The following is a 135,774-nucleotide window of genomic DNA, read 5'->3' on the forward strand; positions in this document are numbered from 1 at the left end:
TTAGGAGCGTGGGTCTAGACGGCTGCTGGGTGGGGTGTTCAGATCATACCAGTCCAGACTCAGAGCAGCCAGTTGGCTTGTAGACCTGAGACCAGTCAGTCTCCCCAAGCTGAGGAGGGGCTAGCTCATCCAGTCCCCTGCCCCTGGCATCACCTCCTATTTGGGCTTTCCTCTACCTCAGTGGTTTCAACTGGGCAGCAGTTTTGCCCCCAACCAGGGCACATTTAACAATGTCTAGAGATGGTTTTGGTGGCAGGTGGCATTAGTGGTAAAAGAACCCGCCTGCCAATGCAGGAGACTTAAGAGATGAGGGTTCAATCTCTCCCTCAGGAAGATCCCCTAGAGAATGAAATGGCAACCCACTCCAAAATTCTTGCCTGGAGGATCCCATGGACAGAGGAGCCTGAAGGGTTCCAGTCGACAGGGTTGCACAGAGTTGGACACAACTGAAGCGACTTAGCATGACAGAGATGGTTTTAGTTGTCACAGGTAGCAGAGGAATGGGAGGTTCTACCGGCATGGGGTGGGGATACTGCTGAACGCTCTACAATGTACAAGGCAGTGCCCCACCCCCAGCCCAGCATAGACTGAGCCAGCCCCAAATGTCACAAACGTGGCGGTGGGAAACTGACCGTCCTCACGGCTGTCTGTATTTAAAGGGGACCCTGAAGGAAGAGGGGCTTTCCAGCTGGTAAACGATCTGCCTGCCTTTGGAGGACACACAAAAGACGCAGGTTCAATCCCTGAGTTGGGAAGATCCCCTGGCAGAGGAAATGGCACCCGACTCCAGTATTCTTACCTGGATAGTCCCATGAACAGAGGAGCCTGGTGGGCTACAGTCCATGGGGTCACAAAGTCGGACACGACTAATCATGCACGCACGCACGCTGAAGGAAGGGGCATCTTGCTACTTCTCTTTTCCAGGAGATGAGGTTCCTTTTGCACTGCCCAGAGGGAATCCTCAACCTGGCTGTGCCCCATATTCCTCATCTGTAAAATGGGAGTGATGATAATAGTATCTACGTGAAAGGAGTGTGGTGCGAAGTAATGTATTTAACAAGTGCCAGCTCTTACTGGCCAGGGTGGGCACCCAGCAAAGAGGTATCTACTGAGTGCCCCCCTCCCAGAGCCCAGCATCCTCCTGAAGTTCCTCCAGCAGGGTCCCATCCTGGACCCGACCCCGCTGCCGCTATCCTGCGCCAGGCTTTGTGAATGACGACGGCCGGCGACCTATGACCCGCGGCGCCTGCCGCGCCCCTCCCCCGCTTGGCAGGTGGACAGCGGCTGCGCCGGGGTTGGGGTTGGTGGGGGGGGCCGAGGCGCCAACCTTGGCTGGCCCGCAGCCGCTGCCGCACTGAACGGGGGCGGGGGACTGCGGCGCGCACGGGGCCGGGCGAACGCCTGCCTGGACCGCCTCCTGGGCCTCCGAGCGCTGCGCGGCCGCCGGCCAGCAGCCGCCGGCGCGCCGGGGCAGCAGACTGCGCCTCCGCCCCGCCCTCTCACCCAGGGATTGACACTGAACGTTCTGCCGGGGCTTGCCGGACAGCGCGCCTCCACCAATCGGCAGCCTCGCTAGGCGGGCCCCGGGCCCTGTCGGAAGACTCCGCCAATCAGACGGGTCGGCCCGCCCGGTTGGGGTCTCGCAAGCGCTCTAGTGGCCAAGCGTCCTAGGAGCGCGTCATGAGGCCGAGAGCCTATGGCAGCGCGGGAGGGTCGCGAAGGGCCAATGAATGGCGGCGCAGCGCCGTCAGTCAGGGCGGCCTAGGCCAATGAGCTGCGGGCTGCGGGGGCGTCACGGACAGCAGCAGCGGACTTGGGCTGAGGTTCCCGGGCGGGCGGGCGCGGAGAGACGCGGGAAGCAGGGGCTGGGCGGGGGTCGCGGCGCCTCAGCCAGCGCAGCCAACCCGAGGGGCCGCCGCCGCCGCCGCCCAGCGCGCTCCGGGGCCGCGGGCCGCCTCCAGCACCCGCCGCGCCGCAGCTCCGGCACCGGCCCCGGCCGCCGCCGCCGCCGCGATGGGCAACGCCGCCGCCGCCAAGAAGGGCAGCGAGCAAGAGAGCGGTGAGTGCCCGGGCCGTGACCCCGATCCCGGCCTCGCGCTTCCAGCCTCCTCCCTGTCCATCACTGCTTGGCCCCTCCCCCCACGCGCCCCCCCTCCCAATTTCTCTCTGCTTACCCCCAGGCGCCCCTTCCCCCTGCCTGTCCAAGGTTGGGGTCCAGGGCCCGCAGAAGACCTCGTAGGAACCCCCTTGCCAAAGACCTCCCCTCCACTGCAAAGACTATGCTCCCCCCTCAGCTGTCACTGCCAGCCATGGCACGTATGACCGCTGGGCCCCCACATGGGGCCCTATCACCATCCCACTCCCTACTTTCCTGGTCCCTCTCCGCAGATTCTAATTCCCCCACTTCCTCACTCACCTCTTCCACAGATGAGACCCACTGCCAAACCCCGACCCAGGCTTCTGTCAGTCTGAGAGTGCTATGGGGTCTGCCTCCACCCCACAGGGACCTTGGCCACTTGGTGACCACACCCCTCCCCCCTCCAGCCCCCGCCATCTTTCTCCTGCCCTTCCCCTCTTCACCTTATCACAGCCCCCCTTCAAACCCACCCTTGAGCGTTTCCCAGAGCCACCTCCAGCATTGTTTTTCCCTTCTGTGTCACTTGGCATGGGGCACAGGATCTTTCTGGGTCCCTCTGCCCCTCTCTCATCCTGTCACTGTCACTGCTTCTCTGCCTGTGCTTCCTTCTCCAAGCAAGCGTCTGTCCCTGGCTGGAGTCGCAGACTGTTTGTGAACCTAGAGAACTGCTTCTGTGCTTGCAAAGCCAGGTTTGAGCCAATGGTGCTGGAATTCCGTGCGTTCTCTTTCTTGGCTTTGGGGGTGAGGGGTTTCAGCAGAGAGCCCCTTCCCATCTCCTGCTGTGCAGTGAGCTCTAGGCTCTTTGGAGGGCCCCCCCCCCCCCGATAAATGGTTGTGTCACAACTGAGGCTTCATCATTCACCCAGTCCTTCAGGCTTCTTTACCTGCTCCTGACTTGGGATGAAAAGTGGGGGATTAAGGGTGAGTTTAGCAAGGCTCATTCAGCTAGAGCTGGGATGGTAAGAAAGAGACTCGAGGGATGACAGTTGGGAAGAGTAGTAGGTGACATCTAATGACTTGCTTTGCCAAGAGACAGATGCTGATCATCCCTAGGGTTCACCCAGAGGGGCGCCTGTTTCCACCCTCAGCCCCCAAATCAAATTGGCCTTTTCCAGCCAGCCAGAGAAAGAGATTCTGTATCTGAAAATGCCTTCAGAAATGGTCTTGAGCTCCTTCCTCAAGTCATCCAGCTCTCAAATTGTCATCACTCCAGGCCTAAAGTTGGGCCTCAACTAGGATCCCCTTCCAGTTACCCAGAAATAGAGTTGAAAAGGAATGGCCACATCCAAATATGCCTTTCCCAGTTACTTGTCTCAGATCCCAGTGTCTGAGTTCCCTGAATGCTCCCTCCCAGAAAGACCCAAGCATGGAAGCCAGGGAACTTTATTTCCACCCAGATTCAAATAGCAGAACTTATAGCTGCTAAGCAGCCATGGAGAAGCCTGACATGTCACCGATGGGCGGGGAACAGGGAGGCAAGTGCCTGTAGCTGAGCGCTTGATGACAGAGGAGCAGGTGGGTAGTGACCAAAAATGGTCTGGGCATGAGCTTGGAGGGGACTAGACAGAGGGGGAGGGGCTGGGCCCCCAGCAGGTGAGGCTGGCCCGGAGGTGGAAGGTAGAGGCAGACAGTTGTATATTTCAGTGACTCAGTTGAAAGTTGGGAGATGACATAGTCCTGGAAAACTTTCAAGGTGTATCAAACACATGCAGTGGAGAGAGGTGGGGTGGCAAAACCACACAGGGAAAAGGATTCCCAAGAAAAAGAAGCTCCGGAAGGAACCACTAATTCAGAGTACAAGCTGGACACCCAGGAAGGGACTATCAGAATAAAATAGAGCCACTATTTACTGGGCAGCTAGGATGTGCCAGGCTAAATGGTCTCCATAGATCTATCTGCTCGAGTGATTTTTCGTAACACGCTGTTACCTGAATTTTACAAATGAGGTCTCTGAGTTTGACATAGATGATGCCACAGAAGCAGGATTCACATCCATTTCCATCTACCAGCCAAATTCCTGGACCCCAGAATGTCCCAACTCAAACATTTCCAAGCTGCCCCCCTGATTTTTCACTATATTCACTTCTATTTTGTTAACTGAAATAAAAATTTTGACTCACTTTTGTTCAGATGTAAATTTTGATCCGTCCTGAGAAATAAATGAAATCATGGGATTGCTATACCAGTTATATTCTCTCTGGTACACCTTAAAATACAATGAAACTAGAAAGGCAAAATATCCTTAACATCAGTTCGTCCCCAGCCAGTGGGACCTGGTCACACTTTGGGAAACATCCTAAGCTGTACTTCCAGAGATTTGCAGGGGCTCTTGGAGAAGGAAACAGGATGAGGAAAGAAGCCCCTCTTTGCTTCAAAGCTCCGATTCTGAGAGGATGGAGCTAGACAAAATTTACCTTCTCCCGCAACTAGGATGGGGTGGAGGTGGGGATAGTAGCCAGGTCAGCCTTCAGGGGACACCTGAATTTCATCTGCCAGACATCAGCCCAAGTAGAGTAAGGAAAGTGCCAAAACTTAGTAGGCACCATTTGGCATCCTGCAGCCCCCTGTGCTGCCGTCTCCATGGTGGGGCAGGACAGCATTGGCCTCCTCTCAAGAGGGCAGGGATTTAGAACCAGCCCGGGGATGGGGTGGGGGAAAGTGTTAGTCACTCAGTCATGTCAGACTCTTTGCCACCCCCATGGACTGTAGCCCGCCAGGTTCCTCTGTCCATGGGATTCTCCAGGCAAGAATACCGCAGTGGGTAGCCATTCCCAACTCCAGGGGATCTTCCTGATCCAGGGATCGAACCCGAGTCTCCTGCATTGCAGGCAGATTTTTTATTGTCTGAGACACCAAGGAACGGGGAAATCTGTACCCAAAGATGCCAGAGCCACTGGCGGCAGCCTGGGTAAGATGCTAAGAGGGCAGAGGAAAAACAAGATCAAGCCCAGGGCTCTGAACAAGCTCGAGGAATTGAGAGAGGGCAGTGGCCCCAAGAGGCCCTGGGGACGGGTAGCCAACTGGGTCTCCAGCCTTGGCTGCCCTGGCCAAAAAAGGCACCCCTAAGAGCCAGTCCATGGAAGAAGGTACAGGACTGGTAAGAGGAAGCCCTCCAGACCTCCCCCAACCCCTACCCCAGGTCCCAGAGACCAGAAGATTCACAGGCTGAGAGTGAGACTTGCTCCCAAGAGGTCCATAGATGGGAAGAATTGTGGCCCTCCTAACATACTACAGAAGCCTGAGAGGGTCAAACACCCTCTGTGCGTTGGCAGTTGTACAGGTGCCCAAGAGGGTCCTGCCAAGACAGTTTTTCCTTTAAGTCCACCTGGGCTTAAAGAAGCTTGAGGGTCCTCCCTGCCCCTCCCGTGCACCCGCTGGCCCGCAGGTTGGATTTCTCTTCCTGCCACCACCCCACTACTCCCTGGCTCCCCCTATAGGCAGGGCTCTGGTGATGAGCAGCTAAGCTGGTGCAGCAGGTCTCATGAGCCTTCCCAGCCACCGTAGTCCAGGTGCTTTGAGAGGAAGACTGAGTGATGGCTTCCAACCCCAACGATGGTGAGGCTGAGCCCTGTTGCTATAGCAACTTCCCAGGCACTCTCTGACCCTCAAGTCAAAGAGGGATTAGAGTAGAGTTTAGGGAGCAAGTGGAGAGGAAAAGACTGTGGACCCCTGACTGGCCCTGGAAACCCTTCCTAACAACCCTGAGTAGGGAAGAGCAGGGGAGATGGGTGGTTTAGTTCAGACAAGGGGGCGGGGGGTGGGGTGGATGAGCCTCCCAGATTGGCGATCTGGCCCAGACCCAGACAGTGGGGTAGACCAGCTCAGTGATGGGATTCAGTTCAGAGTGGGGGTTGGTCCAGCTCAGTGATGGAGTCCAGGTGGTACTAGGCAGTGGTCCAGTCCAGTCTTGAGGTCCGACTCAGACTAGGGCATGGCCCAGCCTAGGGCTTGGCCTTCCTGCCGCAGACTTTCCAGGACAAGCAAGTTTCAGGAAACATAGGGTCCTGAGATTTTTTTTTGCGGGGGGCGGGGGGGGGGGTGTGTGTGGGAGGTCTGAGGCAGGGATCCTGCTTCCTGCTGGGGCCCTGGCTTTTTGAGGGCTGTTTTCCCTGTGAGCCCAAGTGGTATCCAGACTAGGGTGGAAGCTGGTACCCCTCCTGTGGGAAACAGGAGCAGGCCAGGCCTAGTCTCCAAAGACAGCAGCTAGCTGGGTTTCCCTTCTCTGCCACTTCCTGTTGTCAGCAGGGGCCGAGGTTGCCGGGCACTCCGGGGAATAAGTAGCTGCCACTGACCCTCCACTACTTTTGGGGATCTGGAAAGAAGGAGGAAGATGGTCAAAGCTGCCTCCCCCTCCCCCACCCCTGGGTTTAGCGTTTCGTTTCCGGTTTGGACTTTCAGGGCTGAGAGCAGAGCCAAGCACAGGGCAAGGTTTGACAGAGGCCAAGGACATCCCGGGATGCCATGCCCCTCTCCGCCCCTGCACAGGAGCAGGACTGAGTTAGATGTTACCCATTTCTCTCTCAAAGTAGCCAAATTTGAGGGCTCCAGTTTCAGAGAGCACTTGGGGGAGGAGATAGGGTGTTTCTCACTGCGCCCCCCCCCCCCACCTCCGCCTTTCTCTCCAGCTGCTCTTTCAGCTAATTAATGGAGTTCTGAGGCCTCCTTGACCCCCAGGGAGGCCCGGGCTGATGCCTGGGCCTGAGCCTTAACTCCTTCCCCTCCCCAGTGGGCACTGCCCTGGGCACATTGGATGCCATCCTCTGGGCAGTCGAGCACCCACTGAGAAAGGCAGGGCCTGGCAGCGGGGAGCAGTGAAGTCCCTGGAACGGGAAGTTAGCTTTAGCACCCCGCCCCCAGGGCAGGCAGGCCAGCCAGGAGGGACACCCTCAGGAGACTCTTCCCACCACCTGCTGCCAAGGAGGACCTTTACCAACCTTGGCCAGCCGGGAGCAGGTACCTTTAAATGCTTCCCTAGCAACCAGCTCCTCCTCCTCCCCTGTCCACCCCCACCCCCAGGCCCTCCCAAGGAAGTCAGCTCAGAGACTCTGCTGTATTCCTGGTTTCCCTACCAAGGGAACGTTCCTGGGAGAGTCAAGGCGGCCTGGGATGGATCCGGGCTCAGGCAGAGGCTGGGATGGGGACTCAGAGACCACCTTCCAGCTATGGCTGCAGCTGCTTCTCTGGGGCCATCTGATTGTCCGCCTCCTGGGCTACCTGCGCCATACCCTCTGGGCACCTAAGCCGCAACCAGCACCTTGAGCCTCCCTGGCCACAGGCAGATGGGCCCCCCGATCACCCCATCCCAGTCCACTCCCCGCCCTTGTACCCCCTGCTGGAAGAGGCAGGAAGCAGAGGTGAGTATGGGGACTCCTGGCTGGGTTTCCCCCCCATCATTATTCCTCTTTATCTGCCCTCTCTTCCTGCCACTGCCACACCCTGTCCCTCACCCCCAAATCTGGCAAGCTGATGAGAGCATACACAGCCTGGCTCCTCCTGCACTTTGGAAAGGCCGGAGCAGGGTTGTGTCAGGATCAGGGCATCCATGTGGAGCCTATTAGTGGGGTACCAGCAGACAGAGACGCCGACCCACCACTTTGGGTAAAAACAGAATGTGGCATTTCTCAGGGACAACTGAGAGGAAAAGAAGAAGCAGGACCTGCTTTTCTCCTGGATTCCTCTCAAATGCACTCCTCTCTGCCTTCTTGGGTGGGTGACGGTAGAGTCCCAAGAGGGTACCTTCATCCCCCCCTGCCCCCCCCCCCCACCTTCATCCAGAATTCAGCGTGTACGCTTGGAGGTTTCCAAGGAAGGTGTCGTATGTCCAGAAAGATTCCGCTAGTGAAACCCTTGCAAGTGGTGCAGCCCCCAGGCTCAGAGAGTTCTCAGACAAGTTGGTGGCTCAGCCAGGCGCACCAACTGAGGACTCTCAGCCATTCCTGACTGCCCCCTCTCTGCCCGGTCATTCTTCATAGGGCTTTCCTAGCCAACTATCTCTCCTCCGTCTACCACTCTTGTGACCCCACAGAAGGCTCTTCTCTTGGAACACTGAGGGAGAGCCTTAGGATTGATGGGGGGAGGGTTGTGGCTACCCACAAGGCTGTGGGCATTTCTGGCACTGCCTAGTGAGCCAGGCAAATGACAGGCAAAGCCAAAGTACAGGTTTGCAGGACCTTCTCAGGGTGGTGACCGTCCCAGGGACATCAGGGTTGAGGATAGCTCTGTCCATGGGCCACCCTGGTGCCCTGTGACCCATCAGAAGCAAAGTAGTTAATCTCGTGGGTGTTAGGGATTGTCTGGAAAGTGATCAGAGGCCAGTCTTCTCATCTGTCCAATGAGAGTAATAGCAGCTCTGAGCCATCAGTGTGGGAATTAAGCGTGGAAAGCATTGAGTGCGTCACAGAGCTGACACAGAGATGGTCCCTGAACAGCAGCACGACTGGCCCCAGGGGGGCCATTGGGCGGACAGGTCCATACTGCAGGAGTCCGTCAAGAGCTGAGCATTCAGTGCTCTACCTGGAATTTATTCTTCTATTTAAAAATATATTTGAACCTCCCTGATGGTCCATTGGTTAAGACTCCACACTTCCACTGCAGGTGGGGGGTGCGGGTCCCATCCTTCATTAGGGAAGTTCTGCCTCCCATGCCGTGAGGCTCCAAAAACTTAAAAATAAAAAACACTTCACAGCAAAATTAATAGCTGACATTTACATGGTGCTAGCACCCTGTGCCAGCCACCATCCAGACCCCCTTTGCCAAGATTAACTCCTTCAGTCCCCACAACTACCCCACTGGGTCATTACTATTATTATCCCCAGTTTACGGATGAGGAAAACTGAGGCCCAGAGGTCAGTCGCCTAAGGTCACACAGCTCCTTAGGGATCAGGCCAGGAGCTGAACTTGATCTTATTCCAGAGTCCTGGCCCCTATCTACTTTACCAGGCTGCTGCTCCACATTGGTGGGAATGCCTCTTTTCAGGCTTCAGTTCAGGGGTGGTGGGGGGAGGTAGGGGGGTGAATGGGGAGCACAGATAAAAGGAATCTGGGAGGGGGCAAGTGAACCAAAGGAGAGAGTGGACACAAAGGTCGCAGGGAAATCTTCAGTGCTAGCTGGAAGGTGATCACCTGGGGCTGCTGAGGGGCCTGTAGGGGGCAGGCATCAGGCGAGGCTTTCTTTGAAGCGGCTCAGGAGCCAGGGGCCCTCCATTGGCACAGGCGGGAATGGAGCCAGCTGGGGGCCAAGGCAACAGCTGAACCCCCCAAGGGCGCCTGCTACCCGAGCCCCAGAGGCCTCCACCCGGACCGGCCTCCCCAGAGAAGGGACCAGAGGAGCCGCCAAATCCAGAGGCTATAAATACCTCGGCTGGCGTCGTCCCTGGCCCTGGAATGTCGGTCAGAACTGGGGCGAGTGGGGGTGGGCTGGCCCGAGCACTGTTCTCTGTCCCCCCACCAAGAGGGACCCCCAAGTCGCCCTGTCCCCCATTGTGGACAGAGTTGAGACTGGACCCCAGCTCTCTGTAGTAAAGGGGACCCACGCCCCAGCCCAGATCAGGCCCCCCCACCCACCCAAGGTTACCCTCAGACTCAGCCAGGATACCCAAAGGCCCAGGGAGAAGGTCAGGCTCTAGGTTAAGGTGACCGCACCCCACTTTCCACAAAGCGGCATCTTCCCGGGAATAGCCCGGGGCCACGCCAGCAACATGGGGTCTTCACCTCACTGCCTTCCTCTCTTTCTTTCAGTGAAAGAATTCTTAGCCAAAGCCAAAGAAGATTTTCTTAAAAAATGGGAAAATCCTGCTCAGGTAAGCCCCCTGAGTACAGAGCCCCGGGAAGGGTGACTGACGGCCCCCTCACCCCCAACCACATCCAGGTGACATGGCTATGATTTTGGGGCCCTGTGGAGGCGCCTCACCTGGCCTCATTCACCCCATCGATGCTCATGGGGGCACCTGATCACACATTGCCAGGCTCCTCCACCCCACCACCCCCTTCCAACGGGCGGCCCCTGCCCCCCCAGGCAGCTGCCAGTAGCTCCTGGGCCCCTGGCCAGGGCTGGATCCGGACCCTGCCACCAGCCTTGAGGAATGCGCCCTCTGCCATCTTGTTTTTCCGCCCCCGGCCTCACCGGCTTCGCTCCACCCGGTGCCCACGGCCCCCTCTGCTGGTGGCAGAGGGGACGCCCCAAACCTGGGCCGCGCAGGCTGCAGGGGTTGGGGTGGTCCCTGACCCTCCAGAGCCCTCTGCCTGCAGAACACAGCCCACTTGGATCAATTTGAACGAATCAAGACTCTCGGCACGGGCTCCTTCGGGCGGGTGATGCTGGTGAAGCACAAAGAGACCGGGAACCACTATGCCATGAAGATCCTTGACAAACAGAAGGTGAGTCCGGCCCTGCCACGCGGCCCAGGGCCCAGCTACCAGGGCTCCGCCCGCACAGTGGCCACCACCTGGAGCACCTCCATAACGTGCCAGACCCGAGGGCAGGAAGGGTACCGAGCTGCCTTCAGGAAGCTTCCCCTCCCCGGGAGCCACCCGCGCCAATCCCAGCATGGAGGCGGCATCAGACACCTAGCCTGTCTTGAGGAAGCCAGGCATTTTCCTGAGGGGAGTGATGTCTATGCAGACCTCCTTTCTGCAAATATTTTTGCCAGACAAAATGTTCTAGAGCAGCACGGTCCAGGAGAAATATCACATATGGTTTTACATTTTCTAGACTCCTCATTTTATCTTTATTTATTTGCCCAAGCAGCTTGTGGGATTTTAGTTCCCTGACCAGGGATCAAACCCGGGCCCTCAGCCATGAGAGCATGGAGTCCTAACCACTGGACCACCAGGGAATTCCCTAGAACCCTCATTTTAAGAGTTAAAAAAAAACAAGTGGAATTCATTTTAACAGTGTGTTGTAATTAAGCCAGTATATCTCCAATATTATCATTTCAACATATGTATCCAGTGTAGAAATATCATTAATGAGACACTTTACATTCTTTTTTTTCCTTACTAAGTCTTAGAAATCCAGAGTGTACTTTACACTTAGAACACATCTTCGTTTGGATGTTTATTTTCACTAGAAAGAAAAGAAAAAGACAAGTTGAAAAAGCATATTCACATAGCCCAAGTTGTTCCAAACAGGCTTGAAAGTTGCCCAGTAACTGCATTGAGTATCAGTTTTTAAATTTTCATTTTAAATACTTTGAGTTTTTTGTTGTTTTTTTTAATCTTTTTTTCGGCTGTGCTGGGTCTTTGTTGCTGCTCAGGGTTTTCTCTAGTTGTCGCAAGCGGGGGCTACTCTCCAGCTGTGGTGCACAGGCTTCTCATTGCAGTGGCTTCTCTTGCGGAGCACAGGCTCAGTAGTTGTGGCCCATGAGCCTAGTTGCTCCGAGGCGGGTGAGATCTTCCCAGATCAGGGATCAAACCCACATCTCCTACACTGGCAGGCATATTCTTTATCACTGAGCCACCAGGTAAGCCCCAAGATACTTTCAGTCTTAAACTCAATCTGTCAGTCAACCAGCCATGTTTTAAGTACTCAGAAGCTGTACATGGCTAGTGTGGACTGTCCTGGACAGTGCAGGTATAGACCCAGAGGATGTAGTTGTGGGCAAAGCAGAAGATGCCCCATTGCAGTGGGGCTCAGAGCTGACCGAGGGGCCAGACGGCGTACGTGTGACAAGCTGGTCTGAGGTTGACTAGCTGCATGTGACCTTGGGCACCACACTTCCCCTCTTTGCATCTGGGCTTCCAGACAGGCATGTTCCCAGTGCATCCTCCTCAGGACTCCTGTCAGTGTGTGAGACAGCTGCTGGGGATAGCTGAGGGCCAAGGAGGAATTAGCCCTGGGTTCAGGTGGATTGTGGGGAGGGGCATGCTCTAGTTGCAAGGAAGGTATTTCTCAACCCCCCTACCCCTTGGTTGCCCCTTCTGCCTGTATGTTCTGTGTCAGCTCAGCTGCCCCTTCCTCCAGGAAGCCTTCTCTGACTCCTCAGACTTCACCAGGTGCCTTATCTGGGTATCCAGATAAGACCCCCAGCTTCCCCCACCAGGGCTGTGACCCCTGTGGCCTGGTGACTCATGTGTTCTTGCCCTGAATTGCGTGACTGCATGCCATGTGGGGACAGGCACCTGGCCCAGGGCTTGACAGTCCCCAGGCACTCAAACAGTGTGGGGTTTTTTTTAGGTCAAAACTTGTTTATTTACTTATGACTGCATTGGGTCTTTGTTGTGCAGTGTGCACAACCTTTCTCCAGCTGCAGCGAGTAGGGCCTACTCTCTAGTTGCCCTGTGGCGTACGGGCTTCTCATTGCCGTGGCTTCTCTTATGGAGCATGGGCTCTAGGGCATGCGGGCTTCAGTAGTTGGGACTTGCAGGCTCACTAGTTGTGATGCACGGGTTTAATTGCACCATGGCATGTGGCATTGCCCCAGACCAGGGATCGAACCTGTGTCCCCTGCATTGGCAGGCAGATTCTTCACCACTGGACCCCCAGGGAAGTCCCCACTCATACAGTTCTAAATGAAGGACCTGGCCCGGCCCTGGCACCTCTCCTTTTTTTTGGGTGGTCAGGAGGAAAAGGACTCACTCACACCCTGTCCTCTCCACTCTCCCCTCCCACTCCTGCAGGTGGTGAAGCTGAAACAGATTGAACACACCCTGAACGAGAAGCGCATCCTGCAGGCGGTCAACTTTCCGTTCCTTGTCAAACTCGAGTTCTCCTTCAAGGTGGGGTTCCAGTGGCGGCAGACCGAGGCCACGGCCAGGCAGTGCAGCCTCTGGGCTCCCAGAGCTGGGGCCGGGCCGATCACCACCGGTGGCTGTCCACTGATGGGGCAGGGGCGTGCAAATCAGCCTGGGGCTCTGATCGCCCCAAGTTCAGCTGGGCCTGCCAGCCTCTAGCTTGATAACCTGGGGCTAGTCCCTCAATCTGGATAACGTCCCTCAAAATCATCACTCGTTTATAGCAAGCACCTGACACACGGCCATAAGCCATGCCACTCAGCCTGGGTTCCAATCCCAGCCCTGCACTTCCTGGCCGTGTGACCCTGGCCAGGGACTTTACTCCCCTGAGCCTTGGTTTCTTCATCTGTAAAAGGGGTATCGTGGCAGTCCCCACCTGGGGCTGCCGTGACAGTTCAAAGCACAGCATGCGCACGCTGTGTGAGCTGTTTTGGGCATCATCCTAAGCCTTGACTGCGAGAACTGGGAAAGGCCATTCAGGGTCTGTGACCTCTGCAGTCACAAGGGTCCTGCACTTGGTCTTGAAATTGATAATCCTGTTTTTAACAAGGGTCCTGACACTTTTATTTGTGGGGGCCCCACAAATTCTGTACCCCATCCTGGGCCCAGTTGACAGATGATAAAACCGTGGCCCCAAGAGCCTTGCTCAAGACATGAGCCACCATGGAATTCTGACTACAGCCCAGACTGACCGGCCAGGTCCCTCATGTACCCCTCACCGGCCCTCACTTTGGGCCCCCGTAAGCAGGATGACAGCTGCCCCTAGTTGCTGGCAGGTAAAGGAAATGAGACAGGTAACTGGTGAGCACAGAGCCTGGCACTTGGAACGTGCTCCACTTGGGAGCCAAGATGGTGGTTGTCACTTTCTGAAAACCTGCCGGGTAAGGGCACTAGGCCTGCAGATGGGGCCCGGGGCTTGGGGAGCAGAGCCCTGATCACTTGCTGCTTCCCACAGGACAACTCAAATTTATACATGGTCATGGAGTACGTGCCTGGTGGGGAGATGTTCTCACACCTGCGACGGATCGGGAGGTTCAGGTGAGCCTGACACCCCACCCCGCCACCTTGGGGCTGTCCATGGGCATCATCCGTGGAAGTGGTCTCTCGGGGTCCCAGTGAGTTCTCGTTCCCCCTGAGCTGAGGAATCTGAGTCTACAATGTCTCAACTACCATGAAATAAAACAAACACAGTGACTTATGTGTCAACCCGTGAGTGAGTGATTTTATGCCCTTTAAATTTATGCTGTTTTATTTTACTTATTTATACAGCGATACATTTTATGTACAATAAAATGCACAGGTTTTCAATACCCAGTCCCATGAGTTTTGACAGCTGCATACACGTGTGTAGCTGCCATCCTGGAAAATTCCCTCGAATGCCTTTCTTGGCAAATCACCGGCCCAACAAAGGCAAACGTCCTTTCTGGCTTTCAAACACCATAAGTGCGTTTGGTCTGGGTCTGGACTTGATATAAATGGACTCACACAGTTCATATTCTTTTGTCCCTTTTCTTCTCTTGCTTCACATAATCATTTTGAGACCTAGACACATTGTTGGGTATATTCCTCATTCGTCCTGGTGGTGGTGTTGGGTCCGATCCCATTGTATGAATCTGTTGCAACCTGTGATTCCATTCCTCTACTGATGGACACAAGGGCTGTCTCCAGTCCGGGGCTGTAGATGAAGAAGGTTGCTCTGTGGGTGCTTTTTTTTTTTTAATCACAAAATAAAGCTTTTAATTATTTAGTCTCTTAGAGTACTCACACAAGAGAAACGGACAAATCCACCTCGTTATTTAGTCACTTCAGTCGTGTCCGACTCTTTGTAACCCCATGGACTGTAGCCCTGCCAGGCTCCTCTGTCCATGGGATCTCCCAGGCAAGAATACTGGAGTGTGTTGACATTCCCCTTCTCCATCTGCTGATGCATCATGATCGCCTAGGCTGGAGACAGCTCCATAGGCCCACCTGCTGGACTGTTCCGGGGCGGGCGGGTGCTGCGGGTATGGCCATACCTGCATCCATCTCACCCATCCCACTCACCCATCCCCTCCTCTCTTATCTCCATCAGTGAGCCCCATGCGCGCTTCTACGCCGCCCAGATTGTCCTGACCTTTGAGTACCTGCACTCGCTTGATCTCATCTACCGGGACCTGAAGCCGGAGAACCTCCTCATCGACCAGCAGGGCTACATTCAGGTGCCCACTGGGCCAGGCGAGGGGGCAGTCCCAGGCGGCCCGGCCTGAACCCTCCCGCCCTCAGCCAACCGCCCGTCCTTGTGCCCACAGGTGACAGACTTCGGTTTCGCCAAGCGTGTTAAAGGCCGCACCTGGACCTTGTGTGGGACCCCCGAGTACTTGGCCCCTGAGATCATCCTGAGTAAAGTAGGCGCTTCCCGACCCCTCCCACCGCCCGGAGGCCTGTTCTGCCCGCGCCCCCTCCTCACCCTTTTCCCCACACCTGCACCTCACCCTTCTCCCTCCAGGGCTACAACAAAGCTGTGGACTGGTGGGCCCTGGGGGTCCTTATCTACGAAATGGCCGCAGGCTACCCGCCCTTCTTCGCTGACCAGCCCATCCAGATCTACGAGAAGATTGTCTCTGGGAAGGTGAGGCCTGGATGTTGGGGGCTCAGCCCTGAGACCAACCCTTCCCCACCCATCCTGCCCACGTGGAGCCCTGCTCCTCACTGTCAGAACAATAGGGAATTCCCTGATGGCCCAGCGGTTAAGACTCCGCGCTTGCTTCCACTGCAGGGGGCTCGGGTTTGATCCCTGGGTCGGGGAACTAAGTCCCACATGCCTCACGGGGCAACCAAAGAAAAACCAAAAGAACAAATCTAGAAGTTCATGAAGTCAGGCCAGGTGGTGCAGCCAGACACACCCACCACACTGAGGCCACCACTTCACACAGCCTCACTCATCTCTGGACCTTCAGTGCCGAAACCCCACGAGTTTCCAAAACCTCAGGCTTCGCTCTGCCTGACATGAGGTTCGTCTCACCTCTGCGTGACCCCCTTAGCATCAGTCTCCATAAGTTTGACAGTAGAAAAGCAAGTGTGTTCAGTTCCCAGGCGCTACCTAGAGCCCTGCAGGGAGTCACTGGGGACACATAGCCCCACCTCCTTTCCCAAACGCAGACTTTCTAACTTGGAGGATGTGGGTAAGGGGTGGCTGACCTGTTAGAGCCCTGAAGTGCATGAAGTGCCTACTGCCCCATGCACCCGCTGGGTCACACAGCACTGTGAGGGAGGAGGAAGCTGAGGCCCAGAGACTGGACATGTTTGGTTCAAGATCACACAGCACTGTTGTTCCGAGAGAGGTTGGGAGCCCCAAGTCTGCCTTCAGCTCACCCACCTCCCCTGGAGGACCAGCCACCCCTCCATCTGGCTCAGAAAGTGGTGGAAGTGGCTCCCAGCTCAGCCTCGGTGGACTGACCTGGTTCTAAGTCCCGGCTCTGCCATCCATCAACTTTGAAACCTCAAGCCAATATCTTTGCTTCTCTGAGTCTCATCCATCTCAGAACTGGGGAACAAGCCACTTGCCTCTCAGGGAGGTTTAAGAGAGTCACCAACTACCAAGTGGAGTCGTTAAAAAAGGGAAAGATGAGGTGTCTGCCACAAGGCAGAATAGAGGTTGCCAAGAAAATGGCCCAGAGTGGGGAGAAAAAAAAGTCGTAGAAGTTTCTGAGGGGGAGAGGAGATGAGCTTGACTCCCTTCTTTGTAGCATTTCACAGTTCCCACGCACCCTCAGCAGGATTATCTCCCTCATGCAGCCTTGGGATATCTGCCCTGTGCCAGAGAAGCAGGCACAGGCCCAGAGAGGTTAAGGCGGTGGCCAAGGTCACACAGCATGTAAGAAGCAGAGCAGTGCTGGAAGTCAGTTCTTGCAGCTGTAAATCCACTGACTACTTGTATACAAGGCTGTGGCCTCAAAGCATTTGGGGGAAGTGTCTGGAAGAGTTACACCGAGCCTTAAAGAATGGAAGAGCCTTAGCGATGCAGAGAGAGAGAAATAGAAAAACAATCATTTCTCTCAGAAACATGAATATTTCTGAATCCCCCAACCCCAGCAGAGCTGCCTTAAGAAGCAGTGGCTAAGCATGCAAGTTTTGGAGTCCATCAGACCCCACATACGGAACCAACCTATCCTGCTCCTCAGTGTGACCTTGGGCAAGCCTCAGTTTCCTCTTCTCTAAAATGGGAATCTCGGGAACTCCCCAGCAGGCCAGTAGTTAGGAGTCTCTTCTTTCACTGCCAAGGACCCAGGTTCAGTCCCTGGTCGGGGAACTAAGGTGCCACAAGCCTCACGGGGAGGCCAGAAAAATAAAAAATCAAATGGGAACCTCATAGCTCTTACCTTGCTCCGGCGATTCTCAAAGTGGTCCCTCCTCCAGCAGCATCAGCATAGCCCAGGCACTGGCTAGAAATATAAGCTCTCAGGCCCTACCCAGATCTCCTCAATCGGAAACTCCAGTGGGCCCAACGAGCTGTTTTAAATGGGATTCCAACACACACTCCAGTTTGGGCTCCTCCACCCAATAAGACTGTTGGGTGAGGAAGGCAGTGTCCTGGGCTCCCCAAGCTCCAGAGGGATTTCCCAGTCTTCCTGTGTTATCTGCTCTCCAGGTGCGGTTTCCGTCCCACTTCAGCTCTGACTTGAAGGATCTGCTGCGCAACCTCCTACAAGTGGACCTCACCAAGCGCTTTGGGAACCTCAAGAATGGGGTCAATGATATCAAGAACCACAAGTGGTTTGCCACAACTGACTGGATTGCCATCTACCAGAGGAAGGTAGGGCACCCCTTTCCTTCCTCAGGTGCTCTGGGGGTTTGGGGAGAAGGGGGGGAGTATTACCAATGGAGAGATGGAAAGGGAAGGGGAATCTAAAAATAGCCTTCAGGCTCTGGGTGAATGTAGATGTGGCAACTTAGAGCAGTGGGGGTCTAGAAACAGAATTGCAGAGTCATTTGGCCACTCTGTGACCTTGGGCAGGAGACTGCTCTCTCTGGAAAGTATTAATAATTTGCCTATAAATGTGTTGGCTGTAAAATTCTTTTTTTAAAAAAATTTATTTATCTGCACCAGGTCTTAGTTGCAGCATATAGGGTCTTTAGTTGCAGCATGTAGGATCTAGTTCCTCGACTAGGGATCAAACCTGGACCCCTTGCCTTGGGAGCACAGAGTTGTAGCCACTGGACCACTAGGGAAGACTTCTATAAGATTCTTAAGAGTCCACACTCTAATGCTAAGCTCAGGCCTGGGTCAGAGTAAGTTATCTTATGAATGTTAGCCCATTCGCATTTATTGTTGTAATGATGATTATGTTGACTGCTGAGGTCTGAGTGGTTCTTGACCCCTCTCCAGGTGGAAGCTCCCTTCATACCAAAGTTTAAAGGCCCTGGGGACACAAGTAACTTTGACGACTATGAGGAGGAAGAGATTCGAGTCTCCATCAATGAGAAGTGTGGCAAGGAGTTTTCTGAGTTCTAGGGTGTGCCTGTGCGCCCATGGGTTTTCTTTCTTTCCTTTTTTTTTTTTTTTGGTGGGGGGGGGTGGGAGGGTTGGATTGAACAGCCAGAGGGCCCCAGAGTTCCTTGCATCTAATTTAACCCACCTCGCCCCACCCTCCAGGGTAGGGGGAGCAGGAAGTCCAGGTATTTGGGGCAAAACACCAGCTGCTCCCCCTCACCCCCTTTGCCCTCCTGCCCCCCCCCCCCCCCCCGCCACTGCTTTTGCCTTCCTTCCACAGCCCCCCACCCCAGCCCATTTCTGCCTGTTTTAAACGAGTTTCTCAGTTCTTCCCTTCTTCAGGTCAGACCAGGTCTCCCTGGTTTCAGGGACAGGGTGTGGCAAGAGGGCCCAAACTTAACTACAGCCACCCCTCCCCCCCCCCCAAAAAAAAACCCGACAGGCACCACTCTCTAACGGCGAATGAATGAAAAGCCAACCTTGCCTTCAGAATAATCCTGCCAGGGAAGGAGAGATTTTAGTGACACGTTCAGTGGGCCACTTGCTATAATTTTTTTTAAAATACAATTTACAGTCTTATTTAAGTTCCACCAATGCCTCCCTCCCTCCTTCCTCTCCCACCCTTTCCCATGCCCCTCCTCTCCAAATCGTTTTTTTTTTTTTTTTTTTTTTTAACAAAAATGGGAAGCAGACTGACTGTAAAGGAAGGAGCTGGGTTCGAACCTCTCCCCCAAGCTGCTAATCTCTCCTGCCTCCTCCCCCCACCCCTTTCCCCAGGATCCCCTGCCAAGCCTGGAAGGGTCTCATCCCCTCTAGGAAGCCCCTACTCTGTTCTGCCCCCAACAGACCTGTCTTCACCCTTGGGCTTCGGGACCCAGACAAAGCAGCTGCCCCTCTCCCTGCCAAAGAGGAGTCGTCCCCTGAAAAGACAGAGGGGGAGCCCCGAGCCCAGGGTCGTCCCTCCCAGTAACACTCTCCCCAGACTCCTTGATTTTATTCTCAGCTAGATTTTAATGTCCAGCCTCCTGTCAGTTGGGAAGGCAATCACCGCAAAAGGAGGTAGAGCGCCCCCTCCCCCGGGTTCAAGGCCAGGGTTGCTGGTGAGGGGCTGCTTGTTTTATTCACCCAGCAGCCTCCGCCCTCCACCCCCCCTCCCCATCTTGGGCGCTCCTCCTCTGCTTAGCTGTCAGCTGTCAATCACCGGTTCTCCCCCCACCCCACCGCCACCACCCATTTGTGGTTTTTTCTCTCTTAATAGAAAAGTCGGGAGTCACCCCATTCATCCCCGTATTTGTCCCTCTCATCATTTCTCCCCATCCCAGGAGGAGCTCTCAGGCCTGGGGTGGGGCCCGGGTGGGCGCGGGGGTGATTCAACCTGTGTGCTGCGAAGGACGCAACTTCCTCTTGAACAGTGTGCTGTTGTAAACATATTTGAAAACTATTATCAATAAAGTTTTGTTTAAAAAAAAGTGTCGCTAGTGTTCCTGACTTCGGTCACCCACCCACGCACCCCCAGGGGGTTGGAAAGAGAATTTCGGACCCCAGCGTCTAAGCTGATCAGCACCTGGCCTGGAGTCCTTGTAAAGCCGGGTTTATCTGGAATTCCGCCACTCCCCTCCGCCCTGCCAGAGAAGGGGGCGCCAAACTGCCCTCTGACCCCAGATTAGGGGTCCCCACATTCTGAGGCGCACCCCCTCTGCGTCCAACGAGAGGCCGAAAGGGCGGGAGCTCTAGGGAGACGCTGGGGCCGGCGCGCCGGGAAGCCGAGCGGCGGCGGGGGCGGCCCTGGCAGGGGGGGCATGGGGTGGTGGAGACCGTGCGCGCCCCCCTCCCCGCGCAGGGCCAAGCACGCCCTAGGGGCACGGAGGCGGCGGTGGTCCGAAGGTCCCCGCGGCGCCGGGTGAGCGCAGTGGCCCGGCCCGCGGGCGGCGAGTTCCCGGTAAGTGCGGTCCCGAGAGCGGAGCGCGCCGGGGAGGCGTGGAGAGGGGGGCTGGGCGCCGGGGACGTCTGGGTCCCGCGCCCAATGGCTGGAGGGCGGCCGAGCACCGCCCGCCCGCCCCGCCCGCCCCCTCTCCCCTCCCCCCGGCGCTCCCCTCCCCCTCCCCCGCCCGCCGCTTTCCCCCGCCCCCGCCCCGGCGCCAACTCCGCGGCGCCTCCTTAAAAAGCGCGCGGGAGTTGTAAGGGGGGGCCGGGGCGAGCCGGAGTGAGCGAGAGCGCAGGGTAAAGGGGGCGGGCGGGGGGCCCGGGCTCCACCTTAAAAGCGGGCGCGTGGGGGTGGGAGGGAGGAAGGCGGGCGGCGGGGAGGAGGGAGGGAGGGAAGGAAGGGGGGCCGGAGTGTCCCGGGCGCAGGGCGCGCGTGCGGCGGCGGCGGCGGCGGGGAGGGGCCGGCCGCGCCGCGCTCCCCTCCTCCCTCCTCGCATCCCCGGCCCCGCGCGCGCCCAGCAGAAGCGGGTCTGTGTGTGCGTGCGTGCGAGTGAGTGAGTGTGTGTGCATATTTTTTTCTCTCTTTTCTTTCTCTCTCACTGTTTTTTTTTTCTCTCTCTCTCTCGCTCCCTCTCTCTCGTTCTTTTTTTTTTTTTTTTTTTTTTGCAAAGAAACAGCAGCGCCGCCGCCGCTCCGCCGAGGCGCTGCGCCCCCCGGGGGGGGAGGCGGAGGAGGCGGGCAGCGGCGGAGGGAGGGGTGCCGGGGAGGGGGGCGCCGCGCTGGGAGGGAGGCAGCGCGCACGGTGCAGCCGGGCCGGGCGGGAGGCATGGCGGGGCCCCCGGCCCTACCCCCGCCGGAGACGGCGGCGGCCGCCACCACGGCGGCCGCTGCCTCGTCGTCCGCCGCTTCCCCGCACTACCAAGAGTGGATCCTGGACACCATCGACTCGCTGCGCTCGCGCAAGGCGCGGCCGGACCTGGAGCGCATCTGCCGGATGGTGCGGCGGCGGCACGGCCCGGAGCCGGAGCGCACGCGCGCCGAGCTAGAGAAACTGATCCAGCAACGCGCCGTGCTCCGGGTCAGCTACAAGGGGAGCATCTCGTACCGCAACGCGGCGCGCGTCCAGCCGCCCCGGCGCGGAGCCACCCCGCCGGCCCCGCCGCGCGCCCCCCGCGGGGGCCCCGCTGCCGCCGCCGCGCCGCCGCCCACGCCCGCCCCGCCGCCACCGCCCGCGCCCGTCGCCGCCGCCGCCGCCCCGGCCCGGGCGCCCCGCGCGGCCGCCGCTGCTGCCGCCACAGCGCCCCCCTCGCCCGGCCCCGCGCAACCGGGCCCCCGCGCGCAGCGGGCCGCGCCCCTGGCCGCGCCGCCGCCCGCGCCCGCCGCTCCTCCGGCAGTGGCGCCCCCGGCCGGCCCGCGCCGCGCCCCCCCGCCCGCCGTCGCCGCCCGGGAGCCGCCGCTGCCGCCGGCGCCACAGCCACAGCAGCCGCCGCCGCCGCCGCCGCCGCAGCCACAGCAGCCGCCGGAGGGGGGCGCGGCGCGGGCCGGCGGCCCGGCTCGGCCCGTGAGCCTGCGGGAAGTCGTGCGCTACCTCGGGGGTAGCGGCGGCGCCGGCGGCCGCCTAACCCGCGGCCGCGTGCAGGGTTTGCTAGAGGAGGAGGCGGCGGCTCGGGGCCGCCTGGAGCGCACTCGTCTCGGAGCGCTCGCGCTGCCCCGCGGGGACAGGCCCGGGCGGGCGCCCCCGGCCGCCAGCGCCCGCGCGTCGCGGAGCAAGGTGAGCGCGCCGCGGAGGGGGGCGCCGTGCGGTGGGCAGGTGCTGGCGAAGTTGGTGGCGGGGCGAGAGTCCCAGGAGGAAGCGGGCGGCAGGCGGCCGGGGCTTTGCGCTTCTTCCCTGCGGGCTTGGCGGGTGGTGACCTTGGCAAGTGACTTGATCTTCGCCGGCCTCAGTTTCCTCCGCTGTAAAACGCGACTTAATAACAGTAGCGACCTCTTGGGGTTGTTGAGCGAGTTTAGTGAGATTTGGCTACTGAGAGCTTTATTAACACAGAGTCTGGCACGGAGTGGATGTGTAAAAGTTAGTCCGTGTTGGTATTAAAGGTGGTGGTGAGGCAGTCCGCCTGGTCCTGGATCCCCGGGTCGGGCCCAGGGCTAGAACAGCTACTGCCCTTACGGGCCTCCCTCTCTTGCTCCAGAGAGGTGGAGAAGAGCGAGTGCTTGAGAAGGAAGAGGAGGATGAAGATGACGAAGATGAAGATGATGAAGATGAAGTGTCTGAGGGCTCCGAGGTGCCCGAGGGAGACCGTCCTGCAGGTGCCCAACACCACCAGCTTAATGGCGAGCGGGGCCCTCAGAATGCCAAGGAGAGGGTCAAGGAGTGGACGCCCTGTGGGCCCCACCAGGGCCAGGATGAAGGACGCGGGCCAGCGCCAGGCAGTGGCACCCGTCAAGTGTTCTCGATGGCCGCCATGAATAAGGAAGGGGGATCAGGTAAGGGCTCCTCCGGGTGGGGGAGGGTGGCTGGTGGGGGGGAACCGAGCCCCAAGACAAAACCACAGGCATCTGCTTTTTATTTCCTAGCCTCTGCTGCCACTGGGCCAGACTCCCCATCCCCCGTGCCTTTGCCCCCAGGAAAACCAGCCCTCCCTGGGGCCGATGGGACCCCCTTTGGCTGTCCGTAAGTTGCAGTGTTTGAGACACGGGGTGGGGTGGGGGCCGCTGCGGGAGTGTCACTGCTCACTGGCTCCCTCTGTTCCAACACAGTTCGGGGCGCAAGGAGAAGCCGGCTGATCCTGTGGAGTGGACGGTGACAGATGTGGTCGAATACTTCACTGAGGCTGGCTTCCCGGAGCAGGCGACAGCTTTCCAAGAGCAGGTGGGTTCAGCCCCTCAGCTTAGCCCCAGGGTTTCAGGGTCTCAGTGGGGGTGTATTCTGACCCTGCTCTCTCTCTCTCGCCTCTGTCCCCCCCAGGAAATCGATGGCAAGTCTTTGCTGCTCATGCAACGCACAGACGTGCTGACCGGCCTGTCCATCCGCCTCGGCCCAGCCCTGAAAATCTACGAGCACCACATCAAGGTGCTGCAGCAAGGCCACTTTGAGGAGGACGACCCCGACGGCTTTCTAGGCTGAACGCCCAGCCTCACACCCCTGCCCCAACCCGCTCCAGTCTCCTCTCACCCAAGACCCCCAAGAGTCTGGGAGCTGGACCGGGAACACCCTCAGCCCTTGTAACAGATTCTAGTGAGGGGGCATTCCTACTCACCTTTCCCCCAACATACATGGCTCTGGCCCCCCAGCACATCCTGTACTCCCTGACAGAGGAGTGTGGGGTGGGACAGGGCCTATTCCTCTCACCCAGGAGGCCAACCCTTTCCCCCCGCCCCCTGCCCCCTATCTAGGACATTTGGGGGGAAGAAAATGGGGGCTTCCCATCTCCCCTAGATCCTCTTCAGTTCAGCCAGATATTTCCTATATCAGTGTTTTATTCTGCCTGTTCATTTTGGTGGGTGGCCTTTCCTCTCTCCCCCACCACCCAGGCCCCTCCCCAGTCTGGCCCTGGCCTCCAGCCCCTGGGAGCAGCTGGGAAGGGGGTCCGGAGATCTTCCCTACCCATCCTCCCCTTTTCTTTCTGTTCGTTGTCGCTCCAGCTGGCCGTATTGCTTTTTAATATTGCACCGAAGGTTTTTTAAATAAAATTTTAAAAAAAGAGAGAAGAAAAAAATGGCATGGAGTCCATTTCATGAAAGTAGTCTGGGGAGGAGAAGAGCCACATTAGCCCCCTGGGAGCCTTGGGTTTAGGACAAAGCTGTGTGCGGTGGAAGACTAGGTCGTGAGTGGTGCTGCCTCAGAGCTGGCTGTAATTTTGACAGTAACTCTTCCAGGAGAAAAGGATTATTTGTTTCTTCTGCCATCTCTCCTTTCCCAGAATAGTCCCTGGGCACATAGTAGGTGCTCAAATATTTGTTAAGTGACTAGCAGTTAACTCTAGGTTTTATGAGCATTCTCTGGGTTCTCACCAGAGCCCCATGAGGCAGAGCTCATTAAAAAAAAAAAAACACACACTTTATAGACCTGGCAACTGGCTCATCACTGCAAAGATGCTGGCTCGGTGTCACACAGGGTGGGGTCAGACACCTGTCATTCTTTACCCAGCGTCTTTAAGTATAATTAATGTATTTGGCTTCAGACCTCTGTATCTGACAACCTTTGCATGTTAACAAAGAATCCAGTCTACAACTTGGGGGCGTGGGGAAGGCAGAAGTCTCTTCTGGGCCCATGGTAGGGTCCCCAATCCTCAAGGTCTTTTTCATAAAAGGGACAGGAGGGACTGGGCCATCGGATGAGATCATGAGATGGGGAAATCCTTTCCAAGTGAAGATTTTTATTGTTAGTAATAGTGACAACTACTACATCACAAGAGCCTGGTAAGTTCTAGTGCAGTTTCTCAATTCCATTTGGTTTTTTTTTTTTTTAAATACAGATTCCAGGGCCTGGGGGTCAGAGTCAGCGAGCGGGGCGGGGCCTTTCTTGATTTCTATACTTGCAACCCCAGGGGTTTGACGCGCGGAGATCCCTCCTCCCTAGGAAACCACCTCCGAGAGTTAGATGCGCTGGCCCCAGGCCGCGCCCCCAGAACACCGCCGCGCCAGCAGCAGCCCAGGTCACCTCCCTCGGAGGCGCACCCCACGGTCAGGTTCCGGGAGCGCGCGTGTGCGCGGGGCGCCGCTGCCGCGCAGCGCGGGCAGGAGCGGCGCGCCCCTCCGGCGTGTTGAAATTCAAATGAGGCGAACTCCCTCCACGCGGCGCCGGCAAGGGAGGTAGAGGCTGGGGTGAACCAGGCCAGGCAGGTCCGAGATACCCTGGGCGGGGTCGAACCCGCGGCCAATGTGAGCAGCGGAGGCTTAAAGAGCTCCGGTGGTCCCCGCCTCTTGCCGCACGATGGCAACCGAACAGTGGTTCGTGGGGCCGCTCCCCGCGGGCTCTGGGGAAACGCCGCCCCTGGACGACTTGGAATCTGGGGCACAGCCCTGCGAAGACCCCTCGTGGTCGCCTCCCCCTGGCGGACCTGGGAACCCACCCGAGGCGGAGCCCGAGAAGGATGTTCAAGGACAGCTGCCCCAGGCCCCCAGCTCTACGCCTTCCCCAGAGCGTCCGGCCCCAGGCCCCCTGCCCACCCCTCCTCGCCTGCCGTTGGACACCATGTTCAGCCCCATCACCGAACAGCTCTGCTACCTGCTTAAGAAGGCAGATGATTTCCAGAGCTACTTGCTCTACAGGTGATGCTCGATGGGGTCCTAGATTCTACCATGGATAAAGGGGCAGAGGAGGGTTTAACAAAATAGGCGAAATACACTAGGTTTGCAAACTCAAAAGCATCGGGAGCTAGACGAAGTAAATGACGCTGACTGATGAGCAACCCAATTTCAGAGTTATGAGAACTGTGTAGAAACTTGGGGTTAGGGAGGGCGGACTACTATGTGGGATTTGGGGTTGCCAAACTGCTAGAACTTTTCTCCCACTTTTTAACTGTTGGCTTAAGTTTCGAACCTTGGGCAGGCTAAACAAAACCTATCTGGGCCAGATTTGGCCTGCTGGCTACCAGTTTGAGACCTCAGAGGATAATATGATTCCCAGACCAAGGGAAGGGGGACTGTGATGCTCACAGATTAATGTCCATTGGAATCCCCTGGGAGGTTGTTTAAATCCTAGATTTCTGAGCTTCACCCAGGGAATAGTAGTAGGTCAAAGTCAGACGTGGGACTCAGGTGTCTGCATTTTAACAAGTGTTTCACATGTCTTTGATGATGGTGGTCCTGAAAGGTCCTCTGGGAGTTTGTTCGTAGTGGGAGTCCAGGCCAGGGATACAGGTGGGAGGGGTGCGTAGAAGGGGAGAAATTGGTGGGGGAGCCAAGGACTCAGGCAAAGGCCTGCTTCTCCCTTCAGCAGGGACCGAGTGCAGAAGGAACAGTTGGCAAAGGCCATGACCACCTTCTTGCAGATGTGTGAGCCCTACTTCCTGTACCTGGAGGCAGCTGCTCGGAATGTGCCCCCCATCTATGGAGCCCTGCAGGAGCTGATCCGAAAGGGGGTGTGTGTGGAGCAGGTTTCCTAGACCTTGATGCCCCTTTCTGCATTCCTCAGGCCTGGGGGATGGGGAGGATGCTCCTGGAAGGCCAACTAATCTCGTTATGCCCCCTCTTCCATACAGCTGCTGGAGATCTCCCAACAACTCACTCTTCACCTGGAACAGCTGGTCCTAATGTATGCCTCTTTTGGGTTCGTGAACTTGGAGGAGACTGACCCCCTAAGGTAAAAGCCTAAGAGACTTGGCTTGGGGTCAGGGATGGAGGAGCCCAGGGCATAGCCTCATTCCCTACTCTTGAATCTCCTGCCAGCATCTCCTGTTTCTTCTGCGGGAGGTTCTCCATCAGTCCCTCCCATGAGGTGTCCATCTTCAGATACTGTGCCCCTGCCGCCTACACCGCCAGCCGCTTCCCCCGATACCTCTATAAGAAGATGCGCTGGAACCTGGAAACCACCCCAGAGGCCAGCAGCCGGGAGCAAGATTCCCACGTGGATTAGTGAGTCCCCTTATCAGAATCCAAGTCCTCCCCCTCGCTATGGGAGAATGCCAGTTTGGGCCACTGAACCACCACCAAAGTGGAAAACCAAGCAGGAATTCAAGAACCTTTGCAAGGTCATCCTCACCTTAAATATACATACATACATACATAGATGCACCCATCAAAATAGAAGTCGTTATCTTAAGAAAGTAGGCTGACAGGGAGAAAAGGCCTCAGTATTGTCACATGCCTACCTGAGAACCTGAAGGTAACTTGATGAGTTTCCACTTTACCTCCAAAATTAAAGCCCTCAAACAGAAGAACTAAGAGACTGCTCACTGCTCACTTTTAATTGCTGCCCCTTCCCTTCCCAGCTACTTCCTATGCTATCGAGATACATGGGAGGACACAGGCAAGAATCCGGCCAATTCCTGCCCCCAGATTCAGAAGCTGTGGTCCATCGGCCGATGGGTGCCCCTAGGACCAGCCGAGGATGACCTTTATTCATGGTAGGAGCCAGGGCAATGGTAAGGTGGGTGGGGTCTGGAGGGAGGGACAGAAGCCAACCAGAGACCATCTGCCTCCCTCAACATTGTTACCATTGATAATAATGAATTTTATTGTGCCCTGAAAAGCCTTTATGCAGACTCATGTAACATCCACTGAGGTCTATACTACCATCCCCATTTTACAAAGGAAACAGGTGTTCAGAGAGGTTAAGTTACCTGCCAAAGGACACACAGCTCGTTGAGTAATCAGCCAGGTCAGGGATAAAATTGCTCAGCCTCCAAGAGCCTTACCCTCTAAGTTTCGCATCAACAAGGAAACCACTTTCCCCCAGGGTTTTTCCCACCCCCAGCTGAAACAAAGCCTCTTTCAGCCAAAGCCTCTCGCTCAAGGGGAGGGGCTCCCGAGTAACTGGGGACGCTCACGTCCTGGCCTGTCTGTCCCTGGCGCCCAGGATTTTGTGCCCGCAGCCGCCTGGGGACTACCAGCAGCTGCTGACCATCGGCTTCGAGGAGCCGTCGCACATGCTGGCCACCGACCTGCTGGTGCAGATCCTCACGGGCCAGGCAGGCACGGCTCGGCCCCCGAGCGCCGCCGGGCCCGCGGCGTGGGCCGCTCAGGAGTCTTGAACCTGGAGAGAGGGTGGGAGCTGGAGCTTGACAGTTCCAAACTCCAGGAGAGGGGGTAGGGGAGGGGCTCACTCGTTCTCCTAGTGCGGCTCGGCCTGCCTTCCAAGGGGCCAGGCCGAGCTGGCCCGTCCGCACTGGATCCGGCCCGGCCGCGGAGCCCTGCTTGTGAACACACCAGTTTTGTGTTAAATAAAAGAAAGAAAGAGGTCACAGGCTCAGCGTCCGCTCAGAGCGCCGCTCCCCTCCCCTTGGGGAGAGGAGGCCCCGCCCACTAGCTGTGGCCTTCTGGGTAATGTAGTCTTATGGAAACAAAACCGTGGCCCGCTGACTGGCCGACGGGAGCTCAGAGCATGCGTAGGGACCGGTACCAAGCAAAAAGGGAAGTAGCGGCTCCTGTCAACAACCGGAACCCAGATAACCGCAAGTTTCGGGTAGCGAGGAAATTCAACGCCCACTGTGAGAAGGAACGCAGAGCTACGCCCACTCTCATGTTTTGACCCGGAAATTATTTCCCTGTACGGAAAAAGACTATATTTCCCGACGTGCCCCAGGAAAGGGCCAGCGATCAGTTTCCTAAGCGCCGAGGTTAGATCTTTCTCTTCCAGCTTTTGGGTCATGGCTTGGACAGATCGCTGTTCCCTCCTGAGGTGTCCGGGGCGCGGGCTGGGTGGGAGAGCGGTGAGGCCCTCCTTGGACTGAAAAGGAGACCGGGTTGAGAGATGAATCTGCCTACCTAGAGCTTCAGAGACCAGGTGGTGGAGCCTGCACCTGATAGCAACTGGTCACTTGCCAGGGGAGGAGTGTCCTTCTCATCCGGCTGTCAGTCAGCTGCGAGTTACCCATCCCTCTCCCCTTAAACTAACGGACACCTTTTGAGTCTCCCTTGCATTTTCAGAGTTAGAGGAGACTTGGAGCCCTGCTTACCTAATAGTCCCTGACACATAGTATTATCATGTGTTATGATTATCCCAGTTTACAAATTATAAAAATAGAAACGTGAAGTGAATCATGATTAACCAAAACTCTTGTCTTTTTGGAGTAGGAGTAGAGGCTTCTGGTGACAATTTCTGACTGCACCAAGGATTTTTTAGTCCACAACCCAGGAATTTGAATGAGTCCAAACGGGTTCTGAAGTTCCCTAATACTGAGTCAAGGCCCCTCTGAGTTCACCACCACCACTGTTCAGACTTAGTTCAGTTCAGTTCAGTCGCTCAGTCGTGTCCGACTCTTGGCAACCCCATGGACTGCAGCACGTCAGACCTCCCTGTCCATCACCAACTCACGTAGCCTACCCAAACTCATGTCCATTGAGTCAGTGATGCCATCCAACCATCTCATCCTCTGTCGTCCCCTTCTCCTCCTGCCCTCAGTCTTTCCCAGCCTCAGGACCTTTTCAAATGAGTCAGTTCTTTGCATGAGGTGGCCAAGGTATTGGAGTTTCAGCTTCAACATCAGTCCTTCCAATGAACACCCAGGACTGATCTCCTTTAGGATGGACTGGTTGGATCTTCTTGCAGTCCAAGGGACTCTCAAGAGTCTTCTCCAACACCACAGTTCAAAAGCATCAATTCTTTGTCGCTCAGCTTTCTTTATAGTCCAACTTTCACATCCATACATGACTACTGGAAAACTGTTTAGACTAGTCCAGTCCAATAGAAATTTGAGCCACAAATGCGAGTCACCTATGTAATTGCAAATTTTTAAGAGCTATACTAAAAGAATAAAGAGGCCAGACTTTTAGTGATATTTTTATTTAACCCCAGATATCCAAAATATTTTTGCAACATATAATTAATATAAGAAATTATTTAAAAAAAAAAGAAATTATTGAGGTATCCCCCTTTTTTTATACTAGGCTTTTGAAATCTGTGTATTTTGCACTTATAGCACATCTCAATTTGGACTAGCCACATGCAGCTTTAATTTATCTTCCCTTAGGACAAATCCACAAGCCACTTAAAACTAGATTTCTGGCGGGTGGTGGCAGTCCCGGGAGAAGAAAGAAACAGGTTTGATTTCCTGGGTCCTGTTGGTCAGGAGGGAAGCCCTGGTGGCTCAATGATAAAGAACCTGCCTGCCAATGCAATGGGGGAGATGGTGGGAGGGTTTTCCATCCCTGAGTGGGGAAGATCTCCTGGAGAAGGAAATGGCAACCCACTCCAGTATTCTTGCCTGGGAAAACCCCATGGACAGATGAGCCTGGTGGAATGTATAGTCCATAGGGTCGTAAAAGAGTCAGGCACAACTTAGAGAGTAAGCAATCAGTAGTTGCTCAGGAACTGTCTACACCCATGATTCTCTAGCTTTAGAATCACTGGAGGGTTTGATCACTAAGTCTGGGATGGAACTTTTTTCATACAAGATCCCAAGTGATGCTGATGTTGCTCACCCAGACACACACTTTAAGCCTGTATCGACCTATATCAAGCCTACATCGACTTCGTGGCTCTCAAACTTGGCTCCATGTTAGAAACACCTGAGGAGCTTTATTGATGCCAAAGCTTCTATCAGAATCTGATTTATTTGACATAAGCATGCCTCAGGTAACTTTAATATGCAAGAAAGTTCATGAACCCAGGTCTATACTTAACTTCTGTCAACTCAACATACTTAGCTCTTAGCTCCTCTGCAGGGGATTAAAAACAGGCTCTTGGTGTTTCCATTTTCCACCTTGGCAGTGCTGGCTCTGAACTCTGGTGTTTAAGACTTGAGAGTTCCTCGAACTGCAAGGAGATCAAACCAGTCAATCCTAAAGGGAATCAATCCTGAATATTCATTGGAAAGACTGATGCTCCAATACTTAGGCCCCCTGATGCAAACAGCTGACTCATTAGAAAAGACCCTGATGCTGGGAAAGATTGAAGGCAGGAGAAGGGGACAACAGAGGATGAGATGATTGGATGCATCACCAACTCAATGGACGTGAGTTTGAGCAAGCTCAAGGAGATGGTGAAGGACAGGGAAGCCTGGTGTGTTGCAGTCCGTGGGGTTGCAAAGAGTCAGAGATGACTGAGCGAATGAACAACAAATGCTGGCTCTTTCCTGCCTTTCTCTCCATTCCTCCCAGAGTCACAGTCAAGCATGTGGTCAGTGTACTGATGATGGGGTCAGGGGTGGGTCCTTGGGCTGAGCTACTGTTGGGGTACAGTGCTGTGTGAGCTAGACCCAGGCATAAATCCAGGAGTTTAAACAATGATTCTAAACAGTCTTTTCTGGGTCTCAGCGCATCTCCAGGAATTTGATACATTAAAACTGCAGAATATACTGCACTGATGCAGCTTTACAGCTTATCTTGAACCCCATCAGGGGCCTTGGATCCCTAGTCTTGGGACCAAGGGAAGTTAAGGAGGGCTTGCCAACTGAGCCACAAGCCCTATTTGCAAACAGGTATTGTTTGCTGTCTGCTCTTACCTCCCACCAATTAAAATTTTCTAAATAGTCACAATTCTTTAAAGTTCAGTAGATTTCTCTTTTAAAGATGATTTCCAGTTACTTTCGGGGTTTTTGTTTTAGATTTTTTTGGCTGCACCACAGGGGTTGTGGGATTTTAGTTCCCAAACCTGGGATTGAACAAGGGTCTTCCTTCGGCAGTGAAATCATGACATCCTAGCCACTGGACTACCAGGGAATTCCCTCCAGTTGCTTTTGGAAAACAGACTTAACACCACTGAGCTCACTCACTCAAAGCACTGGTGATACGAAGTAACCCCTACCTCCTCCCTGTTGAAACCAGGTCTTTGTTTTACAGCACACCCTCTCGCTCTTTTAATATCTGTCTGGGGTCTGTAAGGGCTTCCCTGGTGGCTAAGAGGGTAAAGAATCTGCGTGCAATTTTGGAGACCCGGGTTCCATCCCTGGGTTGGGAGGCAACCCACTCAGTATTCTTGCCTGGAGAATTCTATGGACTGAGGAGCCTGGTGAGCTACAGTCCATGGGATCTCAAAGAGTCGGAAACGACTGAGCAGCTAACACACACACACCGGGGTCTGTAAGCATCTGAGGTTTACACTTGCTAGGCAGATTATAAATGGCCTTACATGCCCTGCTAAGGAGCTTGAACTACCAACACCACTTTTTTTTTTTTTTTTTTTGTAGCTATTGTTTATATCCCCAGGGTGGGAACCTCTTATCACTTCTGTCTAGCCAGCACAGGGGGGGCACGTCGTTTGGCACCAATAAAAGTTGACGAAATCTGGAAAGGGAGGGCATGAGTTCGTTTGTCCCAAAGCCGCAGTTCGCGCCCGCATCGCTAGGGGGCACTAGGACCCCAGCAGGGCCGGGGGAGACCAGCGGCCACGGAACCGGGCGACAAGGGGACATTCTGCATTCCGACTGGCGCCTCCCGTGTGTGTCAGGCCTTCCTCGTCTCGCCGCGCTCCTGCCCCACCCCAGGAGAAGAAAACTCAGAAGAAAACAGCCTGCACTGTCCAGAAAGAAAGGGCTTTATTGGGGAGTACGGGCAGCCGAGGACCCCTGTCTTCTAACAGACAAGGCCAGAAGGAGAGGCTAAGTTAGGCGGCGAGGGCTGGGCAGTTTTACTGGCGGTGGTGGTGGCGGTGTTTCCCAATGGGGACTAACAGTTTTATAGACGATTCTGGTCAGTTTCACAAAGTCAGTTTCAAGGATGCTGATCGATTGCGTCTTCCCTGGCGCAGACCTGTGGCCCTTCTCCAGGTCTTCCGCGGATCCGGAGGGCACTCCTGAGCGCCCGGGCCCGAGGGTCTGCGGGGCATGTTACTTTCCTCCTGGGACCCCAGAGGGCCGTAACCTCAAGGCTCCTCCTGCCAGGGGGAGGGGCCAGACCAAAGGCAAGTCTTGGCGGCGCGCGTACCGCGAGTGGGGACACCCAGGCACCGGATGGGGCAGTATGGGCCCCACGACCACCGCCTTCTCCGCACCCGCGGGCCACGCCCCGGACTTTGGGTCCTAGCGCAGTGACTTCCCAGGGAGCCCTTTCGCTAGCCCAGTTTTCTCCCATGCAGAGGGTTGGGGTAGGGGCAGGAGGGGAAAGGGGTTCCCACCTGTTCCAGACCGTTCTCCGAAGCCTTTCTGCGAGGAGGCCAGATCACCGCCAGCTTTCCGTCGCCCCTGCTCACTGCGGAGGAAGGGGCGCTCAGCTGGGATTGCCCCACCCTACGCCTTACCGGCAGGAGGCGACCAAAACGAAGGAGAGCGGCCGCGCCCCTTAAACACACACAGGCGTTCACCCCCCTCCTCCCCACCGAGGCCTCCGTCCTGAGGGAGGAGGGAGGAACCCCAGGGAGGGGGAAGGCGAACAAACCCACAGTGAGGAGGTAGGAACCAGAAAATTCAGAGGGGGAGATCCAGGTGTGCCAGAACCCAGGGAGGGTCCCTGGGAACCCGACAAAGACATCTGGGATCCTCCTCCCTTCCCCCACCACAAGCCTAGGTTGGGTGGGTCTGGGAGTCCGACGGGGGTGGGGGTGGAGCATAGGGACGGTCAGTCCAGAAAGGGTGGGCAGTGAGGGGAGAGTCGAGAGGGGTGTCCGGGGAGTTTGGAAGCCAGGAAGGGGGACCCTGAGGATTAGAGGCCCATTGGAGGTGGGGAGTCGGTGAAAGCGGCTGGAGCCCTGGGAATCCCCAGCGTTGGGGCGCCGGTGGCTTACCCGTTAGGCTGGGCGCGGGCTCCTTGAACTCGGCGGTGCCGTAGAGGCTCAGCCGCTGGCGCTGCAAATCCCGCTCGCGCTCATTCACCTCGCGCACCTCCTGCTCCAGCAGCGACGGTGCGATAGGCGGCGGGGCGCGAGCCAGCACCGGACACCGGCCCTGTACGACTGAATGCGGCCGGCCTCCGGGCTCGGGCAGCCGCTGCGTGTCTGCGCTGCCCTCCACCGCGGGTGAGGAGTAGCACCCAGCCTCGAAGAAGCGCTTGAGCTCGCCCAGCGGCTGCGGCGGCGGCCGGGCGCTTTGCTTCGGGACCTCGGGGCGCGCCAGCGCCGCCTGCCGATAGGCCTCCCGCTCGATGTCTCGCTGCATCTGCGCGCCCGCCCGAGCGCGCTCCAAAGCGCGCGGGAGCGCGGGGCTGGGCCCCGGCAGGCTGAGCACCGGCCGCACGCGCAGTTCGACGAGTTCACTGCCCGCGCGACCTGGGCTCAGGCCCCGGCTCCGGCGTAAGCTTTCCTCGCGTTCGCAGCTGCGGCGGATTTCGCGCTCGATGGGCGTCTCCATGAGTGGCTCCTCTATGGGATGTTGGGGGGTCTCCGAACGCAACTGGAGGGCTTCCGAGTTCGACTCAGAGGAGGTTTCCGGACCTTGAGAGAGACTGCTCCAGGAGCCCCGCGCCTGGCGCTTCAGACGGTTCAGGGTCGTCGCTTCCTTGCCCAGGACTCTCAAAGCCCCCAGCTGCGGTCGGCCCAGGACGCTCTGCGTCCTGCCTCGCTGATGGTCCGAGGACTTCCCTCTCTTGCTCAGGAGTCTCCGCGCCCTGGTCTGGGGAGGGCACGGGGACGTCGGTATTCAGCTCTGCGGCAGGCTTGGGAATTTCAATATCTAAGCCGGGAGGTTCAGGCCCACGCGCTTCGGAAGACCCCCAGGGCTCCGTTCTGAGGCCCAGGGGCTTAGGTGTCCAGGGTTGGGAGCAGCTCGGAAGCCTTAGCTCCCAGCGCTGGAGTTTTGATGCCCAGAGCTGGGACACCCTGCCCTGCGCAGCACCTGTGGTTGCAATTGCCGTCCGCGGGTTCCAAGGCGTCGCCCGCACGAGCCACTTCTCTGACCCGCCCCTGGCCTCCAAGAACTGCCCTCGGGGGCAGGGCCGGGCACCGCCCCCTGCACCTGCCGGCCGGACTCGGAGCCCCGCCCTGGCCCCGCCCCCGAGGGGGGGCGCTTCAGCTGGGCACTGGGTTTGGTCCACTGACCCGCCTGTCAGCTCGGGGCGTTGGATGTTTTAGAAGAGAGCTTCCCTAGACCTAGCCTGCTACCTGGGGGCGCCAGTCTAGATGCAGTGTTCACTCAATGGGTGCCACCTTGGCACCTTTTCGGGCTCACGTCCCCGGCATTACCAGGGGTCTTGGTCCCACCCAGCTGCACGCCTGGCTGAACCTCTGAACCACTGTCTTCTGGTGGGGTGTCTTCCGAAACCATCTTTCCGGGGCCTGGCCTGGCCCACCAATCCTGTGTCAGCAGGCTGGCAGCGACACCAACGGCCTCCGGGCTGTCCTTTCAAGTTCCACCCCTGCGGCGCACAGTTCGGGCTGGAGGGGGCGCCAGGAACCGCCTCTCCGACCGCCCCAGTTTCCCTCCCCGAGCCGAGCGCCAGCGCCCGCGCCAGGCCCATAGGGCGCTTCCCCTCACCCCACCCGGAAAAGTCCGCGAGCCGGCCACTGCCCAGCGCACTCCCAGACCGAGGGCCGAGGCAGGCATGCACACACAGCGCGCACAGGGCCCAGAAGAGCGGCTGAGATTGGAAAGGCGGTCACCTTGGGCCCAGGCGACTGGGAGACCCAGAGAAGTATTCAGGCTTGTGGGGGAAGTAGCTCCCTGCAGCTGGGGTCAGATTGTGGTGTTCTTGGCCAGGATTGATGCCAGGAACAGGCGAACTACTCCCAGGGACATTTTCCACTCTCTTCCACTGGGCTTTCGCCAAAACCTGCCTCCACCCCTCACCCTCCATTTTGGGATGACAAGTGAAAAAGATAGTTCCCTAAAGAAAGGTGGGGGGGTGGGCTGCACAGTCTCAGGATCGCCAATAATCCCGCAACTCCCTACCTAACCTGGTAACTCCCTATCTATCCACCCTCTCACTCCACTCTTCTGGATCCCAATCTCAAGCTGCTACCCTCCTCCCTCTGACTCTATTGGCCCAATTGGGATTGGGCCCACCTGGGTTTCATCCCACTGAGAACCTGAACTAAGTTGTCAGCCTTCGCCAAGACTCAGTTTCTTTATCTGTAAAATGGGGATGGTAGTACTTACCCCTTTGGGAGGTGTTGACGATTAAGACTCTACTTCTGGAATGAGTTGTCTCTACAGTGGACTCTCCACTTTATCATCTCCTATTCCTCTTCTTCCCTGATGGCTCAGTGGTAAAGAATCCGCCTGCAGTGCAGGAGACACGGGTTCAACCCCTGGGTCAGGAAGATCTCCTGGAGGAGCAAATAGCAACCCACTCCAATATTCTTGCCCGAAAAATCCCCATGGACAGAGGAGCCTGGCAGGATACCGTCCAAAGAGTCACAGAGTCAAAAACGACTTCACATGAGTATGTGCATCTCTTCTAGCCATGCATACCGTGTTCTCGGTTCCACCACACCACAGACCCCCTTCTCTGTCCAAGGACCTCCATGACCTCCATTTACCAGACCTGTCACTGGCTTTTCCCTGACTTCCTTTCCACTAGCTCCTTAGTCTTGGAGAACGCTACCCATTTATGGATTTCCTCTGACCTCCCAGGTGCCCCTTTTCAGACTTCCGGTTCACCTGCATCAGTGGATTCTTTCCCCTCTGGCTTCCATTGGGTTTGACTGATGGGAGAGAGGCGAATGAGAGATCATGTTTTCTTCCTCCAAGCTTTGTTGACTGTGTCCCTCCACTGCCTGCAGCAGCTCCAAACAGCTCTCTCCCTTCAGGGCTATGGGGTGGTAAGAGCTCCCAGCTGTTGCTAATCCAGCCAGTGCACTATGCCTTGTTTATTTCCTTCTATTGAGTTCTGATCAATTACTCAGTTTAAGTATACAATCTCTTTCCTGCCAACACTCAGACCTTGACAAACTCCAATTTCACACTTTAAACATCATCTCTATGTAGATGTCTCCCAAATTTATATCTCTAGCTCTAATTTCTCCTCTGAGTTTTAACTCATATCCAAGTCCCCAGTCTAATAGATAGGTCAAACTGAACACTTTCAAAACTGAATTCTTGGTCTCCCCCCAACTCTACTTCTCTTTACTACATATAGCAACTCACTCATTGTGTTTTTCATGTCCCAAAATGTAGAACAGCTTCAATTTCTCTTTTTTCCCTACCCACCCCAGTCCATTCATATATTGGATTGCTGTTTGCTCTGCCTCCAATACATATTCTGAATTCGTCCACTTTTCCCAGCCATTCATTGCCCTCTGATGTCTCTCCAACAAACTTAGGAGAAAAGTCCAAATTTCCTACCCTGGCTCAACACCCCTTCCCACTTCTCAGATCTCATCTCCTGACACCGTCTCCCTTGATCTCTCCTCCATCTGAACCTTTATGCTTTCCTCAAACTCTGCGATTACATTCCCACCCCCAGGGCCTTTGTACTGACCTTTCTCTCTGCTTGGAATGACTCAGTACATGGCTGGTTTCTGCTATTCAGATCTTGATTCAGATGTCACTGCTTCAGAGAAGTGGTCTCTGATCACCCAGCCTATCTCAAACACAGATCTTTTCCATAACTCTATCCCTGCCTTCTTTTTCTTTTTTTGTAATTCACCCAATACTACAGTTGGGCTTCCCTTGTGGCTCAGATGGTAAAGACTCTGCCTACCAGAAGAGTCTTTGCAGGAGAACCAGGTTTGATCCCTGAGTTGGGAAGATCCCCAGGAGAAGGGAATGGCTACCTACTCTAGTATTCTTGCCTGGAGAGTGCCATGGACAGAGGAGCCTGGTGTGCTACAGTCCATGGAATCACAAAGAGTTAGACACAACTGAGCGACTAACACTTGCACAATACTATAGTTATCATCAATTACCTTGTTTCTTTATTTGTATATTATCTATCTCTGCCTGCCCCCCACCTCAGCTGGAAAGTGAGTGGTATTACAGCATTTTCTGTTGGTCATGTTCACCCAACTCTCTCATGCCTAGAACAGTGCCTGACACATAACACTTATTAAAGAATGTTCCCAAAATTGGGAACGAATAAATAAACTAGATTTGGAAGTTGCTGTTGAGTTTAGGAGACAGACACAATTATAAACAGAACAATCTTGCCTCAAGGTGGAACCCAGGACGAGAGTATAGAGGGAACTCTATATAAGTGTTGATCTAAATAGCTAACAGTTACAATAGCTACAAGCATCGAAGTAAAATATACACTTTCCTCCAAAAGGTGGGAACAACCCAAATGTCCATCAACAAATGAATGGATAAGCAAAATGTGATCCATTCATACAATGGAATATTATTCAGCCATGAAAAGGAACGAAACACTGATTCAAGCTAAAATGCATATGAACCTTGAAAACATTGAGAAGGGAATGGCAACCCACTCCAGTATTCTTGCCTGGGAAACCCCACAGACAGAGGAGCCTAGTGGGCTACAGTTCATAGGGTTACGAAGAGTCAGACACTACTCAGCAACTAACACTTTTCTCTTTTGAAAAAATTATGCTCAGTGAAAGAAGCCAAACAGAACAGGCCACTTATTGTATGAGTCCACTGACTAAAAAAAAATGTCCAGAATAGGTAAATCTACAGAGACAGATGCAGATCAGTGGTTGCCAGGGGCTTGGGAGGGGAGTGCCTGTTTAATGGGTACAGAATTTCCTTTTGGGGTAATGAAAAGGTTCTGGACCTAGATAGCAGCAAGTTGCACAACATTACGAATGTACTAAATGCTACCAATGGTAAATTTTGTTTTGTGTATTTTACTGCAATTAAAAACTGATTTTTAAAAATGTGTTCTCTATTTCTATCATGGCAAATAAACTTTTATTTTATTTTTTTAAACTTTTATTAAAAAAAAAAAAACTTGGCTGACTTGGGTCTTAGTTGTGGCACAAGAGATCTTCGTGCCTCATGTGGGATCTTTCATTGTGGCATGTGGGCTTAGTTGCCCCACTGCATGTGAAATCTTAGTTTCCAGACCAGGAATCGAACTCGTGTCCCCGTCATGGCAGGGTGGGGGGTTCTTAACCACTGAACCACCATGGAAGTCCCCCAAAGAAGCTTTTAGGAGGATATATTGGGTTGGCCAGAAAGTTCACTTGGGTTTTGCCATACCATCTTCGGGTTGTTGTTATGAAAAAAGAAAAAAAAAAAACAAAAAAACCCAAAGAAACATTTTGACCAGCCCAATAGAAGACCAGGTTCAACTGAAAATATTTTGAATCCCTAGGAGTTTTGTCCTTGGCATAGGAAAACCCCAGGCCTCAGTCTGGCCCCATTTATTTTCCACCCCCAAGTCTGTCCTGCACAATGAGGGGCCTTGTACATGTACTTAGGGACCCTGTCCATGTACCCAAGCTCTTTCCTCGCTCCTCTGCCAATTTTTGGCCATCCTGAGTAGGATCTAGAGCAGGAAGGAAGGATTAAGTTGAGCACATTCCCTTTGTTCCATGGGGAGCAGACCCTCTGAAGCAAGGAAGGGGCCTAGGGGACTTCCCTAGCGGTCCAGTGGTTAAGACTGCAGGGGCCATGGGTGCGATCCCAGGTCGGCTGGGGTGAACTAAGACCCTGCATGCTATAGAGCTTGACCACAGGAGTGCTGGGGGCTGCAGCAGACCACCCTGGAGAGTAGGAGATGATTTCCCCAAGAGGATGGTTGGATAAAACACATGATCAGCTGAGAAAAGGGGCGCTGCTCCTTGAAGAAAGGAATGGTGGGAGGCTTGAATAGGGACCTTCAAGACTTGGGTACGAAGTTCTCTAGACATTTCTCATCACTACACTCCCCCAATAGTTATCAAACCTAAGGGGCGTCCAGTGTCCTGGAGGCTATTTGATTGAATTCTCTCATTTTCCAAAAGGGGAAACGGAGGTCTAGAAAGGAAGTTGCCCTGAGTTGTCCAGAGCTCAAGCCTTCTGGTTCTCATGAGGCACAGGCTCTGGTCTCCAGAATCTTCTGGTGGGATCAGCCCTCCATCCTCACCCCAGAGATCAGGGTCCAAGAAGGGAGGGCAGTAGTATGTAAAAGCAACAGTGTTCGAAGGCAGGTTACCCTTGGTGGGCAGCCAGACTTGGAATGTCTAGGGTGCCAAGCAAAGGTGCCCTTGTCTGAGGGGTCAGGGAGTCCCAGCCCCAGTCCACAGGCTTGACCAGGCATGTGAGAGTGTGTTTGCTGGGAGGCAGCCGAGTGCAGCAAGGAGGCCAGTGGCTGGTAAATAATTGATCAGGACAGCTGATAGTACCTCCCCAGAACTGCCCGCCAGCCCCCAGCCCCCCTCAGCCCGGCCCAGGCGTCTCCCGCCTCCTGGCCCAAACCAGCTGGACCAGCTCTCCCAGTGCCCGCCTGCTGCCCCCCCCCCCCCCCAACTCCCGACAGCCAAGTCACAGCCTCCGGGGCACCTTTCGGCAAGCACCCGGGGTGGTGGATCTGGAATTCGGAAATCAGAACGTGGGCTTCTGGGCAGAGATGGCCCTGCAGAGCCATGTGTGGTCTCTGGCCACACCCATGTAAGTGTCTGGGGTCAGGGGGGCCAGTGGGCAGGGCCTGGGAGGGGCTCATGGGAGACGCTGGCCTTCCTAAGAGGGGACGGCAGGGTGGGGGTTGTTGCAGCTTAGAGCTCCAGCTAGCCTCTCCTAAGGGGGCCAGGAAGACTGAAGGGCGGCTGGCAGCCAACCCTGGAGCCTCTTCAATGCCCCCCTCCCCAGAAAGTCAGGTGGGAGATGTGAATTCTTACCCCCTTGTTTTTTGGGGATTTTCCACCAGCAGGCTTCAAGCCCAAAGTCCAGCCAGAGGCGGGGTGGGGCTATTACTTGAGTGGGGGATGGGGAATGTCAGGGTCCCTCATATTTCGCCTCTAAATTCCTCCTTTGGTGTCTGGGGTGGGAAGAAATGTTTGAAATCCAACAGGAAAAATAGTTAACAGCTCCCAAGCTGGAAAAGAGAATTTCAACAGGGAAATGATTACCTGCTTAATGAAATGACCACCAGCTGTCCCTGGCAGGGCAAAAAGCTGAAGATTTAGAGACAAGCAACAATAAATAAAGTGTGCAGATTGTTTTAATATTTGAGATGTGAAGGCCTTTGAAAGTCAGAAGATGGAGGGGGCTCCAGAGGTTTGTAGAGACTTCTGGAAAAGGGGCTCCCTCCAGGGACCCCAATTGGGTCCCTCACTCTTTTGGGTTCCCCGTTGCATTATTCACCAACTACAAACCTGGTTGCCTAGCAATGGGAATCTGATCTCCCCCCACCCCCCAGCAAGGAGGAGGCAGGGTGATTACATCTTGGGCGTGGGAGAACAGAGGGGAGACTTTAACCTCCCCCAGGGCAAACCTATTAGCAGGGGGTCTGAGCTTCCTTTGGGACACCCTGTAAAGCATGAACTTCAGCATCCTGCCCTAATTGGAATTGAAGACCCATCTCCCCAGGCTGATCTCTGGTCCCCTGGCTGTCAAGATAAAGATGCATGAACTTCCATTTCTCCACAGTGTTCCCAGTATTTGGGCTCTAAGAGCCTTGAGTTCCAATCCTGACTCAATGACATTAGACAAGTCTTCTGCCACTTCTCAAAGCCTCAGTTTCCTTTTCTGTAAAATGGGGACAGTAGTACTACTTAGCTTTTAGGATGGTCGATAGGGTTAAATGAGTTATTAAAGTTTTTTGAAAGGCGCTCAGTCCTGTCTGACTCTTTGCAACCCCATGAACTATAGCCTGCAAGGCTCCTCTCTCCATGGAATTTTCCAGGCAAGAATCCTGGAGTGGGTAGCTGCTGCCTTCTCCTGCAGATCTTTCCAACCTAGGTATCGAACCTAGATCTCCCGCACTGCAGGTGGATTCTTTACCATCTGAGCCATCATGGAAGCCCCAAATGAGTTACTAGGAATAAAGCATTTAACGGTGCCCAGTACATGGTGTGCACTGGCTAATGGTTGGCTGATTTTCTTCTCAGTTGGAATGTCAACTCAGCAAAAAGTTGACTACAGTGTCTCAAGATCAGGGCAGGGAGGAGGAGGCGGAGATGGCTGCGGGAGCCTAGCGGAAGCCCCATAGAGCACTTAGAGAGCTATATATAGTAAGTGCTAAATGCGAGCTCACTATTATGCCTTCATGGTGAAGCCAGAGAAGATCCGGGAGGCCCCACCAGAGTTTGGGCAATGAGGTTTAAACTCATCCAATAGGTTAGTGCTCAAATTAATAAATGTTTGAGGGCTTGCTCTGTGCCCACCCTGGGTGACGTGTCAGGGCCAACAACAGGCAGATAGAAATATCCTTCTAGATATTGGAAGCACCTCCATGTAGCTGGCACCCAGTGCATCCCTGTGATGGGAAGTTGTTGTGACGATGACTGTCCCCGACGTGCACTGCAGTACCAACCAGTCTCCAGCTTCCACGGGGAGCCCAAATGGACTAGGGGTGCCCTGGAGGCTGAGAATTGGGGACCCCAGGGTGCTTTGAGGTGGACAACGATGGGGGAATTGCAGGTTAAACCTTAAACGGCAAGTCTCCCTCCCCCTAGTTCGGAGTCCAGCACTAGGCAGTGTGACCTGGTGATCCTTGCCCCCTGGGAGGGTGGCTTGCAAGTGGAAGAGGCAGCTCTGGAGTTACCATGGCAATGGCATGTGTCCACAGCGAGATGGACACTTCTCTCCCAGACTCTCACCCCCTCCCTCAACCCGCATGTAAGGGATGCTGGGTAACAGCCAAGGTCCAGAGAGGGTGTGGGTTTGGGAAAAAATACAGAGCATGTTCCAGCCTAGTGGGATTCAAACTTCTGGGAATGGTTATTGTAATTAATTAAAAACATTATTAGTCATGGGAATTATTTAAATTATTATTATTTTTCTTTTTGACTTGTGGGATCTTAGTTCCCTGACCAGGGATTGAATCCCTGCCCTCAGCAGTAAGCTCCCAGTCCTAACCACTGGACCGTCAGGGAACTGCCTAAAATTACTATTAATAATAAACCATGCTACTGTTTTGGGGGCACATAGTCCTAAGTTTTTTCCTGCATGGATAGATACTTCCCTGAAAGGAAATCTCTCTCTGCGAGGTGAGGAAGGGTCAAGCTATTCTGGTCCATTTTACAGATGGGGAAACTGAGGCTCAGAGGAGTGATGTCTAGCCTCAGAAGCGATTTAGCTCAGCCTGTCCCGGCCAGGGCTCTCTCTCCCTCACAGGACCCCTGCCCTCTGCCCCGACTCCTCCCAGGTGCAAAGGGGAAATAGAGGAAAGTACTGGGTTTGGTTGATTTCCAAGCAGCTCAGGGATCTTGGCTCAAAGAGGGATGTTCAAGAGATGGGTCTGCGAGGGTTGGGCCCCCGGGAGGCTCCTTTCGCAGCCCAAGCCGGCCGCCCCTCGACCCCGCTCCCCTTCAACCCCTCGGTCTCCCTGCAGGCCCATGGCGGAGAGCTCCCTCTACCGGCAGCGACTAGAGGTCATCGCGGTAAGGGACGCCCTACCAGCGCGCTGCGCCCTGAGCCCTGGGCACCGCTCGCCACACCCAGGCCTCTTCCTCACCTCTTTCCTATCTCAGGGAGCAGGCCTAGCGCTCTGAACGTGCGGGGAGCACCCTCAGCTCCATCCGCGCCTGGGGCGCCCCACCAAAATCCTCAGGCCCCTCTGCTCCTCAGTTCTTCTGTATGATCATCAACACCCCAAGAATGGAGCTCTGCGGACTCCGCACTCTCAAATCTGCAGCATCTGTTCCATTCTTGAACCCCGTCTCCCAAATATACCATGTCTGAAGTCCCCTCCCTCAGACTCCCATATCTGGACCTCATCTCTCCGGACCTCCATCTCTGAATCCCCATCTCACCAACCCCATCTCTCTGGTCCTCCACTGCTGCACTCGCATCTCTCTGGACCATCTCTACATCCTAGTCTTGCTGGATCCTCACGACTGCACCTCCATTTCCGACTTCCCACCTCATTAGCCCCCTCCATTGGATCCTCATATCTGGACCCCCATCTCTCTGAATCGCATCCCTCTTAATCCCATATCTCAGACCCCTCCCGCTCTGGATTCCCATTCCGGGACCCTCCCCATCCACAGGCCCCGCCCCCTTCCGCCGGGGCGAGGCCTCCGCAGCATCTGGGGCGCGGCCGGCCCCGCCCCCGCCGGCCCCGCCCCTACCCTCTGCTGACTCAGCGCCTCCGCCCCCCAACCTCTTCCCCGCCCCGGGCCCCGACGTGTGTTCCGCTACCCCGTGCGGCTTGCAGCCCCGGGAGTCCCGGGAGCCCCCGGGAGCCCCGGCGAACCCGGCGGAGGAGGGAGGGGGCAAGGGGAGGCGGCGGCCCCGGCCGGCCCCACCCGGCCAGCGGGCAGCTCAGGGTCCTCTGTGCGCAGGAGAAACGGCGGCTACAAGAGGAGATACGCGCGGCGCGCCGTGAGCTGGAGGAAGAGAAACTCCGCGTGGAGCGGCTCAAGGTTGGGGGCGGCCGGGGGCGCCTGCTTAGCCCGGGCAATGAAGTGGGGGTGTCTGTGAGAGTCAGTTCTGGGAACCAAAGGAGCCTCTCTTTAGACATGGGGTTGGGGGAGTTGGTTCCAGCTTAGGGGACGGGCGTCTTCCCCAGCTTGGGAAGAGTGGTTGGTGGTGATGGGGGACGTTTGTTCTACCTTTGGGAAGATCATGGGAACGTGTTTGTTCCGCTTTGGGGTAGAGAGGGGCTAAGAGGGACGTTAATTTCCCCTTTTGGGGTGTCTGTCCCATTCTGGAAAAGTTGGGGAGATTGATGGGTGTTTCTTCCAGCGTGGGAAAGCTGTCGGCTGGGAACGGGGTGGCTTCCCACCTGGCATTGTTGGGGCACGTATCCCAGCCTGAGGCAGAAATGTCTGTCCATCCACATGCCCCTTCCCATGGCCAGAGGAAGTCTCTCCGGGAACGCTGGCTAATGGACGGGGCAGCTGAGGAGCCAGAGCGGCCCCAGGACCCCACCTCACAGGACCCCCAGTCACCTGAAGACCAAGCTCAGGCCCGCATCCGGAGCCTGGAAGACAGCTTGTTCACGTGAGTAGATAGCTTCGCCCCTCTGTCTAGGCCAGGCCCCTCCGCCCACTCCGCTGAGACTTCCGGTGGGGGTGACCCTTGAGCCTGGGGTCCAGGCTCCCAGCAGCCCCTTCTCTTCCCCAGACTCCAGTCCCAGCTGCAGCTGCTGCAGAGTGCGTCCACAGGTGCCCAGCACAAGCCCGCAGGCAGGCCCACCTGGCGACGACAGGTGAGGAGCTAGGGGATGTGACCAGCAGAGCTCAAAGCAGTAGTCTCCAAGCACAGTTGTATTTTTTTTTTTCACCCTGCTATGTGGCTTAATTCCCTGACCAGGGATCGAACCTATGCTCCCTGCAATGGAAGCGCAGTTACTTAACCACTGGACTGCCAGGGAAGTACCCAATCATAGTTTAGATGCTGGGTCCTCTGGTCTTGTGGTCTTGGGCAAGTTGCTTTCCATGCCTAAGTCTCAGTTTCCCCATCTCTAAAATGGGGATATATAACAATAGCACACAACTGGAAGAGGTGTGTGAGAGGGTCAATGAGATCATAGCTTGGTACCGGAAGCAGGCAAAACGGAATGTTTTTTTGATATGTTGTCGAGTTGTGTTAATTGCTCAGTCATGTTCGACTGAGTTTGTGACGCCATGGACTATAGCCCTCCAGGCTCTTCTGTTTATGGAATTCTCCAGGCAACAATACTAGAGTTGCTATTTCCTTCGGGGGATCTTCCTGATCCAGGGATTGAACTGGGATCTCCTGCATTGCAAGCAGATTCTTTATCATCTGAGCCACCAGGGAAGCCCTATTTTGATATATGATTGCCAATGTGACCTGAATGAGGAAAGTAATCAGAAAATGTTGTGGGGCGGGGTTGGAGCTGGGGGGCTGGGGCTGGGAATTCCCTGGCAGTTCGGCGGTTAGGACTCGGTGCTTTCACTGTAGTGGCCTGGGTTCAATCCCTGGTTGGGATTACTAAAATGATCCCACAAGCCGCACAGTTTGGCCAAAAAAAAAGAAAAGAAAATGTGGGGATGTGTTCTCAGAATTCAGCCTCCCAGATGGGAAAAGGGTCCCCATGAGATGCTGTAATGATTTGAGGCATCGCCATGATTTGAGGGATTTGGGATTTTGTTTTGGTAATGCCTCTATTAAGATATAATCCACATGCCATACAACATATGGGTCTTTGAAAACCAAGACGACTTTACATTAAGATCTGGCTCTCTGGGTTATCCTTGAAGTCCATAGATCCAGTAACATTATCCAGTATCCATAGATCCAGTAACTGATGCACCTGCCCACAGTAAGCTGTGGGTTTTCCACAGCCCCCACCTCTCCTTGATGCCTTACTTTGGCTCCCAGGTGCCTGTCTCAGAAGGGGAGAGGAGACCTTTGGACAGAGGAGGGTAGGACTGAGAGCTATGAGAGATCTGTGGGGTTTGGTGGAGGTGGCCTGCATGGCCAGGTCCCCAGCTCCCCTCCCTGAGCTCATCTTTCCCTCCATCCCTTCCTCACTCCACTGCAGCCACCCTGACCCTTTTCTGTCCCTTGAACATGCTTAATTCATTATAGCCCCAGAGCTTTGCACTTGCCTTTCCCCTCTTCCTAGAATGCCCTTTCCCACCTCTTCTTGACTCAAGGCTGGCTCTTCTCACCTTTCAGGCCTTTGTTCAATGTCACCACCTCCAAGAGGCCCTCCTGCATCATTTTTTTTTTTTTTTTTAATATTTATTTGGCTGCATCAGATCTTAGTTGCAGCATGTGGGGTCTAATTCCCTGACCAGGGGTCAAACCCATGCCCCTGCATTGGGAGCATAGAGTCTTAGCCACTGGACCACCAGGGTAGCCCCCTCCTGCATTTTATACCTACAGGAGGCACCCCATCACCTCCCAGCCATTCCCTAGCTCCTTATCCTGTTCCCCCCATCATAGTCCTTCTCACTTCCTGAATTATAGATTTGTATTTTATGTTTATTACCTGCTTCCTCCCACTGGAACTTATGTTTTAACAGCAAAAGTCTTAAGTATCCCTTAAGTGGGATTTCCCAGGTGACTCAGTTGTAAAGAATCCGCCTGCTGGTGCAGGAGATGTGAGTTTGATCCCTGGGTCGGGAAGATCCCCTGGGGTAGGAACTGGAAACCTGATCTCATAGTCTTTTTTTTTTTTTTTTTTTTAATTTTTCAGTGGGTTTTGTCATACATTGATATAAATCAGCCCTGATCTCATATTCTTGTTTGGAAAATTCCATGGGCAGAGGAGCCTGGCAGGCTACAGTTCACGGGGTCACAGAGTCAGACACGACGGAGCACGCATGCATGTCCCTTAAGTAACTTCAGTAGCTGGCAGAGTAGGTCCCCAATAGAGGGCGAGGCTGCATGGACACAGGATTAACTGGGTGCATACCATGTGCAGGGCAGTGCAGTAGAGGGAGCTTAGACAGGTGAGGAAGACTCACATCCAGGGTGTTTGAGCAGGGGAGGGGTGCTGCCATGCTGGAGGCTGGAAGTGAGATGTGGGCTGCCCTGACCTTGTTTCTGCCATCCCTGCAGGGTCACCGTCCTCTCTCCCAGCCCAGCGTGGAGTCAGGTCCTGCAGGTGGGTGTTTTGAGGTCTGGGGATCGCAAGAGGAAGGGCCTGAACCTCACACTGTTGCCCCATCTCTCCTCTTCCCTGACTCCCCCAGGCCAGACCGATCTAAACAAGAGAGCCTCCTTGCCAGCCGGACCGGTGGGCACATACCCGGAGTCCCCCTCCGAGCCCAGAACTGAGGCTGCCGGGGTTCCAGCAGCCCCGAGGCAGGTCCCTGGGGCAGCAGGAACCTCCTCGGAAGCCAATGGCCCCTGCCCTGGATCCAGCCTCCCTCTGGAGCAGGAGCCGAGTCAGGGGGTGGTGGCACCTGAGGGGGCAGTGAATGAGGCCAAAGCAGGAGGCATAGTGAAGGTGGTGTGGGAGGGGCTGAGGGCCACGGAGGACTGTGCCGTCGGGGCCACAGGCTTGGAGCTGGAGGCTAAGGTGGAGGAGATGGTATTGGAGGCCATCGGGGACAGACACGAAGCCAGCCGTCCAGAGCTTCCCTCGTGGGTCAAGGAGGACAGGGCCATCGTGGAGGTGGTCTGGGAGGGGGTGGGGGGTACAGAGGGCAGTGACTTGGAGGCCATGGCGGAGGCAGGCAGGGGCCCAGAGGCCTTGCAGACCGGCTCCCTGGGGCTCCAGGAGGGATCGGGGGGAGCAGCTCCTGGAGCAGGTGCCCCCAGAAGCAGCCCTGATGGTGATGGGCAGGGGGTCTTTGGAGGAGAGGAGGGGTCCTTCATTTGGGTGGAGAGAGTGACCCTCAATGAGGAATGGGAGGAGCTGGAGGTGGAGGGGTTGGAAGGGCCAAAGGCACTGGGAAGGGAGGAAGAGGATGAGCGTCCACGGGGGGCAGAGGGCAGAGGTGAGGAGGAAACGTGGGAAGCGGAGAGGAGGCGGGCGGAAGGACCTGAAGGTGCAGAGAAGAGAGGCAGCGAGGGAAAGGCAGGCACGGATCCAGGAGGAGCAGAGATGTCACTGGCGGTAGAGGGGAAAGGAAGCCAGGAATCCTTGGAGCCAGAGAGAAGAGGTGAGGAACATGTGGAAACAGAGATGGGAAGAGGTGATGAACCATTGTCGGCAGAAAGGAAAGAAGCTGAGGGACCTCGGGGGGCAGAGAGGGGAAGAGATGAGAAGCCATTGGGAGTAGAGCAGAACGGAGGTGAGGAAAAGCTAGAGGCAAGCCAAGAACCAGAGGCAGCAGAGAGAAAAGGGGAGGAGTCACTGACGGCAGAGAGAATAGGAGGTGAGAAGCCATTGGAGGAAAAGGAAAAAGGAGATGAGAGGGCAGAGAGAATGGGAGATGAAGAGCCCTTGGAGGCAGAGAAAACAGGAGACGAGAAATCACAGAAGGTACCAGGACCGGGAGGTCAAGAGCCACTGGAGGCAGAGAAAACAGAAGATGAGAAATCACAGAAGGTAGAGAGAATGGGAGGTGAGGAGCCATTGGAGGCAGCGAAGACAAGAGATGAGGAATCACAGAAGGTAGAGAAAGCCGGAGGTGAGGAGCCATCAGAGGTGCAGAAAAATGAAGATGAGGACTCGCTGAAGGCAGAGAGAACCGGGGGTGAGGAGCCATTGCAGACAGAGAAGACTCAGGGGGTCGGGGAAGAGCAGAGAGAGTCAGAAGAAAAGGAATGTCAGGCAGAGAAAGTGAGTGAGGCAGGGGCTCCCCCAGAAGCCAAGGAGGTGCCAAGGCCGGAGGATGAAGGACAGCAGCCCCAGGAGAAGCAGGAAGGCTCCCCAGAAGCAGAAGTGGAAGCAGCGAAGCCCCAAACTCCTGCTGAGGGCCAGGACCCCACTGGAGATGCCACCCCACTCCTGGCAGAGACGTCAGCTCAGGATCAACCTGCTGAGTGCCAGCCACTGCTGCAGATGGAGGGGCCCAGGGCCAATCCCAGTGCCCGCCCCGTGCCCACCTATGCGCCTGCCCGGCAGCCGGAGCCATCTGCCCCTCCGGAAGGTGAAGAGGCTAGCGGCCCTAAGCAGAAGACATGCCAGTGTTGTGCGGTTATGTGAGCCCATGCCCTCCACCCTACTCCCAGCTCCTCTCACAGCTACCTCGGCCTCTTGGCATCCAGCAGGCAGTCCCAGGCGCAGACGGGGCACCGGACTGACCATGGCACCTGGGAGCCCGTTGGTGTACACGTTCCCCCTCTACCCGGGCTTCCGGACCCCTCACCCGCTGCCTGTGACCTGGCCCTCTTCTGTGACAAAGCTTTTTATACTTGAAAATAAAATGCTAAGCATTCGGACAGTGTGAGTATGTGTGTTGTTGGCCCAGAACCCCCTCACCGTCTCCTGGTGGGAAGTGGAGGGCTTGACTCTGCTAGAAGCAAAGACTGAGTCAGTGAGAGTTAAATAGATGTGGCTGCTGTAACATAAAGATCTCAAGCTATAGTAGCTACCAAAAGAGAAAAAAATTTATTTCTTTGGACACGTCTATGGGATCACTTGGAAACTCTGTTTTCTGTTTCTTGCGCTGCCTCCACCTTGGGTTTCAAGGTGGGTTTCTGCTTAGGTTTCACCAGTGAGAACTCAGTCCTTGGTTACACTGAGCTGCAGGGGAGGCTGGGAGTGCATCCGACTACAGTTCTGTGATAGCAGCAGGACAGATCTGGGGAGTAGCTGCCACTGTGGATATCATATATTTTTCCTTTGCTCCCTCATCCATCCACATTTTCCCTGTAGGGCCAGGCCCTTCTCTGTAGGGGTCCTTTAGTCTCAGCTCTTCCTTGGCTGGGTGTCCTCAGGCAAGTGACTCAGCTCTGAGCCTCTGTCTTCATCTGTCAAAGGAGCTCCCCTCTCCCCTCCTGAGGTCACTTCAGGCCGTAACCTGGAGCCTGCAGTGGGGCCCAGAAGGCCCAGCTCCTCAGGTGTGGGCAGGAAGTGTTTCTCATACCCAGAGTCCAGTGGCACCAAGGGCTGGGGGGGCTCCTTAACCGGAACCTGTTCTATTTCCTCCACTTCCAGGATGGGTGAGTCACCAGGGGGCTGGGCCTGGGGCACCTCCTGGGGAGAGAAGAGGCCGAGATTGTTCCCCTTGACATGTGAGTGTGCGTGCTAAGTTGCTTCAGTCGTATCTGACTCTGCGACCCTACGGACTACCAGGCTCCTCTGTCCATGGGATTCTCCAGGCAAGAATACTGGAGTGGGTTGCCATGCCCTCCTCCCGGGATCTTCCCAACCCAGGGATCAAACCCATGTCTCCTGCATTGGCAGGTGAATTCTTTACCATTAAATCCTGGGAAGCCCCTTCCCCTCGTAATCCCCCCACCCTAGTTCCCAACTATTCCCCACTGTCCTAGCTTTCCCCAATCAGCCAGGCTTTTCACTCACCTTCATGTGCGGCAGGCTGAAATTGCTATTGGCAGGGTCAGGAATCTTATCCCAGATCCAGTGGGGCAGTACCTTGTGCTGCAGGTGGACACACCTGGCAAGCAGGTTACGAGTCAGGGCAGGGAATCCAGGTGGCCAGATACCCATGCCCAGAAGACAAGCTCCAGGCACGTCACCAAGCTCTGAAGCATCATCCCCTCATCCCCGCAGCCCCCACTCCCCCCACCACCCCTGCCAGGCCAAGCTCAGCGATGCCCAGCTGCCCTCCCCACCTGGGCAGAGACCCATGTGTCTGACAGCCTCACCTTCCGCAGGTGGCCAGGCTCACCCCACAGATGGTCAGGAACACACCCCACAGGAAAAAGACAACTGACAGAACTTTCCAGTTCAGGGTGTTATCTGGAGGGCAAGGGGGAGGGGCAGAAGAACATTTGGACATCAGGAAGGCTGGGAGGGCTCAGGGAAGGCTCACGGGTGGGGCAGGGGACAGGTAAGGAAGTGGATAAACGGGCAGGGCTCATGAATGGGTGAGGGCTTCTCAGGTGGCCCAGTGGTAAAGAATCTGCCTGCCAATGCAGGAGATGCAGAAGATTAGGTTTTGGTCCCTGGGTTGACAGATCCCCTGGAGAAGGAAATGACAACCCACTCCAGTATTCTTGCTAGAGAAGCCCACAGACAGAGGACCCTGGTGGGCTACAGTCCATGGGGTCACTAAGAGTCAGACATGACTCAGCATGCAGGCACGAATCGGTAGGGGGAGTCTCAGAGTGGGAGTGGGACTTGTGAGAAGGTCAAGGTCAGGGATGGGTGAAAGGGTCAAAGACACACATTGCCTGTTAATCCACAACAGTATTTAGCAGCATCAAAATGCATCATCAACATTCCCAAGTCAAAAGGTTGTCTACCCAATGAAGTTCAGTAAGGATTTTGTAACCCCCCTCCAGTGGAACAGGGCCCCCTCCCATAGCAGTCCCACCCCAGACCCCTACCTGGTAGGTGGAACTGGAGGCTTGGACCAGGTGGGCCCTGTCCTGCGATGGTGGACGCAGTCACCCACAGCTTGCAGGGACCCCAGTGAAGGTCGGGCAGGGTCATGGTTCGGTTGCTGCCAGTCACTGAAGGACATACCCAGAGAGGTGAGGGAGGCAGTCAAGTCCTGCCTCAGGACCTTTGCACGTACCATGCTGTCTGCAACACTCTCTCCCAGATATCCACATGGTTCCCACCTCACCTCCTTTGGATCTTTGCCCACAGGTCACCTATTCAGTGAGAACTTTCCTGACTGCCCCTCCACCCCAACCAGTTAAAACAGCACTTGCTTCTCCATTCATCTTTCTTGCTTTATTCCTCTACTCAGCACTTACCATCATCTGATACACTGCATAGATAGTATGTACTTTATCTATGCCTGCATGTCCCCCATGAGAAAGTTAGGGCCACAAGGGCCATATTCCCAGAGTTGTGTCCAGCTCTAGTTAGTGCCTGGCACATGGAAACCACTAAATAGTGATATACAGTTGACGTTTGAACAAGGCAGGGGTTAGGGGTGTCAACTCTTAACTGTTAAAAATCCAAGTACAGTATAATTTATAGTCTGCCCTCCTTATCTGTGTTGCTGCTGCTGCTGCTGTCAAGTCTGAATCTTTGCGACCCCATTGACTGTAGCCCACCTGGTTCCTCTGTCCATGGAAATCTCCGGGCAAGAATACTGGAGTGGGTAGCCATTTCCTCCTCCAGGGGGGTCTTCCCGACCCACGGATTGAACTCGAACTTCCTGCATCCCTTACAATGGCAGGCGGGTTCTTTACCACTGAGTCACCAGCTCACTCTCTGCCCTCCTTATCTGTGGTTCCCCAATAGGGGCTTCCCTGGTGGCTCAGCTGGTAAAGAATCTGCCTGCAATGCAGGAGACCTGGGTTTGATCTCTGGGTGGGGAAGATCCCCTGGAGAAGGGAATAGCTACCCACTCCGGAATTCTTCCCTGGAGAATTCCATGGACAGAGAAGCCTGGTGGGCTACCGTCCCTGGGGTCGCAAAGAGTCAGACACACCTGAGCAACTAACACACACTCTGTAATTCCTACTTCCACATCAGCAGATTCAACCAACCATAGATAGCACTGTTAAATCTACTATGGAAAAAAGTCAGGTATAACTAGACCTGCACAGTTCAAACCTGTGTTGTTCAAGGGTCAAGTGTATATTGGAATAAATAAAAGAATGCATGAATATCATATCCCTCAGAATGCACAGGATCCAGTGAAGGGAAATTTGCTTCAGACCAGGGGAAGACATCTGCACCTCCCACAACTGTTTTTCTTTACTTCTTTGACTGTGCCTTACAGTTGTGGGATTTTTGTTCCCCTACCAGGGATTGAACCCAGACCAGGAGTTGAACCTAGACCTTCAGCTGTAAGAATCCTAACCACCTGTCCATCAACTATTATCAGTCACTGATAAAGGGCTGCAACTGAAGGGCCTTGATTCCCCAGCACTTCCAGCTGTTGAGGCTGGCAAAATGCTTCAGACCAGAAAAAGCCCTCAGGCTAGGTATGCAGGTGCCAGAGACTGAGAGAGAAACTCTGGGCTCTGAGTAGGGCCCTGATGCCACCCATCACAGTAAATAAGGCTCCTGAAATCCCTTCTCAGAACCTCTGGTGCCATATAGCCTTCCACAACTGGGAATTTTCCAGAGTTGGGGCTCCTCTTCTTTTGTCTATATATACTTATGGTCTTGGGACTCATCCTTAATCTCTCACTTGATGCCCTTCTCAGGCTGTCCCAAGTTCTTTACACCAAGTACAGACTGCAGTGTTAAATCTCAGCCTAGAACTTATTGCTAGATCTGAAACTTGAGTATCTGACCATCTCATGGAAAATCCCACTTGGATGAGCATGTCAGGTACAACAAATCCAAATGGGTCCCCCAAATTCTTCTCGAAAGTCCTTACCACTGGACCACCAGGGAATTCCCTGTTTTTGTGTGCTTTTTAACTGGATATGCCATATAAAGATATCCAAGCTAAAACATCAAGTAGAAAAAGAAAGCTGCAAAACGTCAGTCATAAGCTTCAGGGGCCTATAACACGGTTCTCTTTTAATAATAATAGTAGGTACATGTACTCATAAAAGGAGAAAGGGGAGCAGAGGATGAGACGGTTAGATGGCATCACCCACTCAACAGACATGAATCTGAGCAAACTCCGGGAGATGTGAAGCACAGGGGAGCCTGGCATGCGGCAGTCCATGGGGTTGCAAAGAATTAGACATAATTTAGCAACTGAGCAACACATAAATATATATGATTTTCAACCCAGTGATATCTATGTATTCGTGCAAAGTGCAGTCACGGTAAATAACTATATTTTTAAAAAATAGGCTTTATCTGTTAGAGACAAAAGCAGGAGTGCCGAATTATTTAAGGGTGAAATGAAACCAAAGACACACGAGGTAAAAAGTGTGGGGGATACACTGAAACAAGAATGATTAAATGCAGTTAACTATTGAAACTGGATGGTGGGTACACAAGGGTTTGCTACACTATTTTTCCTACTTTTCCTTGAAATTTCCTACAGTAAAGCAGTTTAAAATTTTCAAACAACACAACTCAAAAACAACACACAAAACACAACTCCCCTCTTTGTGTTAACGTACACAGGGCAAAATATGGAAGCTGCATGATCAGTATCACTGAAGTGATGAGAATGCTGATATATTTTGAGTATATATACTTCTTTAATGCGTCCGTTTTTTAAATACTTTTATTTCTTTATTTTTGGCTGTGCTGGGTCTTCGTTGCTGAGCGGGTTTTCTCTAGCTGTGCCGAGCAGGGGCTACTCTCTAATCGTGGCGCGCACACTTATTGTGGCGGCTTCTCTCGTTGTGGAGCATGGGCTCTAGGTGCCCGGGCTTCAGAAGTTGCAGCCCGTGGGCTCACTAGCTGAGGCTCTCTGGTTCTAGAGGACAGGCTCATAGTTTTGGCACACAGACTGAGTTGCTCCGAGGCATGTGGGATCTTCCCGGGTCAGAGATCGAGCCCTCATCTCCTGCACTGATGGGTGGATTCTTCACCACTGAGCCACTAGGGAAGCCCCAGCGTGTCCGTTTTAAAAACAAGAACAGGTAACTTTTGTAATCAGAAGAAAAGAATATTTTGAAGTTTTATTACTTTTTTTTTTACTTTTTATGGTATCTGTGTGAGATGATGGATGTGAACGAAATTTATATTGGGAATCATTTCACAGTATTTGTGAGTCAAACCATTACGATGTACACCTTAAACATCCATAGTGTGTTTGTCAATTTTATCTCAAGGTGACTGTGGGGGAAAGGGTGATAAAGAGAATTTAGGGACTTCCCTGGTGGTCCAGTGGTTAAGAGTCTGCCTGCCAATGCAGGGGACACAGATTTGATCCCTGGTCCAGGAAGATCCCACATGCTGCAGAGCAGCTAAATCCACGCGCCACAAGGACTGAAGCCAGAGCCCCTGAGGGCCTGTGCTCCGCAACAGAAGCCACCGCAATGAGAAGCCCGGGAACCGCCGCAACTAGAGGAAGCTAGCGAGCAGCAATGAAGACCCAGAGCGGCCAAAAATAAGAAAGGCATTTTTAAAAGGAATCTGTGCTCAGCGTAAAAATGTAGCCTACATCCAAAGGTATAAAAAAGAAATAAAAATCATATGTAATTCTAAAATCCCTATTGATGCTGTGGAGGAATTGCTTTCCATAGCTGTGTCTCTGTTTTGCTCAGTGCTGGGTTTCTTATTGTATACAATTGGAACCATCCCACAAAGTTTTATAACCCTTTTATCTTTTTTCACTTAATAAACTTTGACAGGCATCTTTCAATGTCAATAAATATAGATCGGACTCTTCATTTTAAATGGCCACATGACAGTCTATTACAGTGATAGCCACCAGGATTATTATCCACTGGGGAACCCATGATATCAGGTGTTCTCGGAGGGGCTGAGAGGAAGCCAAAAGGTCCCATCTGGGGCAAAGGGGGGTTAGATTGATGGGTGGGTCTCACAGGGGCTAGGAGCAGAGGCGGTGGAGCTCACCATTCTTGCAGACAGAAGGCCTGGATCCACTCTGAGTGCACAGGGTGTAGTGGGTGAGATGGCCCCGAAGTTGGTGCCGTGGGACCTCTCCCCACGCTACGGCAGGGGTCCCTGAGGGGGCATCCTGGATTCGCCAAACCACTGGCCCCGATAACGGTACTGGCGAGAGAAAGTCAGTGGGTCAGGTTCTGCCAGGATTTCAGAACCCCCCATCCTCCAGGCCCACCACTTACCTAGTTCCTCTCTGAACTTCCAGACGGAGGGGGCAGGGGCCAAACCCCAAGGAGAGACCATGGTCACCGTGATTCGGTAAGGGACCCCTTCCTTGAAATCCACTGAGAAGGACAGGAGCAAAGACCCGTTAGAGTTGGCTGCCCCCCCCAACTCGTTTCTTTTCTTTCTTTTTCTTTTTAATTTTTTTTTCTCGTTTCTTATTTTGTAAGGAATCTTCATTGGTGTCTCCAGAGGGATGCTCTGCTATAAGGGTTTTGAGGAAAAGTAATTTATCTGGGAGGTAACCATAGAAAACACCAATAGGGCAGTGGGGAAACGAAGCAGGGAAGGAAAGACACCCATGAAACTGTGTGTTAGAGAACAAGTTCCCAATACGACCAACCAAGACTCAGTCCCACGGGTGCCCTCTGGGTGGCAGAAGAGCTGACAATCCTGAGCTCCATCCCACCCAAGGAGGGAGGGAGGTGGGGTATTTATCCATCGACCATTATTGGTGAAAGGCTGCATCTGAGGGGCCTTGATTCCCAGGCACTTCAGCTATCTAGGCAGGCAAGATACTTCAGACCAGAAAAAGCCTTAGGGCCAGGAATGCAGGTGCCAGAGACTGGGAGATAAACTCTGGCCTCTGAGTGGGGCCCTGACATCATCCATCACAGTAAATAAGGCTCCTGAAATCCCTTCTCAAAATCTGTTGTGCCATATAGCCTTCCCCAACTGGGAATTTTCCAAAACTGGGGCTCCTCTTCTTCTGTCCATATATCCTTATAGTCTTGGGACTTTATCCTAAATCTCTCACTTGACACTTTCTCAGGCTATCCCAAATGCTTTACACCAAGGACAGACTCCCCAGTGTTAAATCTCAGCCTAGAACTTATTGCTAGATTTGAGACTTGAGTATCTGACCGTCCCATGGACAATCCCACTTGGAGGAGCAAGTCAGGTGCAACAAATCCAAATGGGTCCCCCAAATTCTGCGGTAAGACTCCCCCAACAAGACCCTGCCTGCTTCTCTCCCTTCCTTCGTTCCCTTTCAGAAGGAGCAAATACAGTCCTTTCTGAAAGGGAAAGTGTCACTCCCTCATTGGTGTCCGACTCTTTGTGACCCCATGGACTGTAACCCGCCAGGCTTCTCTGTCCACGGAATTCTCCAGGGTAGAATACTGGAGTGGGGAGGCATTCCCTTCTCCAGGGAATCTTCCAGACCCAGGGACTAAACCCAGGTCTCCTGCACTGCAGGCAGATTCTTCACCGTCTAAGCCACCAGGGAAGCCCCCAGTCCCTCCTGGGTTTCTCAATTCCAGCCCTCACCCTCCCAGTCCGTTCCTCCCACAGCCGCCAGGGGGCACCTGTGAGCAACTGAGTCAGGACACACCCTTCCTCTGCTTAGAGCCCTGTGTGGCTCCCACCTCACCGGCAGAAAAAAGCAAAGTCTTCTCCATGAGCCACAGGCTTTGCACATTCTGCCCTGTCCCCTCCCCGCCCTCACCTCCTCCCACTTTCCCCTTTGCTCATTCCACTCCAGCCACACTGGCCTCCCCACTGCACTCTAACACATAAGGCACATTTCTGCCTCAGAGAGTTTGCACTGTTTGTCCCCTCTTGTTTTTCCCATAGACATCCTCATGGATCCCTCAGGTCTTAGTTTAAATGCCACTTTCCCAGAGAGACTTTTTCTTTTTTTTTTTCCCCTAAAATAAATATCTTCCCTCCTCCCCCTTACCCTGATTTACTTTGCTCCAATTACATTACAGGGGTTTCCCTGGTGGCTCAGTGGTAAAGAATTCTCCTGGAATGCAGGAGATGCAAGTTCCATCCCTGCATCAGGAAGATCCCCTAGAGAAGGAAATGGCAACCCACTCCAGTATTCTGGCCTGGAAGATCCCATGGACAGAGGAGCCTGGCAGGCTACAATCCATGGGGTCACAGAGAGTTGGACATGACTTAGCAACTAAACAGCACATTGCATTACAGAGGTATTTGTTTTTTGTCCCACTGGTTGCCTGCCCTACAAGGTGAGGATGGAGATGTTGGGGTAGGGATGCTGTTGAGAGGAGACTACAGTGATAGTTCAGGGTTTGACTTTAGGAACCTGACTGCGTGGTTCAAATCCTGGTTCCACCACATACTTTCTGTATGGCCTCAGGGGAGTTGCTTAACTTCTCTGAGCCTTTTTCTTTTTTTTTTTCCTGAGCCTTTTTCTTAATCTTCATGATAATAACAGAAACCTGCTTTATAAGGAAGATTGAATGATTTCACGCTGATGGAAAGGCCAATACACATCAGCTGCCATCACTGTGTGTGTTGTCGTTAACTTGCTAAGTCGTGTCCAACTCTTGTGACCCCATGGACTGTAGCCCTCCAGGCTCCTCTGTCCAGGGGATTTCGCAGGCAAGAACACTGAACTGGGTAGCCATTTCCTTCTCAAGAGGATCATCCCAACCTGGGGATTGAACCTGCATCTCCTGCATTGCAGGTGGATTATTTACTGCTGAGCCACCGGGGAAACCCATCATTGTGTACCGGTGTCTAGAATAGGGCTTGGCACACATAGGGTAGTCAATGAATATTTCTTACACAAATTAATAATACTTGAACACTCTTCTGCAAATCCAGCCTCTCCTCTGTTCTCCAACAGCTGAAATGGGAACCCAGGTGCCCTTCGGCCTCACCTGGCAACACTGCACTGAGGTTCCCAAGAGGAACCCGAACCCACTTGAGGTTCTCCAAGGGGTCGCCGTCTTGAATCCAGTCCACCACATGCTCCTGCAGCTCCCAAGGCTCCTGTTGCCAAGTCACTAGCAGCTCTTTGTTTCCAGAGATGCTCTTGACCACCACGCCATGGGGGGCAAAGTCTGGACCTAGAGGATGAGGAGGAGAAATCTCAACTGTCTACTTGGGAAGTCTCCACTTTCACCTCAAGGGCATCTCACAAAGGAAGGTCACAGCCTCTTACCCAAGCAGGTCAAAGGGAGGTTGGTAGGAGGCTCCCAGCTTGTGTAATTCCCGGCAGACACCCCCACCCACTTTGCTTGGGTGGGGATGGAGAAGTTGCAGCAGGGGGTCTCCTCCTGGATCACCTCCTGATCTTTAACCTGGATCCAGACTCTGTAGGTCATCTGCACGCAGAGCCCTGAAGCCTAAAGGATAAGGGGAAGGAGGGGTGAATCTCTCTCCTTATCAGGCACATACTGTGCATCTCAGTGAGGTCACTGGAAAAACCCATCAGTGAAACATTTTTGTTGGTTTCACTGTTGTTTGATCACGAAGTCATGTCCGATTCTTTTGTGACCGCATGGAGTGTAGCCCACCAGGTTCCTCTGTCCATGGGATTTTCCCAGGCAAGAATACTGGAGTGGGTTGCCATTTCCTTCTCCAGGGCGATCCTCCTGACCCAGGGATTGAACCTGCATCTCCCGCACTGGCAGGTGGATTCTTTACCGCTGAGTCACCAAGGAAGCCCTGGTTTCACGGTACAGGGGAGGAAACCAAGTCTCAGAGGGGCTCAACAGCAGAAGTGAGATTAGAATACAGCGTGTGAGCCAGAACTAGGGTGCAAAACAAGAAAAGATACCAAAAACCCAACCAAGATAAATTATATTTTAATGCAATATTTTTAAAATTTCTTTTTACTGAAGTATAGTTGATTTATGAAGCTGTGTTCATTGCTGCCGTAAGCAGTCAGTCACACACACATACACACACACACACACACACACACATTCTTTTTCATACTCTTTTCCATTATGGTTTATCACCAGATATTGAATACAGTTCTCTGTTCTACAGTAGGACCTTGTTGTAACACAGTATTTTAATCCATCAAAATTAATGAAAAAAAAAAAAAACCCAAAACATAACAAACAAATTTTCAAGATTTTAAGTAAGGGACTTCCCTGGTGGTGCAGTGAATAAGAATCCGCCTACCAATAGGGGGAACATGGATTCGATTCCTAGTCCGGGATAATTCCACATGCTGCAAAGCAACTAACCCCATGGACCAAAACTACTGAAGCCTGCTCACCCTAGAGCCAGCAAGCTGCCAACTACTGAGCTCACGAGCTGCAACTACTCAAGCTGGAATGTCTATAGCCTGTGAACCACCAGAAAAGAAGCCACTGCAGTGAGAAGCTCATGCACCACAACTAGAGAGTAGCCCCTGCCCTCTGCAACTAGACAAAGCCCACATGCAGCACCGAAGACCCAGTGCGGCCAAAAATAAATTTTTAAAAAACAAGAGAAAATAAAATGATTTCTAAAAAAAAATATTTTCAGTTCAGTTCGGTCGCTCAGTCGTGTCCGACTCCCTGCGACCTCATGAACCGCAGCACGCCAGGCCTCCCTGTCCATCACCAACTCCCGGAGTCCATCCAAACCCATGTCCATTGAGTCGGTGATGCCATCCAACCATCTTATCCTCTGTTGTCCCCTTCTCCTGTTGCCTTCAATCTTTCCCAGCATCAGGGTCTTTTCAAATGAGTCAGCTCTTCTCATCAGGTGACCAAAGTATTGGAGTTTCAGCTTCAGCATCAGTCCTTCCAATGAACACCCAGGACTGATCTCCTTTAGGATGGACTGGCTGGATCTCCTTGCAGTCCAAGGAACTCTCGAGAGTCTTCTCCAACACCACAGTTCAAAAGTATCAATTCTTCGGTGCTCAAAGACAAAATCTGGCCATGCACTTGTATAACCCTGCCTCGCTCACCTTACCCCATTCTGTCCTGTGTGGTTCTTAGGGACTGCAAAATTCCCACTGTTGTACAGAGGAGTGGCTGTGTGTAGCAAAGAGGATGGTACCCTCCAGAGTCCTTTGGGGAAACTTCTGAGAGTATCTGGTTACCTCAACGATTGGTATTTGATGCGCAAGAGCCAGGGACACTGCATTCGCCTAGAAACAAAGAGTTGTCCCACCTCCCTCGTGACTTCAGAATGTCATCCCAGCTGGAAACTTCTGTAGATAGAAAAATCTAACAATTATAGCTGATCCTAAGACCAAACACCATTTGATGTATAAATACAAAACCTTTGGGGAATGGGTTTTAATATCCACTGAATGTTAAAATATTCCGAACATATAGGGACTTTTCAGGCAGTTGTGATTATCAATTTCCAGTACGATCTGTGTTTTGATCAGAGCATCTCTCTTGCATTGTCTCATCCCTTTGAAGTCCTTGGAAACTGGCTCAATAGCCTGGTATGTGGACGACTCTGGTAGATGTCCTGTTTGGTATGGAAAGAATGCATGTTCAGATGTTCCCTACGTGAGTCCACCTGGTTGTCAGCTACTCACAAGCTCAGGTCTTCTAGATCTTGACTTGTTTTCCAGCTGCTTGTTATGGAATTACTTAGAGGAGTATGTGAAAATCTCCCACAATGGATGTGAATTCAGAGAGTTCCCCTTGTAGTTCTGTCAATTTTCACTTTATGTATTTTATTTATTTTTCACTTTATGTATTTTAAAGCTATGTTATGAGGTACATGGAGCTTCCCTGGTGTAGACAGTAAAGAATCTGCCTGCAGTGCAGGAGACCCGGGTTCGATCCTTGGGCGAGAAGATTCCCCAGAGGAGGGCACAGTAATCCGTTCCAGTATTCTTGCCTGGAGAATCCCATGGACAGAGAAGCCTGGCAGACTACAGTCTGTGGGGCCGCAAAGAGTCGGACCACTAAGAGACTAACAACCCTATCAGGTAGGTATAGATTTAGTACTCATGCCATACTGGTGAACTGAATACTCTGGCATTATGTAGCAGCCTTATGTCCCCTTTATTTTCTACTGAATGTTACAATACACTGTACACTGTATGTTACAATACAATACACTGTATTTATACACTTTTAAATGTGCATATATATATATGGGTTATAGGAACTATATTTCTATTTTGTAATTTTATCATGTATTATTTATTTGGGGCTGTATGGAGCTTCGCTGCTTGATGGGCTTTTCTCTAGTTGCAGAGTGGGGGCTACTGGTTGTGGTACTCGGGCTTCACACTGCGGCAGCTTCTCTTGCTGTGAGCCACAGGCTCTAGGCACACAGGCTTCAGTAGCTGCGGCACACGGGCTCAGCTGTGGCTCCCCGGCTCTAGAGTACAGGCTAAATAGTTGCGGCACACAGGCTGAGTTGCTCAGTTGCATGTGGGATCTTCCCGGATGGGGGACTGAATCTGTTTCTCCTGCACTGGCAGGCAGATTCTTTACCACTGAGCCACCAGGGAAGCCCTAAGCTATGTATTTGATTTCAGTATAGCAAAGGGGCATTACAAGGTATGTGTCATAAAACAGAAGCACTGAGGCACTTTGCTGGTGGTCCAGTGATTACGACTCCATGTTTCCAATGCAAGGAGCACAGGATTGATCCTTGGTCAGGGAATTAAGATCCCACAGGCCCTGGAGCATGGCCAAAAAAAGCGAAAAAAAATTTTAAATAAATAAAATGAAGGTATTGAAACTGTGAATTATGCTTTGAAAGCCAATAAACATCAGCTCTGCCATGTACCAGTTGTGTGGTTTGGGGCAACCTCTCTATGTCTCATTTTCTCATCTGTAAAGTTTGTCAATATAAGGCGAGGACCTGGCACACAGTAAGAGCTCTGGAAATATTATGCATGGCTAAAGTGAGTGATATTATTAGATCGTGTGGCCCAAGAAAGTAAGAGCCCTGTTACTGGTTTCTTGCCATGTTTACTGTGAGTCAGGGCCTTGCAATGCACGGAACCGACTAGGTGCTCAACAGACTTGGGTCAGTGAGAACTGTTTCATTCTTGTCTGTCATCTCACGAGCCCTGTTTTTGTTTTTGTTTTTTTTTTTAAATATTTATTTATTTGGCTGCACCAGGTCTTAGTTGAGGCACACGGAATCTTCAATTTTCACTGCAGGAAGTGGGGTCTTTTAGCATACAGGATCTAGTTCCCTGACCAGGGATCAAACCCAGGTGCCTTGCATTGGCAGCTCAGAGTCTTAGCCACTGGACCACCAGGAAATCCCTACCATGCCCCCGGCCCCCACCTTTTTAAATTATTTATTTATTTTTGGCTGTTCTGGATCTTTGTTCCTGGACTCTGGCTTTTTCTAGTTGCTGCGAGCGGGGACTACTCTCTAGTTGCAGTGCTCGGGTTCCTCACTGTGGTGGCTTCTCTTATTGCAGAGCACAGGATCAAGGGCGTGAGGGCTTCAGTAGTTGTGGCATGTGGGCTTAGTTGCCCCAGGGCATGTGGGACCTTCCCAGCCCAGGGACTGAACTCGTTCGTGTCCCCTGCATTGATAGGCAGATTCTCAGCCACTGGACCATGAGAGGAGTCCCTACAATGCCCTTTTGATACTAACATCAAAGCCCTTAGCATACGTGGCGATACTTTGTGGAGCTGAGCCTTGTATTGCTTCTAAATTTTTGCATCCAACGTGCCCCCCTGCCTGGAACACTCGTACCCATGTTCAAGTCTCAGCTCAGATCCCCTACTTTCAGTCAACATTGGTGGAGTCTTGCTCTGAGCCCAGCACCATGCCAGGACTTCCCTGACGATCCCCTCCTTGAAGTCCTGAAGCAGCCTCAGGAGGGCAGCATAGTAGCCTCTGTTTTGTTTACATCATTGTTTTTTTGGTTTTGGGGGTGTTTTTGATTTTGCAGCAGCGGGTAGCCTGTGGGATCTCAGTTCCCCGACCAGGGATTGAACCCACGACCTTGGGAGTGAAAGCTCGGAGTCCTAACTGCTGGACCACCAAGTAAGTCCCTGCATCATTGTTATCCAGGGTTTCTTGACATGAGCAGAGAAATGGGTCTTCACAACTCACCTTCCACAGAAGCAGGAGTTCCTTTTCATCCGGTGCCCCACAAATGTTCCCCGTGATCCACACATCTTTTGGAGCTGGTTAGGATGGAAAAAGGAGAGACAAATGGGAATGGCATGATGGCCAGACTTCCAGGAGAGGAGAAGATGGGAAGCCCAGAGATCCTCACCAGAGTGTGGTGTATTGAAGGGCAGAATGGGGCTCCACTCGCCCCACAGATCCTCCTCTTTGTCCACTCGGCAGCGGCCAAACATCTCGTAGCCAGTGGCCAGTTCCAGGTCCTGGATCTCAATAAGGGTCAGAGGTATGGACTTCACTTCCGGTTCCAGCTGGGGGAGTGACATGTGAGTGATGAGGCTGAAGGCTGAATTGACAGTTGACCTTTTATATGTCAATGTGTGTGCTCAGGCACTTCAGTCCTGTCCGACTCTTTGGGATCCCCTGGACTGTAGCCCACCAGGTTTCTCTGTCCATGTGATTTTTCTGGCAAGAATACTGCAGTGGGTTGCCATGCCCTTCTCCAGGGAATCTTCCTGACCTAGGGATAAAACCCGTGTCTCCTGCATCTCCTGCATTACATGCACATTCTTTACCACTGAGCCAGCTGGGAAGCCCTTGAAGGTCAATAGAATGACCAGTACTGTCTTGCTTTGCCTGGGAGACAGAGTGGGCTTTCAGTTTTAAAATTTCAGTTTTAAAATTGGAAAAATAAATAAATAAATAAATAAATAAATAAAATTGGGATGATCCCTGGCAAAAAGAGACAATTTGATTATCCTTTGTGCCAGGTATAGCAGTAGGTGGGAAGCTCTATTATTGTTCTCATTTTACAGATGAGGAAAACTAAGGTCAAGAGAGGGAAAGTGACATACCCAAGGTCACAGAGCTGGTGAGTACTACAGCTGAGATTCACACCCAGGCAGTAGAATCTCAACACCTGTATCTTAGCACTGTTCTGAACTGCAGGGATATTCACAATGAAAACAAGTCTATACATTGTGGTATTTTGCATCCCAAGCCATGACTGAGATAGTTGGTTACCCCCACTACCCATTCTCGGCTTCTTCTTTTGGAAACCCTGAGTATCTGTCAGGACCATGTGTATCAAGAATAAAGACTACATTTCCCAGTCTCCCTTGCAATCAGGTGAGACCATGTGACTATGTTTTGACCAATGAGATATGAGATGACAGATACATGCAACTTTGGGGTTGTGCTCTTAAAGTGTTTGGGCAGGTTCCTTGACTCCTGAGGTCCCATTGCTTTGGAGCTTTTGTCTTTTTTTTTTTTTTTTGCTGTGTGTGAGCTTGGGAAAGTTGCTTAACCTCTCTGAGATTCAGTTTCCCCAACTATGAAACAGAGATGATCGTAAAATAATATATATATATAGGGAAGTCATAGTACAGTCCTCAATAAGCTCATCCAAGCAGATTGCTTAGCTTGGGACCTGATGCATGGCTGGTGCTTGCAAATATGAGCCACTTTTATTATGAACACTTTCGAGTGTTTATTGAAAACTAGGCTCTGTTCCTCATCTGTAAAATGGGTAGGCACAAAACATGTCTACCTCAAAGAGTTCTTGTACGGATTTGACAAAGAGCCTCCAACAGTGTGTGGCACACAGTAGGTGCTAAGTAGTATCTGCTATAAACCCCTTTTTTTTTTTTTTTAATGTTCATTTATTTATTTGGTTGCATCGTGTCTTAGTTGCAACATGTGGGATCTAATTCCCTGCCCAGAGATTGAACCCTGCATCGGGAGCATGGAATCTTAGCCATTGGACCACCAGGGAAGTCCCCTGCTGTTAACCTCTTACTTTAAGGTTCATGTAAGCTATTTGAGGAAATAGTAAGGAGATCAAACCAGTCAATCCTAAAGGAAATCAACCCTGAATACCCATTGGAAGGACTGATGCTGAAGCTGAAGCTCCAATACTTGGGCCACCTGATGTGAAGAGCCAACTCACTGGAAAAGACCCTGATGCTGGGAAAGATTGAAGGCAGGAGGAGAAGGGAATGACAGAGGATGAGACTGTTGGATGGCATCATTGATTCAATGGACATGAGTTTGAGCAAACTCTGGGAGATAGCGAAGGACAGGGAAATCTGGGGTGCTGCAGTCCATGCAGTCGAAAAGAGCTGAATACAACTTAGTGATTGAACAACAATTCATTAAATGAAAGTGTCTGAGGAAGTTTACTGAGTTTCTCAAGAATTCCAAGTGAAGGGAATTAATTCCCTGGCTGTCCAGTGGTTAGGACTCCATGCCTTCACTGCCGAGGACCGGGATTCAATCCCTGGTCAGGGGACTAAGATCCTGCAACATGCATGGCATGGCCAAAAAAGAAAAAAAAAAAATTCCAAGTGGGACTGCATGGAATTTATCCTGGTGGGGGTACATTTTTTAGCTGAACAAGATGCATGTACAGACCTTTTGTGAGGGATGTGGACAGACTCCAGGGGCAGGTAAGGAATGAGTTCTGGGCTAGGTCTCTGATTTGGGAATGATGTCCCAGGCCCCACCAGAGTAGGGTTGGGGAAAAGGGTCCCTGACACTCACCAGCACCCAGGGCATCTGGCATCTTCGGTAGTAAAACTGGCAGACCAAGACCTTATGGGGTGGCCATGTAGGAGGGGCCCACCGGACAACGGCCTCCAGGGAGTCATCTTCGGAGAAGTACACGTCAGGGTACAGGTGGGGGGCATCTGGCTTCACTGAGCAAGGGGAAATGCACTCAGCAGGGGCCTCCGGGACCACCCACCCCACACACAGCGCATCCCCACACTCCCACCCATTACTTCGGGTTTCGAGGTTCACGAAGACGGGGGGCCAGAGAGGCTGGCCAGCCTTGGCCACCCAGACAAGGAGCTTGTCAGACGTGGTGAGCTGTTCCCGTGGGATGGTCACCCAGTTCTGGCCGGTGGGCACCGCCACGGTCCAGGTTTTGTTGGAATGGCTGCAAGGAGAGATGGGGAAATAGGGGCGGTAGACGAGAGGCTGGGCCCCGAGGCGTAATGATAACATCGGCTCTGCCTGGGTTCAAGTCCTAGTTCTGCTTAAGAACTGTGTGACCTTGAGCAAGCAACTGAACTTTGTGCCTCAGCTTCTCGACCTACAAAATGAGAGTGATAAAAGTGCCTGCAAAAAGGGCTGAATAGGGGAGATGAGATGAGATGAGATATGAAATGCATTTAGGACAGCAAGCAGGACTTCCCTGATGGTCCATGCGTGTGCGCTCAGTCGCTCAGTCCTGTCGGACTCTTTGTGACCCCATGGGCTGTAGTCCGCCAGGCTGCTCTGTCCATGGGATTTTTCGAGCAAGAAGACAAGAGTGGGTTGCCATTTCCTCCTCCAGAGGAACCTCCCGACCCAGGGATCAAACCTGAGTCTCCTGTGTCTTCTGCATTGGCAGGTGGATTCTTTACCACTGAGCCACCTGGGAAGCCCTTCCTCTGGTCCAATGATTAAAAATCCACCTTGCAATGCAGGGGATGTAGGTTCCATCCCTGGTTGGGGAACTAAGATTTCAAGTGCTGTGGAGCAACTAAGCCCGAACCTAGCAACTACTGAGCTCTCATGCCACAACTAAGACCCCATGTAACCAAATTAAAACACTAAAGAAAAGAATAGCAAGCATCAGGGGCACAATACATGTTATATAAACATTGGTTATTTTATTTATTGAGCACCTATTATATATATCCACATTTACTTCTATATTTTTTTGGGCTCCAAAATCACTGCAGTGACTGCAGCTATGAAATTAAAAGATGCTTGCTTTTTGGAAGGAAAGAATGACAGCTAAGACAAACCTAGGCAGTGTTTAAAAAGCAGACATCACTTTGCTGACAAAGGTCCCTACAGTCAAAGCTATGGTTTTTCCAGTATTAACATGTGCAGCTGTGAGTGTTGGACCATAAAGAAGATGGAGTGGCAAAGAATTGATCCTTTCATATTGTGGTGGTGAAGAAGACTCTTCAGAGTCCTCTGGACAGCAAGGAGATCAAACCAGTCAATTCTAAAGGAAATCCACCCAATGGGAAATCCAATACCCGTTGGAAGGACTGGTGCTGAAGCTAGAGCCACAATATTTTGGCCACCTGATGCAAAGAGCCAACTCATTGGAAAAGACCCTGATGCTGGGAAAGACTGAGGGCAAGAGAAGAGGGCAGCAGAGGATGAGATGGTTAGATAGCATCACCTACTCAATGGACATGAATCTGAGCAAACTCCAGGAGGTAGTGGAAGACAGCGGAGCCTGGCGTCCATGGGATCAACAAGATTCGAACACATCTTAGTGACTGAACAACAACAAAAACAACTATTAAGTCAGCAAATACATATTTTGTGCCAGGCCCTGCTGTAGAAGCTGAGAATAGGACTATGACCAAAGCAGGCAAGGATCCACTCTCCAGAGCTGGTATTTCAATGGAGCAGGCAGATGAAACACATATAAATATATAATTGATGGTGGTATAAGCAATATAAAGAACAATCAAGGGAGTTCCCTGGCTGTCCAGTGGTTAGGACTCCACATTTCCATTGCAGGCAGCCCGGGGTTCAATCCCTGATAGGGGAACTAAGATGCCACAAGCCTCCCAGTGAGGCCAAACATACAGAAATAATTAATGAAATTTAAAAAATCAAGCGGGGTGAGGAAGATGAGGTGCACTGAGATGAAGAATGACAGCGCTATTTTAGTACAGGTGGTCAGGAAAGCTCTCTGGTGAGACATGAGAATGAAGGCCTGAAGGAGGTGGGTGCAGAGTTTGTGAAGGGCCTTCCTAAATTGAAGAGCATTTTAAGAAGGAACAGCAGCCAAGGCAAGGGTCCCGAGGCCAAACCGTGCCTGGTGCTTTTTCTTTTTGTTCTTTCATCATTTTATTTATTTATTTTTGGCTGTACTGGGTCTTTGCTGCTGCACACGGGCTTTTCTCTAGTTGCAGTGAGTGGGGGCTACTCTCCAGTTGCGGTGTGCAGGCTTCTCATTGTCGTGGCTCCTCTTGTGGAGCACGGGCTCTAGGGGCGCCGGCTTCAGTAGCTGTGGTGTGTGGGCTCAGTAGTTGCTCCAGAGCACAGACTCAGTGGGGCTTCCCAGGTGGTAAAGTGGTAAAGAACCTGCCTGCCAATGCAGGAGACATAAGAGATGCAGGTTTGATCCCTGGGTTGAGCAGATCCTCTGGAGGAGGGCATGGCAACCCACTTCAGTATTCTTGCCTGGAGAATCCCAAGGACGGAGGAGCCTGGCGGGCTACGATCCATGGGGTCGCAAAGAGTCGGACACGGCTGAAGTGACTTAGCACACGCAAGCAGAGGCTGAAGAGTTGTGGCATACGGGCCTAGTAGCTTCGTCGCATGTGGGATCTTCCCAGGCCAAGGATCGAAGCCAAGTCTCCTGCATTGGCAAGTGGATTCTTTAGCACTGAGCTACCAGGGAAGACATGGTTAGATAACATCACCAACTCCTGACTCAATGGACATGAGTTTGAGCAAACTCTGGGATATAGTGAAGGACAGGGAAGCCTGGCGTGCTGCAGTCCATGGGATCGAAAAGAGCTGACATGACTTAGTGACTGAACAACAACAACCCCAGGGAAGCCCCTGTGCCTGGTATTTTCTGAGCAACAGTGAGGAGGAGGCTTGCATCCTGGAACAGAGTGAGTAAGGCAGAAGTGGGAGAAGGCGAGGCAGGGAGGTGACAGCAGATTGTTCAGATGACAGCAGGAAGGATTCTGGCTTTTACCCTGAGTGAGCAGGGAGCCCTGGGGTGCTGTGAGCAGGGAAGGGAAGTGCTCTGATGCACAAGTTCACAGGCGCCCACTGGATGTCATGGTAGAGAAGAAACTGTGGGGGTGAGGATGGAAACCTGAGTCCTGAGGGGAGGTGACTGTGGGGTCCAGGCCAGCGATGATGGGCACAGGACCATGGTGGGTGCTCAGGAAGTAAGGAGTGCCAGATTCTAGATAATGTTGGCAAGGCCTGCTGCTCGATCAAATGTGGGTTAGAGAGAGAGGACTGAGGATGTCCCAAAGGATTGGATTTCAAAGGTTCAAATCAAGGCCATCATTTAAAAACAAAAACAAAAAACACATATGCTGGCAAAGATGTGGAGAAATTGGGACCCTCTTACATTGCTGGTAGGAACATAAAACGGTGCAGCTGTTGCAGAAACAGGTCGTTCCTCAAAAAGTTAAACAGAATTGCCAACTGACCCAGCAATTTTACTCCTAGGCATATACCCCCAAAGAACTGAAAAGAACTCAAAAACTTGCACACATACATTCTCAGTAGTGCTAGTCACAATCACCCACTGCAATTGTTCAATGGTGGAAACATCCCAAGTGTCCATTAACAGATGAGTAGACTAACGCAGTGTATCCATTACAGTAGAATATTGTTCAGCTACAAAAAAAGGAATGAAGTTCTGGTCCATGCTACAACATAATGAACCTGAAAAACATGCTAAGTGAATGTATACAGATATAAAAGACCACATAAGGTATGATTCCACTTTGGAGAAATGTCCAGGACAGGCAAATCAAAGGGATGGAAAATAGATCAGTAGTTGTCAGGGGACAGGGATTGACTGTTGTTAGGGATAAAACTTCATTTTGGGGGTAATGGACATGTTCTGGAATGAAACAGAGGCACTGGTTGCACAACAATGTGAAGAACTAACAGCTACTGAACTGTTCACTTGCAAATGGTTAATTTCACATTATGCAAATTTCACCTCATTAAAATTAAAAAAAAATGCTTGCCCAGGCGGTTGCCGAAGATGGAGGAGGGGCAGGTCCAGGTGTTCGACTGCCGAGGCCATCTCCTGGGCCGCTTGGCGGCCACCGTGGTCAAGCAGCTGCTTCTGGGCCGGAAGGGTGCGTGCGGTCGTGCTCTGTGAGGGCATCAACATTTCTGGCAATTTCTACAGAAATAAGTTGAAGTACCTGGCCTTTCTCCGCAAGCGGACGAACACCAAGCCCTCCCGCGACCCCTGCCACTTCCGAGGCCCCAGCCGCATCTTCTGGCGGCCAGTCTGAGACATGGCCACACCAACTGAGGCCAGGCTGCTCTGGAGTGCCTCGAGGTGTTTGATGGGATCCCACCACCCTGTAACAGGAAAAAGCGTATGGTGCTTCCTGCTGCCCTCAAGGTTGTGCGTCTGAAGCCTACTCGGAAGTTTGCCTACCTAGGGCGTCTGGCTCATAAGGTTAGCTGGAAGGACCAGGCAGTAATGGCCACCCTGGACGAGACGAGAAAGGAGAAAGCCAAGATCAGCTATTGGAAAAAGCAGCAGCTCATGAGGCTACCGAAGCAAGCAGAACAGAACATCGAGAAGAAAACTGACAAATTCACAGAGCTCCTCAAGACTCATGGATTCCTAGTCTGAGCCCAATAAAATTGACTGTTTATTCTTCAAAAAGAAAAAAAGAGAGGAGACTTTTTCTTATTCCCTGGTGCAAGCATGCATGCTAAGTTGATTTGCAGTCCTATGTATTGCAGCCTGCCAGGCTCTTCTGTTCCTGGGACCCTCCAGGCAAGAATACTGGCGTGAAAGAATACTGGAATGGGTTGCTATGCCCTCCTCCAGGCGATCTCCCCAACCCAGGGATCGAACCTATGTCTCTTACATCTCCTGCATTGGCACATGGGTCCTTTACCATCAGAGCCACGTGGGAAGCCCTCTTCCTTTCTCCTTCTCTACAAATTAAAACCCCTCTGGACATGGATGGTGGTGATGGCTGCACAACAGTGTGACTGTACTTAATGTCACTGAACTGGACACTTTAAAAAGATTGAGGGGACTTCCCTGGTGGTCCAGTGATTAAGAATCTGCCTGTCAGAGCAGGGGATGCGGGATGGATTCTTGGTCAAGGAACTGGGATCCCACATGCCCTAGAGGGAACTAAGCCCATGCGCTGCAACTAGTGAGAAGCCTTCAAGCCACGATTAGAGTCCAAGCTGCAAAGAAGATCCAGCACAGCCAAAAGAAAAAGATTGAGGAAAAAGGGGGTAAATTTTATGTGTACTTTACCACCATTTAAAAAAAAACAACCAACCTCCCATGCCAGTTCCCATCTTCAAATGCTCCTTTTCCTCCCTTCTCACAGCCAAATTTGAGATGAATTTGAATTTCCAAGTGTGATTCATCATGAAGCAATATCAGTCACCCCCTCAGACTGTGGGCTCCATGAAGCTTTCTGTGTCTCTTTCCCTGTTGCATCCCCAGCACCAGACCAAATGATCTTTCCAGATTCTCAGAGAAGTTAAGCTACTTGCCTAAGGTCACACAGCAATAAAAAACAACTCCTGGTCATTAAGCATTTTCTTTCCCAAGTGCCTAAACTCACTGAATTCTCAGAACCAACGCTGGGAACCAGGTTCCATTATTATCAGCATTTAAGAGAGGAAGAAATAAGCACTCAGAGAGGGAGAGTGACTGGTTCATGGTAACACAGCAAGGAAACGAGGGAATCTGGAACTGAAGGGCTTAAGAGTGGGGCAGGGCTGGGAGGTGAGGGTGGGCAGGACGAATGGGTCCTCTGAGAAGGCTAGAACCTGAGTGGCTTCAGTGCCCCCCAATTACCCCATTGTACTCACTACTTCTGGCTCTGGACATACAGCATGGAGGGGGCTCCCAGGTCCCCAGGAGGCTCCCAGGAGCAGTTCAGGTTGCCCAAGGGTCCAACTCCATAGCACTGCAGGGGCCCCGGGCTGCCTGGAGAGGGAGGAAGGAGGGTCTCAAGGAAGGGGGTCAGTTCCCCCAGCCTCGGGCACACCCCAGAACTTCTGACAACTGTGGAGGGCGATCCAGGGTCCCTTACTGAAGCGAGCAGCAGGAAGGGGGCGCTGGGCACCGCTCCCCAGGCTTTGGGCATAACTCCTCCCTTCCCACCAGCCACATCCTGTTAACTAACCCCCGCCCCCTACTCCCCGACAAAAGCCCTTACTCTACCCCCGCCTCCAACCCCGGCCTCAAGTTCCCACCTCGCTACCGCCCATTCCCCAACCCCTCGCATCGCCCGGCTAGGGGCCGGGGAGAGCAAAGTGGCTTCTGGACCTCGGCCATTCATTCCGCACACTTGAGGGTCACCCTGGAGGATGGGCGCTTTCGCGAGCACGAGACACGAGCTTGCTCCAGAACTCACCCTGGGGCCGAGTCCGGCAGAACAGCAACAATAGAAGCAGCAGCAGCAGCATCGGCTTCGGCCGCGGTGGGAAGGGGGCGGCCGGGGCCCCCAGCATGGCACTCCCGCGCCCCCCAAGTCCGGCCCGGCCTTGCCACCCGCCTCGCTCTCGGGAACCAACGCTTGAGCGGCGACGGGAAGCAGAGCCACCCCTCCCGGCCGCCTCCGCACCTTGCGCTCCGGGTCCCCGCCCCTTCTCTGCACCGGAAAGTTCCCGGCAGAACTCGCAGGGGCTGGGGAGGGAGTCTGGGGAGGGGGTGGGGGCTGTGCTGAGGGCGTGGCCGAAGCTCCCTTGATACCTGCCCCTTCCCTCCCCAAACATCACACACTACCAAGTCTTTTGCAACTTTTTATTTTGAGGGGCTGGAGAAGGTTCTGATCCTTCCCACCACACACACACACTGAGCTTCCCACCCCAGGATATGAAGAAAACGCAGGAGTCCCTCCACCAACCCTGGGGTCTACAGCTTTAGAACCGCCCCGCCCCGCATCCCCCCCCCCCCCCCCCAGCGGGCGGGGTTGGAGGGAGAAGGGCTGGCCGGCAGAGGGGCTGGCAGGCAGGAAGGCTGGAATGGACTGGGGGTATAATTTGGGCTGGCGAATGGCCACAGGTGGGACAAAAGAGAGTCACAGCTTGGGCAAGGGTCTGAGTGTGGCCAGATTGGGTAAGTAGGGACAGTAGGAGACAGAATAGGCCAAGAAAGGCATCATATGGGCTGCACAGACGTCAGGGTCCCCATTTGGCCAGGTTGAGGTATAGCTTGCTCATGGGTGGGATGGACTGCTCAAAGATCGGGGTTGGGTGGGGGGGACTCTGAGTCCACAGTGCCGGACCTCCGTGACTTGCTGATGAATGAATGAGTGAGGGACCAGAAACAAGTGCCCAGCCAGACACCAGCCAGGTGGATGGCAGGGCTGGGGCATTCACCCCGGTGCCTCCCTGCTCCCCAGTTCCGCTTCTAGCAGAGTCTGCCGATTTCACTCTTGCTGCACCCCCGATTGCAGCAGTTGCTCGACAGGCCAGCCAGGACGTCGCGTCTGCTCCGCAGAGACCCTGGGGTTCCCTGCCAGCCCTGTCCGGCCCGGTAGAAGGCCTGAGGGGACTTGGATAGGGCCAGCCACTCGCTGGAGGCCACTGCCTCATCCAGCTCGCTCTCTGAGTCAGTGTCCACCTCTGGGAAGGCATCTTCTGCAAAAGATGAGAAGAGTTAGTGCTCAGGATTGTGTTACACCCAGAGTCCCAGCTCCGGGCTGTTCTGGAGTGTGACTAAACCTCGTGAGTAGAGACTTTGATTCTGCTCAGATGTGGCTTCCTTCTTTGATGAGCAGTTTAACCCCACTGAACTTGACTTTCCTCCTCTGTCACAGTTTTTCCCCTGCGTGCTAGGTCACTTCAGTTGTGTCCGACTCTTTTCAACCTTATAAACCATAGCCCGCCAGGCTCCTCAGTCCATGGCATTCCCCAGGCAAGAATACTGGAGTGGGTTACCATGCCCTCCTCCAGAGAACATTCACGACCCAGGGATCAAACCCACATCTTGTCAGGAAGGTTTGGGTACCTCTAGCGCCACCTGGGAAGCCCAGCTTTCCTCTCCTACTTAGTTATTGAGGACCTGATGGTGAAAAACACATGTCTGGGAGCTGAACTGACTGAGCCCTAGTCCAGTTATCACCCTTGAGCTTCAGCTTCCTTGTCTGCAAAGTGGGGATAATAATAACTCCTGGGACGTCCCTGGTGGACCAGTGGTTAAGACTTCGCCTTCCAAAAAATAAATAAATAAATAAATAAAGACTATGCAGAGAATGCAGGTTTGATCCCTGGTCGGGGAGCTAAGATTCCCCATGCTTCTTGAAACAGAAGCAGTATTGTAACAAATTCAACAAAGACTTTTAAAATGGTCCACATCAAAAAATTAAAAAAAGCTTCTACCTTGTAGAGTTTTATACAGAGTAGATGACTTAACTAATATGCCTTTAAAAAAAACAAACTTAAAATAGCATCTGATATATGGTAAGCACTCGTTTTGTCTTAATCAGTTTAGACTCAATTTTGCCACTTAACAAATGTGCAAGATGCAGGAGCTGTGCCTCCTATTTGCAGATAAAGGGAATCAGGGAAGAAAAGCAACATGGTAGGAGGGTCACCTATTAGGACATAAATCTAGCCTTGTAGTCACCACACTCTTCTTACTCCCTTCCCTGAAGGCTTGGAAATCACTTTAGTTTCGGCTTCTGAATGGCACTCACCAGAGTTGGGCAAACAGCAGCCTTGCGTAACACAGGGGTCACACATGGCAGGTGTCCCAGACCTCTAGCTGGTTCAGATGGCTTGCCGCCCACCCCAACCCCCCTCTCAGCTCTGCAGCTCTGCCAACCGGCTCCCTCAGCCTTGGCACAGCTTCAAGGGCCTGGCGCATCTCCCCAGCTGCATGTGGTGCAGGAGGGACCTTCCTGCCCCAGCCCCTCATCTCACCTCCGTCTCTGGTTTCTGGGGCCCACCTCATGTCCCGTCAATCCTGCGGCCATACATACTACCTCCCCAGCCTTACCCACAGCGTCACGGGCACGTCTCCACCGGGAGCCCCCACAGGTGAAGATGACTGCTCGGATGAATTCACGGCCGCAAAGTTTCACTCCGTAGGGTGTTGCCCGGGCCTCGATCCTCGGCAACAGCTCCCCAGCCAGCAACCCCACGGCCAGCAACAGCACCAGGTGTCTGAGCATGCTGGACGGGGCTGCCTGCGATGCGAGAATGGTACAGCAAGGCAGCTTCCTGGTGACTGGTGCCTCTACCGCCTCCTGGCCCCTCATTTATACATCTTAGCTTCCCCCTCCTGTCCTGTAGGAGCTGAGTGACCTCATTTATCTCCATCAGCAGAGGGGAGGCAGGCATGCCCCCTCCACCAAACCCTGACCTTTCCCGTTTCCTGGACCAAGTGATAACCTTTGGAAGGAATAGGGTGACGTGGCCCAGCTGTCATCACTGGCTGTCATCTTCACAGAGAGAGGTGAGAAGGCCTCCGCTCAGCAGAGACCAGTGAGAGAGTCAATTCTTAGGTAGGTTGATAAGAAGTCCGGGGTCCCCATGGAGGAGAAAGGGGTTTGGAGTTCTCAAGGAGGAGTAAAAGACAAACTTTTTTTCTTTAAGCCCTGAGCTGCTGCTGCTGCTAAGTCGCTTGAGTCGTGTCCAACTCTGTGCGACCCCATAGAAGCAGCCCACCAGGCTCCTCCATCCCTGGGATTCTCCAGGCAAGAACACTGGAGTAGGTTGCCATTTCCTGAGCTGATGATTGCACAACAAAACAACTCATCTTGCTCAAGGATATGTTTTTCCTTAAACTCTGTACCAATGACTATATAACAGCAATGTCTCCTGCTTGAGGATGTGTTTCTCTTTCTTGAGAACCTCCTGACTAGTCCTATCATCTTATAAAATGTATATTGTGGGAGTGGGTCTGGTAAGACCTTTACAACTTTGAGACATTCTTTTGATTTGTTGTTATTAACCAAATGAAAAGTCTATAGCTCCCTTGCTAAGACTAGCAAGTGGGGCACTCTCTGTCCCCCTTCTGATGTGTATGTCAGAAGCTTTCTCTGTCTCTTTTTCACTTTAATAAAACTCTGCTATGCAACAGCTCTTGAGTGATCAAGCTGGTGCCTGATCCCGAAGCTAAATCTTCTTTGGAGATCATGAATCTGACGCCGTTCACTGTAAGCTATCACCAGGAGCCCAGACCCCCACCAGGCCAGGAGGGAGGGCGCAACCAGCCCCTCATTACCACCCTATTGCTAGGGTCCTGGGCCTCTTCTGTAATAACAATACTGAGCGCTTACACTGTGTGGGTTATGGGGCCAGGCACCGCTCTAAATAGTTCAGATATTGTTTAATCAATGTAATCCTCTCCATTACCTATGATAATGCTTCTCAAAGTCTGAGCAAGCCTCAGACTCTGGAGGGCTTGTTAAAATACAGATCGCTGGGCACTGTTTGCAGAGCATCTGAGAATCTGTGTGTGTGTGTGCGTGCTCAGCTGTGGCTGACTCTTCTGCGACCCCATGGACTGTAGCCGGCCAGGCTTCTCTGTCCATGGGATTCTCCAGGCAAGAATGCTGGAGTGTGTAAGGAAAGGGAGTTAGAGAAGGCGAGGTTTGAGGAAAAAAAAACAAACAAAAAAACATGAAACAGCACTTTACAGGAACAGATCACCTTTAATGAGGTGAGAAGGGGCAGCAGTCAGATTAGTGGGCTGTTGGGCTAAGTGGAAAAGAGAGTAGGTATATATAGAAAACATATATATGTGGAGATGCATCATTTTGAGGGGGTCTGTTTTTCCTCATGATTATTTTTGATTAGTCAACTTTTAGCAGTTGGGGTAAGGAATTCCTGAAACCGGCGGGAGACTGGGATCGGCTGGGATCTGAATATAATCAATCTTAATGTCCATTCCTTTCTTCGGGGGAGAAAGTTCTTTATTCTGTATAGAATGGTGGGGAGGACCTGGAGGGAAGTTTTAACTCCAGGCTATTTTGAGCCGTGTAGCTTTCCTTCAGAGTGGGTTGTCATCTCCTCCTCCAGGGGATCTTCCTAAACCAAGGAATCGAAATCACTTGTCCTGCATCTCCTGCATTGGCAGGTGGGTTATTTACCACTGAGCCACTTGGGAAACCCCATTGAGAATCTGCACTGGCAACACATTTCTGGGCCATGCAGATGCTGCTGGTCCAGAAAGCACACTTTTTTAAAAAGTTTGTTTATTTGGCTGCCTTGGGTCTTAGCTGCAGCATGCGGGATCTTTTTACTATTAGTTGTGGCCTCTGAACTCATAGTTGTGAATATGGCATCTAGTTCCCTGACCAGGGATTGAACCTGGGACCCCTGCCTTGTGAGTGTGGAGTTTTATCCCCTGGACTACCAGGGAAGTCTCTAGAAGCCACACTTCAGAGAACCACTGAACTATGAGATCGGGACTGAGATTGTCTCCATGTTACAGATGAGGAAATAACAGTGACATAATGTGTCCAAGGTTAGTTAGTAGGTGAAAGTGGGGATTGAAGTTTAAGAAGAGCCTCTGACTCCAGAGCCCATGCTCTCCAAAAGGGAAAAAAAAAAATTTTTTAACGGTTTTATTGGAATATAGTTGATTTACAATATTGTGTTAGTTTCAGTGTACATCGAAGTGAGTCAGTTATACATACACATATATCCACTGCTTTTTTTGGATTCTTTCCTCATATAGGTCACTACAGAGTATTGAGTAGAGTTCCCTGTGCTAGGCAGCACGTTCTTTTTAGTTTTCTCTTTTATTTAGGGCAGTGTGTTTATGTCAACCCCAACCTCCTAGTTTCTCTCTCCCTCCAGGGAACATTTTTAAAGAATTTTTAAAAAATTTGGGGGGCAGAGTTTCAGTTTCACAGGATGAAGAGTTCTGATGGCGGATGGTGGTTTTGGTTACACAGCCATGTGCATATACTTTGGTTCATTGAACTGGACGCTTAAAATGGTTACTATGATACATTTCATGTTACACGTAGGTTACCCTAATTTAAAAGATAATTTTTATATGTTTAACTAATATCATATACAGGCTTCCCTGGTGGCTCAGATGGTAAAGAATCTGCCTGCAACTCAGGAGACCCAAATCTGAACCATGGGTCAGGCAGATACCCCGGAGAAGGGAATGGCTACCCACTCCATTCAGAGAGGAGCCGTCATGTGTGGGGCAATGTTTAGCAGTGGGCTCTCCAGATACAAAGGAACTTATTTACAAAATGGAAATAGACACACAGATATAGAAGACAAATTTATGGTCATCAAAGGAGTAGGGGAGAGATAAATTAGGAGGTTGGGGTAAATATACACACCCCGAATGCATGAGTGTTAAGTCACTTCAGTCATGTCCAACTCTTTGTGACCCCATGCACTGTGGCCCGCCGGGCTCCTCTGTCCATGGGATTCTCAAGGCAGGAATATTGGAGTGGGTTGCCATGCACTCCTCCAGGGGAACATATATACACTACTATACGTAAAATAGATAACCAACAAGGACCTACTATATATAGGGAACTGTGCTCAATATTTTGTAATAACCTACAAGGGAAAAGAATCTGAAAAAGAATGTATATATATATGGGCTTCCCTGGTGGCTTAGACAGTAAAGAATCCGCTTTCAATGTCAGAGATCTGGGTTTGATCCCTGGGTCAGGAAGATTCCCTGGAGGAGGGCATGGCAACCCACTCCAGTGTTCTTGCCTGGAGAATCCCCATGGACAGAGGAGCCTGGCAGGCAACAGTCCAAGGGGTTGCAGAGTCAGACACGACTGAGTTACTAAGCACAGCACACATATGTATATATATGTGTGTATACATACATACATACATATATATATATATATATATATATACACCTGAAACTAACACAACATTGTAGATCAACTATAGTTCAATTTTTAAAAATATGAAAAAACAGCAAGACAAAAAACAAAATAAAAAGGAAAAAACAACTCAAGGGACTCTCCAGAAACAAAAAGGTCTTGATTTGTAGCAGTTACAGGTTTCTGGCCAATTTCAAGCTACCAATATGATATTAGTGTGATATAGCCAATTTTCTGAAAAGTTATTAATCAGTTCTCACGAGTCAGTGTAAGCTGGCTCTATGACACCACCAAAATGTGAAAAAAATTGCAATTTGTGCAATTAAAAAATAATTATGATTCAAAGACTTTCCTGGTGGTCCAGTGGCTAGAACTCCAGGTTCCAGATGCAAGGGGCCTGGGTTGAATCCCTAGTCAAGGAACTAGATCCCAGCTGTTGCAACTCAGCTGTCGCATGCTGAAACGGAAAGATTCCGCATGCTGTGACTAAGACCTTGCACAACCAAATAAATTAATATATAATTTTAAGTAATGATTTTTTAACACTCGTGTCATCATTACCCAGATCAGGAAGGACAGTGCCAGCACCACTGATGTCCTACCCCTACCCCCCCATCACAATTCTTTCTTCCATGCCCAGGTAACCATCATCTTGACTTCAGCTGTCATCATTTCTCTGCTTCTCATTTGTTTTGTTTTCACTTTGTTGATGGCTTGTGGAATCTTCAATCCCCAACCAGGGACTGAATCCAGACCCTTGGCCATGAGAGTACTAACCACTAGCCTGCCAGGGAATTCCCTGCTTTTCATTAGTGTATTATTTTATTTTATTTTTGGCTGTGCTGAGTCTTTGTTGATGCTCTTGGGTTTTCTCTAGTTGCAGCAAGTGGGGGCTATTCTCTAGTTGCGATGCACAGCTTCTCATTGTGGTATCTTTTCTTGTTGCAGAACAGGGGATCAGTAGTTGTAGCCCATGGGCTTAGTTGCCCCTCAGCATGTAGAATCTTCCGGGACGAGGGACCTAACCTGTGTCCCCTAAATTGGCAGGAGGATTTTTAACTGCTGGACCACAGGGAAGTCCTGGTTTTCATTAGTTTTTACACCAACAGGGTATCTCTGAAAAAAATAACTGAATCTCTGAATCATAACTGAATCTGTTTCTTTTTTTCCCTTCCCCCCACCTCCATTCCAGCAAGTTGCACTTTCTGTCAAAGTAGGACATGCATATAGAAAAGTGCCCAGACCATCAGTGGATGTTGGAAGGATTTTCACAAACAGAACACACTTCTGCATCCATTACTCAGGTCCAGAAACAGAACATTCCCAGTCTTCACCCAGAGTGGGGGAGTTAAGCTCCACCGTCTTAAGGAGTATGGTAGAATTTGTGGACATATGTTGAACAGAGGATGAGATGGTTAGATAGCATCACTGACTCAATGGACATGAATTCGAGCAAACTGTGGGAGATGATGGACAGCAGAGCCTGGCGTGCTGTAGTCCGTGGGGTCACAAGGAGTCGGACACGACTTAGTGACTGAACAGCTACAATGTCAAAACTATACTAGCCCAATAAATACTTTGAGTGAGACGCTTTGAGGTGATGCAAAGATCCTGTTTCCCATTCCATCCACTGAGTTTAGCCTTCGTTGGTGGATTGTGTGTGCAGAAATTATTACTGTGCTATTTGTTTGTTAGTAAATTTCCATTTACCTCTCTCCTTCTGCATTTGTTATTATTTATTCTTTGGAATTCTTCTTTAAGGAAAAGCTGATTCATGTCCATTTATTTACTTGCGCCATCATTTATTTATACCAATATGGACTCACGAAGAGTTTTTTTTTCTTTGGGTGAAAATTAAATACTATTATTGTTTATTTTACCACCCAAATTGTTCCAGCTTTGGCTATGGGGAGCTCTTTCAGTTGGTCCCTGCTCTGAGCATTTTCTCTCAGGCATTGTTCTTTTGACATGACTCCATATTTCTTTTTGAGTACTTTCTTACTTTCTGGCCTCACACGATGTTCCGGGCTCATCTTACATTTTCCTTGCCCCAGTCCTAGAATCAGCCATTTCCCCAAAGATCTGGGAATTCCATTCTTGGGTTTCCTTTACTGGAAATTGGTGGCAAGATTGAGAAGTCAAGATCGGGATGTTGTGTCTGCTTGCTGCTACTGGTTGATGTTGCTGCTTCTAGGCCCTCTCAGCTGATAACATTACTTAAAAAAAAGAAATATTGGCCTTCCCAGGTGGTCTAGTGGTTAAGAATTTGCCTGCCAGCGCAGGGGGGCCGCAGATTTAATCCCTGGTCCTGGAAGATAGAGCATGCCGTGGGACAACTAAATCCGTGTGCCACAACTACTGAGCCTGCACTCTAGAGCCCAGGAGCTGTAACTACTGCAGCCCACACGCCCTACAGCCCTCAATGAGAGAAGCCCACACACAGAAACTAGAAAGTCGCCCCCGCTCGCCACAGCTGGACAAAGCCCACACAACAGTGAGGACCCAGCACAGTCAAAAATAAATAAGCATTGAGGTACAATTCCTATGAAAAAACATGGACCACCTTTCACCAAAAATATTTATTTGGCTGCACTGAGTCTTAGTTGGCACATTTGAGATCTTTGATCTTTGTCGTGGCATCTGGGATCTTTAGTTGCCACACGTGGTGTCTAGTTCTCCGACCAGGGATTGAACCCGGGCCCCCTGAAGTGGGAGCATGGAGTCTTAGCCACTGGACCACCAGGGAAGTCCCCACATTGACCATTCTAGTGTTACATGTACACACATGTTCAGAGTCTCACTAGTCACAACAGCCAAAGAGTGAAAAGAACCCAGATTCCCATCAAGAGATGAATGGGTAAACAAACTATGGTCCATCCCAAACAATGGAATATCGCATAGTCATAAAAAGGAATGAAGCAATGACCCACACTACCATGTGGATGAACGTTGAGAACATAATGCTGAGTGAAAGAAGCCAGATACCAGAGGTTGCATCATGTATAATTCCATGGATAGGAGATGTCCAGAAGAGGCACACCCGCAGAGGCAGAAGGCAGACTGTGGTTGCCAAGGGTTGGGAGGAGGCAGGAATCGAGAATAATTGTTACCAGGTATATCTTAGGGTGATGAAACCATTTTGGAACTAGACAGAGGTGGTGGTTTCACAACATTATGATTCTACTAACACCCCTGAGTTGTTCCCTTTAACACTGTTAATTTTATATTATGGCAGTTTCACCTCAATTTATTTATTTTTAATTTCACCTCAATTAAAAAAAAAATCATCCATTAGGGGCTCTGGTGATGGGCAGAGCAGAGTTTGAATCCCATCTCTGCCTAGGTACTGCTGTGTGACCTTTGACAAGTCTCTTAACCTCTCTGGGCCTCAGTTTCCTCATCGGTAAAACGAGGAGGATTCAATGAGTGTGTCAAATTCTTGTAAAAGTCTGTGGCACGCAGTAAGTGCTGCTTAATTAAATGTTATTTCTACTTGACACATCCCCTTTGGATTCTAACTTTATTCCTTTGTCCTTTCTTCATGACAAACTCCTGGCCTCAGTTGCCCCCAAAGCCAAGGGCAACACTCCAGAAGGCAGGAGTCATAGCTGACTGTACTGCTTCCAAAGGCCTGATGAATAATCCTCTCCCTTCCTCTGCCTCTTCTTTTCCCGGCTCTTCTCCAGGGCCACACCCTTCTGCCCTTTTCTCCATATCCCTGATCTTGGCCCAGGGGTTGCTGATGAACAAACCCACCAGAAAAATATCTGCTGCCTGACTGTTTGCCTTTAATGGACTGTCCCAGGACCAGAAGTCTCTTTCTGTGCCTCACACAGAATCAGAGTTTTGAGCCCATCAGAGTTGGATTCAAATCCCACTTCCCATGAACAAGGTTCGGCACCTCTCTGAGTTCATTGGGAAGATGGAGATAATAATCGTATGTACTTTATGGGGCTGTTTGAGGACTTGGTGAGATGATGTAAGATGCGTATCACCGGGCACAGCACCCAGGAAGGGAAGCGGGTTGAATGCTGACCTGCAGAAAGATATATCCACGTCCTAACCCCCAGGACCTGTGAACATGATCTTTTTTGGGAAAAAAGGGGTCTTTTTAAAAATGTTATTTATTTGGCTGTACCAGGTTGCAGTACGTGCGTGTGTGCTAAGTCAGTCGTAGCCTGCCAGGCTTCTCTGTCCATAGAATTCCCCAGGCAAGCACACTGGAGTGGGTTGCCATGCCCTCCTTCAGCGAATCTTCCCAACCCAGGGATTGAACCCACGCCTCTTTGTTGTTTTTCAATCCATCAGTTGTATCTGACTCTGTGACACCACGAATTGCAGCACACCAGGCTTCCCAGTCCTTCACTATCTCCCAGAATTTGCTCAAACTCCTGTCCATTGAGTCGGTGATGCCATCCAACCAACTCATCCTTTGTTGCCCCTTCTCTTCTTGCCTCTGATCTTTCCGAGCATCAGGGTCTTTTCCCGTGAGTCAGCTCCTTCCATCAGGTAGCCAAAGTATTGGAGCTTCAGTTTCAGCATCAGTCCTTCCATTGAATGTTCAGGACTGATTTCCTTTAGGATTGGCTGATTTGATCTCCTCTTCAACACCACAGTTTGAAAGCATCAATTCTTCAGCGCTCAGCCTCCTTTATGGTCCAACTCTCACATCCATACATGACTACTGGAAAAACCATAACTTTGACTACACCAACCTTTGTTGGCAAAGTGTTATCTCTGCTTTTTAACACGCTGTCTAGGTTTGTCACAGTTTTATGTCTCCTGAATTGGCAGGCAGGTTCTTTACCACTATCGCCACCTGGAAAGCCCAGTTGCATTACGCAAGACCTTCAGCTTCTTGCAGCTCTCAGGATCTTCAGTTGCAGCTTTCAAACTCTTAGCTGTGGCTTGTGGAATCTGATCCATCCCTGGCCACGGATGGAAACCATACTCCCTGCATTGGGAGCTCGGAGTCTTAGCCACTGCGGGAATTCCCAGGGGAAAAAGGACTTTGAAATGACATCATGCTGGATTATCTGGGTGGGCTGTAAATCTGATGCCAAGTGTTAAAGACACAGACAGAAGAGATTAGGCCAAGTGGAGCTAGAGGCAGAGATTGGAGTGATGTAGTCAAAAGAGGCCCAAGTCATGCCAGGAGCCACAGAAGCTGAAGAGACAAGGAAAGATCCTCCGTAGGCCCTCTGGGCTTCCCTGGTGGATTATCCGTAAAGAACTCACCTGCCAGTGCAGGAAACCCAGGTTCCACCCCTGAGTCAGGAAGATTCCCCTGGAGAAGGACATGCAACCCACTCCAGTATTCTTGCCTGCGAAATCCCTGAAAGAGTCAGACACAACTCAGGGGCTAGAACGGCAAACATAACAGGCTTTGGAGGGAGCCACGGCTCTGCTGAAACTTGCTGATTTTGGACTTCTGGCCTCCAGAGCTGCGGGGGAATAAATCTGCATTGCTGGAGGCATCTGATTATGATGAACGGTTACAGCAGCCTTAAGACACTACAGAAGAATTGTGAAAGGTAATCTGCTAGCAATATCATTATGGGCTTCCCTGGTGGCTCAACAGTAAAGAATCTACCTGAAATGTGAGAGACCCAGGAGATGCGGGTTTGATTCCTGCGTCAGGAAGATCCCCTAGAGTAGGAAATGGCAACCCGCTCCAGGATTCTTGCCTGGGAAATCCCAAGGACAGAGGAGGCTGGTGGGCTATGGTGCGTGGGGTCGCAAAAGAGTCAGACACGGCTGAGGGACTAAGCAGGCACACACCAGTATCATTATTGTCACCATCATCGTCATTATCATGGTCAGCATAAAAATGTACTCAGGTCTTTCCAATCCTGGAGCCTTCCCTACTGGTCTGGTGGCTAAGACTCCACACTTCCAATGCAGGGGTCCAGGTTCAATCCCTGGTCAGAGTACTAAGATCTCACATGCCATGAGGATGTGAAGTTAAAAAATAAATAAAGTAAAGCAGGGAGTTCCCTGGCGGTCCAGTGGATAAGACTTCGCCTTCCAGTGCAGTGGATACCTGATCAGGGAGATCGTGAAGGACAGGGAAGCCTGGCGTGCTGCTGTCCAGGGGTCGCAAAGAGTCGGACACGACTGAGTCACTGAAAAACAGGGAGCTAAGACCCCACATGCCTTGTGGCCAAAAAATTTAAAAAAAAAAAAGAAAACTATTGTTACAAATTCAATAAAGACTTTTTAAAAATAAATAAAATAAAATTTTACCAATCCTAAATAGAACCATGCTCCAGATTTGTAAACTAATTTTATTTTTGAACAGTTAACACATTCTCATGCCTCAACAAAGAGTGTAAGGTTATATGCAGGCTCTTCCTCTCAAGTCTTAGTTACCCTCCCTTCCCCCAGAGGTAACTCACTGCTCTTCATTTCCTGAGTATCTTTCCAGAATTTCTGGGTACATATAAAAAGAAATCCAAATTCGAGTCCTTATCCCCTCACCCACTCACACACACCTGCTTCTATTTATTTATTAGGTTGCTACAGGTCTCAGTAGAGGCACTTTGATCTTTGTTGCAAAGTGGGGTCTTTAGTTGCAGCAGGCATGTGGAATTTAGTTCCTTGACCAGGGATCAAACCCAGGCCCTCTGCATTGGTAACGCAGTCGTAGCCACTGGACCACCAGGGAAGTCCGTCCCACACACCTGCTTTTATGTTAAGGTAGCTTTATTTTTTTAATTTTTTTAATTTTTAATTTTTTTGAGTTTTGTCATACATTGACATGAATCATACATTGACATACATTGACATGACCCGATCCCCCTCCCACCTCCCTCTCCACCTGATTCCTCTGGGTCTTCCCAGTGCACCAGGCCCGAGCACTTGTCTCATGCATCCAACCTGGGCTGGTGATCTGTTTCACTATAGATAATATACATGCTATTCTCTCGAAACATCCCACCCTCGCCATCTCCCACAGAGTCCAAAAGTCTGTTCTGTACATCTGTGTCTCTTTTTCTGTTTTGCATATAGGGTTATCATTACCATCTTTCTAAATTCCATATATATGTGTTAGTATACTATATTGGTCTTTATCTTTCTGGCTTACTTCACTCTGTATAATGGGCTCCAGTTTCATCCATCTCATTAGAACTGACTCAAATGAATTCTTTTTAATGGCTGAGTAATATTCCATGGTGTATATGTACCACAGCTTCCTTATCCATTCATCTGCTGATGGAAATCTAGGTTGCTTTAAAGGTAGCTTTAAAAAGTTTCTTTTTATTGTGGCTATATACATATATACAAATAAAATATAAAAATTTACCATTTTAGCCATTTTTTTTCCATTTTTTTCCCATTTTTTTTCCATTTTTTTTCTATTTTTAAGTATACAGTTCAGTGACATTAAGCACATTTACATTGTCGTGTAACTATCACCATCACCCAACTCCAGAACTTTTTCATTTTCCCCAATCGACACTCTGTACCCAATGAAACAGCGATTCCCTGCCCCTCCCTCTCCCGGTTTCTGGTCACTACCATCCTACTTTTTGTCTCTGTGAATTTACTTACTCTAGGTACTTTACAAATTAAAACCAAACAGTATTTGCCCTTTTGTGTGTAGCTTCCTGCATTTAGCATAATAGTTCAAGGTTCGTCCATGTGGTAGAGTGTGTCAGAATTTCAGTTGAAGGTTTTACATATCCTTCAACACCTTCTTCCTCCCCACCTCCCCACACCCTTAACAACAAATGCTGGCCATCTCTCTCTCCTTTCCAAAGCTGTCTTTATGCACTTGTCATTTTCTGTAACCACAAAGTATTCTGCCACTTAGATGCCCCATAGTTAATTTCACGGCTGGAGACAAACATATTTTCATCCATTTGTTCTTAGGTTAACACTGCAGTGAAGACTCTTATGCAAACATCATTTCACACACACGCGAGTGTAGCTGTAGATAAATTCTGCAAAGTGAGATTTCTGGCTCGAAGATAATGTGCATCTGTAGCTTTCACAGGTATTACCAAATTTCCCCCTTTGAGGGTTAGGTTAACTCATACTCCCTCCAGTCACAGGTAAGAGTCCTGTTTCCCTTCAGCTTTACCAAGAGAGTATCATCAAACCTTGGATGTTTGCCAATAGGACAAGCAAAGAATGTTATCTCAGAACAGAGAAAATTTGCATTTCCCTTACCACAAGCGAGGCAGAACATATTTTCATAGTTCCATGTAGTTAAGAGCTATTTATAGTTTCTTTTTCCATTCTGATCACCTTCCTCGCCCATTATTCTTTGTTGATCTTTTCCTTCCTGATTTCTAGGAGGGTTTTTTTTTTTTTTTAATTGTTGTTGTTGCTGTTCATTTAAAATGTTTTTTGGGCTGCTCCACATGGCTTGCAGGATCTGAGTCCCTTCTCAGGGACTGAACCTGAGCCGTGACAGTGAAGGCTCAGAATCCCAGCTGTCGAGGCAGTCCGAGCACGGGTTGGAAAAGAATTTCCAGACACAGAGCATTTCAGAGGGAGTGAGATTTTATTAAGAACAAAGAGCAGAGAAAACATGGGCACTGCCAGCACAGGGGGCTGACCTCCTGACAGACCAGGGAGAGTTGACAGCTTTCATGAGTTAATAGACTCAAGGCAAAGAAAATTCCTGCTGGAAGGGTGGCATTAGATGACTGGTCAGGGTACTATAGGGTGTTAGCTGCAGTGGGCATCTTTGCCTAACTGATGTCAGCTTGTTAGTGATATCGGGGGCTTTTGGCAATGGTTGCAAAGGGGCTCAATCAGCTTCAAAGGTGACCTCGGTTCTGGGCTCCGTTTCTATGACCTTGGTGCAAGCCTTGTACCTGTGGCCTTGGGAGCAGGACTCGATACTAGCCACTAGACCACCAGGGAACTCCCCTCGGAGCTCTTTATATACTAAGGAAGCTTACCATATGGTTATGAAATGTGTAGTAAATATTTTTTCCAAATTTGTCCTTCCTCCAGACTTTTAAATTACTGACCACTAACATCTATTGAGGATTTGCTGTAAGTCTGGTTTTGTCTTACATACTTTAAAGACACTATCTCGCTCTTTTCTTTTCCTTTTTAAAAACTATTTATTTATTTGGCTGCATCAGGTCTTAGTCATGGCATATGGGAGCTAGTTCCCTGACCAGAGTTTGAACCCGGGCCCCCTGCATTGGGAGTGTAAAGTCCTAGCCACTGGACCACCACATGAGTCCCCACACCATCTCTTTTCAATCTTACTGCTACTGTTTTTCATCTCTAAATACTGCAACACAAAGTTCTGAAAAATAAGGTCTTCTCCTATAAAATATATGGACATTTTCACACCTAACAAAATATTCGATCATTCGTCAGTATCATCTAACACCAGAGCGAATATCAACATTTCCCCAAGTCTCTGAAAAGTCTTTTTAGAGATACTTTAGAGCAATGATGGCCAATTGAACCTTCTCTGATAAGAATATGTTTTCCAATACAGTAGCCACTAGTTATTAATACATGTGGCTGTTGAGTGCTTTAAATGTGTCTAGTGAGGGCTTCCCAGGTGGTCCAGTGGTTAAGAATCTGCCTTGCAAGGCAGGGGATGCTGATTCAACCCTGGGTTTGGGAAGATCCCACATGCTGCGGGCAACTAAGCCCCTGAGCCTACGTGTCGCAACTACTGAAGCCCGCATGCCATAGAGTACGCTCCACAACTGCAACAAGAAGCCCTTGCACAACCAGAGAGTGGCCCCTGCTTTCTGCAACTAGTGAACACCCTTGCACAGCAAAGAGACCCAGCACAGCCACAAATAAAATGTGTCCAATGAGAATGAGGAACAGAATTCTTCATTGTATTTTATTTTAGTTTCTATAAGTTTTAATAGCTACTTGGAAAATTACAAGCCAATATCCCAGATGAAGTTAAATGTAAAATGTAAACAAAATATTAGCAAATCAGAGACTTTGTGGTTAAGACTCTGTCTTTCCACTGCAGGTGGCTTGGGTTTGATCCCTGCCTAGGGAACTAAGATCCTACATGCACTGTGGCACAGTCAAAAAAAATTAGCAAATCAAACTCAACAATACATTAAAAGGATCACACACCATGATCAAGTGGGATTTAGTCTAAGGATGCAAGCAAGTTCAACATCTGAAAATTAATCAATGTGATATACCACATTAATAAAATGATGGACAAAAATCATATCAAAACAATATTCCAATCATGATGAAAAATCAAGAACCTTGAAACCCTGCCCTTGATGGTCTACAGAAAATGCTTTGTTTTTGTAACCACCCCCCAAACCTTGCTAACTTCGATTAAAACACTGAAACCCGGAATAAAAGATCAATAGATGCAGGAAAAACGTCTGACAAATTTCAACATCCTTTCATGATGAAAAAAAAAATTCTCAACAAACTGCTACTTAGAGGAAATGCACTTAATGTAACAAAGGCCATATGTGACAAACCCACAGCTAATATAGTGAACACTGAAAACTTTTCCTCTAAGATTAGGAGCAAGACAAGGGGGCCCACTCTTACTGCTTTTATTCAATATATCACTGAAAATCCTAGCCAGAGCAATTAAGCAGGAAAAAAGAAATAAAAGGCATTCCCTCCCTGTGAAAATAGCCACACAGGACTAGCGGCTACCATGTGAGACAGTGCAGGTTTAGAGTCTGACTTCCTCACCCAAATATATCTCAGCTGTACGCACTGTCTCGACTCCTCCCCTCCCACTTGGCCCTCAGCCTTCTGCAGTGTGACAACTGTGCCCCTGCCCCCACAAATGTCACCGAACCCAGGTCTCAGCCCTCTCTGCCTCTTCCTAAACTCTGTCATACCTTCATCATGCAAAGCTCTCACTAGTTTTATTTCTGCCTCCTCCATCCCAGAGGGCTTCCCTGGTGGCTCAGCTGGTAAAGAATCTGTCTGCAATGAGGCAGACCTGGATTCGATCACTGGGCTGGGAAGATCCCCTGGAGAAGGGAAAGGCTACCCTCTCCAGTATTCTGGCCTGGAGAATTCCATGGACTATATAGCCCATGGTTGCAAAGAGTCTGACACAACTGAGCAACTTTACTTCCGTCCCAGATCCCCAGATCCTTGCCCTTTCCAAACCACTGCCAGCATCTCTAAGGCATTTGCTACATGTTCCTGAACTGGTAAATATTCTTAAATTAATAGGATGTATCATTTTGTATGTTTCTACAATTTATTTTGCATGTTTATACAAGTGTGTTGTAATTTGCACAGTAACGCTGTGTACTAGATCTCCATCTGTATCCTTTTCAGTGATACATTGTGGGATTTTTTTTGTTTATTTTGTTTTGTCTCTTATTTTTAACCACATAGAATGCATATTTTATTAACTTCTTTCTTTCAGCTTCCTCCCCACAAAAAGATGTATTTCTGCTGGAAGTGGGAGTACGGAGGGGTGAGGGGTAGGTTGACACTGGTTCACGTAGGGCATCATCTCTTAGATCTATGTTTTTATTTTCAAATCTCAGTCCATTTCACAGGTCTTCCTTCCTTTCAGTGCCCCTAGGAGTAGAGTCACAAGACTGTCTTCGTGTATCAAAATCCTGCTTCCAATATTTTTTCCCAAACCTGTTTAAGTGCGTGTTCCTGACACTGGGCTTCCCTGGTGATGCAGACAGTAAAGAATCTGCCTGCAATGCGGGAGACCTGGGTTTGATCCCAGGTTGGGAAGATCCCCTGGAGAAGGAAACAGCAATCTACTCCAGTATTCTTGCCTGGAGAATTCCATGGATTGAGGAGCCTGACAAGCTAATAGTCCATGGGGTCGAAAAGAGTCGGACATGACTGAGCAACTTTCACTGTTCACTGTTGCTGACATTAGACTCCATTGTATTCATGCATATATCTGCACAGTGTTTATATATCACACACACACACACACACACACACACACACACACACACACACACACACATACCTATTGTGTACATAGTTTGAAAAGTTAGAAGAACCACCTTGCTAATCATTCACTACACCTCATGTTTAACAAGCAGAAATGCACATGCTTTTGAGATGAATTTCCAATGTAACAGAAGGACATCTTGTTTGTATTTCAGTGTACCAAGTGGCAGATTCTTATTTCATTATTGCTGGCACTTTAGTGGATGGCTCTTAATCTTTTTTTTCTCTCTCTCTTTTTTAGCAAAATATTTGATGGAAACTTCTCACTCTTGTCACTTTGGTCAGGTGTTGCTTTATTTTAAAATGCTGTAGTGTCTGAGTTTCACCCCATCAGCACCACAATTTTAGAGAGCTACTTCATTGCTTTCAGTGTTGGCTTAGTATTCCGTATCAAGCAGTTCTTATTTCATCTTTCTAGTCCCCTAGGAATGGACACCTTCACTGCTTCCAACTTCCTATTTCAGTGTGCATTCTTACCTGGTGCAAAACTCAGTGAACATAAAAACTTGGAACAGGTTCTTTACCACTGAGTTTTCCTGGTGGGTCAGTGGTAAAGAACTCGCCTGCCAATGCAGGAGACATGGGTTCAATCCCTGGTCCAGGAAGATCCCACATGTTGCTGAGCTACTAAGCCCGTGCTCCACAACTACTGAGCTTGTGCTCTAGAGCCTGGGAGTCACAACTGCTAAGCCCACGTGCAGCAACTTCTGAAACCCATGTGCTCTAGAGCCTGCACTCCACAACAAGGGAAGCCGCCACAATGAGAAGCCTGTGCACTGCAACAAGAGAGGAGCTCCCGCTCACCGCAACTAGAGAAAAAGTCTCAGAAGCAACGAAAACCCTGCATAGCCAAAAAGAAAAATAAAACTTGGAAGAGCATTAGCAAAGTTGTAGTTCTCTCTGTTTAACAGGGATACACAGCTAGTTTAAATGAGAGAATGTTTGTCTCTGCTGGCAGACAGTCTAGAGATCCTGGCTCCTTCGGTCAGTTGCTCCATCCTCTAGGGCTGTCTCTTCAGGGACATCTGCCTGTGTCTGGAGACATCTTTGGGGTGTCCCAGGTGGCGCTAGTGGTAAAGAACCTGTCTGCCAATGCAGGAGATGTAAGAGACACGGGTTCGATCCCTGGATCAGGAAGATCCCCTAGAGGAGAAGATGGCAACCCACTCCAGTATTCTTGCCTGGAGAATCCCATGGACAGAGCAGCCTAGCGGGCCACGGTCCAAAAGGGTTGAAAAGAGTTGGACATGACTGGAGCGACTTAGCATGCATGCGCCCACGTACACCCCGAGACATCTTTGGTGGTCACACCTGGCGCATGAAAAGGGGTCATGGACTAGCAGTAGTGAGTGGTGGCCAGAAATGCCGCTCAGTTCTCCACAGGGCCCAGAACATCCCCCGGGGACAAAGAACAATTTGGCTTCAAATATAAATGACGTCACCCGCCCTAGAATAGTCCCCACTCCGTTTTGTCATGATTGACACGCTAGAGTCTGGGACAGTTGTTCTGCAGCACGCTCCACTCTCGGGCTTTGTCAGCTGTTGCCTAATGTCGTTTAACTTGTTCCTCTATGCTTCCTATTTCCTGCAAACTGGATGTTGGGTTGAGAGATTTGATCAGAGTCAAGTTTAACGTTTTGACAAGGAGTGTCCTGGGAGAAGCTATAAACTTCCTTTGGTATTGAATCAGGAGGCCCAGGAGGCCGGAGGGTCCCTCTCCTCTGAGCTTCACTGCAGCTAATGCTGGTGACGGTCTGGCCTCCGTGATGAAGTCTGCACCCGCACACCTAGTGAACCCTCTGAAACCCTGTGCATCTCTCTCGCTCCATCATCTTCTCACCTGAGGCTTTTTAAAATTAATTACTTTTTTCTTTTGCCTGTGCTGGGTCGTCACTGCTTGTGTGTCTGTGTGTGTGTTGCGGGGGTGGGGGGTGCTTGCTCCACTTTCCACTCTTCCTTGCAGTCAGCGGGCTTCTCATTGCAGTGACTTCCCTTGGTGCGGTGCACAGGCTCTAAGGTTCACGGGCTTCAGCAGGTGCAGCATGAGGGCTCAGTAGTTGCGGCTCATAGGTCCCTAGAGCATGGGCTCAAAAGTTGTGGTGCACAGTCTCAGCTGCTCCAAAGGCACGTGGATCTTCCTGGACCAGGGATCGAACCCTTGTTCCCTGCACCAGGTAGGCAGATTGTAATCCACTGTGCCACCAAGAAAGTCCTCACTTGATATTTGGTAACACCCATTGATGATTACCCTCTAAATTAATTACTGCATTTGGCTTTTGAAACATGGTGATTTTTTTTTTTTTTCTCCAGTTCTCTCCTTCCTTCCACATTTTTTAGCTGGCATTCTTGGGGTCTTTGGTGACCAAGGAAAGCTACTACTGGGAAGGCCAGATCATGCCAATTCCTTACTTTTCATAAGTAATGTTTCCAAGAAGGAGTTAGTTGAGAGCTACTTCCAGTGGGTTAATGAGGGTGTGTTTTAGCTTCCAAAGTGAGGTATAATGTATATGAAGTGCTCAGACCTTTTTCTTTTCTTGGCCCAGCAGCAGGACCTTAGTTCCCTGACTGGGGGATTGAACTCAGCCTGGCAGTGAAAGTGTTGAGTCCTAACCACTGGACTGCCAGGGAATTTCCAAAGTGCACAGATCTTAAATAGAGAGCTCAGGGAATTTCGACATCTATATACCTGTGCAACTGCCACCAGATAAAAATATAGAGCATTTCCAATCCCACACTGCCCTCCTTGCCAGTTTTTCTTTTTTTTTAATTGAAGTATATTTGTCTTTTTTTTTTTTTTTCTTGTTGTTGTGCTGGGTCTTCGTTGCTACGAGCAGCCTCTCTCTCGTTGCAGCAAGCAGAGGCTACTCTCTAGTTGCAGCGTGCCTGCTTCTTGTTGTGGTGGCTTCTCTTGTTGTGGAGCACAGGCTCTAGGTGATGGGCTTCAGTAGTTGCAGCACGTGGGCTCAGTAGTTGTGATGCACAGGCTTAGTTGCTCCTCGCATGTGAGACCTCCCTGGATCAAGGACTGAACCCATGTCTCCTGCACCGAGAGGCAGATTCTTTATCACTGAGCCACCAGGGAAGTCCCCCCCCTCCCAACCCCTGCCCACTCCCATTAAGTTATATAATGAGTAGTTTTGATTGAAGAAATGATTTCCAGGTTTGGTTGGCCCCAACTTGGGCTTCAGGGACTTCAGGAAGGTGGGGAAATGGGTGGGAAGTAAAAATAGGGCTTCTCGCACCCCACCACTCAACATGACTGGCTCTGACACCCAAAACTGTCTCACAGAATTAACTGAACGGGTTGAGTGACTTGCTTTGCCAGCCGGGACTTAACTCTGGGCACTCCTACGTGGAAGTCTCATTAATTCTTGGGGCTCAGTGAGCATTTCCAAGCAGACTGCTGCTTCTTGTCTTCCATCTAGGGTCACACCCAGGGGCAGCAAAGCACGCTGGAAAGTCCCAGAAAAGGAGACAGCCTGTCTGGGTGCTGCTGTCTTCTGTTACCTGGTCTCAGAGGATTCTCCTTTCCCTCCTGAGCCTTTGCTCACCTGGAAAGTGGGGGGAATATTCCACATTGCTGGGTTCTCGGGAGGATTTCCGCAGAATCTGACTACCTTTACATTTCTGAACTCACCTCCTGGCGCTTTCCTCTCTGCTCATTCCACCCCAGCCAGGTGTGTGGTCCTGTCCTCAGATGTCTGTTCCTGCAGTTTCCTTCATCTGTTTTTGGGGGGCTCGCTTGCCTCTTCTCACCACTCAGGCTCGGTTCAAATGACCCCTCCTCAGGTTACATGGGTTCCAGCATCACTCTTATCACAGTCTAATGTTGCTCTCACAACTTTTCATTTTTTCTTAAGAGTCTCTGTTTTTATTTTTTAAAGTATAGCTGATTGACAATGTTGTATCAGTTTCAGGTGTATGACAAAGTGATTCAGAAATATCTATATATATTCTAGATCTTTCTCTCCCTCTCTCTCTCTATATATATATTTATTTATTTATGTGTGTGTGTGTGTGTGCCCAGTTGCTAGTCATGTCTGACTCTTTGCAACCCCATGGACTGTAGCCAGCCAGGCTTCTCTGTCCATGAGATTTTTCCAGGCAAGAATGTCAGAATGGGTTCCTCATCCAGGAGATCTTCCTGACCAAGGGACTGAACCTGTTTCTCCTGCATTAGCAGGCAGATTCATTACTACTAAGCCACCTACATATTCTTTCTCAGATTCTTTCCCCTTATAGCTTATTACAAAATGTTGAATATAGTTTCCTGTGTTATATAATCAGTTCTTGCTGATTATCTATTTTATATTTAGTAGCACCTCACAGCTCTTATGAACCTTTTTTTAAGATTGTTTTTTTCAATGTGGAACATTTTAAAAGTCTTTATTGAATTTGTTACAATATTGTTTCTATCTTATGTTTTGGGTTTTTGGCCAGAGGAATGTGGGATCTTGACCAGGGATGGAGTCTGCACCCCTGCATTGGAAGGCAAAGACCTACCCATTGGAGCACCAGGACAGTCCCATCCTAGATTCAAGTGTTAATTTAGTGGGGAAGGGGGACTGCACTACACACCCTGCAGGAAGTTATTTTAGTGCCCTTTGCAGAGATAGAACTTAGGCAGCAGGCAGTGGGAGCTGAGTCCCAACCACTGGACCACCAAGTAATTCTCTTATTATGTCTCTTATTTGCAGTAGACCACACAGTCAAGGGACTTGAATTCTTTTTTCACTGTTGCTACCAGGGCCTTGCAGAAGAAAGTGTCATGTTGACCGAACTAGGAAACAGAAGCTCAGAGAGGTCGAGCCACTTTCTCAGTGTCACACAGCAGAATCTGAATTAGAACGTCAAGTTCTGAGTCTCTGCTTTCTTTTTCCTTTCTCCTTGGTCGCTGGTGGGAGTTGGAGTACAAAATTTAAAGTGTTAAAAAACTGTCATCAAGATATTTTTAAAGGTCAAAACTCATGCAAGAAAAAAAAAAGTAAAAGGTAAGATTCTACCCTATACTTGCATGATTTCACTTCTCCCTAATCCCAGTCCTGGCAGATTCTGTCTTTATTTAAAATTTTGCCATTTTGTTCACCATGGATTTATTTTTTCCCATTAAATTTGATATTTAAAACATACTTCAATATTGCATTAGAATATTATTCATCTTGATGGTCGAATTTTTGTACCAAAGACGCTCAACCTAATACAGACTCCGCTTGTCTCTTCTCCTTCCCTAGAGAAACTGAGGCACGGAGGAGGGCGGGAGTGGGGCACGAACGAGGGAGGGATGGGAGAGCCGTGTGGAGCCTGGTTGAGCAATCCGAGCTGCCCCGGGAAGGGCTGGACGCTGACCTTTGCTTATCGCTTACGGTAGAGGCAGCTAATTAAGTCCCCCGCCTGCGGGAGACCTTTCGCAGAGCGGCCCGCACCTCCTGCGGAGCCGAGATAGCTGCGGTCGCCCCGGCAGCCGTGACCTTTCCCGGCCTGAGGCGGCGGGGAGGCGGGAGAGAACCGGACGACCTAAGCGGAAGTGGTGGCGGGTGTCGCTCTGGGACTGGGCCCCGGGATCGAACCCTGGCCTCGGGTCCCCACCTTCATCCCACCGCCGTAGGGCAACGGCGTGCAGGGGAGGAAAAGAGCGCCCAGTGACGTCATCGAACGCGGAGCCCGGCCTCCGCCACCAACGTCACAGACAAGCAGCGTTACGTCACCGTATTCCTCCCCTGACGTCAGCGCGCGAGACCAAGAACTGGCCCACCGGGAAAGGGAGAAGTCTGAAGGAAGAGATCTTTCCTTTCTCGCTCTTTACATTTGGTAAGGCGTTTAAAGTACGCAGGGACGGACTACCACTCCCAGGGGGCTTTGCGTGGCGCGCATGCGTATAGGCGCCAGCTAGAGAGCGCGGCAAACCTTTGGGTTAGACTGACATCCCTTTAGTCTAACCAGAAGACAGGCTTTAAGGCAGCAAGCCAATCCCGACCTCACAGACCCCACCCCTTTATTCTTAGCCCGAAGCTTCCTTGCGGGAGTGACGGACTCCACTGCCTTTGAGGGCTCAGTTTCCTTTGATGGACATTAACACTGGTGAATCAGAGCGTCGGGAAGTCGAGAGGGTGTTGAAAAGCGTGCCTTGGGGCCAATGGGTTAGCGGCAGGGCCTGGCGCCGTCCAATCACTTTCCCCCGTGTCGCCAATCACCCTGGACCCCGCCCCCCGAGCGTGACGTAGGTAGGGTGGGTAGCAACAGTTGCCCCGGTGAGGGAAACGGAGGCGCCATAGCCACGGTAGTCGTGGCGACCAAGCAACCCGGCAACGCGAGTCAACAACAACAACCACCCGGCCGACCCCCACCCCCACCCCCCCGGCCCGGCCCGGGGACCCCGGCACGTTCTGTCCCCCTCCCAACATCGCCTCCGAGACCTCTGGAAAGCCCTTCCGCAGAAAGAAGTGGGAAGAAGCCGAGGTAACCCGGGCGGCCCCAGGGTGGCAGGCCGGGCCGGGGAGGGCGGCGGGGCCCGGGCGGCGGGTGTCGCTGTGGTGAGAGTCTTGGGGGAAGGGGCGGGCGGTCAAAATGGCGGCGGCGACCGTCGGGGCCGTGGGGGAGGGGGCTGGTGCCCGGCTGGGGCGACACCACCCGCCCCCGGGCCCCGCGGCCCGGCCCCCGCGAGGGGCGGGCGTTCGCAAGCAGGCGGCGAGTGGAGGTCGACCGGCCGGGGCGGGGGGCTTTTATATGTCGGGAGGTACAGGGGGGCGGGACTTGGAGGGTTGGGCCAATGGGAGTGAGGGAGGGGCGAGGCGGGATCTAGGTGAATGGGCGGGGCCAGGCCGTAAGGTGTGGTTGGGGGGCCGGCCGGTGCCCCGGGAACGGGGTGGGGCAGCTGCCGCCTAGGCCTTCCTGCTCCTTGAAGCAATGGAGGCCACCTGTGCCTCATCACTTTAGAACCTGTCGGTACTCAGTGCCTGCCACACCTAGACCTCAGTTTTCCATCCTGTAAAGTGGGTTCAATCATTGCCATCTCCCCTTTTTTTTTTTGCATTTCAGGCCTCCTGATTCCTTTCAGAAATTTCTCTAGGGCTCATCCTTGAATTTTTTTACTCCTATCTAGTGTTTCTGAAGTGTTTTATAGATTAACGGTTGGTCTTAATGTCAACGTTGCTGTTCCCTCCTAAATCTACCTTCTCTTTGAGAGGAGGTGAGGGTGGACAGTTGTTTGTTTGAAGCTGTGGGCTAGGGGTATGACTTTAGTCTGGATGATTTGGTTTGCAGAGTGAAGGCCTTGGCTGAGAGGCATGATTTTGGGTGGCTGAGTTAGAGGAACCGAAACTTGATTGCTTCTCCCTGGGCTGCTCTAAGATCTCCTTCCTGTTGTCCCTGGGCAGGGGACTTATTCCTGAAGATGGGGCCATTGCTAGCTGTTCTGCCTGTCCTGGGCTTCCTTTCTGGGCATGGGAAGTAAATGGCTCCTGAGGAAGTTTCTGAAGCGGCTTCTCTTGGTCAGACACATGTTTTTGTGTCAATCAAGTTGGTGTCAGCTGGATCACATGTCATTGAAGAGGTACCAGCCTCCAGAGCCACGTGGGGAGGGAGCAGGGACACTGAGGTCAGAGACAAGGGGAAGTGCTCTACTTTGTTAGAGGAGAATCTGAGTGAGTGCTTTGCTGGGCAACAAGATCTGCCAGCTTGGGAAAGATTTTTTTAAATAGCCAGCCAAGCCAAGTCCTCTGTGCTTATTCTCCGTTTTGCGTTGGAGCTTGGCATCAGCAGGGATGAGGGCAGACTGCAGCCGTTTTGTTTTAAAATCAATTAATAAACTTCAAGGAGAAGAAATATTTCAGGTTCTCCTAAAGCTTTCCCCCAGAAGTTTGAGATAAGGCTGGGAGAAGGGATGTCACTTCTCCAGGAATTTTTCCCAGGTCAGGGGTGGTAGAACCTCTTGAAATTTAAGAAAGGAGAGATTTAATTTTTCAGTAAAAATCTAGAAATAACCAGGTTGTCAGATCATCAGCACCCGTTAGAAAGGCAAATTCTGAGACAGAAAGCGGTGTTACTGATGATCTAGTCTCATTAACTGCTTCTTCCACTCTCTGTGACCCCCCCTTCCCCACCCCACCCCCCATATCTTAGGCCTTTGAAAGACCCAAGCCTAGAGAAGTTATTAGACTCCAGAAGGGAATACTGGCTTTGGTTGCTTGTCTTTGAAACAATCAACTGCTCTCTAGCTGTGTGCTCCTGGCCAAGTAACTTAACTTCTCTGGGCCTTAGTTTCCTCCCATCTAAACTAGGGGCGGTGATCATCGGTCATGATTTTAATCTCATGTTAAGGTACTGTGGATCCCATAAAAGAATACATGTTGAGCATCAGATACATAGTAATTGCTCAGACTATGTTGACTGCTACTGTTATTATGACGATTGTCACTTCCTGCTCAGCCCTTGGAATTATACTACTCACATTTATTTTTATCATTTCAAATCAGGCGACAGCCTAGTGGGTTTAAAGCTTGACTCACTTGCTGGTCTGTGTGGGCCGGTGACAGGGATCCTGGGAAGCTGGTCCTAGGACTCCAGTTTCTAGTGGGAAGGTGTCAGTCTCTAAGGTCCTTCTTCAGCCTCAGGAGAGGACCCAGAGAGAAAGTTTGTCCCTGGGCCCAGGCTCAGACTCAGCCTTCTGGGAAGCAGCTGGATAAGCTGGGGCAGTGGGTGTCATGGGAAAAGTGGGGACCTGGAAAAGGTGTCCCTGGAACTAAGCAGCTCACCCTCCCCTCCTGCCGCACTGAAGACAAGGGTTGGGCCAGGCAGGACTCTTCCCCACTCCTCCACCTGCCAGGGAGCAGTTGCTCACCTCCAGAGAGCAACTGCTTGGTGCACAGTCTTCCTGGCCTAAGGGGCCGTTCTGGATTCGGAGGCATCACCTGCTCCTGTAGCACAGCTGAAGGAGGCAGTAACTCTTCCGCAAGCCTCTCTCACCAGTCGGTAGATTTCAAGCGGCTTTGACACTCACTAGCAGTGTGCTGTTCCCAGCATTGTGGACACTTGTTTGGCAGTGAAAGTGGAGCGGAGTCCCAGCTGTGTGCTTGTCAGTGTTCTCTTAGCTGGGAATGGAGTGATGGGCACCCTTACCTTTCTGGTTGTGGAGGGAAGAAGAAATAAACAAATAGGATACAGGTCCAGGAAAAAAATGAAACTGGAGTATGTACTCCAGAGGGCTTGTAAAGGGGGTGCTTGAGACTTGACAAAGTGACCTATGAGCTGAGACATGAGTGATAAGGAGCTAGCAGGCGGAGGTGAGGAGAGCATGCCAGTAGATGGAAGAGCTGGGGCAAAAGTCCTGAGGCAGGGGGAGGACTGGAGCTTTTGGGAAGGAGAGAGATTGTGGCTAGAACATTCAGAGCAAGAAAGGGGCCTGGAAGGGGTCAGATCCCTGAGGCCCTGTAGGTCATGGGAGGGGCTCTGGTTTTTTTGTTTATTCTCTGTGATGGGAAACATTGGAACCTTTTCAACAGAGGAGTGACAAAATAGGGTTTGTGTTTCAAAGAATCTTATAAAGGCAAGAGTGAATCCAGGAGCCAGTGATGAGTGGATCCAGGCAAGAGATGATGGTAACCATCAGTACTAGCATGGTATTGATAAAGATGGAGGGGAAAGCCGAGCCTTAGGAACTGTTTTGGAGGAATTATTGATAAGTCTTAAAAACTAACTGGTGGGACTTCTCTGCTGGTGCAGTGGCTAAGACTGTGTTCACAATGCAGGGGGCCCAGATTTGATCCCTGGTCAGGGAACTAGATCCCACATGCTGCCAATCCTGTGTGCTGCAACTAAGGCCTGCATAGCCAAATAAATAAATAAGTGTTTAAAAAAAAAAAAAAATCCCTAGTCAATTCCTGGCAGTCTAGTGGTCAGGACTCTGTGCTTTCACTGCTGGGGCCCAGGTTCAACCCCTGGCTAGGGAACTAAGATCCTGCAAGCCGTGTGGTGTGGCAAACAAACAAAAACACTCCCCTCCACCACCACCAGAAAAACCCCACACACAACTGGATATAGAGAGGATGAGGGAAACACACTGCTATATTTAATTTCTCCATTCCCCCAAAAGTTCGTTTTTGAAGCCAGTCTACAGGTGCGGAAAGTGAGGTTTTCTTTTCATTTCCTTGGGAGGGCCTTGTCCAAGATGTAAACCATTTGGTTAAAGATCTGGCCTCTAAAACAGGTAAACCTTCACCTGTTTTTTACGGCCTGTGATCTGAGAATATTTTTACATTTTTAAGAAGGATATTCTGTGACATGAATAATATATCGTGATATGTGAAAATTATGTAAAATTCAAATTTCAATGTCTAGAAATAAACTTTTATCGGCACACAGCCACACACCTGCTTGTTTACATATTGTCTATGGCTGCTGTCACACTCCAGTGGCAGAACTGAGTCACTGGAATAGACTTGTCTGTCCTTGGAGTCAAAAATCTTGACTTCTGGCTGGCCCTTGACAGAAATATGCCGACCCCTGTCCTAAAGAATGGATTCACACATTCTCCAAAGACAGGTGTTGGCTTTGAAGATAGGTACAGCCATTGGTGCATTTTTTGGCAGTTTCATTGCTAAGAAACAGATTTGCTGAGTCATGCTTAAATAGATGGGGGACATACCTCATCCTGTATAGATATTTGTGACTTATTCCTCTCCAGGGAACACCCTACTGAACTCTGCTTAACCTAGCCCTCCACAATTGGAAAAAAAAAAAAAAAGGGGAGGTTCCTGGTGAAATAATTATGGAAATTTGGCATTCTATATCGTTCTTCCTGAAGTCTAACAATGACAATGATGAGAAGGTCTCCAGTAGAGAAGGTGGTTTAGCTGTTTTATCCATCTCCCCTTTCCCATTTTGAGCTCAGTTGTGTCACTGCCACCTTGTGCTGTCCTTGAGTGGAAACAAGGAGGCCTGCAGGGTTTGCACCTTGAGGGGGAGAAAGCACCAACAAATGAAGAGCTTTTAAAGCCCTTTTGTGGTGGGAGGGGGCCACAAGGGGCCACTCTCCTAAGGCTGGGAAAGTCCAGGCCAGGGTTTCTCAGTGCCCCCAGTACAACCTGCCCCAGAATTATCCAGGCAACTAGCTCAAACAACAGACTCCAGGGTCATCCCAGACTCTGTCAGTGGGCCTAGGAACCTGCATTTAACTGACTCCCCAGGTGAGGTTGACGAGCACCAGAATCAGAATCTCCGCTTGGTGCCTATTTCCAAGAGCTTGAGGACTGCGTCTCTCTCCTTTCCCCTCCAGCCCCATGGGTGCTTGTTGAGTGAATAATGATAATAGCAAGTTCCACTTCTCAGTGCTTATTTGGTGCTCTGCTGATCACATTGGATCTTTGTAACAGCCCTATGAATCAGGTGTTATCATCCCCACATGAAAGATGGGGAAACTGACGCCCAGAGGAAAGTCAGTTACATGTTCATGAATTAAGAGACAGGCCAGGGTTCAAGTGGAAGTGGGTCTGATACTGGTAGACAGGTGCTGGTCAGCAGCAGTGACTTGAGCATCCGATCTGGGCCAGAGTTTGGACCCAGTAGTGCAAGGAGGTCTGAGGAGGTGGGCCCCTCTAATGCTGGCAGGAAAGAGTTTGGGGAGGGCAGGGGCTGGTGGAAGATGTTTTCCCTGTGTGCTTGGCAGGCAGTAGCCTATCCCTTTTCAGGTGAGCAAGTTCTCCCTGCTACTGGAGTCCCTGGCAGGCCACCTTTCTGTCCTGCCCAGTGGGCAAGCCCAGAACCACTCCCTCAGACCTGGACCACGGCCACTGTCGCCATCCCTCTCTCTGTAATGACCAGGCTTGGCAGGGAGGGTGGCCTTAGGGCCCTGCCAGCTCAGCTCACACCAGCCATCGGAGCCTGGCATACCCCAAGCCCTGCAAGCCCACCCAAGTGCAGACAGCAACCCTTGTTTCATATGTACTCAGCAGCCCAAAGCAGGGAGGCAGGGCCCGGAGGCCTGTAGTCTTGCCTAGAGCCTTCTTCAAGGGCCTCGGGCAATGAGGGGAACCAGAGCCATTTCTTAAGTGCTCAGGCTGCACCAGGCGCTTGGCCAAACATTGCCCGCACAGTCAGACAGAACTCTGCAGCAGCTATGCACTGTAGGCCTGCTACCCTCCCATTGCACAGATGGGGCAGTGGAGGCCCAGGGAGGGGACACCCTCCCCGCCAAGTCACACGGCTGGGAAGCAGTCAACTTCAGGTCGAGCACAGGCCTATCCAGGGTTTGTGACTCACCTGTCTTGCCCCCTGCTGACCTGGATTCTTCTTGGGTTTGGCACCCAAGGGCAGAGTCCAGATCCCTAGAGAGCTAGGAACAGGGAGGCGTGGAGAACACAGGCGCCACGGTGCTGCCTGGCCTGTGGTCTCCTTGGGCTGCTCTGGTGGGCTCCCCACCCCTGAGTTCTGCTGCTCCAACCGGGGCCTTGGGTAGGTGGCATTACCCCTGTGGGTGGGCCTTAGGTGTCTCCATCAGAAAAACAGGAAGACGCCATCTACTGTGAACCCTGGGCCTGGCTCCCTGAGTAGGGCTGTGGGCTAACAGCACATATCTGGGGGTCAGAGAGACCTGGCTTCAAATCCCTTCCTTCACTGGTTGCTGCTGCAGGCCTGTGCGCAGTCCACTCCTGAGCCTTGTTTTGTTCATCTGTGAAATGGGCACAGTGGCTCCTCCCTTGCCAGCCTGCTGTGAGGAAGTGATCACAGTGATTACCTGGGGGTTCTGATCACCAAGTAGCAGTTGTTTTTCTCTTCCCCTTGAAAAAATCTCACTTTTAGTCACCCTGCAGCTGGCTGGCCATGGCACACAGGTGCTTGAGGATTAATGCAGAAGAGCCTCTGGCTCAGCCCTGCAGTGCCATGCTGCCGAAGGCCACAGGTCACCGCGACCTCGAAGGCAAAGCTCTTACACTGAGATACGTCTAGGGTCACCAGGGGCCACGTAACTGTGAGGGGTGGAGCGTCTCTTAACCACTCGTGCATTTGTTTCACTGTCCCTAGACGCTCCTTAGCAAAGGAGCTTGGAGACCGGCGGCCCACTCCCTGCTGGGGCGGGGCTTAGCGAGGGGCGGGGCTTAGCCAGGCTGATTTGCCTCACCCACAGTACTTGCCTCACACCCAGCGCCTGAGAGGCACCACAGACGTTTAGCAGCCAGAAGCTGCCTCTGCATGGTCAGGTGGGCCCCGTTCTGAAGTCCGCGGGGCCTCCCAGGCCTGCTCTGTGGCCGGGGCCTGCTCCCAGCCCAGTCGCCCCAGGCCGTAGAAGGACACTGTTCAGGGAGGAGCTCGTATCTGGCGTCGCCACCTACACATGCCCTGTTTCTATGGCCCCAAGCTGCTCAGGGGGCTTTTTGGACTCAAAACACCTTCCCCGTGTCTGGCATTTCGCTCTCCACCCGCACCCCCGCACCCCTGCCTCGGGGAACGACACTCAGCCAAGAATCCAAACCCAGATGGCAGGCAAGGAGGGGACTGGAACTGGCTGGCTGGGAGACAGCTTTCCCCTTGACCTTCCTTTCCAGCTGTTAGCCCACTAGTCCAGTAATCAGAGTGCAGGGTTCAGACTCAGTCCCACCTCTTCCCTGATGTGTGGCCTGGGGCAAGCTCCTTAACCTAAGTCTCAGCTCCTCCTCTGGCAGAAGCAACCCAAGCGTGGATGCGACTGTTGCAGAGTTTTAAATTAAGTAATGTAGGGACTAGACTGTGTGCTTCCACTGCCTGGAGTAGTGGTTTGATCCCTGGTGGGGGAACTAAGATCCCACATGTCATCCAGCATGGCCAAAAAATTAAAGTTAATTGTAAAGAAAGTACGCAGGACAGTGCCTGCAGGCACCTTCAGGAGCACTGTATTATTTGTTTCTGGGCAAAAGTTGGAGGTCTCCCAGCCCAGGGGTCCCCCAGGCGCCGGAGCATGCAAAGGAAGAAGGCAGGAATTCTGGGTTGGGGTGAGTGGAAGAGGTGCAGACCAGCCCTGGTCCATCCTCAGTTGCCGTGCAGCAGCGGGTTGGTTAGATCTTGCCACCAGCCTCGGGATGTAATTAAGTTGCTGATGAACCCAAACGTGTCTCTGGGGAGCCAGGAGCTGTCCCTGGTTTCCTCTGCCTGTAGATTAATTCTTGTTTTTCCTTCTTTTTCTCCCTCCTCTTCTCTCTCCCCCCTCCCTCCTTCTTCCCAAGCAAGCAAAAAAAAAAAAAAAAAAAAAAAAGCCTTATTTATTATCATTTTCCCCACTGTTGGCATGGCAACCCAGGCGTACGTTACTGAGTTACAGGCGGCCCCGCAACCATCCCAGCCACCACAGGCTCCGCCACAAGCCCAGCCGCCACCGCCACCCTCCGCAGCACCCCAGCCCCCCCAGCCCCCCGCCACCGCCGCCACCCCCCAGCCCCAGTATGTCACCGAGCTGCAGAATCCGCAGCCCCAGGCGCAGCCACCGGGCAGCCAGAAGCCGTATGTGACAGAGCTCCCGGCTGCCCCCACGCCCTCGCAGCCGGCCGGCGCACCCACCCCGTCCCCGGCGTCCCAGCAGTACATCGTGGTCACCGTCTCCGGTAAGTGGACGCGTGCTCGGAGCCAGGGCACACTGTGAACCACTCCAGCAGAAGTTTGGGGGAGCCTAGCCTTCTAGACGGGGGGCATCCCGGAGCCCTCCCGTCATCACTTATTGTGCCGGTCACCGGAGGGCAGCTTTTTAACTGTCTCAGCTTCACAGGTGGGATTCGCGGGACATCTCTGGGGAAGGCTTCCCTGGTGGCTCAAGTAAAGGATCTTCCTGCAGTGTGGGAGACCCGGGTTTGATCCCTGGGTCAGAAGATCTGGAGGAGGGCATGGCCACCCACTCCAGTATTCTTGCCTGGAGAACCCCATGGACAGAGGAGCCTGGTGGGCTACAGTTCATGGGGTCGCAAAAGAGTCAGACACGACTGAGCAACTAACACTCACTTTTTTACTTTCTGGGAAAGAAGTAGTCAGACCAAGCAGGGAGGACTCAGTGCCCCCCCAGATCCTCCCCACCAAGGCAGCTCTTTGAGCTGGTTCTGTCTCTGTCCTCAAGTAAGATGTCACTCGATGAAAGGCTTGGACAGTGGAGTTAGTTTGCAAACGCCTGCCGGAACTGGAGGGGGAGCATTCAGCCGTCATCCATAAAGGGACCGTAACAACTTTGAGTGACTTCCCTGGTGGTCCAGTGGTTAAGAATCCATCTCCCAATGCAGGGGATCCGGGTTCGAGCCCTGGTCGGGGAACTAAGATCTCACAGATAGCAGGGCAGCTAAGCCTGAGCACTCTGGAGTCTGCGCGCTACAACCAAGACCCAACATAGCCAAAATTTTTTAAAATAAAGAGTAACAGTTTTGAGCTCAGGGGCTGCCTGTGAGGTGCTCCCAGCTGCATTTCAGGGAGGTCCACTGGGAGGTCTGGAGGGATTGCTTCCCTGCCCCTCCGTTTCATTTTTGACAAGACTTGGGCCAAGCAGGGCTCCTAGCTGGGTGAGTTCATGAGTACGTGACGTGGCCAGGGTATCCTGTTTGTCACTGCAGCTGCCCCCCGAGGCTGTGGAGCAAGTGACCAGGAAGCTTGGGCCATGGCACCCTTGGTTCCTGCCTCAGAGCATCTTCCTCATGCCCACTTTCTCTAGATTGGGGACAGGCTGAGCAGAGGGAAGTGGAAGCAGAGAGTCAGGACAGGTGGTCACTCCCCTGAGGGAGAAGGTGCAGCTCAGACGAACTTCCCTGGCGGTCCAGTGGTTAGGACTCTGCGCTCCTACTACAGGGAGCACAGCTTCCATCCTTAGTTGAGGAACTAAGATCCTAACATCACACGTGCTGCATGGTGCGGCCAAAAAAAACCAGGTGGCGCTCAGGACTGGACTGGGTGGTTTCTGATGTTCCTCGTGTAGATTCTGATGTTCCTCGTGTAGAGGGGAGGCTGGCCCTGGTCTTTCCACAGTGGAAAAGGAAGTGGTGGAGATCCTAAGGGCATCCTGGAAGGCTATGGAAGGTGCGGGTCAATTAACTTGACCCAAGGACAATGAAGAGTCAAAATTGGTGGCAACTGACATGGCCCCGTGGGACCATGATGGAAGCAGCTGGGCCCCGGCAGTGTCCTGGAGGCTCCCGGCAGTGTCAGGGTCCCCAGGGAGGGCGAGGGGCATGCAGGAACTTGGGACAGTGACTCTGCCACAGAGACTGGTGTGGAGGAGGACTGGCATGTGAGAGTCAGCTGAATGCAGAGCGAGGCCAGGCCCAGGATGTGGCCAGGGTCACCGGGTGACATCTCCAGGGAGCGCCCAGTGATGCCCGGTATCCTCACCAGCATTCTCCCCACTCTCTGAAAAACCCAGGCCCCCGGCTCCCCACTCACCTCCATCACCTCCCTCTCAATCCGTGTTCTTAACCCCCCACCCAGCTCCCGACCTCACTGCAGACAAGGCATCGTCACCTGACAAGACGGACCCCATCTCCCACCCACCCAGCCTGCCAGCGCCCAGGGTCCATCTGCACCCACCAGCTCTGCTTTCCTGCTGCTGGAAGGGTGAAGTGGCCTCATGGCAGTTCCAGGCTGCCTGTTCCAGGACTTCTGCCATCCCAGCCTCATTACTGAGTCCCTCTCTGGTAGATCTTTTCTACCTGCTTGTAAAAATATAGCAGCTCCCAGGGCCCCCAGGCCCTGCACCCCCTAACGCTGTTGTCCCATTCTCTTCCCTTTAAATTGTTTAGTTACTAAGTCATGTCTGCTTTTTGCGACCCCATGGACTGTAGCCCACCAGGCTCCTCTGTCTATGGCATTCTCCAGGGAAGAATGTGGAAATAGGTTGCCATTTCCTTCTCCAGGAGATCTTCCCAACCCAGGGATCGAACTCGTGTCTTCTGCATCTCCTGCATTGGCAGGCGGATTCTTTAACACTGAGCCACCTGGGAAGCCCTCGCTTTAAGTCAGAATTCCTCAACGGGTTCATCCTCCCTTCCTTGGTCTCAGCCCTTTCACTTGGAGCTCTCTCTCTTCAACCCCAGAGTCCCAGGCAGACCACCCATGGCTCCCATCTGTCACTCCTCTGGTCACCCTCTCTTCTCCTCTTCCTTGGCCTCTGGGCAGCACGTGACAGTTTCTCCCCCACCGCCCCTCCGGAGATGCGGTCCTGCTCTGGTCTCTGCCCACCTCTCTGCGTCCCCATCTCGGTTTCCCCTTGCTCCTTCCTCCTCATCTCCCTGACCTTGTGCACCAGGACCTCTTCAGCTGAGGCCTCCTCTCTGCTCCAGGGCCTTGTCCCGTCCCTCAGCCTCTGATGCCACCTCTGTACGACAATGCCCACATTGAGGTCAGTACCCAGGGACTCGGCCCTGAGTCCTCGCCACCTGTGATGCATCCACGCAGTTCCACAGACCCTTTCAAACCAGCATGGCCTGATGGCAGTCTGGAATTTCGTTCCTTCTTCAAATCTGGTCTCCTTTGAGACTTCCTTGTCCTAGTAAACATCACCCCCTCTATCCCCCCAGCCCAGGCCTGGATCAGCCTTGACTCCTGTCTTACCCATACTTTTTTTTCCTGACCACGTGGTATGGCATGCAGGATCCTAGTTCCCCAACCAGGGATCAAAACCATGCCACCCCTGCAGTGGGAGTGCAGAGTCTTAACCACTGGACCACCAGGGACATCCCCTGTCTTACCCATCCTTGAGTAAGCAAGATCTCTTGGCTCCACGTCCTAAATCCAACCAGAACCCACCACCTCTCCCACCTCCCTGGCCCCTACTCTGGCCCAGCCTCTGTTCAGACCCTTCACAGTCCTCCCCAGCAGAACCAGAGGGAGCCTCTTGATAACTGTTGATTTGATTCCATCATGTCCCAGCTCACCCCGGATTATTCCAAAGCAGGTGGCCCTGGGGGCACTCTCTGAGAAAGCCTGGCCTGGCCTTTCTTGGCCCTCGGAGACCTGGGTCCCTGTGATAGGGACCAGCTCCACACTCCCACGCCGCTGCTGACAAATGTCCAACCTCCTGACTCGGGCCTTCCAGGCCTGCTGGCCACCCAGGCCCACCTGGGATCAACCTCCCCCACACCCCCCACATTCCTGCGTCAGCCCCACTGGCCTTCCTGTGGCTCCGCAAACCTCCAGGCTCAAATTCATCTCTGGGCCTTGGCACTTGCGTTGCCCTCTGCCTGGAGCTCTCCCATCCCAGACCCTCTGGTGGCTCATCCCTCATGAATGCTGACCTGACCCAGCTCAGCGCTCCCATCCCATCGGCCTCTGGGCAGCCGCGAGCAGGCAGGAGGGCTTGCCCATTGCCGCTGGAGGACTTTTCATAGCCTTATTGGCCCTGGACCTCCTGAGTGCTGGCTTTTGCTGCTTGCCGTGTCTGGGGTCCCCAGAACAAGGGTCTGGAATGGACACACGACTGCAGACCCCAGCACCCCCCAAGTCCCAGCCCGTCTCCTCTCTCCCCTTGTCTTCTCCAGCTCCTCCCAGCACCCCCTCCTCCGCCCTCAGGGAGGCCCTGGTGCCCACTGGTCACAGCCTTCGTTGCCCCCTCTCCTGGCCCCCATCGTGCTGTGGGGCACCAGTGTGCACGGCTTGCGGTGCTGACGTGACCGCTTGTGGGTATGAATCTCAGCCTCCCTTCTTTGGTCAGGCAGTGGCCTCACTGTCTTTCACAGAGGTCCTGGGGAGCTGCCTGTCCCTTCTGCTCCTGGTTCCGCCAGCAGCAGGCCTGTCCCTGGAATGGTTACCAGGCACTGCTTCCTTGATTTGTTCTAAGAGGACTCCTGCGGCTTTGTTGACCCCTCCCCCATCCCTGGCAGTGATTCCTGAGGGTTCCTTTGTAACCCTTAGTGTCCCTTTTATCTAAGGGTGGCCTCTGGGTCACGTGAGCCGGTCCTGGGGGTGGAGGTGGCGGTGTAACTAACACCAGCAAAGGCTGAGGCAAGGTGCCTGGGGCTCCTCCCGAGCCAGAAGCAATGTTAGCTGGGCAGGGACCCGGGGAGTTGCAGGCAGGAGGCAGGGAGGGGCCCGGGGGCCAGACCTAGAGCCCAGACGGGAAGCCAGCCAGGAGCGTCGCCACTGCAGAAGCAGCTCCTCTTGCCCAGGCCTCATGAGCTCTGCCCTAAGGTGACCGTGGAGGTGATGGGAAGGAAGCTCAAATTTCCAGCTTAGGAACAATCCCTTACATATAAGTCCCTGTCTTCAGAGGCCACCAGGCTATCACCCGAAACCCAAGTGGAAGACCTTGTGAGTCCCGCCGGCCGTCCCTAGAAAGATGAGACCAAGCCAGTGGAAGGGGGTAGGGCTGGACTGAAGAAGGTACCATGTCCAGCCTCTCTTCCCTGCTTCTGTCTCACTTGGAGACCCAAGACTTATGTCAAGAAGAGGGACCTGGAAGGTGTTTATCAGTGTCCCCAACCATAGATGGGGAAACTGAGGTCGGGACACACAAGGGACCCAGGACCCTGGGGGCAGCAGGAGTCCACAGGCTCCCCTCCCAGTGAGCCTTTGACTGAAATCATTCGCAGGACGGGAGCGAAGGATCAGGAGAAAGAGGAACAGATGGCCCCATCTGTGGTCCACGGTGACCTGGGTCCCGTCTTGGAGTCCAGCCTCTCAGGCTTCCCTCCGTCCTCCCCCAAGTAGCTCAGAGTGGCCTGTGAGGCCAGAGTAGGTCTCAATGAGGAAATAAGTGCAGGGGCCAGGGAGGAAGAGATGCTCATCAGATCGAGGGACAGGAAATCAGCTGCCGCTTCCTGGCTAGAGATTTGAGACGGCAGGGCCCTCTCTGGCCTGTGCGCATGTGCAAAGTCGAGCTTGCAGACAGATGCTGATGTTGGCGAACTCAGGGTTCCCCAAGCGCACACGTGCACACTCAGAGCCAGGGCGAGACACTGTGGCAGGGGTCCCACCTTGGCCACAGGAGGCCCCTCGTCTAAAGAGTAGACTCTAGAATCTCACCTGCTCATCCTCGTGGTGCAGCCTGGCCAGGATGGGGGTTCCAGCCTTGAGGGCCACCCCTGAGGCAGGAGATAGGCAAGACTGCCTCCCGGAGCTTCCTTATCCAAGGCGATGCTGGATCCCAGCAATCCCCAGGCCTCCAGCTGCTCTGGGTCCCACTCAAGGACCAACCTTGCCCTTTTCATCAGAGTACCAGGACGTTGGAAGGGACGGAGAAGCCCCCCACTCGCTGCCCACCCTGAGCCAGGCTGAGCCTGCCATGGGCCTTCTCGGTCAGGCACTGTCCCTTGGGCTGGGCCATGGACACCCAGGCTGCCGGGGCCCCCACGGGACTGGGTGCTTCCTTGGGTTTCTCCCAGTGGGCCAGCTCGGTGAGGGCCTCCTCTTTGACGATGACAGGGAAGCCTAAGTGGTTGCGGGGGATGACTCCAGCAAAACAGAGGAATCAGTGTCTCCTGGAATGAGCTGCAGAGTTGTCCCAGGGCCTACCCCCCATCTGGCCCACACCTAGCATACACACAGTCACATGCTCTGCTTCAGACCTGGCCCCTGAGGTCTTTGCTTCTACCTGCATGCGGTCACCTTTCTATTCTAGCCAGTCCCTTCTCCGTGTCTCCTTGCAACAGCTGAGGCCTAGCCCCTCACTTTAGAGGCTGAGACCCAAAAGGACGCTCCGAGCCTTTTGTGTCCCCCATAGGCCCTCTGCTCAGACACATGCCTCCTTACCCACATGCCTGGGTCTGCATCCCCCTGCCTCTGGGGCCTCAGCCTAGGCCTGACCTGTGACTCGGTCCCAGCCCCACCCCACCTCTGAAACTGCGGGGAGTAACCAGGCGACAAAGGGGGTGGGGTGGCCGGTGTCCCAGCTGGGATGAGGATCTCCCAACCAGTGCCTCTGGGGACACTCGCCCCCTGCCCCGCCCCCCAGCTCCCCTGATCATCACTTAGCAAGAGGTGCATGAAACCCAACCTGCACCTTCCTGATAGCATCTCTGGGTACCGGCCTCCCTCTTCACCCTAGCCCCTCAAAGGCCCCACTCGGGCTGGGAGGGAAGTATGTTTATCCCAAAAGGACAGCCAGGAGCGCTGGGGGGATTATCTCCCCAAGGTTGCAGGTATAAAGCCGCCCGCGCACCCTGCTGTTCCTAGAGAGGTGGGCAAGGATCAAGGAGTGCCAGGCAGGCTCCTGGGGACGGACGGGCAGGGGCAGGGGGCGGGAGGGGGGCACCATGTTCTATGACTGCCTCTTCTCGGCTGCCTGTCAGCGTGAGTACCCGCCTTCCCCCCACCCCCCACGAGGACAGGGAGGCTCTGACAGTGGCAAGGGAGGAGGGTGTGTCTGACAGCAGGCCAGTGAAACCTGGGGTCACTCCTCTGACCAGCTTCCATTCCTGGGAAACCAGGGGTCACCTCAAGGCAGATGGTCCTGATGCTTTCCAGGGCTGTGGGACCCCTGGGAGGTGGGGTTGATGGGGTCGGTCATGGTCCACAGTACTGTCTGCTGGGCAAAGGAGTTCATCTCCCCAAGCCTCCACTGCATCTTGGCTTGTCAGTCAACCCTTCTGGACACCCTGACTTCAGGACAATGAAGGTGGGGGTGGGGGGGCACTGCTAATGGGTGTTAAGGATTATAGGTCCTTGTGGCCCCCAGCCCACTCCAATGGGCAGTCTTGGGGCTGGCCAGGGGCCAGGCAGGATTCCTGGAGAGGCCTAGCCCCATCTGGAGCTGGCTTCAGGCAGCGGCATCCATCTCGACGGCCTCAGGCTCAGGGTGGGGGTGGAGGCAGCAGGCAGAGCTGACCTGGTGACCTTTCCCTACAGAGGGTGCCATGCGGGCCAGCGAGACTGTGTCAGAGGCCAGCCCAGGCTCCACGGCTAGCCAGACCGGAGTCCCCACTCAGGTGGTTCAGCAGGTGCAGGGCACCCAGCAGGTAGGACCATGCCCCTCCCCCAGGGTGGACAGAGGCTGTGGCCGTAGTGACCTTGCTTCCCGCCCTCCCAATCCTGCTGCTGGAACCATCTGCTCACCTGTTCTTATCAAGATGCTCACTGCTAAAAAAAAAATCACTACCCCTCCACCCCGCCTTTCTCCCACTCCTGCCAGGCCTCCCTGGGGAAACCAATCCGGTTCAGGTCCTTCCTCCTTTCCCCACAGCGGCTACTGGTCCAGACAAGCGTGCAGGCCAAGCCGGGCCACGTGTCACCCCTCCAGCTCACCAACATCCCGGTGCCCCAGCAGGTAAGCGCCCCGCCTCTGGCCCCACCCCCGCTCTCAGAGTCTCCCCAGGGCATAGAACCAACCCCTGTAGCCTGCTTGGATCTGCCCGCACCAGCCTCGAGGATGCGGGGCCTACCCTGAGGTGGCTGGTGAGGCTGTATCAGTCAGGGCCCATCAGATAAGAAGGAGCTGCAGGAGTCATCTTAACAGGGAGACCTGAGGATTGACAGTGGGGAACACCGCTGGAGGGTCCAGCCCTGATGTTGCAGAGCAGGGAGCCCAAAGCCAGTTAGGAACCAGGAGCCCAGCGCTGGGAGCAACTGCATGGTGACCTGGGGGCTGCGAGGCTGCGCAGCGGCCGCTGGGGCCGGCACGGACGGGGACAAAGTCCCGCCCGGTTTCCAGGGTGGAAGCACATGTTGAGGCCCACGGAGTCAGGCTCCCTGGGAAAAAACTTCAGCTCTGCTGAGTATGGGTTCTAGGACCTTGGGCAAATGCTTCTGCTGTCCTAAGCCTCGCCGTCATCCTCTGTGAAATGCAGGAGCCACCTCGCATCAGGACTGTTGGGGCGATTCCGGGAGCCGGTGGGCACGTAGCGCTAAGATAGCGCCCGGTTCAGCACATTTTGTTGAGTCAGTCAGTCGTGTCTTACTCTTCTGCGACCCGGTGGACTGTAGCCCACTAGGCTCCTCTGTCCATGGGATTTCCCAGGCAAGAAGAGTGTAGCGAGTTGCCGTTTCCTTCTCCAGGGCATCTTCCCAACCCAGGGATTGAACGAACCCAGTTTCCTGCATTGGCAGGTGGGTTCGTGACCACTGAGCCGCCAGGGAAGCCCCTGGCACAGCACAGGTGCACATTAAGGACACACAGGCCAGGGATTTCCTTGGTGGTCCAGTGGTTCAGATTGCGCTTCTGAAGCAGGGAACTCGATCCCTGGTCCGGAACTGGGATCCCACATGCCTCGAGGAGGGCAAAAAAAAACCACACACACACAGAGGTCATTGTCAGTGAACTATGGTCCTCCCGTCTCGCTCCAGGCTCTCCCCACGCAGCGTCTGGTGGTGCAGAGCACAGCCCCGGGCGGCAAGGGCGGCCAGGTCTCCCTGACAGTGCACGGTACCCAGCAAGTGCACTCACCCCCCGAGGTAGGTGCTGGCTCCTTCGGCCATCCTCCCCGCCCCTTTCCCCAAAGGAGCGAGGACTCCCTCCTCTGAAGTCCCTCTTGAGCCTGGGCGAGAGGGGCTCGGCCGCTGGACTCTGCTCTGCTGGCTCTGAGCTGAGTTTGGCTCCAGGAGGAGGTGCCTTCTCTTCTGGGCTAGAATGAATCTCAAAGTTCCAGCTCTGGGCACTGCATTCCAGGAAGCAAAAGTGGCCCTCTTCCAACCATAGTGTGAATACTGAGGACCTCTAATTTCCACGTGGGTGTGGAGGCAGCCGACCTGTGGACGGCTGGGAGGATGGGTGTCAGCAGTCGGACTTTGAGGTCCCAGGCTCAGCCATTCAGTCCTAGGGGACTCTGGGCAGGCCCTCAGAGCCTTCTGAGCCCAGAGTTTTCTAGGCATGAAGCAAGTAATGAAACCCACCCCACATCTACTTCCCATGACACAGAGCTGATGGGGGCTTTGCAACCAGCTCACCCAGGGTCAGCACTTGCTGCCACCACTCACAACTGTGTGGCCCTGCTCATGTCCCTTCCCATCTGCACCTTCACAACTCATCTGGAAAGTGGGGACCCCCTGACCTAGTCTTTCTCACCTCAGGACTGATGTCCAGCTGATGATGGAGGCATCTGGGAGCTGCTGAGCGGAGGCCAAAGTCCCCACCCTCCTCGCTGGGGAAGACAGGCCTCCCCAGCATCTCTGGGCTAAACTCTGAGCCTTGCTCTGGGATCCCTGGGGCTGCGGGAGGGACCAGGTGTCTGGATGCCCGGGACTTTATCAGCTTAGGTGCCTGGGAGACGTCCCCCCCTGGCCGTTGTCCTCCCCGAATAGTTCTTGGGACAGGGTTTTGTCAGGGCCCGGCTACCCCACACACTCTCTGTGCCTCCTTCCCTTGCAGCGGTCACCAGTGCAGGCCAACAGCTCCTCCAGCAAGACAGCCGGGGCCCCCACAGGCACGGTGCCGCAGCAGCTGCAAGTCCATGGTGTCCAGCAGAGTGTCCCCGTCACCCAAGAGGTGCCAGGCCAAGGCGGGCGGTGGCAGGGGCAAGGGGTGCCGGCCCGGCAGCCTCTGCATCCTTCTGCAGCTCTTTGCTGGGGTGGTGGTGGGGAAGGCCCATGAGAGACGAGCCGATGGGGTCCAGCCCCAGCTGGCCATCCGGGCCTACGGCAAGCAGCTCTGCTTCTCTCCAGACTCTATGTTCTCATCTAAATACTGGCTTCTGCTCTGAGAGCCAGGGAGCTAGGTGGTTGGGGCTGCAGTGGAAAGCACATCAGACTGAAGAGGCACTGGAAACAGCTTTGAAAAACAACCTTGGCGTCTCCAGGCCCATTTGCCTGGAGGCAACCCCAAAGCCAAGTCCTGGTTCACCCCCAGGGGGCTCAGGGAGAGGCCTCAACCTGTTAAATCCATGCCCAGTCTTCCAGAGGAGACCTCACTCTGAGCTGCCAGCTACCGTGGCCAGAGCAGGTTATAAGGCAAGGGTTGTCTGTCATCTGGTCATTACCAGTGTGGGGGGAGGGAGTGGTTTCCAGCCCCTCAGAAAACCAGATGAAAGCCATAGATCCTCTCCCTGGAGGAACGCAGAAACTCCACCCTGAAGGACTCAACAGATACTCTCCGGCCAGGCACCACAGCCCCTCGGAAGCTCTAGCCCTGGGTTCTTCACTCAGCTGCTCCCCGCCTCCCAGCCTCTGTCCCTCCCTCTGTCCTGAGGGTCATGCCAGCGTCCCCGCCATAGCATGGAAGTGAGGACCTGCTAAATGCCGGGGTGCGGGATGACCCATGTAGGCAATGGGGGTGGAGAGCAGGGACCCCCCCTCGGTCAGCTCCAAGTTCACCTCCCAGTCCTGCTTCCTGTCAGCCTCACCTGGTAGAGCCTGGGTTCCACATGGCGCCCAGAGTCAACCTGGTGAGGAAGCTGGAAGCCACGTAGTGCGGGGCCAGCAGTGAAGAGCTGGAGAGAGGCTGACGCCAGTGCTGGGGACGGGGTGGCGCTTGAGGACAGGCGGGCAGCCATCCTGGCCATGGCTGTCGAAGTCTGACTTGCCTTTCGCTCCCTGCAGAGGTCAGTGGTTCAGGCTACTCCACAGGTGCCCAAAGCTGGCCCCGTGCAGCAGCTCACGGTGCAAGGACTCCAGTCGGTCCATGTGGCTCAAGAGGTGTGTGTCTCCCCAACATGCCTCTGGGCAAACTGGGGCTCAGTCACGTGGGGTGGCGGGGGTGGGGAGGTAAGGTGCAGGCCCCTCAGGCCGCAGGGAGGGAGTGGAGCCCCCCTGGAAGGGGGTCTGGGTCTGGGGAGGCAGCTGGAACCTTGAGAAACCCAGCCCCACCCTGAACTCCAATTCCAACCATGGGCCTCAAGTCTTCCTCTTTGCCAGCACGGGCAGTTCAGGGCCCAGGCTTTGCTAAGAGAGAGCTCTGGATTGTCCCTTCCCTGACACCGGGTGGGGGTCCTCTGGTCGGGTTGCTGCCGAGTGTCAGCAGCCCGGTGGGCGGCGGACGCCTGGAGACCCGCCCGCCGCCGGCCCGGTGACCCCTCAGTGTCTCTGTTTGTCCTCCAGAGCTCAGGCAGTCAGTTTCCCGCTAGGAAGGCAGAGCAGCAAGAGCCCTGGCCCACGCCGCCACCGGAGCCGCCGCCGCCCCGGCCGCCCACGCCTGGGCCCGGGCCGGGTGCGCTGGGCCCGGAACCGCCAGCTTGCCGCGGGGAGGCCCCGCAGCTAGGCAGCCCCGAGCCGCTGCCGCCCCATTACGAGCCGGGCGCCGAGCAGTGGGTGGAGCTGGTGGGCTTCCTGCCCCCGCACCTGCTCCTGCCGCAGCAGAAAGTGGTCCTCGAGCCACTGCCCGGGCTGCCGGCCCGAGCCAGCCCCGACCAGAGGGTCAGGATCCAGAGAGTCCCCCAGGTGCTAGTGTTCGGCACGGCCGCCACGGCCCTCAAAGTAGGTGGCGGACGCACGGCGGGGGTGCAGGGGGCGGGCGGGGGCGGGATCCGCCGGCCCCGGCCCGCGCCCGGCCCCGCAGGCCCTGTAGACCCCACCTCCACCCAGACAGCCTGGGGACCCATCTCTGACTACCCCCTTCACCCACCAAAGCGGGCTCCAGGTCCCAGGCTCTGCCCCTACAGACTGGGATGGGGGATGGGTGGGGGACTCAGGCCCCGCCCCCGCCCGCTTTGTCAGTGGTTCCAGACTCTGGCCCACCAATGGGGCCCCACCCCTGGCCCCGGCTCCGCCCATCGCATCCTGTGCACTGGGCCTAGGCCCCGCCCCCATAGGCAGGGGTCCCTCCCTGATGCAGGCGCCTACCCTGCAGCCACGGCTAGTTCCGGGCTCCAGCTTAAACGTCAGGCTTGTACCAGAACTTGGCTCTGCCAAGTTCAGCTTTCATGCCCGCAGTAGGACCCCGACTGGGGTCCCCTCCTCCCACCTCACCTCAACCCTACGTTTGCTGTCCGCAGTCCAAGAAGAGAGGCCTGGCTTTTCCTGACACCGCTGTGCCTCCTTCCCAGCCCTGTCCCTGTCCAGGGTGTTCAGAGAGCCCCGAAGTGCAGCCTCCCAGCCGGGGACCGGGGAGTCCCTAAGAGCTTGGCCAGCTGCCGACTGTGAGAAGCAGGAGGCGTGGCGCCAGCCCGCCCCTGACCCCCCCGTGTGCCCTTCCTCCCATGCCAGGTGCAGCAACTCCAGCAGGTGCCAGTCTCACACGTGTATCCCAGCCAAGTGCAGTACGTGGAGGGCGGTGATGCCAGCTACACGGCGAGTGCCATGTGAGTGGGCCGGGGTGGGGGAAGGGACAGGAGGAGGAGCATGGGTCTGCTCAGGACCCCTCCCCGGGACTGAAGCCCCAGTCTCCAGCAGACCAACTAGCCTTCAAGGTGAAAACAGGCAGTGGGGGCTCACCAAGGGGAGAAAGCAGTGAAGCAGAGGGGGCCCTGGCATGTTGGGAAAGGCATTCCAGCATAGCGTCAGGCTTTGGAGTCAGGTGGGTCTGGTTCTTTGCAAAAAACAAAAAAAACATAGACTTCCCTGGCAGTCCAGTGGTTGAGACTCTGCGCTTCCAATGCCAGGGGCTCAGGTTCAATCCTGATCAGGGAACTAAGATCTGACATGTCCCAAGACATGGCCTGAAAAGAAACTGCAAAAAAGGAAAAGAAATTTACTTTTACCAGATAAAATGTTTAATGAGTAGGGAATGTTAAACAGTGAAAAACAAATCTCCTTTACTCCTGAGCCCCAACCCTGCCCCAGAGGAGGTGCTGCGCCCCATTTCTTTGCTTCCTCCCTGAGATACTCTGAGAATAGAAATTACCTGCTTTGTGTGTTGAGAAATAGAAGCAGCATGTTCTGTCCCCTATTTCTTCCCCTGCCACATATTTCAAAGTTTTTCATGTGGGTCCCAGTTACCCTCTTTAATCACCATGTGTGACTCCACTGCTCAATTGCAGCATGAATGTCATATGGCCAGTCACCCCCAGCTAGCACGTAGATGACTTCCACTCTCTTACACAGCTCAGCTTCAGTACCTGCCATATCAGGCATATGTCAGCCCCAGGCCTGCCCTAACCCTGGCTCTGGCTCCTTGCTGGGGGTCCTCCATACACCACCACCTTCTGTCTCCCCTTCTCCACAGTAATAATCCCAGGAGTTATTCTAGTTGTCGGTTCAGCTTCCCAGGGGGTGCTAGTGCTAAAGAACCTGCCTGCCAAGGCAGGAGATGCAGGAGACACGGGTTTGATCCCCGGGTTGGAAAGACCCGCTGGAGAAGGGCATGGCAACCCACTCCAGTATTCTTGCCTGGAGAATCCCATGGACACACGAGTCGTTTGAGTTTGGGGAAGTTTCACTGACTTTCTTTGCATTTGCCTGATGTCTTTCTTATGTCCCAGCCACCTGTCCCTGTGGGCATGACGCTGGGGGTGGATCAGCTCATGGAATGACTTGATCCCTGGGTCCTGATGCTGTGGGTATGGGGCCCCGGCCCCTGAGTCGTGGTCTTCTGTTGCTGTATTTCCCGCGGTGCCTGGCTCTCATCTGTGCAGGGGACCAGTGCTGGCGGGACCAGAGGACATTCCAGAGAGGAGCCTAGCTCCCGAGGGCCCCCAGGGGCTCTTCTGCCTCTCCCTGGTCTGTCTTTGGCTTCTGATTCAATTCTTCCCGCCGTGACTGTAGTGTGTGAGTGATCACAGAGAGTCCACTGTTACCACCAGATTCTTCTGCTGTATGACTTTCCTGAGGGCACCATATCTTCTGTCTCTCCCTCACAGGGGGTCATTTCCACATTTCCAGCCCTTTGCTGGTCTGGATTCCTGCTCTGACTAAAGCCACATCCCCTGGGCTCCTGTCCATGGCCCTGTTTAGCTTGTATCCAGGTGTTGTTCAGTCGCTAAGTCATGTCTGACTCTTTGCAAATCCATGAACTGCAGCACATCAGGCTTCCGTGTCCTTCACTGTCTTCTGGAGTTTGCTCAAGCTCATGTCCACTGAGTCAGTGATGCTACCTAACCATCTTAATCTCTGTTATCCCCTTATCCTCCTGTCCTCCATTTTTCCCAGCATCAGGGTTTTTTCAAGTGAGTTGGCTCTTCGTATCAGGTGGTCGAGGTAGATAAACACACTCATTCATGTAGTCATTGGGCAAACAGTTGCCATAGTAGCATTTTCTGAGAGCACGTGTTGCAGGTAGGGTGCTGGGCTGGTTTCGGTTCCTGCCAAAGAGGGGGTGGCAGGGGCACTTAGCAGTACTGGCTCAGGTCTCACACTGTGGAGTCACTCGTGCCATGGATGTGGACTATGTAGATGTGTGAACCAGGGCACAGTGAGCAAGATCTGCATCCTGGGGTCTGATGGGTGACGCCATACACCAGGAGTGACCACGCCCCCCAACCCCAGTCGCTCTCTTTGCTGCCCTGGGAGGCCCATAGGACTTCTCTCCCCAGCATCCTTCAGCACCTTCTGGGCCAAGGACACTCCTGACGGGCCTCCCTCCCTTTCTGGGTTTTAACATTCTAACTTACGTTTTTTATAATTACTTTTATTTATTTAGTTTTGGCTGCGCTGGGTCTTCATTGCTGCGCGGGCTTACTCTAGTTGTGGCAAGTGGGGGCTACTCTAGTTGCGATGCACAGGCTTCTCTCATTGTGGAGCACGGGCTCTGGAGCTCGCAGCCTTCAGTAGTTGCAGTGCCTGAGCTCCAGAGCACAGGCTCGATAGTTATGGTACATGGGCTTAGTTGCACAGCATGTGGGATCTTCCCAGACCAGGGCTCAAACCCATGTTTCCTGCATTGGCAGGCAGCTTCTTTACATACTGAGCCACCAGGGAAGCCCAGCTTATGTTTTCAAGTGACTAACACATTGTGCCTGCGAGCCAAGTTGCTTCAGTTGTATCTGTTTCTTTGCGACCCCACAGACCCACCAGGGTCCTCTGTCTGTGGGATTCTCCAGGCAAGAATACTGGAGTGGGTTGCCATTTCCTTCTCCAGGGGATTGAGAGGGCTGAAAAATCAAACCTGTATCCAACCATGTTTAGTGAGGTGGCTGCCCCCTGTCCACACATCCTCCACCCCGATGAATGGCAGGTACAGATAATGAAATGCCGTGCGATCTCTCCCTTCTTCCCAAAGTGTCATCCACACCCCTCCCTGCCTTTCTTGTTCACCTAATGGAACATTCTGGACCTTGTTCTTTGGTGAGACCTCAAGACCTTCCTCCTCTCTCACCCCCACATAGGATTTCATCAGCTTTTAACTTGACATCCCAGTAAAGATAGACCCCCCTCCATGTTACTCTTGCTATGATTTGCAGCCTTGAGTTCATGTGACCGAATAGTTGGTGACCTCTCCAGGGCAGGATGGGTTGCTGGGTCAAAGTGAAACACATGTGCACCTTAATAGTCACCGCTGACCAGCCCCCCATGGTGGCAGCCAGTGGATTTAGGAGCAGAGCGCGCTCTCTTCCCCACCCACTTCCTGCCTCGTGTGCCTTGGTACCTGCCACCTTCCAGAGTACCCTCAATTTACCTTTGCACTTGGCTTCTCCTCTGGCTCCGTTGCTAGGACATTAACCTCCTCCGGACCCCAGGGTGGGGCCTTTTCTCTCGTGTCCACCATTGGGTCCAGCGTATTTAGAACAGTGCCCAAGCAGGCCTTCAACAGTTGTTGGTCTTTTTTTTTTTTTTTTGGCTGCACCACCAGGCTTCAGCAATTTTAGTTCCCCAACCAGGCCCCCCCCAACAGTGGGAGTGAGGAGTCCTAACCCCTGGACTTCCAGGGAATTCTCTTCAGTAGTTTGTTTTCTGAGTGACTGAAGTGTTTAGGCCGTTGCAAGTCACTCAGCTCTTCCAGTCCCAGTTCCTCACGGCTGAAGCGGGGACTCCCAAGTCACGGGGCTGCTTTGAGGATTCAGTGAAGAATTGCCCATCAGGCACTTGGGGGGATGTGCAGTGCATGGGGCTGTTGCTGCCCTGCCCCGCCCCCCCCACCCCCGGCCACTGCAGGGCCCCCCTCATTATGCCCCTGGGCCACCCATCTCTTATCCTCTGTCTCCCGCTCTCTACCTCTTTCGTAGCCGCTCCAGCACCTACTCCTACCCCGAGACGCCACTGTACCCGCAGACGGCAGGCACCAGCTACTACGAGGCCGCGGGCACGGCTGCCCAGGTCAGCACCCCTGCCACTTCCCAGGCGGTGGCCAGCAGCGGCTCTGTGCCCATGTACGTGTCTGGCAGCCAGGTTGTCGCCAGCTCCACCAGCAGTGGGAGTGGAGCCAGCAGCGGCGGCAGCGGCAGCAGCGGCGGCGGCGGCGGCGGCGGGGGTGGTGGGGGTGGGGGCGGCGGCAGCGGCGGCGGCGGCGGCGGCGGTGGCAGCGGCGGCGGCGCAGGCACCTACGTGATCCAAGGCGGCTACATGCTGGGCGGTGCCAGCCAGTCTTACTCCCACACCACCCGTGCCTCACCAGCCACCGTAAGTGCCGACCCAGGCCCCAGAGGAGGCAGGGGTGGGAGGGGGGCCCTGGGCAGGGGCGGCGGGTGATGGGCGCCGGCCACCGTCCCCAGGAGTCTGGGTAGCCTGGTGCCGGGGTGCTCAGGTGAAGAGGTCCTGGGGTTGACTCCTCACTGTGTGGCCTCAGGCAAGTTCCTCAGCCTCTCTGGGCCTCAGCTAATCCGCCCGAAGCTCTTGGAGCTATTACCCAAGGAAGTGTCACTAAGTCTGATAGTAACTGGTGATGGCGGATAGATAGCATGGGGCGGGAGATGCAGGCACCACCATGCCAGGAGCTACCCGGAGCAAGGTGTGCCTGTCCAGCCTAGAGCGGCTCTGTGGAACAGCCCTAGGGCCTAATCCTGATGGGGCTTGTCATCAGCTCTGTGACTGTGGGTGGGGTGTCCCAGCGTGGTCCTTGTCCTCCAGAAGCTTGAGGTCTGAGCGATGCTGCCCCTCATGTGTAACTCCTACCCTCTGCCACAGCCACCCATTGTGGTCATCATTACCAAGACCGAAACTTTCTCAGAAGACAGGACCTCTCTCAGGCACCTGGGGAGCCTGGCTTCTAGTCTGATTTTTTAAGGCTGGTCATAACCCCCATAACTGACTTCATGAGCCCCAAGTGGATTCTGAAAATGTGCTCCCCTAGACCCGTGCTGTCTGGTAGAACATCCTCCAGTGATGTGTTCTTTGCTTGCTGCCTACTGTACAGGCCTCGGGACACATGAGGCTGTTGAGTGCTTGACATGTGAGTTTCACAGTCCCAGAGACAGAATTGTTGTTATTTTTTTATTTTAGAAGTTTTAAAAATTACTTATTTTTGGCTGTACTGGGTCTTCATTACTGTGCCTGGACTTTGTTTGCCTAGTTGTGGTGAGCAGGGGCTATTCTCATCGCCGGGCACAGACTTCCGACCCTGGTGGCTTCTCCTGTTGCGGAGCACGAACTCTGGAGCGTGCGGGCTTCAGTAGTGTGGGGCACAGGCTTAGTTGCCTCATGGCACGTGGGATCTTCCCGGAACAGGAATCGAACCCGTGTCCCCTGCGTTGGCAGGTGGATCCTTAACCACTGGACCACCAGGGAAGTTGCGGAGTTGTTTGTTTAAAAAAAAAACGATCTTGAAAGAATTATGGTCACAGAAGCTGCAGGGATCCCCGTGGACCCCTCACCTAAGTTACCCCACTAATTACAATTTATGTAACTGTAGTACAGTATCTAACTCGGAAACCGGGAGTTGGTGTTATATGGGGGTATCTACTTCTGTGTCTTTTTATCACATGGGTAGATTTGGGAAACCACCATCAAACTCAATGCAGAACTATCCTGTCCCCACAAAGATCTCCCTGGTGCTAACCCTTTAGAGTCTCCCTTACCCTCCTCCCTTCCAGCATTCCTGACCTCTGGCCATCACGAATCTGTTCGCTGTTTCTCTAACACTGTCATTTTGAGAATGTTCTGTGAATGGACTCATACTTGACGTGACCTTTTGACACTGGCTTTTTCCATTCCGCCTACATTCATTTAACAGCTCTCCACAGCTAGTGGTGACGGCCTGGGACAGCACAGTTCTAGAGAGTTCCACTGGATTTAGTTCCCATGGGCAAGGGTGACATGACACCCTCTCCGGCACGGTTGTCAGGATCACAATTGGAAATAAATAGAGCACTTAGCGACGAGCACTTGAGAAATGGAAGCCATTCTTAGCATTCTTCCGATTCTTCCGTCCCCCTCGGGCCCCAGGTCCAGTGGCTCCTGGACAACTACGAGACGGCCGAGGGCGTGAGCCTGCCACGGAGCACCCTGTACTGCCACTACCTGCTGCACTGCCAGGAGCAGAAGCTGGAGCCCGTCAACGCCGCCTCCTTCGGCAAGCTCATCCGCTCTGTCTTCATGGGCCTGCGCACCCGTCGCCTAGGCACCAGGTGGGGCCACCTGCCCCTGACAGCCCCCAGTGGCTGCAAGGCCCACCCTCACCCTGTTTCCGAGGTCCTCCGCTCCCCTCGTCCCTTCACGGCTCACCAGCCCCACTGGCCTCGTCACAGTTCCTGACACTCACATGCTCCTGCCCCAGGGCCTTTGCACTGTCCGTGCCTTTCCCCATCTCCTGACTCAAATATCCCCTGGCCCTCCTAACTAAAACTTCAACTTTTCCCTACCTCCCTGGCATCCACCCCACTGAGTTTTTCTCCTGAGCACCCATCCAGCATACCTTTCATGTTACTTCTCACTTCTGATCTGTCTTCCGATGCTGAAATGCACACCCTTTGAGAGTGTGGGGGCTGCACACAGTCGTTGCTTAATCATGGCCTGTGAGTCAGTGAATTCACAGAGGAAGGGGCAAGGAGCCCTCCCGTGAACCCATCCTTCTCTGCCTCTCCTTTGTGATCCCCCCACATCTTTCTGGGCTGAGCCCTGCTCTTCTCTTGGTTCCAGCTTCCAGTTCAGGCCTCAGTGTGACCTCATTCACACAGGCATGCATGTAGAACCTTGGGCAGAGTACCTCGTCTCTCTGAGCCTCCCTTTCTTCAAGTATCAATCTAGGATGCTAGGAGTACCCTTCATGGGGTAGAGATGAGGAACACGTGCATTTGCATGTGCTCAGTGCTCAAAACAGTGCCTGGCAAATTGTGAGACTAGCAGTCAGCAAAGACCTGCTAAGTGCCTGCTCCTGTCTTCACAGAGCTCAGTCTGCAGGTGGGGGCCTCTTCTGGCCCCCATAGCCCCCATGGCTTCCCCAGTCCAGCACCCCAAGCTCTGTGGAACATGGGTCACACCCCTGGGCTCTATTTGGCCCCCTAGCAGAGAGGAGGTGGGTGCGATGTAAAGTTCCCAGTGGATGATCGGGGGCCGCCCCCAGCTCAGCCCTCACCCTCTGCCTCCCTCCCAGGGGCAACTCCAAGTATCACTACTATGGCCTGCGCATCAAGGCCAGCTCGCCCCTGCTGCGGCTGATGGAGGACCAGCAGCACATGGCCATGCGGGGCCAACCCTTCTCCCAAAAACAGAGGTAGGATGGTGGGCTGGCTGGGTGCTGGCAGGCAGGGACGGACGTGGCAGCCTAACTCCCCATCCCATTGCCTACCCATCCTTCCTCCAGGCTGAAACCCATCCAGAAGATGGAGGGCATGACCAACGGCGTGGCCGTGGGGCCACAGCAGGCCACTGGACTCTCGGACATCAGCGCCCAGGTCCAGCAGTACCAGCAGTTTCTGGGTGAGGGCTCCCCGGACTCTGGGGCGGGGCCCAGGGCAGGCGGTGCAGCCCCCAGAGAGCCAGCAGATGGTTCAGTTGCCTTCCTTGGACCTCATCATCCCAAACTGGTCATGGGGGAGCTTGGTAGCCAAGTGGTGCCAACTTAACAGGATCCCAGGATGAGGCTGGAAGGGGCTCACGGTGTCTCCTCTGCCCCCCAGATGCCTCGAGAAGCCTCCCTGACTTCTCAGAGCTTGATCTCCAGGGCAAAGTGCTGCCCGAGGGCATCGGACCTGGGGACATCAAGGCCTTCCAGGTCCTGTACCGGGAACACTGTGAGGTAGGGCACCTGGGCAGCGGCGGGGGTGAGGGCGCACCATGCTGCCGCCTGGCCCCCTTGAGCATCTGGCCTCCCCAACAGGCCATCGTCGATGTCATGGTGAACCTGCAGTTCACACTGGTGGAAACGCTCTGGAAAACCTTCTGGAGGTACAACCTGAGCCAGCCCAGCGAGGCGCCGCCGCTGGCTGTGTGAGTGCCCCAGGGGGAGGAAGGGAGGAAGTTGGGCACCTTGCGAGTCTGCCTTCAAGGTTGGGGTGGCTAGACCATGCAGGAGCCGGCGCTCCTCTCTGACCCCCCCAGTTTGTGGGGCCTGCCTCCAGAGTGTGCCTGGGTACCAATTCTGATGCTCCGTGTGTGGGATGGCGGGCCCCACCGAGCCATTCCCTCCCTGCGGTGGCTAGGTGCCTGGGTACCCACGTGCAGGATGTTGAGATCCCTCTCTGACCCTGGGGGCAGTGAGGCCTGTATCAGCCTGACCCCGGGGGTCTCCAGGAGGCAGAGGGTACCTGCCTGAGCCGACGGTGGGGTGAGGGTGCTGTGCCCTTCTGACCCTGGGTGCAGGACTGTGGAACAGCCTCGTTAACACCCCGGGCCGGGTGGGTGCCCACAGGCACGATGAGGCTGAGAAGCGGCTGCCCAAGGCCAGCCTGGTGCTCCTCTCCAAGTTCGAGCCCGTGCTGCAGTGGACCAAGCACTGTGACAACGTGCTGTACCAGGGCCTGGTGGAGATCCTCATCCCGGATGTGCTGCGGCCCATCCCCAGTGAGTGCCCACCTCCGCCCCGCCCCGCCCCCGCTCCCCGTGCCCCACCTCCCCCCCGAGTCCCCACCAGCCCTCCTACCGCCCCCAGGTGCCTTGACCCAAGCGATCCGGAACTTTGCCAAGAGCCTGGAGAGCTGGCTCACCCACGCCATGGTGAACATCCCCGAGGAGATGCTGCGGGTGAAGGTGAGGGTGTGAGGTGGGGGGCGGAGGGGCCAGCTTGGGCCCACAGCTTCGGGTCCTCCCTCCTGCTTGTGGGGGGGCAGCGGGCCTCAGCTGCCTCTGCCTGACCAAGACAATAAGATGCGTCTCTGTGTTTGTCCCCTCAGAGTGAGCTCTGGGTGTTGTCTTTACAAGCCAGCTTCCTCAGGTGCCCACTTCTGACACACAACCCATTTGTGGTATTTCTGTATGCAACACATCATCTTAAAAAAAATAAAAACCAAATGCAAACTTGAGGTAGTTCTCTTCAGAGAGCTTCAGCAGAAAGTGCTTTAGATGTTCAGAAAGAGATAAAATCTTTAAAAAAAAAAAAAAGACACCTATAAGGAAACAGAATAACGGCCCCCTTCGTCAGTGCTGCACATTCACTAACTACCAAGATGTTTGGAAACAGATGGGATGGGCTTGCTCTTGAGCAAAAGGAAAAAAGAAAGAAAGAAAAAAAAAAGCTTTTAAAGTCCTGAAAATGTTAATAAGACTGGATGTCTGAAGAATGACCCCTGGGGTCTGCTGGACAGAGGGCTGGGCTTGGTCTGTGGAGAAACTAGAAACTGGATCCAGGGGGAGTCCTTCGGAACTGGCAAGACTTATGTATTCATTTATTACACACACATTTACTGAGCACCTGCTGTGTGCTTGGCCTGGTTCTAAGTACTGGGAGCACAGCAGTGACCAAGATGGACAAAACTCCAGCCCTCCCGGAGCTGACATTCAAGGGAATAATAATCCAAACAGAATGAAGCAGGTGGTTATGGAAGCGGTGCCCATTCTGGGCAGTGCCCTCCCATATCTTCTTGTGTGCTTTGATGAAAAATAATAGTGTTCAGATACACTGATTTTATTTTTTCTTTTGGACGCATTATTTGTGTGGCTGATGACCCAAAGTTTAAAAATCCTGATCCTTTTATCTCCCAGCAAAAGCAACAAGGTTTTTTCTCCCTTTTCGGAGAAAGAAACAGGCTCAGAGAGGTCACAGTGGGTGGGGGAAGGGACCTGAGTGAGAGGGGTCAGGGGTGAATTCCAAGAAAGCCACAAGTCCGGGGCCCTACAGGTGGCAGCGGCCGGCGCCTTCGCGCAGACCCTGCGTCGCTACACGTCGCTCAACCACTTGGCACAGGCGGCGCGCGCTGTGCTGCAGAACACCGCGCAGATCAACCAGATGCTGAGCGATCTCAACCGCGTGGACTTCGCCAACGTGCAGGTGAGCGCCGATGGGGCAGGCGATGATGAGCGCGGGGTGGCCAGGCGGGGCGGCGACTGATTCGCGGGCACCCGCCTTCCTGCTCTGTCCCAGGAGCAGGCTTCGTGGGTGTGCCGCTGCGAGGACCGCGTGGTGCAGCGACTGGAGCAGGACTTCAAAGTGACGCTGCAGCAGCAAAACTCACTGGAGCAGTGGGCGGCTTGGCTGGATGGCGTCGTCAGCCAGGTGCTCAAGCCCTACCAGGGCAGCGCCGGCTTCCCCAAGGCCGCCAAGCTCTTCCTCCTCAAGTGGTCATTCTACAGGTGCGCCCCGGCTGGACGGGAAGTGCTCGTTTTGTAGGCTGGGCAAAAGGTGGCCAGAGATGGCCCCGCCTCTTCGAGGAGGGTGGGGCCAGATAAAGCCCCGCCTCCTTGAGGGACTTGGATACCTTTTAAGAAGGCCAGGACTCTGTTGGAAGTGTGTGGGTCTAGGGCCCTCCCCCCTCTCCGAAGGACACCCCGGGGAAATTTGTTCAGGGCTGGGTGGTGGTCGCTGCTTTTGCTCAAGCCTGGTTCTTATGGAAGGGAAGTGGGGCGAGAGGTGGGTCTTGGCCTGAGGGTCTCCTGTCTGTCGCCGCCTCCAGCTCTATGGTGATTCGGGACCTGACCCTGCGCAGCGCCGCCAGCTTCGGCTCCTTCCATCTCATCAGGCTGCTCTACGATGAGTACATGTACTACCTGATCGAACATCGTGTGGCCCAGGCCAAGGGCGAGACCCCCATCGCCGTCATGGGCGAGGTGCGCACAGCGGGACGCTGAGGGCACGGGGCGGGGCGCCCCTGGGCGGGACCCTCACCCCTTTTCCTCTCCCCACCTTCCAGTTCGCCAATCTGGCCACTTCTCTGAACCCCCTGGACCCGGACAAAGGTAGGTAAAGCCAGGACCTGAGTCCGGAGGTCGGTACAGGGGGGCTGGGATGGAGGAGGCCCCAGTTGGGGCGCCGCGTGGGGACCTGGTGGTGCGGCCGCCCCGCGCTGAGCCAGGCCTGGTCCGTGTGCCCCAGACGAGGAGGAGGAGGAAGAAGAGGAGAGCGAGGATGAGCTGCCGCAGGACATCTCTCTCGCGGCCGGCAGCGAGTCGCCCGCGCTGGGCCCCGAGGCTCTGGAGCCACCGGCCAAGCTGGCGCGGACAGACGCGCGCGGCCTCTTCGTGCAGGCACTGCCCTCCAGCTAAACCCGCGGCCTTCCCCATCCCGCCCCCCCGCCCTCCCCCACCGCCCCTCCTCGCCAGGGTCCTTCACAGCTTCTGTGGCTTCGCTGTCACCGCTCCAGCTTCGGCCAGGGCCAGGAGGGGGCCTCCAAGACAGGGAAGGCTGGGGGGTCCCTGCCCCCCCCATGGGGCCCACACAATCACAGGGCCGGGCGGAGCCGCAGCTGCAAACACTGACACAAAAGACGTGCCTTAAGGAACCCGCCGCCGTGCCCAGGTGCCCCCTGGGGCAGCCAGCTTGGCCCCTTGGCCCCAAAGGCTGCATCATCTCTCTCCCTTCCTCCCCCAGTCCCACCCCCATCACCCCAGGGGGCAGGCAGGCAGGCCCCCTACCTTGCAGAACTGTTAACTTATTCAGCTCGCTGGCTTTGCACAGCCTGTCCTGGGCCCAGCCCTGAGCCCCGGGTGGGCGCAGGTGGGCATCACCTGGGGACCCACCACTGTCGGCAGCAGCAGCCCTGGGACCCCTCCCTCAGTAACCCCACTGCTTCCCCCTCCTTGGTATAAGTGCAATTAAAGCCGTGGGTGTCGCATCTTCTCCAGTGCTGGACTCTCCCGTGCCCCACAGCCCCAGAGGGGGGCACTGCCCAGCCTGGACAGGGGGGGAGGGCAGAAGGGGCACCATCTCTGGCTTCCAAAGAGCAGCAGGCTGGGCCGGGCAATAAGCCCGGAGGGGCCTGCTGCAGGCAGCGGGCCCGGAAGTGTCCACGCCTGCCCCGGCCGGGGCTGGGTGCTCCGCTTGCTCGTATCCAAGCCCCTAAGCCCCCTTGCCGCTGGTTTGTAATGGAATCTCCACGCTCCTATTCAACCCCCACCTCCGCTCCTGGAGACCGTGCTTCTCCTCCGTGTGTGGGACTTCTGCCCCTTCCCACCCCCCACGTGACTATTGTGCGATTTGTGAGCGGAGTCGGTAACTTGTTGGGTTTTTTTCCAACCATCATGGCCTTATCTGTTCCGGTTTTCTCAGTGTTTTCAACCTGTGAGATAGATGTTTATGGCAAAAAGCGAAAAAAGAAAAAAAAACCACCTGACCTATTGTATAAAAATCACTATTTTGTGTGCTCCGCGTGCTACAGCTTTTGGGAGTGGTTTGCCCACTCCCTCTCCCACTCCTCTGGGCCTCCCTTCTCCTGGCGGTGAAAGTGTCCACGCGTGTGGTAGTCTAGTGTGCCGAGCTGTTTTCTATCTTTTTGTAGTCTTTCTTAAAACACAATAAATTCCACTGTCATATTTGGCTACTGCTGACTTGCTGGGCTTTGGTGGGAGCCTGGGGGCTGGAGGGGGGCCAGCTGGACCCCGAGCTCCTGAGTAGCAGGCAGTGAAGGGAACTGGTGAGGTTCAGAAATAAAACATTTATTATGTGAAGAGGAACAGGGCCAGGAGGGGAGGTGTGACGGCCACTAGGTTCTCCACCTCAGATGGGGGAGACGGAGGGTGGTCGGGGCAGGGGTCTGGGATCCATCTGGCCTCCCTGGGCTGTGTGGGGGGGCCATGTCCACACCTGTAGCTGAGGAAAGGGGCGAACTCTCAAGGAACGAGGGCCCGCGCCCAGCTTAGGGTGAAGGCGGGCGCTCAAGGCAGGTGGGGCAGAGGGCTCTCTTCCCTCTGCCCCTTCCCCACTTAAATAGGCATAAATAAGAAGCGTCCAGACTCTCAGGCCACCAGGGGCTGCCCGGCCCAGCCCCCTTCCCGCAGCCTAACACTAGTGCCGGTCATCGGTTGGTCGGTTGGTTGGTCGGTCAGCCGGCCGGCCGGTGGCTACCAGGAAGGCGGAGGTAGTTGGAGTCAGTGTCCAGGGCGGCCGGGCCCTCACAGCACGATCCATGTGTACCGCTCGCTGTCGGCCAGAACCTTCAGCGAGCACCCTGCAAGGGAGGTGTGGACAAGGCCTTGGAACCTCGAGCCGGCCCAGTCTCAGGAGAGGCTTCTTTCCCTGACCTGATGGTGGCCCAGAAGGCTCTAGCAAGGCAGGTGCAAGTTATCTCTGCCTCGGGCCTGCAGCCGCTCAGTGTCTGCTGAATGCTGCCAGGTGCCACATCAGAGCTGGCGCCCTGGCCCTGGCCTGGGCTGCCCTCACCTTCACCTCCATGCCGCTGCTCAGCCAATGGGCTCCTTCATTCAGCAACATTTAGCAATTAGCGCCCGCTCCGGGCCCCGCCCAGCCCCAGGACCAGGACCTCAGTCCTAAACTGTCGTCAGGTCAGCGTCCCACCTTTGTGCAGGGCCTCGTTGGTCATCCTGTTGACGTATCGGCCACTGCTCTCGGGCACCAGCCACTTCATGACCATGTCCACGCAGCTCTTGCGATATGAGCTCCAGACACTGCCGCTGAGGAGGAGGGTATGAGCGACTCCCAGCCCTGGGCCCAACCCACCCCTGCCCCCAACCCTGCCTCACCTCGTCTGTCCTTTGACCTCAGTGAGGTCGCCCACGCTGACTGTCACAAAGATGCCCGTGTTGAGGTCCCATGCCACCTTGAGACTGGTGTGGTAGGTCTTTGGTCTACAGGAGGGAAAGCTGGTGAGCACAAGAGAAAGTGGGGGACTACAGGGTCCCTGAGCTTGAACCCAGGCTACCCTAAGGGGCTTTTATCTTTGGAGCAGTAATGGAACAGCCTATCCAAGCTTTGGGGGGTCAAGGGGAGTTTTATCATATGCCACCTCCCCACATTGAGGTTTCATGAGAGCAGGACCCTGCTGGGCAAGGGTGAGGGCGGGTCCTTGCCCACTCACCGAAGTTGGCCTTCCTCGGTGGGGGACGGGAACGCCAGGAGCAGCAGGCCAATGTTAATGAGGACCTGGTTGGTTTCTGGGCAGACCTGGGGAGTGGGGAGGGTGGACAGTGACAGCTACTGAGAGTGCCACCAAGAGCAGGGGAGGCCCTGGACTGTCCTGCCCAACACCTGGACCCACCTCCAGGATGACAATATCATAGTCGCTAAAGGAACAGAACTGGTGACCCCAAGTGGCGTCATGGCGGATCACCTCGTTGATGACATACTCGAAGTCCAGTGTGAGCTGCTCGACTGTCAGGTACTGACCCTGTGGACAAGGGCAGGGGGAGAACTGCGCTCACCACCATCCCAGGAGCTGCCCCTTGGCCTGCCCACCACCCACACCCACCTGGACGGCAGCCTGCTCACGCATGGGCCGCAGGTTGCGACCTCGGAGATCAGTCACCACGAAGGGCAGGGAGATCTTGTCATCCTCGAACTCTGAGGGGGCAGGACATGGGGGTAGGGATGGCGGTGGGAGGCCTAGAGGCTCTCAAGGCCAGCCTCCCATGCTTGGGGCCCTGCCCACCAGAGGGGCTCCCCACTCACCATCCTCTGGCTCCGTCCCCTCACCAGACCCCAGCACGTAATAGAGCTTGGTGTAGTTGACGTATCCAGGCTCCGGGGCGGGCGCCTCTGCTGCAGGGGGGCTGTCCCGGGGCACCGTCTCCCCACCTGGGCCAAGGGGCTCAGAGGACAGGCGGCAGCGGCTGCCTGAGGGCCCTGGGCAGGGGGATGGCCGGACTTCCTCCGAGGTCCCACCCTTGGCCTCTTTGGCCCGGCGGAAGATGTCAGCCACAAACTCCTTGGCTTTGGCAATGGCAGGCGAGGGATCGGGGGTCCCAGAGGGCCACGCTGGGGCTGCTTCAGGGCAGAGGCTGGGGAGAACAGGGGGCAACTCTGGGCTCTGGGGTCCAGGGGGGCTGGGAGGGGCCGGGGGGTAGGTGGTGTGGTCGTATAGGATCTGGCAGAAGCTGCTATCTCCTGGAACATAAAAATAGCGAGGGAGGTAGAAGAAGTTAATATATGAGTTTAGGTCAGGATGCTCTCCTGAGCTCCCTCATTACCTGGGGGTGCGGGTGGGGGGCTTGGATCTTAGAAATCCAAGAGGAGACCCTTCTAGAAGACTTACATGTGCTGAGATCAGTCCAGAAAAACCAAAACGGAAAAAGGACTTACACACATGCATGTTCATTCAAACCTTCCTCTTAAGCATCTGCTGTGTGCCCCATACTGAGGACACAGGCGTGAACAAGAGAAAATTCCCTGCCCTTGGGAGCTGACATGTATGGATAACAGCAGTCATGCACGGATGTGAGAGCTGGACCATAAAAAAAGCTGAACGCTGAAAAACTGAAGATTTTGGTGCTTGAGAAGACTCCTGAGAGTCCCTTGGACTGCAAGAAGACCAAACCAGTCCATCCTAAAGGAAATCAGTCCTGAATATTCATTGGAAGGATTAATGCTGAAGCTGAAACTTCAATACTGTGGCCACCTGATTCGAAGAACTGATTCATTAGAAAAGACACTGAAGCTGGCAAAGATTGAAGGCAGAAAAAGAAGGGAATGACAGAGGATGAGATGGTTGGATGGCATCACCGACTCAATGGACATGAGTTTGAGCAAACTCTGGGAGTTGCTGGACAGGGAAGCCTAGCATGCTGCAGTCCATGGGGTCACAAAGAGTTGGACACGATTGAGTGACTGAACTGAACTGGGGAGCTGGGAGTCTATGATGACAGAAGATAAAAGCTACATAAGGCTTCCCTGGTAGCTCAGTGGTAAAGAATCCACCTGCCAATGTAGGAGACATGGGTTTGATCCCTGATCTGGGACGATCCCACATGCCCAGGAGCAACTAAGCCTATGCACCACAACTGAACCTGTGCTCTTGAGCCACAATTACTGAAGCCCACAAGAGAGGCTCTGCTCTACAAGAGAAGCCACCCCAATGAGAAGCCCACGCACCACAATGAGAGAGCAGTCCCAGCTCTCCGCACCTAGAGAAAAGCCTGCACAGCAGTGAAGGGCTTTATTTGACCCAACATGGTCAGATAAATAAGCCACAGAAGTCTGACAGTTTACCACACTGTCTTCTGTCCTTTTCAACTCGAGACAGACCCACACAGGCACAGCCTGGCCAGATCCCAGGCCTCTGTGACTCCACCTGAGGGCCAGATCTCCCTATGGAGAATCTCAGTGTGGAGAAGCCAAGCATCCACCAAGCAGCACCACCGCCGGGCCCTGGGCTCTGCCTGCCCTGCTCCACTCGGCCCCTATAAGCAGCCCCTGTAGAGGGGAGCTCCCCTCTCAGTTCAGAGACTCAGGGCCAAGGCTCAGAGAAACTTGGCCAAGGTCACACGGAGAGATAATACAAGTATGCCAACACACTCCTGTCTGCCAGGGTGGCGGCACATCTTCTGGAGAGGAGGGAGATGAGTGGAAAATGTTCACATCAAAACTCCCCCTCTGTGTAGATACCCTCCTAGGGTGAGAGGAGTGTCAGACACCGCTGACAATGCCCCTCACCTGGGCCGTGTGTGCACGGCTGCATCCTGTCCCATGCGGTCCTTCCTAACGGGGTGGGGGGCAGCCGCGCCGTCCAGGCCTAGCTTGTTGGGGGATCATAGTTTGGCGAGAAGCAGAGCCTTGCCCACTCTGGTACAGGTGGCCAGAGCAGGAGTGGGAGGCCCCTGGAAGAGCTTAAGGACAAGGCACACTGGCCCTTGCTGGTCTGTGGGCTCAGTTATATATACATATATAACACATACATGGCTTCCCCAGTGACTCAGAGGTAAAGAACCCACCTGCCAATGCAGGAGACCCGGGTTCAGTCCCTGGGTTGGGGATCACCTAGAGGAGGAAATGGCAACCCACTCCAGTACTCTTGCCTGGAGAATCCCCACGGACAGAGGAGCCTGGTGGGCTGCAGTCCATGGGGTCCCAGTTGTACATGACTGAAACGACTGAGCACACACATGAGCACATACATAGAATCCGCTTCTCACGTCCACTCCCCTGCTTCCCCAGGGGCAATCATTTTAAATGCAGGTAGTTGGTATCTTTTTTTCTTGGCTATGCTACTCAGTCTGCAGGATCTTAGGTCCTCCCCAGCCAGGGACTGAACCTGGGCCCTCGCAGTGAAAATGTGGCCTCCTAACCACTGGACCACTAGGGAAGTCCCAGTGGTCATCTTCATTGGACTGGGTTCTGACATAATTGGAACACATTCTAAACTCATATATAAATGGCATCAGTAGCAGGTTACAGATCTTCTTGTGTTTCTTTTGCATGTGAACATGTCTTTAAGGCACACTCTCCACAGACAGGCATGCTGGGGCACTCCCTGCTGATCCGGGAGAGGTAACCACCCAGTCCTGCCTTCCCAAATGCCAGGCAGGCCCCAGCTGCCGCCACAGGCACCCTCTGTTGCCATAAGGCCCCGGGAGAGCAGGAGTGCAAGTGGCCCCCTGCCCCATGTCAGCAACAGTCAAATCCGTAA

The 135,774-nt window shown here is 53.2% G+C and overlaps 10 protein-coding genes and 1 pseudogene across 14 annotated transcripts in view; 7 read left to right on the forward strand and 4 right to left on the reverse strand.

The window, feature by feature from the left end:
- The first annotated feature begins 1,812 nt into the window (after positions 1-1,812).
- PRKACA (protein kinase cAMP-activated catalytic subunit alpha) lies at positions 1,813-19,002 on the forward strand. The gene is made up of 10 exons (XM_065917607.1): positions 1,813-2,059; positions 9,875-9,936; positions 10,385-10,513; positions 12,755-12,853; positions 13,824-13,906; positions 14,940-15,066; positions 15,157-15,252; positions 15,354-15,476; positions 17,496-17,660; positions 18,234-19,002. The coding sequence occupies exons 1-10, from the start codon at positions 2,014-2,016 to the stop codon at positions 18,357-18,359; spliced, it is 1,056 nt and encodes a 351-aa protein (XP_065773679.1). The 5' UTR covers positions 1,813-2,013; the 3' UTR covers positions 18,360-19,002.
- Positions 7,210-9,936, forward strand: SMIM46 (small integral membrane protein 46). The gene is made up of 2 exons (XM_065917608.1): positions 7,210-7,491; positions 9,875-9,936. Exon 1 carries the CDS (start codon positions 7,244-7,246, stop codon positions 7,394-7,396), a length of 153 nt encoding a protein of 50 aa, XP_065773680.1. The 5' UTR covers positions 7,210-7,243; the 3' UTR covers positions 7,397-7,491; positions 9,875-9,936.
- A 1,653-nt stretch (positions 19,003-20,655) lies between the features above and the next one.
- On the forward strand, positions 20,656-23,969 carry SAMD1 (sterile alpha motif domain containing 1). The gene is made up of 5 exons (XM_065917609.1): positions 20,656-22,032; positions 22,451-22,745; positions 22,836-22,932; positions 23,019-23,130; positions 23,227-23,969. The coding sequence occupies exons 1-5, from the start codon at positions 21,088-21,090 to the stop codon at positions 23,383-23,385; spliced, it is 1,608 nt and encodes a 535-aa protein (XP_065773681.1). The 5' UTR covers positions 20,656-21,087; the 3' UTR covers positions 23,386-23,969.
- A 1,107-nt stretch (positions 23,970-25,076) lies between these two features.
- Positions 25,077-27,955, forward strand: C1H19orf67 (chromosome 1 C19orf67 homolog). The gene is made up of 6 exons (XM_065932048.1): positions 25,077-25,532; positions 26,200-26,344; positions 26,465-26,565; positions 26,652-26,837; positions 27,194-27,328; positions 27,781-27,955. Exons 1-6 carry the CDS (start codon positions 25,195-25,197, stop codon positions 27,953-27,955), a joined length of 1,080 nt encoding a protein of 359 aa, XP_065788120.1. The 5' UTR covers positions 25,077-25,194.
- A 4,426-nt stretch (positions 27,956-32,381) lies between these two features.
- Positions 32,382-34,712, reverse strand: MISP3 (MISP family member 3). Its single transcript, XM_065932049.1, has 3 exons — positions 33,583-34,712; positions 32,977-33,050; positions 32,382-32,736 (listed from the first exon to the last, which is right to left on the reverse strand). The coding sequence occupies exons 1-3, from the start codon at positions 34,142-34,144 to the stop codon at positions 32,725-32,727; spliced, it is 648 nt and encodes a 215-aa protein (XP_065788121.1). The 5' UTR covers positions 34,145-34,712; the 3' UTR covers positions 32,382-32,724.
- A 5,410-nt stretch (positions 34,713-40,122) lies between these two features.
- On the forward strand, positions 40,123-49,594 carry PALM3 (paralemmin 3). 2 transcript variants are annotated; one of them, XM_065917611.1, is made up of 7 exons: positions 40,123-40,282; positions 43,167-43,215; positions 44,119-44,199; positions 44,637-44,779; positions 44,903-44,987; positions 47,312-47,357; positions 47,446-49,594. In XM_065917611.1, exons 1-7 carry the CDS (start codon positions 40,242-40,244, stop codon positions 49,347-49,349), a joined length of 2,349 nt encoding a protein of 782 aa, XP_065773683.1. In that variant the 5' UTR covers positions 40,123-40,241; the 3' UTR covers positions 49,350-49,594. The 2 variants fall into 2 exon arrangements, with proteins under 2 accessions (XP_065773683.1, XP_065773684.1); XM_065917612.1 differs by lacking the exons at positions 40,123-40,282; positions 43,167-43,215 and having other exon boundaries at positions 44,147-44,199; positions 44,522-44,779; positions 47,446-49,593.
- A 141-nt stretch (positions 49,595-49,735) lies between these two features.
- On the reverse strand, positions 49,736-73,122 carry IL27RA (interleukin 27 receptor subunit alpha). Its single transcript, XM_065917613.1, has 14 exons — positions 72,899-73,122; positions 72,351-72,468; positions 66,551-66,708; positions 66,312-66,466; positions 63,922-64,081; positions 63,756-63,829; positions 58,918-59,101; positions 58,634-58,822; positions 55,964-56,065; positions 55,731-55,889; positions 51,659-51,784; positions 50,975-51,068; positions 50,670-50,763; positions 49,736-50,342 (listed from the first exon to the last, which is right to left on the reverse strand). Exons 1-14 carry the CDS (start codon positions 72,993-72,995, stop codon positions 50,055-50,057), a joined length of 1,998 nt encoding a protein of 665 aa, XP_065773685.1. The 5' UTR covers positions 72,996-73,122; the 3' UTR covers positions 49,736-50,054.
- Positions 67,917-72,317, forward strand: LOC136155652 (large ribosomal subunit protein uL13 pseudogene; annotated as a pseudogene).
- Positions 73,123-73,614: 492 nt separating the features above from the next.
- On the reverse strand, positions 73,615-75,705 carry RLN3 (relaxin 3). Its single transcript, XM_065917614.1, has 2 exons — positions 75,487-75,705; positions 73,615-74,126 (listed from the first exon to the last, which is right to left on the reverse strand). The coding sequence occupies exons 1-2, from the start codon at positions 75,659-75,661 to the stop codon at positions 73,897-73,899; spliced, it is 405 nt and encodes a 134-aa protein (XP_065773686.1). The 5' UTR covers positions 75,662-75,705; the 3' UTR covers positions 73,615-73,896.
- Positions 75,706-97,566: 21,861 nt separating this feature from the next.
- Positions 97,567-130,729, forward strand: RFX1 (regulatory factor X1). Of its 4 annotated transcripts, none has more exons than XM_065917617.1 (22): positions 97,567-97,687; positions 105,421-105,795; positions 113,003-113,112; positions 113,337-113,420; positions 114,437-114,544; positions 115,458-115,574; positions 116,624-116,719; positions 117,122-117,496; positions 118,226-118,320; positions 122,119-122,512; positions 124,274-124,455; positions 125,421-125,540; positions 125,631-125,746; positions 125,947-126,065; positions 126,147-126,256; positions 126,678-126,829; positions 126,918-127,015; positions 128,103-128,252; positions 128,346-128,554; positions 128,875-129,028; positions 129,112-129,157; positions 129,294-130,729. In XM_065917617.1, exons 2-22 carry the CDS (start codon positions 105,483-105,485, stop codon positions 129,461-129,463), a joined length of 3,318 nt encoding a protein of 1,105 aa, XP_065773689.1. In that variant the 5' UTR covers positions 97,567-97,687; positions 105,421-105,482; the 3' UTR covers positions 129,464-130,729. The 4 variants fall into 4 exon arrangements, with proteins under 4 accessions (XP_065773689.1, XP_065773690.1, XP_065773687.1 ...); XM_065917618.1 differs by having other exon boundaries at positions 97,622-97,687; positions 105,425-105,795; XM_065917615.1 differs by lacking the exon at positions 97,567-97,687 and having other exon boundaries at positions 104,879-105,795.
- Positions 130,730-130,844: 115 nt separating this feature from the next.
- DCAF15 (DDB1 and CUL4 associated factor 15) overlaps positions 130,845-135,774 on the reverse strand; it is an 8,874-nt gene continuing 3,944 nt past the window's right edge. Inside the window, exons 7-13 of the mRNA XM_065917619.1 lie at positions 132,822-133,256; positions 132,622-132,713; positions 132,412-132,540; positions 132,232-132,317; positions 131,897-132,001; positions 131,712-131,827; positions 130,845-131,364 (exon numbers count right to left, since the gene is read on the reverse strand). Of these exons, the coding sequence (XP_065773691.1) occupies positions 131,309-131,364; positions 131,712-131,827; positions 131,897-132,001; positions 132,232-132,317; positions 132,412-132,540; positions 132,622-132,713; positions 132,822-133,256 (1,019 nt within the window). The 3' untranslated portion in view covers positions 130,845-131,308. The remainder of the gene's footprint in view (positions 131,365-131,711; positions 131,828-131,896; positions 132,002-132,231; positions 132,318-132,411; positions 132,541-132,621; positions 132,714-132,821; positions 133,257-135,774) is intronic.

Source organism: Muntiacus reevesi, chromosome 1, assembly GCF_963930625.1.
Source record: "Muntiacus reevesi chromosome 1, mMunRee1.1, whole genome shotgun sequence".
NCBI classification, from domain to species: Eukaryota; Metazoa; Chordata; class Mammalia; order Artiodactyla; family Cervidae; genus Muntiacus; species Muntiacus reevesi.

What these genes read in the sequence shown, in the direction of transcription:
- RLN3 (XM_065917614.1), bottom strand. Translation starts at nt 75,661, where the DNA reads ATGCTCAGACACCTGGTGCTGTTGCTGGCCGTGGGGTTGCTGGCTGGG. An exon ending in ACGTGCCCGTGACGCTGTGG is followed by an intron (nt 74,127 to 75,486) that starts GTAAGGCTGGGG and finishes CATCTTTTGCAG; the next exon opens with AAGATGCCTTCCCAGAGGTG.
- C1H19orf67 (XM_065932048.1), top strand. Translation starts at nt 25,195, where the DNA reads ATGGCAACCGAACAGTGGTTCGTGGGGCCGCTCCCCGCGGGCTCTGGG. An exon ending in CAGAGCTACTTGCTCTACAG is followed by an intron (nt 25,533 to 26,199) that starts GTGATGCTCGAT and finishes TTCTCCCTTCAG; the next exon opens with CAGGGACCGAGTGCAGAAGG. An exon ending in GAGGATGACCTTTATTCATG is followed by an intron (nt 27,329 to 27,780) that starts GTAGGAGCCAGG and finishes CCTGGCGCCCAG; the next exon opens with GATTTTGTGCCCGCAGCCGC.
- MISP3 (XM_065932049.1), bottom strand. Translation starts at nt 34,144, where the DNA reads ATGGAGACGCCCATCGAGCGCGAAATCCGCCGCAGCTGCGAACGCGAG. An exon ending in GCCCGCGCCCAGCCTAACGG is followed by an intron (nt 33,051 to 33,582) that starts GTAAGCCACCGG and finishes CTTCCTCCGCAG; the next exon opens with TGAGCAGGGGCGACGGAAAG.
- PRKACA (XM_065917607.1), top strand. Translation starts at nt 2,014, where the DNA reads ATGGGCAACGCCGCCGCCGCCAAGAAGGGCAGCGAGCAAGAGAGCG. An exon ending in GGGCAGCGAGCAAGAGAGCG is followed by an intron (nt 2,060 to 9,874) that starts GTGAGTGCCCGG and finishes TCTTTCTTTCAG; the next exon opens with TGAAAGAATTCTTAGCCAAA. An exon ending in TTGCCATCTACCAGAGGAAG is followed by an intron (nt 17,661 to 18,233) that starts GTAGGGCACCCC and finishes ACCCCTCTCCAG; the next exon opens with GTGGAAGCTCCCTTCATACC.
- SMIM46 (XM_065917608.1), top strand. Translation starts at nt 7,244, where the DNA reads ATGGATCCGGGCTCAGGCAGAGGCTGGGATGGGGACTCAGAGACCACC.
- SAMD1 (XM_065917609.1), top strand. Translation starts at nt 21,088, where the DNA reads ATGGCGGGGCCCCCGGCCCTACCCCCGCCGGAGACGGCGGCGGCCGCC. An exon ending in CCCGCGCGTCGCGGAGCAAG is followed by an intron (nt 22,033 to 22,450) that starts GTGAGCGCGCCG and finishes CTCTTGCTCCAG; the next exon opens with AGAGGTGGAGAAGAGCGAGT. An exon ending in GGGACCCCCTTTGGCTGTCC is followed by an intron (nt 22,933 to 23,018) that starts GTAAGTTGCAGT and finishes GTTCCAACACAG; the next exon opens with TTCGGGGCGCAAGGAGAAGC.
- PALM3 (XM_065917611.1), top strand. Translation starts at nt 40,242, where the DNA reads ATGGCCCTGCAGAGCCATGTGTGGTCTCTGGCCACACCCAT. An exon ending in AGCGACTAGAGGTCATCGCG is followed by an intron (nt 43,216 to 44,118) that starts GTAAGGGACGCC and finishes CTCTGTGCGCAG; the next exon opens with GAGAAACGGCGGCTACAAGA. An exon ending in CGTGGAGTCAGGTCCTGCAG is followed by an intron (nt 47,358 to 47,445) that starts GTGGGTGTTTTG and finishes TGACTCCCCCAG; the next exon opens with GCCAGACCGATCTAAACAAG.
- IL27RA (XM_065917613.1), bottom strand. Translation starts at nt 72,995, where the DNA reads ATGCTGGGGGCCCCGGCCGCCCCCTTCCCACCGCGGCCGAAGCCGATG. An exon ending in CCTCCCTTTGACCTGCTTGG is followed by an intron (nt 58,823 to 58,917) that starts GTAAGAGGCTGT and finishes CTCATCCTCTAG; the next exon opens with GTCCAGACTTTGCCCCCCAT. An exon ending in CCTCCAGTTCCACCTACCAG is followed by an intron (nt 51,069 to 51,658) that starts GTAGGGGTCTGG and finishes CTTGCCCTCCAG; the next exon opens with ATAACACCCTGAACTGGAAA.
- RFX1 (XM_065917615.1), top strand. Translation starts at nt 104,901, where the DNA reads ATGCGACTGTTGCAGAGTTTTAAATTAAGTAATGTAGGGACTAGACTG. An exon ending in CATCGTGGTCACCGTCTCCG is followed by an intron (nt 105,796 to 113,002) that starts GTAAGTGGACGC and finishes CTTTCCCTACAG; the next exon opens with AGGGTGCCATGCGGGCCAGC. An exon ending in CCCGTGCCTCACCAGCCACC is followed by an intron (nt 122,513 to 124,273) that starts GTAAGTGCCGAC and finishes CTCGGGCCCCAG; the next exon opens with GTCCAGTGGCTCCTGGACAA.